This window comes from Rhipicephalus microplus, unplaced genomic scaffold (assembly GCF_043290135.1).
Source record: "Rhipicephalus microplus isolate Deutch F79 unplaced genomic scaffold, USDA_Rmic scaffold_30, whole genome shotgun sequence".
Lineage (NCBI taxonomy): Eukaryota > Metazoa > Arthropoda > Arachnida > Ixodida > Ixodidae > Rhipicephalus > Rhipicephalus microplus.
In genome coordinates, this window is record NW_027464603.1 from 3,910,000 (window position 1) to 4,054,178 (window position 144,179).

Here is a 144,179-nt window from a genome sequence, read left to right on the forward strand (position 1 = left end):
TCCGCAACTAGAAAACTCCGCAACTAGAAACTCCACGACTAAACCCTCAAAACTTGAGACTCCGCAACGAGAGACTTCGCAACTAGAAACTCTGCAACTAGAAACTGCACAGCTAGAAACTTGCAACTCGAAACTCTGCAACTAAAACTCCGCAACTAGAAACTCCACAGCTAGAAACTCCACAACTAGAAACTCCACAACTAGAGACTCCACAACTAGAAACTCCATGACTAGAAACTCCACAATTAGAAACTCCACAGCTAGAAACTCCACAACTTCAGACTTTGCAACTAGAAACTCGGCAACTAGAAACTCAACAACTAGAAACTCCACAACTAGAAACATCACAACTAGAAACTCCACAACTTGAAACACCACAACTAGATACTCCGCAACTACAAATTCCACAACTAGAAACTCCACAACTAGAAACTCCATAAGTAGAAACTCCACAACTAGAAACTCCACAACTACAGACTCCACAACTAGAAACTCCACAGCTAGAGACTCCACAACTAGAAACTCCACAAATACGAACCCCACAACTACGAACACCACAACAAGAAACTCCACAACTAGAAACTCCACAACTTGAAACACCACAACTATATACTCCGCAACTACAAATTCCACAACTAGAAACTCCACAACTAAACACTTCATAACTAGAAACTCCACAACTAGAAACTCCACAACTACAGACTTCACAACTAGAAACTCCATGCTAGAGACTCCACAACTAGAAACTCCACAAATACGAACCCCACAACTACGAACACCACAACTAGAAACTCCACAACTAGAAACTCCACAACTTGAGACTTCGCAACTAGAAACTCCACAACTAGAAACACCACAACTACAGACTCCACAACTAGAAACTCTACAACTAGAAACTCCGCAACTAGAAACTCCACAACTAGAGACTCCATAACTTGAAACTCCACAACTCGAAACTCCACAACTACGAACCTCACAACCAGAAACTCCAGAACTAGGAACTCCGCAACAAGAAACTCCACAGCTAGAAACTCCACAACTTAAGACTTTGAAACTAGAAACTCGGCAACTAGAAACTCCACAACTAGAAACTCCACAAATTGAAACGCCACAACTAGATACTCCACAACTACAAATTCCACAACTAGAAACTCCACAACTAAAAACTCCGCAACTAGAAACTCCGCAACTAGAAACTCCACAACTAGAGACTCCATAACTTGAAACACCAAAACTAGATACTCCACAACTACAAATTCCACAACTAGAAACTCCAAATATAGAAACTCTGCAACTTTAAACTCCACAACTAGACACTCTATAACTAGGAACTCCTCAACAAGAAACTCTGCAACTCGAAATTCTGCAACTAGAAACTCCACAACTAGAAACTCCACAACTAGAAACTCAACAACTAGACACTTCGCAACTAGAAACTCCACAACTAGACACTCCACAACTAGAAAACTCCGCAACTAGAAACTCCACCACTAGACACTCAAAACTTGAGACTCCACAACGACAGAGCTCGCCACTAGAAACTCTGCAACTAGAAACTGCACAGCTAGAAACTTGCAACTCGAAACTCTGCAACTAACACTCCGCAACTAGAAACTCCACAGCTAGAAACTTCACAACTAGAGACTCCACAACTACAAACTCCATGACTAGAAACTTCACAATTAGAAACTCCACAAGTAGAAACTCCACAACTTGAGACTTTGCAACTAGAAACTCGGCAACTAGAAACTCAACAACTAGAAACTCCACAGCTAGGAACTTCACAACTAGAAACTCCACAACTTGAAACACCACAACTAGATACTCCGCAACTACAATATCCAACACTAGAAACTCCACAACAAGAAACTCCATAACTAGAAACTCCGCAACTAGAAACTCCACAACTACAGACTCCACAACTAGAAACTCCACAGCTAGAGACTCCACAACTAGAAACTCTACAACTAGAAACTCCACAACTACGAACCTCACAACTAGAAACTCTACAAGTAGAAACTCCGCAACTAGAAACTCCACAGCTAGAAACTCCACAACTTGAGACTTTGCAACTAGAAACTCGGCAACTAGAAACTCCACAACTAGAAACTCCACAAATTGAAACACCACAACTAGATACTCCACAACTACAAATTCCACAACTTGGAAGTCCACAACTAGAAACTCCGCAACTAGAAACTCCGCAACTAGAAACTCCACAACTACAGACTCCACAACTAGAAACTCCACAGCTAGAGACTCCACAACTAGAAACTCTACAACTAGAAACTCCACAACTACAAACCTCACAACTAGAAACTCTACAAGTAGAAACTCCGCAACTAGAAACTCCACAGCTAGAAACTCCACAACTTGAGACTTTGCAACTAGAAACTCGGCAACTAGAAACTCCACAACTAGAAACTCCACAAATTGAAACACCACAACTAGATACTCCACAACTACAAATTCCACAACTTGGAAGTCCACAACTAGAAACTCCGCAACTAGAAACTCCGCAACTAGAAACTCCGCAACTAGAAACTCCACAACTAGAAACTCCACAACTAGACACTTCGCAACTAGAAACTCCACAACTAGACAATCCACAACTAGAAAACTCGAAAACTAAAAACTCCAACTAGAAACTCCACAACTAGAAACTCCACAACTTGAGACTTTGCAACTAGAAACTCGGCAACTAGAAACTCCACAACTAGAAACTTCACAACTAGAAACTCCACAACTAGAAACTCCACAAATTGAAACACCACAACTAGATACTCCACAACTACAAATTCCAAACTTGAAAGTCCACAACTAGAAATTCCGCAACTAGAAACTCCGCAACTAGAAACTCCCCAACTAGAGACTCCATAACTTGAAACACCACAACTAGATACTCCACAGCTACACAATCCACATCTAGAAACTCCAAATTTAGAAACTCCGCAACTAGAAACTCCGCAACTTTAAACTCCACAACTAGACACTCCATAACTAGGAACTCCACAACAAGAAACTCCACAACTACAGACTCCACAACTACAAACTCCACAACTAGAAACTCCACAACTGGAAACTCCGCAACTAGAAACTCCGCAACTAGAAACTCTACAACAAGAAATTCCACAACCGGAGACTCAACAACTTGAGACTTCGCAACTAGAAACTCGGCAACTAGAAACTCAACAACTAGAAACTCCACAACTAGAAACTCCACAACTTGAAACACCACAACTAGATACTCCACAACTACAAATTTCACAACAAGAAACTCCAAATTTAGAAACCCCGCAACTAGAAACTCCGCAACTTAAAACTCCACAACTAGAGACTCCATAACTAGGAACTCCACATCTAGAAACTCCACAACTACAGACTCCACAACTACAAACTTCGCAACTAGAAACTCCACAACCAGAAACTCCGCAACTAGAAACTCCACAACTAGAAACCCAGCAACTAGAAACTCCACTACTAGAAACTCAACACCTACAAATTCTACAACTTGAAACACCACAACTAGAAACTCCACACCTAGAAACTCCGCAACTAGAAACTCCACAACTAGAAACTCCACAACTAGAAACTATGCAACTAGAAACTCCGCAATTAGAAACTCCACACCTAGAACGTCCGCAACTAGAAACTCTGCAACTAGGAACTCTGCAACTAGAAACTCCAACGCTAGAAACTCCACAACTAGAAACTCCACAACTAGAGACCACAACTAGAGACTCCGCAACTAGAAACTCCCCAGCTAGAAACTCCGCAACTAGAAACTCCGCAACTAGAAACTCCACAACTAGAGACTCCGCAACTATGAACTCCACAACTTGAAACTCTGTAACTCGAAACTCTGCAACTAGAAAATTCCTAACTAGAAACTACACAACTACAATCTCCACAACTCGAAACTCCGCAACTACAAAATCCACAACTAGAAACTCCACAACTGGGAACTCTGCAACTAGAAAATGTACAACTAGAAACTCGAAAACTAAAAACTCCAACTAGAAACTCCACAACTAGAAACTCCGCAACTAGAAACTCCACAACTAGACAATTCGCAACTAGAAACTCCACAACTAGACACTCCACAACTAGAAAACTCCGCAACTAGAAACTCCACAACTAGACACTCAAAACTTGAGACTCCGCAACGACAGACTTCGCAACTAGAAACTCTGCAACTAGAAACTGCACAGCTAGAAACTTGCAACTCGAAACTCTGCAACTAAAACTCCGCAACTAGAAACTCCACAGCTAGAAACTCCACAACTAGAAACTCCACAACTAGAGACTCCACAACTAGAAACTCCACAACTAGAAACTCCGCAACTAGAAACTCCACAGCTAGAAACTCCACAACTTGAGACTTTGCAACTAGAAACTCGGCAACTAGAAACTCCACAACTAGAAACTCCACAACTAGAAACTCCACAACTAGAAACTCCACAATTTGAAACACCACAACTAGATACTCCACAACTACAAATTCCCCAACTTGAAAGTCAACACCTAGAAACTCCGCAACTAGAAACTGCGCAACTAGAAACTCCCCAACTAGAGACTCCATAACTTGAAAAACCACAACTAGATACTCCACAGCTACAAATTCCACATCTAGAAACTCCAAATTTAGTAACTCCGCAATTAGAAACTCCGCAACTTTAAAATCCACAACTAGACACTCCATAACTAGGAACTCCACAACAAGAAACTCCACAACTACAGACTCCACAACTACAAACTCCTCAACTAGAAACTCCACAACCAGAAACTCCGCAACTAGAAACTCCACAACTAGAAGTTCCACAACCAGAGACTCAACAACTAGAAACTCCACAACTAGAAACCCAGCAACTATAAACTCCACAACTAGAAACTCAACACCTACAAATTCTACAACTTGAAACACCACAACTAGAATTGCAACAACTAGAAACTCCACACCTAGAAACTCCGCAACTAGAAACTCCACAACTAGAAACTCCACAACTAGAAACTATGCAACTAGAAACTCCGCAAGTAGAAACTCCACAGCTAGAACGTCCGCAACTAGAAACTCTGCAACTACAGACTCCACAACTAGAAACTCTACAACTAGAAACTCCGCAACTAGAAACTCCACAACTAGAGACTCCATAACTTGAAACTCCACAACTCGAAACTCCACAACTAGAAACTCCCCAGCTAGAAACTCCGCAACTAGAAACTCCGCAACTAGAAACTCCACAACTAGAGACTCCGCAACTATGAACTCCACAACTTGAAACTCTGCAACTCGAAACTCTGCAACTAGAAAATTCCTAACTAGAAACTACACAACTACAATCTCCACAACTCGAAACTCCGCAACTACAAAATCCACAACTAGAAACTCCACAACTGGGAACTCCGCAACTAGAAAATGTACAGCTAGAAACTCGAAAACTAAAAACTCCAACTAGAAACTCCACAACTAGAAACTCCGCAACTAGAAAACTCCGCAACTAGAAACTCCACGACTAGACCCTCAAAACTTGAGACTCCGCAACGAGAGACTTCGCAACTAGAAACTCTGAAACTAGAAACTGCACAGCTAGAAACTTGCAACTCGAAACTCTGCAACTAAAACTCCGCAACTAGAAACTCCAAAGCTAGAAACTCCACAACTAGAAACTCCACAACTAGAGACTCCACAACTAGAAACTCCATGACTAGAAACTCCACAATTAGAAACTCCACAGCTAGAAACTCCACAACTTCAGACTTTGCAACTAGAAACTCGGCAACTAGAAACTCAACAACTAGAAACTCCACAACTAGAAACATCACAACTAGAAACTCCACAACTTGAAACACCACAACTAGATACTCCGCAACTACAAATTCCACAACTAGAAACTCCACAACTAGAAACTCCATAAGTAGAAACTCCACAACTAGAAACTCCACAACTACAGACTCCACAACTAGAAACTCCACAGCTAGAGACTCCACAACTAGAAACTCCACAAATACGAACCCCACAACTACGAACACCACAACAAGAAACTCCACAACTAGAAACTCCACCACTTGAAACACCACAACTAGATACTCCGCAACTACAAATTCCACAACTAGAAACTCCACAACTAAACACTTCATAACTAGAAACTCCACAACTAGAAACTCCACAACTACAGACTTCACAACTAGAAACTCCTTGCTAGAGACTCCACAACTAGAAACTCCACAAATACGAACCCCACAACTACGAACACCACAACTAGAAACTCCACAACTAGAAACTCCACAACTTGAGACTTCGCAACTAGAAACTCCACAACTAGAAACACCACAACTACAGACTCCACAACTAGAAACTCTACAACTAGAAACTCCGCAACTAGAAACTCCACAACTAGAGACTCCATAACTTGAAACTCCACAACTCGAAACTCCACAACTACGAACCTCACAACCAGAAACTCCACAACTAGAAACTCCGCAACAAGAAACTCCACAGCTAGAAACTCCACAACTTGAGACTTTGAAACTAGAAACTCGGCAACTAGAAACTCCACAACTAGAAACTCCCCAGCTAGAAACTCCGCAACTAGAAACTCCGCAACTAGAAACTCCACAACTAGAGACTCCGCAACTATGAACTCCACAACTTGAAACTCTGCAACTCGATACTCTGCAACTAGAAAATTCCCAACTAGAAACTACACAACTACAATCTCCACAACTCGAAACTCCGCAACTACAAAATCCACAAATAGAAACTCCACAACTGGGAACTCCGCAACTAGAAAATGTACAACTAGAAACTCGAAAACTAAAAACTCCAACTAGAAACTCCACAACTAGAAACTCCACAACTTGAGACTTTGCAACTAGAAACTCGGCAACTAGAAACTCCACAACTAGAAACTTCACAACTAGAAACTCCACAACTACAAATTCCAAACTCTAAAGTCCACAACTAGAAACTGCGCAACTAGAAACTCCGCAACTAGAAACTCCCCAACTAGAGACTCCATAACTTGAAACACCACAACTAGATACTCCACAGCTACACATTCCACATCTAGAAACTCCAAATTTAGAAACTCCGCAACTAGAAACTCCGCAACTTTAAACTCCACAACTAGACACTCCATAACTAGGAACTCCACAACAAGAAACTCCACAACTACAGACTCCACAACTACAAACTCCACAACTAGAAACTCCACAACTGGAAACTCCGCAACTAGAAACTCCGCAACTTGAAACTCTACAACAAGAAATTCCACAACCGGAGACTCAACAACTTGAGACTTCGCAACTAGAAACTCGGCAACTAGAAACTCAACAACTAGAAACTCCACAACTAGAAACTCCACAACTAGAAACTCCACAACTTGAAACACCACAACTAGATACTCCACAACTACAAATTTCACAACAAGAAACTCCAAATTTAGAAACCCCACAACTAGAAACTCCGCAACTTAAAACTCCACAACTAGAGACTCCATAACTAGGAACTCCACATCTAGAAACTCCACAACTACAGACTCCACAACTACAAACTTCGCAACTAGAAACTCCACAACCAGAAACCCAGCAACTAGAAACTCCACAACTAGAAACTCAACACCTACAAATTCTACAACTTGAAACACCACAACTAGAAACGCAACAACTAGAAACTCCACACCTAGAAACTCCGCAACTAGAAACTCCACAACTAGAAACTCCACAACTAGAAACTATGCAACTAGAAACTCCGCAATTAGAAACTCCACAGCTAGAACGTCCGCAACTAGAAACTCTGCAACTAGGAACTCTGCAACTAGAAACTCCAACGCTAGAAACTCCACAACTAGAAACTCCACAACTAGAAACTCCACAACTAGAGACCACAACTAGAGACTCCGCCACTAGAAACTACCCAGCTAGAAACTCCGCAACTAGAAACTCCGCAACTAGAAACTCCACAACTAGAGACTCCGCAACTATGAACTCCACAACTTGAAACTCTGTAACTCGAAACTCTGCAACTAGAAAATTCCTAACTAGAAACTACACAACTACAATCTCCACAACTCGAAACTCCGCAACTACAAAATCCACAACTAGAAACTCCACAACTGGGAACTCCGCAACTTGAAAATGTACAACTAGAAACTCGAAAACTAAAAACTCCAACTAGAAACTCCACAACTAGAAACTCCGCAACTAGAAACTCCACAACTAGACAATTCGCAACTAGAAACTCCACAACTAGACACTCCACAACTAGAAAACTCCGCAACTAGAAACTCCACAACTAGACACTCAAAACTTGAGACTCCGCAACGACAGACTTCGCAACTAGAAACTCTGCAACTAGAAACTGCACAGCTAGAAACTTGCAACTCGAAACTCTGCAACTAAAACTCCGCAACTAGAAACTCCACAGCTAGAAACTCCACAACTAGAAACTCCACAACTAGAGACTCCACAACTAGAAACTCCACAACTAGAAACTCCGCAACTAGAAACTCCACAGCTAGAAACTCCACAACTTGAGACTTTGCAACTAGAAACTCGGCAACTAGAAACTCCACAACTAGAAACTCCACAACTAGAAACTCCACAACTAGAAACTCCACAATTTGAAACACCACAACTAGATACTCCACAACTACAAATTCCCCAACTTGAAAGTCAACACCTAGAAACTCCGCAACTAGAAACTGCGCAACTAGAAACTCCCCAACTAGAGACTCCATAACTTGAAAAACCACAACTAGATACTCCACAGCTACAAATTCCACATCTAGAAACTCCAAATTTAGTAACTCCGCAATTAGAAACTCCGCAACTTTAAAATCCACAACTAGACACTCCATAACTAGGAACTCCACAACAAGAAACTCCACAACTACAGACTCCACAACTACAAACTCCACAACTAGAAACTCCACAACTGGAAACTCCGCAACTAGAAACTCCGCAACTAGAAACTCTACAACAAGAAATTCCACAACCGGAGACTCAACAACTTGAGACTTCGCAACTAGAAACTCGGCAACTAGAAACTCCACAACTAGAGACTCCATAACTAGGAACTCCACATCTAGAAACTCCACAACTACAGACTCCACAACTACAAACTTCGCAACTAGAAACTCCACAACCAGAAACTCCGCAACTAGAAACTCCACAACTAGAAGTTCCACAACCAGAGACTCAACAACTAGAAACTCCACAACTAGAAACCCAGCAACTATAAACTCCACAACTAGAAACTCAACACCTACAAATTCTACAACTTGAAACACCACAACTAGAATTGCAACAACTAGAAACTCCACACCTAGAAACTCCGCAACTAGAAACTCCACAACTAGAAACTCCACAACTAGAAACTATGCAACTAGAAACTCCGCCACTAGAAACTCCACAGCTAGAACGTCCGCAACTAGAAACTCTGCAACTAGGAACTCTGCAACTAGAAACACCAACGCTAGAAACTCCACAACTAGAAACTCCACAACTAGAAACTCCACAACTAGAGACCACAACTAGAGACTCCGCAACTAGAAACTCCCCAGCTAGAAACTCCGCAACTAGAAACTCCGCAACTAGAAACTCCACAACTAGAGACTCCGCAACTATGAACTCCACAACTTGAAACTCTGCAACTCGAAACTCTGCAACTAGAAAATTCCTAACTAGAAACTACACAACTACAATCTCCACAACTCGAAACTCCGCAACTACAAAATCCACAACTAGAAACTCCACAACTGGGAACTCCGCAACTAGAAAATGTACAGCTAGAAACTCGAAAACTAAAAACTCCAACTAGAAACTCCACAACTAGAAACTCCGCAACTAGAAAACTCCGCAACTAGAAACTCCACGACTAGACCCTCAAAACTTGAGACTCCGCAACGAGAGACTTCGCAACTAGAAACTCTGAAACTAGAAACTGCACAGCTAGAAACTTGCAACTCGAAACTCTGCAACTAAAACTCCGCAACTACAAACTCCAAAGCTAGAAACTCCACAACTAGAAACTCCACAACTAGAGACTCCACAACTAGAAACTCCATGACTAGAAACTCCACAATTAGAAACTCCACAGCTAGAAACTCCACAACTTCAGACTTTGCAACTAGAAACTCGGCAACTAGAAACTCAACAACTAGAAACTCCACAACTAGAAACATCACAACTAGAAACTCCACAACTTGAAACACCACAACTAGATACTCCGCAACTACAAATTCCACAACTAGAAACTCCACAACTAGAAACTCCATAAGTAGAAACTCCACAACTAGAAACTCCACAACTACAGACTCCACAACTAGAAACTCCACAGCTAGAGACTCCACAACTAGAAACTCCACAAATACGAACCCCACAACTACGAACACCACAACAAGAAACTCCACAACTAGAAACTCCACAACTTGAAACACCACAACTAGATACTCCGCAACTACAAATTCCACAACTAGAAACTCCACAACTAAACACTTCATAACTAGAAACTCCACAACTAGAAACTCCACAACTACAGACTTCACAACTAGAAACTCCTTGCTAGAGACTCCACAACTAGAAACTCCACAAATACGAACCCCACAACTACGAACACCACAACTAGAAACTCCACAACTAGAAACTCCACAACTTGAGACTTCGCAACTAGAAACTCCACAACTAGAAACACCACAACTACAGACTCCACAACTAGAAACTCTACAACTAGAAACTCCGCAACTAGAAACTCCACAACTAGAGACTCCATAACTTGAAACTCCACAACTCGAAACTCCACAACTACGAACCTCACAACCAGAAACTCCACAACTAGAAACTCCGCAACAAGAAACTCCACAGCTAGAAACTCCACAACTTGAGACTTTGAAACTAGAAACTCGGCAACTAGAAACTCCACAACTAGAAACTCCCCAGCTAGAAACTCCGCAACTAGAAACTCCGCAACTAGAAACTCCACAACTAGAGACTCCGCAACTATGAACTCCACAACTTGAAACTCTGCAACTCGAAACTCTGCAACTAGAAAATTCCCAACTAGAAACTACACAACTACAATCTCCACAACTCGAAACTCCGCAACTACAAAATCCACAACTAGAAACTCCACAACTGGGAACTCCGCAACTAGTAAATGTACAACTAGAAACTCGAAAACTAAAAACTCCAACTAGAAACTCCACAACTAGAAACTCCACAACTTGAGACTTTGCAACTAGAAACTCGGCAACTAGAAACTCCACAACTAGAAACTTCACAACTAGAAACTCCACAACTACAAATTCCAAACTTGAAAGTCCACAACTAGAAACTGCGCAACTAGAAACTCCGCAACTAGAAACTCCCCAACTAGAGACTCCATAACTTGAAACACCACAACTAGATACTCCACAGCTACACATTCCACATCTAGAAACTCCAAATTTAGAAACTCCGCAACTAGAAACTCCGCAACTTTAAACTCCACAACTAGACACTCCATAACTAGGAACTCCACAACAAGAAACTCCACAACTACAGACTCCACAACTACAAACTCCACAACTAGAAACTCCACAACTGGAAACTCCGCAACTAGAAACTCCGCAACTTGAAACTCTACAACAAGAAATTCCACAACCGGAGACTCAACAACTTGAGACTTCGCAACTAGAAACTCGGCAACTAGAAACTCAACAACTAGAAACTCCACAACTAGAAACTCCACAACTAGAAACTCCACAACTTGAAACACCACAACTAGATACTCCACAACTACAAATTTCACAACAAGAAACTCCAAATTTAGAAACCCCGCAACTAGAAACTCCGCAACTTAAAACTCCACAACTAGAGACTCCATAACTAGGAACTCCACATCTAGAAACTCCACAACTACAGACTCCACAACTACAAACTTCGCAACTAGAAACTCCACAACCAGAAACCCAGCAACTAGAAACTCCACAACTAGAAACTCAACACCTACAAATTCTACAACTTGAAACACCACAACTAGAAACGCAACAACTAGAAACTCCACACCTAGAAACTCCGCAACTAGAAACTCCACAACTAGAAACTCCACAACTAGAAACTATGCAACTAGAAACTCCGCAATTAGAAACTCCACAGCTAGAACGTCCGCAACTAGAAACTCTGCAACTAGGAACTCTGCAACTAGAAACTCCAACGCTAGAAACTCCACAACTAGAAACTCCACAACTAGAAACTCCACAACTAGAGACCACAACTAGAGACTCCGCAACTAGAAACTCCCCAGCTAGAAACTCCGCAACTAGAAACTCCGCAACTAGAAACTCCACAACTAGAGACTCCGCAACTATGAACTCCACAACTTGAAACTCTGTAACTCGAAACTCTGCAACTAGAAAATTCTTAACTAGAAACTACACAACTACAATCTCCACAACTCGAAACTCCGCAACTACAAAATCCACAACTAGAAACTCCACAACTGGGAACTCCGCAACTTGAAAATGTACAACTAGAAACTCGAAAACTAAAAACTCCAACTAGAAACTCCACAACTAGAAACTCCGCAACTAGAAACTCCACAACTAGACAATTCGCAACTAGAAACTCCACAACTAGACACTCCACAACTAGAAAACTCCGCAACTAGAAACTCCACAACTAGACACTCAAAACTTGAGACTCCGCAACGACAGACTTCGCAACTAGAAACTCTGCAACTAGAAACTGCACAGCTAGAAACTTGCAACTCGAAACTCTGCAACTAAAACTCCGCAACTAGAAACTCCACAGCTAGAAACTCCACAACTAGAAACTCCACAACTAGAGACTCCACAACTAGAAACTCCACAACTAGAAACTCCGCAACTAGAAACTCCACAGCTAGAAACTCCACAACTTGAGACTTTGCAACTAGAAACTCGGCAACTAGAAACTCCACAACTAGAAACTCCACAACTAGAAACTCCACAACTAGAAACTCCACAATTTGAAACACCACAACTAGATACTCCACAACTACAAATTCCCCAACTTGAAAGTCAACACCTAGAAACTCCGCAACAAGAAACTGCGCAACTAGAAACTCCCCAACTAGAGACTCCATAACTTGAAAAACCACAACTAGATACTCTACAGCTACAAATTCCACATCTAGAAACTCCAAATTTAGTAACTCCGCAATTAGAAACTCCGCAACTTTAAAATCCACAACTAGACACTCCATAACTAGGAACTCCACAACAAGAAACTCCACAACTACAGACTCCACAACTACAAACTCCACAACTAGAAACTCCACAACTGGAAACTCCGCAACTAGAAACTCCGCAACTAGAAACTCTACAACAAGAAATTCCACAACCGGAGACTCAACAACTTGAGACTTCGCAACTAGAAACTCGGCAACTAGAAACTCCACAACTAGAGACTCCATAACTAGGAACTCCACATCTAGAAACTCCACAACTACAGACTCCACAACTACAAACTTCGCAACTAGAAACTCCACAACCAGAAACTCCGCAACTAGAAACTCCACAACTAGAAGTTCCACAACCAGAGACTCAACAACTAGAAACTCCACAACTAGAAACCCAGCAACTATAAACTCCACAACTAGAAACTCAACACCTACAAATTCTACAACTTGAAACACCACAACTAGAATTGCAACAACTAGAAACTCCACACCTAGAAACTCCGCAACTAGAAACTCCACAACTAGAAACTCCACAACTAGAAACTATGCAACTAGAAACTCCGCAACTAGAAACTCCACAGCTAGAACGTCCGCAACTAGAAACTCTGCAACTAGGAACTCTGCAACTAGAAACACCAACGCTAGAAACTCCACAACTAGAAACTCCACAACTAGAAACTCCACAACTAGAGACCACAACTAGAGACTCCGCAACTAGAAACTCCCCAGCTAGAAACTCCGCAACTAGAAACTCCGCAACTAGAAACTCCACAACTAGAGACTCCGCAACTATGAACTCCACAACTTGAAACTCTGCAACTCGAAACTCTGCAACTAGAAAATTCCTAACTAGAAACTACACAACTACAATCTCCACAACTCGAAACTCCGCAACTACAAAATCCACAACTAGAAACTCCACAACTGGGAACTCCGCAACTAGAAAATGTACAGCTAGAAACTCGAAAACTAAAAACTCCAACTAGAAACTCCACAACTAGAAACTCCGCAACTAGAAAACTCCGCAACTAGAAACTCCACGACTAGACCCTCAAAACTTGAGACTCCGCAACGAGAGACTTCGCAACTAGAAACTCTGCAACTAGAAACTGCACAGCTAGAAACTTGCAACTCGAAACTCTGCAACTAAAACTCCGCAACTAGAAACTCCACAGCTAGAAACTCCACAACTAGAAACTCCACAACTAGAGACTCCACAACTAGAAACTCCATGACTAGAAACTCCACAATTAGAAACTCCACAGCTAGAAACTCCACAACTTCAGACTTTGCAACTAGAAACTCGGCAACTAGAAACTCAACAACTAGAAACTCCACAACTAGAAACATCACAACTAGAAACTCCACAACTTGAAACACCACAACTAGATACTCCGCAACTACAAATTCCACAACTAGAAACTCCACAACTAGAAACTCCATAAGTAGAAACTCCACAACTAGAAACTCCACAACTAGAAACTCCACAACTTGAAACACCACAACTAGATACTCCACAACTACAAATTTCACAACAAGAAACTCCAAATTTAGAAACCCCGCAACTAGAAACTCCGCAACTACAGACTCCACAACTAGAAACTCCACAGCTAGAGACTCCACAACTAGAAACTCCACAAATACGAACCCCACAACTACGAACACCACAACAAGAAACTCCACAACTAGAAACTCCACAACTTGAAACACCACAACTAGATACTCCGCAACTACAAATTCCACAACTAGAAACTCCACAACTAAACACTTCATAACTAGAAACTCCACAACTAGAAACTCCACAACTACAGACTTCACAACTAGAAACTCCTTGCTAGAGACTCCACAACTAGAAACTCCACAAATACGAACCCCACAACTACGAACACCACAACTAGAAACTCCACAACTAGAAACTCCACAACTTGAGACTTCGCAACTAGAAACTCCACAACTAGAAACACCACAACTACAGACTCCACAACTAGAAACTCTACAACTAGAAACTCCGCAACTAGAAACTCCACAACTAGAGACTCCATAACTTGAAACTCCACAACTCGAAACTCCACAACTACGAACCTCACAACCAGAAACTCCACAACTAGAAACTCCGCAACAAGAAACTCCACAGCTAGAAACTCCACAACTTGAGACTTTGAAACTAGAAACTCGGCAACTAGAAACTCCACAACTAGAAACTCCCCAGCTAGAAACTCCGCAACTAGAAACTCCGCAACTAGAAACTCCACAACTAGAGACTCCGCAACTATGAACTCCACAACTTGAAACTCTGCAACTCGAAACTCTGCAACTAGAAAATTCCCAACTAGAAACTACACAACTACAATCTCCACAACTCGAAACTCCGCAACTACAAAATCCACAACTAGAAACTCCACAACTGGGAACTCCGCAACTAGAAAATGTACAACTAGAAACTAGAAAACTAAAAACTCCAACTAGAAACTCCACAACTAGAAACTCCACAACTTGAGACTTTGCAACTAGAAACTCGGCAACTAGAAACTCCACAACTAGAAACTTCACAACTAGAAACTCCACAACTACAAATTCCAAACTTGAAAGTCCACAACTAGAAACTGCGCAACTAGAAACTCCGCAACTAGAAACTCCCCAACTAGAGACTCCATAACTTGAAACACCACAACTAGATACTCCACAGCTACACATTCCACATCTAGAAACTCCAAATTTAGAAACTCCGCAACTAGAAACTCCGCAACTTTAAAATCCACAACTAGACACTCCATAACTAGGAACTACACAACAAGAAACTCCACAACTACAGACTCCACAACTACAAACTCCACAACTAGAAACTCCACAACTGGAAACTCCGCAACTAGAAACTCCGCAACTTGAAACTCTACAACAAGAAATTCCACAACCGGAGACTCAACAACTTGAGACTTCGCAACTAGAAACTCGGCAACTAGAAACTCAACAACTAGAAACTCCACAACTAGAAACTCCACAACTAGAAACTCCACAACTTGAAACACCACAACTAGATACTCCACAACTACAAATTTCACAACAAGAAACTCCAAATTTAGAAACCCCGCAACTAGAAACTCCGCAACTTAAAACTCCACAACTAGAGACTCCATAACTAGGAACTCCACATCTAGAAACTCCACAACTACAGACTCCACAACTACAAACTTCGCAACTAGAAACTCCACAACCAGAAACTCCGCAACTAGAAACTCCACAACTAGAAACCCAGCAACTAGAAACTCCACAACTAGAAACTCAACACCTACAAATTCTACAACTTGAAACACCACAACTAGAAACGCAACAACTAGAAACTCCACACCTAGAAACTCCGCAACTAGAAACTCCACAACTAGAAACTCCACAACTAGAAACTATGCAACTAGTAACTCCGCAATTAGAAACTTCACAGCTAGAACGTCCGCAACTAGAAACTCTGCAACTAGGAACTCTGCAACTAGAAACTCCAACGCTAGAAACTCCACAACTAGAAACTCCACAACTAGAAACTCCACAACTAGAGACCACAACTAGAGACTCCGCAACTAGAAACTCCCCAGCTAGAAACTCCGCAACTAGAAACTCCGCAACTAGAAACTCCACAACTAGAGACTCCGCAACTATGAACTCCACAACTTGAAACTCTGTAACTCGAAACTCTGCAACTAGAAAATTCCTAACTAGAAACTACACAACTACAATCTCCACAACTCGAAACTCCGCAACTACAAAATCCACAACTAGAAACTCCACAACTGGGAACTCCGCAACTAGAAAATGTACAACTAGAAACTCGAAAACTAAAAACTCCAACTAGAAACTCCACAACTAGAAACTCCGCAACTAGAAACTCCACAACTAGACAATTCGCAACTAGAAACTCCACAACTAGACACTCCACAACTAGAAAACTCCGCAACTAGAAACTCCACAACTAGACACTCAAAACTTGAGACTCCGCAACGACAGACTTCGCAACTAGAAACTCTGCAACTAGAAACTGCACAGCTAGAAACTTGCAACTCGAAACTCTGCAACTAAAACTCCGCAACTAGAAACTCCACAGCTAGAAACTCCACAACTAGAAACTCCACAACTAGAGACTCCACAACTAGAAACTCCACAACTAGAAACTCTGCAACTAGAAACTCCACAGCTAGAAACTCCACAACTTGAGACTTTGCAACTAGAAACTCGGCAACTAGAAACTCCACAACTAGAAACTCCACAACTAGAAACTCCACAACTAGAAACTCCACAATTTGAAACACCACAACTAGATACTCCACAACTACAAATTCCCCAACTTGAAAGTCAACACCTAGAAACTCCGCAACTAGAAACTGCGCAACTAGAAACTCCCCAACTAGAGACTCCATAACTTGAAAAACCACAACTAGATACTCCACAGCTACAAATTCCACATCTAGAAACTCCAAATTTAGTAACTCCGCAATTAAAAACTCCGCAACTTTAAAATCCACAACTAGACACTCCATAACTAGGAACTCCACAACAAGAAACTCCACAACTACAGACTCCACAACTACGAACTCCACAACTAGAAACTCCACAACTGGAAACTCCGCAACTAGAAACTCCGCAACAAGAAACTCTACAACAAGAAATTCCACAACCGGAGACTCAACAACTTGAGACTTCGCAACTAGAAACTCGGCAACTAGAAACTCCACAACTAGAGACTCCATAACTAGGAACTCCACATCTAGAAACTCCACAACTACAGACTCCACAACTACAAACTTCGCAACTAGAAACTCCACAACCAGAAACTCCGCAACTAGAAACTCCACAACTAGAAGTTCCACAACCAGAGACTCAACAACTAGAAACTCCACAACTAGAAACCCAGCAACTATAAACTCCACAACTAGAAACTCAACACCTACAAATTCTACAACTTGAAACACCACAACTAGAATTGCAACAACTAGAAACTCCACACCTAGAAACTCCGCAACTAGAAACTCCACAACTAGAAACTCCACAACTAGAAACTATGCAACTAGAAACTCCGCAACTAGAAACTCCACAGCTAGAACGTCCGCAACTAGAAACTCTGCAACTAGGAACTCTGCAACTAGAAACACCAACGCTAGAAACTCCACAACTAGAAACTCCACAACTAGAAACTCCACAACTAGAGACCACAACTAGAGACTCCGCAACTAGAAACTCCCCAGCTAGAAACTCCGCAACTAGAAACTCCGCAACTAGAAACTCCACAACTAGAGACTCCGCAACTATGAACTCCACAACTTGAAACTCTGCAACTCGAAACTCTGCAACTAGAAAATTCCTAACTAGAAACTACACAACTACAATCTCCACAACTCGAAACTCCGCAACTACAAAATCCACAACTAGAAACTCCACAACTGGGAACTCCGCAACTAGAAAATGTACAGCTAGAAACTCGAAAACTAAAAACTCCAACTAGAAACTCCACAACTAGAAACTCCGCAACTAGAAAACTCCGCAACTAGAAACTCCACGACTAGACCCTCAAAACTTGAGACTCCGCAACGAGAGACTTCGCAACTAGAAACTCTGCAACTAGAAACTGCACAGCTAGAAACTTGCAACTCGAAACTCTGCAACTAAAACTCCGCAACTAGAAACTCCACAGCTAGAAACTCCACAACTAGAAACTCCACAACTAGAGACTCCACAACTAGAAACTCCATGACTAGAAACTCCACAATTAGAAACTCCACAGCTAGAAACTCCACAACTTCAGACTTTGCAACTAGAAACTCGGCAACTAGAAACTCAACAACTAGAAACTCCACAACTAGAAACATCACAACTAGAAACTCCACAACTTGAAACACCACAACTAGATACTCCGCAACTACAAACTCCACAACTAGAAACTCCACAACTAGAAACTCCATAAGTAGAAACTCCACAACTAGAAACTCCACAACTACAGACTCCACAACTAGAAACTCCACAGCTAGAGACTCCACAACTAGAAACTCCACAAATACGAACCCCACAACTACGAACACCACAACAAGAAACTCCACAACTAGAAACTCCACAACTTGAAACACCACAACTAGATACTCCGCAACTACAAATTCCACAACTAGAAACTCCACAACTAAACACTTCATAACTAGAAACTCCACAACTAGAAACTCCACAACTACAGACTTCACAACTAGAAACTCCTTGCTAGAGACTCCACAACTAGAAACTCCACAAATACGAACCCCACAACTACGAACACCACAACTAGAAACTCCACAACTAGAAACTCCACAACTTGAGACTTCGCAACTAGAAACTCCACAACTAGAAACACCACAACTACAGACTCCACAACTAGAAACTCTACAACTAGAAACTCCGCAACTAGAAACTCCACAACTAGAGACTCCATAACTTGAAACTCCACAACTCGAAACTCCACAACTACGAACCTCACAACCAGAAACTCCACAACTAGAAACTCCGCAACAAGAAACTCCACAGCTAGAAACTCCACAACTTGAGACTTTGAAACTAGAAACTCGGCAACTAGAAACTCCACAACTAGAAACTCCCCAGCTAGAAACTCCGCAACTAGAAACTCCGCAACTAGAAACTCCACAACTAGAGACTCCGCAACTATGAACTCCACAACTTGAAACTCTGCAACTCGAAACTCTGCAACTAGAAAATTCCCAACTAGAAACTACACAACTACAATCTCCACAACTCGAAACTCCGCAACTACAAAATCCACAACTAGAAACTCCACAACTGGGAACTCCGCAACTAGAAAATGTACAACTAGAAACTAGAAAACTAAAAACTCCAACTAGAAACTCCACAACTAGAAACTCCACAACTTGAGACTTTGCAACTAGAAACTCGGCAACTAGAAACTCCACAACTAGAAACTTCACAACTAGAAACTCCACAACTACAAATTCCAAACTTGAAAGTCCACAACTAGAAACTGCGCAACTAGAAACTCCGCAACTAGAAACTCCCCAACTAGAGACTCCATAACTTGAAACACCAAACTAGATACTCCACAGCTACACATTCCACATCTAGAAACTCCAAATTTAGAAACTCCGCAACTAGAAACTCCGCAACTTTAAACTCCACAACTAGACACTCCATAACTAGGAACTCCACAACAAGAAACTCCACAACTACAGACTCCACAACTACAAACTCCACAGCTAGAAACTCCACAACTGGAAACTCCGCAACTAGAAACTCCGCAACTTGAAACTCTACAACAAGAAATTCCACAACCGGAGACTCAACAACTTGAGACTTCGCAACTAGAAACTCGGCAACTAGAAACTCAACAACTAGAAACTCCACAACTAGAAACTCCACAACTAGAAACTCCACAACTTGAAACACCACAACTAGATACTCCACAACTACAAATTTCACAACAAGAAACTCCAAATTTAGAAACCCCGCAACTAGAAACTCCGCAACTTAAAACTCCACAACTAGAGACTCCATAACTAGGAACTCCACATCTAGAAACTCCACAACTACAGACTCCACAACTACAAACTTCGCAACTAGAAACTCCACAACCAGAAACTCCGCAACTAGAAACTCCACAACTAGAAACCCAGCAACTAGAAACTCCACAACTAGAAACTCAACACCTACAAATTCTACAACTTGAAACACCACAACTAGAAACGCAACAACTAGAAACTCCACACCTAGAAACTCCGCAACTAGAAACTCCACAACTAGAAACTCCACAACTAGAAACTATGCAACTAGTAACTCCGCAATTAGAAACTCCACAGCTAGAACGTCCGCAACTAGAAACTCTGCAACTAGGAACTCTGCAACTAGAAACTCCAACGCTAGAAACTCCACAACTAGAAACTCCACAACTAGAAACTCCACAACTAGAGACCACAACTAGAGACTCCGCAACTAGAAACTCCCCAGCTAGAAACTCCGCAACTAGAAACTCCGCAACTAGAAACTCCACAACTAGAGACTCCGCAACTATGAACTCCACAACTTGAAACTCTGTAACTCGAAACTCTGCAACTAGAAAATTCCTAACTAGAAACTACACAACTACAATCTCCACAACTCGAAACTCCGCAACTACAAAATCCACAACTAGAAACTCCACAACTGGGAACTCCGCAACTAGAAAATGTACAACTAGAAACTCGAAAACTAAAAACTCCAACTAGAAACTCCACAACTAGAAACTCCGCAACTAGAAACTCCACAACTAGACACTCCACAACTAGAAAACTCCGCAACTAGAAACTCCACAACTAGACACTCAAAACTTGAGACTCCGCAACGACAGACTTCGCAACTAGAAACTCTGCAACTAGAAACTGCACAGCTAGAAACTTGCAACTCGAAACTCTGCAACTAAAACTCCGCAACTAGAAACTCCACAGCTAGAAACTCCACAACTAGAAACTCCACAACTAGAGACTCCACAACTAGAAACTCCACAACTAGAAACTCCGCAACTAGAAACTCCACAGCTAGAAACTCCACAACTTGAGACTTTGCAACTAGAAACTCGGCAACTAGAAACTCCACAACTAGAAACTCCACAACTAGAAACTCCACAACTAGAAACTCCACAATTTGAAACACCACAACTAGATACTCCACAACCACAAATTCCCCAACTTGAAAGTCAACACCTAGAAACTCCGCAACTAGAAACTGCGCAACTAGAAACTCCCCAACTAGAGACTCCATAACTTGAAAAACCACAACTAGATACTCCACAGCTACAAATTCCACATCTAGAAACTCCAAATTTAGTAACTCCGCAATTAGAAACTCCGCAACTTTAAAATCCACAACTAGACACTCCATAACTAGGAACTCCACAACAAGAAACTCCACAACTACAGACTCCACAACTACAAACTCCACAACTAGAAACTCCACAATGGAAACTCCGCAACTAGAAACTCCGCAACTAGAAACTCTACAACAAGAAATTCCACAACCGGAGACTCAACAACTTGAGACTTCGCAACTAGAAACTCGGCAACTAGAAACTCCACAACTAGAGACTCCATAACTAGGAACTCCACATCTAGAAACTCCACAACTACAGACTCCACAACTACAAACTTCGCAACTAGAAACTCCACAACCAGAAACTCCGCAACTAGAAACTCCACAACTAGAAGTTCCACAACCAGAGACTCAACAACTAGAAACTCCACAACTAGAAACCCAGCAACTATAAACTCCACAACTAGAAACTCAACACCTACAAATTCTACAACTTGAAACACCACAACTAGAATTGCAACAACTAGAAACTCCACACCTAGAAACTCCGCAACTAGAAACTCCACAACTAGAAACTCCACAGCTAGAACGTCCGCAACTAGAAACTCTGCAACTTGGAACTCTGCAACTAGAAACACCAACGCTAGAAACTCCACAACTAGAAACTCCACAACTAGAAACTCCACAACTAGAGACCACAACTAGAGACTCCGCAACTAGAAACTCCCCAGCTAGAAACTCCGCAACTAGAAACTCCGCAACTAGAAACTCCACAACTAGAGACTCCGCAACTATGAACTCCACAACTTGAAACTCTGCAACTCGAAACTCTGCAACTAGAAAATTCCTAACTAGAAACTACACAACTACAATCTCCACAACTCGAAACTCCGCAACTACAAAATCCACAACTAGAAACTCCACAACTGGGAACTCCGCAACTAGAAAATGTACAGCTAGAAACTCGAAAACTAAAAAGTCCAACTAGAAACTCCACAACTAGAAAGTCCGCAACTAGAAAACTCCGCAACTAGAAACTCCACGACTAGACCCTCAAAACTTGAGACTCCGCAACGAGAGACTTCGCAACTAGAAACTCTGCAACTAGAAACTGCACAGCTAGAAACTTGCAACTCGAAACTCTGCAACTAAAACTCCGCAACTAGAAACTCCACAGCTAGAAACTCCACAACTAGAAACTCCACAACTAGAGACTCCACAACTAGAAACTCCATGACTAGAAACTCCACAATTAGAAACTCCACAGCTAGAAACTCCACAACTTCAGACTTTGCAACTAGAAACTCGGCAACTAGAAACTCAACAACTAGAAACTCCACAACTAGAAACATCACAACTAGAAACTCCACAACTTGAAACACCACAACTAGATACTCCGCAACTACAAATTCCACAACTAGAAACTCCACAACTAGAAACTCCATAAGTAGAAACTCCACAACTAGAAACTCCACAACTACAGACTCCACAACTAGAAACTCCACAGCTAGAGACTCCACAACTAGAAACTCCACAAATACGAACCCCACAACTACGAACACCACAACAAGAAACTCCACAACTAGAAACTCCACAACTTGAAACACCACAACTAGATACTCCGCAACTACAAATTCCACAACTAGAAACTCCACAATTAAACACTTCATAACTAGAAACTCCACAACTAGAAACTCCACAACTACAGACTTCACAACTAGAAACTCCATGCTAGAGACTCCACAACTAGAAACTCCACAAATACGAACCCCACAACTACGAACACCACAACTAGAAACTCCACAACTAGAAACTCCACAACTTGAGACTTCGCAACTAGAAACTCCACAACTAGAAACACCACAACTACAGACTCCACAACTAGAAACTCTACAACTAGAAACTCCGCAACTAGAAACTCCACAACTAGAGACTCCATAACTTGAAACTCCACAACTCGAAACTCCACAACTACGAACCTCACAACCAGAAACTCCACAACTAGAAACTCCGCAACAAGAAACTCCACAGCTAGAAACTCCACAACTTGAGACTTTGAAACTAGAAACTCGGCAACTAGAAACTCCACAACTAGAAACTCCGCAACTAGAAACTCCACAACTAGACAATTCGCAACTAGAAACTCCACAACTAGACACTCCACAACTAGAAAACTCCGCAACTAGAAACTCCACAACTAGACACTCAAAACTTGAGACTCCGCAACGACAGACTTCGCAACTAGAAACTCTGCAACTAGAAACTGCACAGCTAGAAACTTGCAACTCGAAACTCTGCAACTAAAACTCCGCAACAAGAAACTCCACAGCTAGAAACTCCACAACTAGAAACTCCACAACTAGAGACTCCACAACTAGAAACTCCACAACTAGAAACTCCGCAACTAGAAACTCCACAGCTAGAAACTCCACAACTTGAGACTTTGCAACTAGAAACTCGGCAACTAGAAACTCCACAACTAGAAACTCCACAAATAGAAACTCCACAACTAGAAACTCCACAATTTGAAACACCACAACTAGATACTCCACAACCACAAATTCCCCAACTTGAAAGTCAACACCTAGAAACTCCGCAACTAGAAACTGCGCAACTAGAAACTCCCCAACTAGAGACTCCATAACTTGAAAAACCACAACTAGATACTCCACAGCTACAAATTCCACATCTAGAAACTCCAAATTTAGTAACTCCGCAATTAGAAACTCCGCAACTTTAAAATCCACAACTAGACACTCCATAACTAGGAACTCCACAACAAGAAACTCCACAACTACAGACTCCACAACTACAAACTCCACAACTAGAAACTCCACAATGGAAACTCCGCAACTAGAAACTCCGCAACTAGAAACTCTACAACAAGAAATTCCACAACCGGAGACTCAACAACTTGAGACTTCGCAACTAGAAACTCGGCAACTAGAAACTCCACAACTAGAGACTCCATAACTAGGAACTCCACATCTAGAAACTCCACAACTACAGACTCCACAACTACAAACTTCGCAACTAGAAACTCCACAACCAGAAACTCCTCAACTAGAAACTCCACAACTAGAAGTTCCACAACCAGAGACTCAACAACTAGAAACTCCACAACTAGAAACCCAGCAACTATAAACTCCACAACTAGAAACTCAACACCTACAAATTCTACAACTTGAAACACCACAACTAGAATTGCAACAACTAGAAACTCCACACCTAGAAACTCCGCAACTAGAAACTCCACAACTAGAAACTCCACAGCTAGAACGTCCGCAACTAGAAACTCTGCAACTTGGAACTCTGCAACTAGAAACACCAACGCTAGAAACTCCACAACTAGAAACTCCACAACTAGAAACTCCACAACTAGAGACCACAACTAGAGACTCCGCAACTAGAAACTCCCCAGCTAGAAACTCCGCAACTAGAAACTCCGCAACTAGAAACTCCACAACTAGAGACTCCGCAACTATGAACTCCACAACTTGAAACTCTGCAACTCGAAACTCTGCAACTAGAAAATTCCTAACTAGAAACTACACAACTACAATCTCCACAACTCGAAACTCCGCAACTACAAAATCCACAACTAGAAACTCCACAACTGGGAACTCCGCAACTAGAAAATGTACAGCTAGAAACTCGAAAACTAAAAAGTCCAACTAGAAACTCCACAACTAGAAAGTCCGCAACTAGAAAACTCCGCAACTAGAAACTCCACGACTAGACCCTCAAAACTTGAGACTCCGCAACGAGAGACTTCGCAACTAGAAACTCTGCAACTAGAAACTGCACAGCTAGAAACTTGCAACTCGAAACTCTGCAACTAAAACTCCGCAACTAGAAACTCCACAGCTAGAAACTCCACAACTAGAAACTCCACAACTAGAGACTCCACAACTAGAAACTCCATGACTAGAAACTCCACAATTAGAAACTCCACAGCTAGAAACTCCACAACTTCAGACTTTGCAACTAGAAACTCGGCAACTAGAAACTCAACAACTAGAAATTCCACAACTAGAAACATCACAACTAGAAACTCCACAACTTGAAACACCACAACTAGATACTCCGCAACTACAAATTCCACAACTAGAAACTCCACAACTAGAAACTCCATAAGTAGAAACTCCACAACTAGAAACTCCACAACTACAGACTCCACAACTAGAAACTCCACAGCTAGAGACTCCACAACTAGAAACTCCACAAATACGAACCCCACAACTACGAACACCACAACAAGAAACTCCACAACTAGAAACTCCACAACTTGAAACACCACAACTAGATACTCCGCAACTACAAATTCCACAACTAGAAACTCCACAACTAAACACTTCATAACTAGAAACTCCACAACTAGAAACTCCACAACTACAGACTTCACAACTAGAAACTCCATGCTAGAGACTCCACAACTAGAAACTCCACAAATACGAACCCCACAACTACGAACACCACAACTAGAAACTCCACAACTAGAAACTCCACAACTTGAGACTTCGCAACTAGAAACTCCACAACTAGAAACACCACAACTACAGACTCCACAACTAGAAACTCTACAACTAGAAACTCCGCAACTAGAAACTCCACAACTAGAGACTCCATAACTTGAAACTCCACAACTCGAAACTCCACAACTACGAACCTCACAACCAGAAACTCCACAACTAGAAACTCCGCAACAAGAAACTCCACAGCTAGAAACTCCACAACTTGAGACTTTGAAACTAGAAACTCGGCAACTAGAAACTCCACAACTAGAAACTCCGCAACTAGAAACTCCACAACTAGACAATTCGCAACTAGAAACTCCACAACTAGACACTCCACAACTAGAAAACTCCGCAACTAGAAACTCCACAACTAGACACTCCGCAACTAGAAACTCCACAACTAGAGACTCCATAACTTGAAACACCAAAACTAGATACTCCACAACTACAAATTCCACATCTAGAAACTCCAAATATAGAAACTCTGCAACTTTAAACTCCACAACTAGACACTCTATAACTAGGAACTCCTCAACAAGAAACTCTGCAACTCGAAATTCTGCAACTAGAAACTCCACAACTAGAAACTCCACAACTAGAAACTCCACAACTAGACACTTCGCAACTAGAAACTCCACAACTAGACACTCCACAACTAGAAAACTCCGCAACTAGAAACTCCACCACTAGACACTCAAAACTTGAGACTCCACAACGACAGAGCTCGCCACTAGAAACTCTGCAACTAGAAACTGCACAGCTAGAAACTTGCAACTCGAAACTCTGCAACTAACACTCCGCAACTAGAAACTCCACAGCTAGAAACTTCACAACTAGAGACTCCACAACTACAAACTCCATGACTAGAAACTTCACAATTAGAAACTCCACAAGTAGAAACTCCACAACTTGAGACTTTGCAACTAGAAACTCGGCAACTAGAAACTCAACAACTAGAAACTCCACAACTAGGAACTTCACAACTAGAAACTCCACAACTTGAAACACCACAACTAGATACTCCGCAACTACAATATCCAACACTAGAAACTCCACAACAAGAAACTCCATAACTAGAAACTCCGCAACTAGAAACTCCACAACTACAGACTCCACAACTAGAAACTCCACAGCTAGAGACTCCACAACTAGAAACTCTACAACTAGAAACTCCACAACTACGAACCTCACAACTAGAAACTCTACAAGTAGAAACTCCGCAACTAGAAACTCCACAGCTAGAAACTCCACAACTTGAGACTTTGCAACTAGAAACTCGGCAACTAGAAACTCCACAACCAGAAACTCCACAAATTGAAACACCACAACTAGATACTCCACAACTACAAATTCCACAACTTGGAAGTCCACAACTAGAAACTCCGCAACTAGAAACTCCGCAACTAGAAACTCCACAACTAGAAACTCCACAACTAGACACTTCGCAACTAGAAACTCCACAACTAGACAATCCACAACTAGAAAACTCCGCAACTAGAAGCTCCAAGACTAGACACTCCACAACTTGAGACTCCACAACTTGAGACTTTGCAACTAGAAACTCGGCAACTAGAAACTCAACAACCAGAAACTCCACAACTAGAAACTTCACAACTAGAAACTCCACAAATTGAAACACCACAACTAGTTACTCCACAACTACAAATTCCACAACTCGAAAGTCCACAACTAGAAACTCCGCAACTAGAAACTCCGCAACTAGAAACTCCACAACTAGAGACTCCATAACTTGAAACACCACAACTAGATTCTCCACAGCTACGAATTCCACATCTAGAAACTGCAAATTTAGAAACTCCGCAACTAGAAACTCCGCAACTTTAAACTCCACAACTAGAGACTCCATAACTAGGAACTCCACATCTAGAAACTCCACAACTACAGACTCCACAGCTACAAACTTCGCAACTAGAAACTCCACAACCAGAAACTCCGCAACTAGAAACTCCACAACTAGAAGTTCCACAACCACAGACTCAACAACTAGAAACTCCACAACTAGAAACCCAGCAACTAGAAACTCCACAACTAGAAACTCAACACCTACAAATTCTACAACTTGAAACACCACAACTAGAAACGCAACAACTAGAAACTCCACACCTAGAAACTCCGAAACTAGAAACTCCACAACTAGAAACTCAACACCTACAAATTCTACAACTTGAAACACCACAACTAAAAACGCAACAACTAGAAACTCCACACCTAGAAACTTCGCAACTAGAAACTCCACAACTAGAAACTCCACAACTAGAAACTATGCAACTAGAAACCCCGCAACTAGAAACTCCACAGCTAGAACGTCCGCAACTAGAAACTCTGCAACTAGAAACTCCAACGCTAGAAACTCCACATAGGAACTCCACAACTAGAAACTCCACAACTAGAGACCACAACTAGAGACTCCGCAACGAGAAACTCCCCAGCTAGAAACTCCGCAACTAGAAACTCCGCAACTAGAAACTCCACAACTAGAGACTCCGCAACTATGAACTCAACAACTTGAAACTCTCCAACTCAAAACTCTGCAACTAGAAAATTCCCAACTAGAAACTCCACAACTAAAAACTCCGCCACTAGAAACTCCGCAACTAGAAACTCCACAACTAGAGACTCCATAACTTGAAACACCACAACTAGATACTCCACAACTACAAATTCCACATCTAGAAACTCCAAATTTAGAAACTCCACAACTTTAAACTCCACAACTAGACACTCCATAACTAGGAACTCCTCAACAAGAAACTCCACAACTACAGACTCCACAACTACAAACTCCACAACTAGAAACTCCACAACTGGAAACTCCGCAACTAGAAACTCCACAACTAGAAATTCCACAACCAGAGACTCAACAACTTGAGACTCCACAACTAAAAACTACACAGCTAGAAACTCTACAACTTGAGACTTCGCAACTAGAAACTCGGCAACTAGAAACTCAACATCTAGAAACTCCACAACTAGAAACCCCACAACTTGAAACTCCACATCTAGAAACGCAACAACAAGAAACTCCACACCTAGAAACTCCGCAACTAGAAACTCCAAAACTAGAAACTCCACAACTAGAAACTATGCAACTAGAAACTCTGCGACTAGAAACTCCAAAGCTAGAACGTCCGCAACTAGAAACTCTGCAACTAGAATCTCCGCAACTAGAAACTCCTACGCTAGAAACTCCACAACTAGAAACTCCACAACTAGAAACTCCACAACTAGAGACCCCAAAACTAGAGACTCCGCAACTAGAAACTCCATAGCTAGAAACTCCGCAACTAGAAACTCCGCAACTAGAAACTCCACAACTAGAGACTCCGCAACTATAAACTTCACAACTTGAAACTCTGCAACTTGAAACTCTGCAACTAGAAAATCCCCAACTAGAAACTACACAACTAGAATCTCCGCAACTCGAAACTCCGCAACTACAAAATCCACAACTAGAAACTCCAAAACCGGGAACTTCGCAACTAGAAAATGTACAACTAGAAACTCGAAAACTAAAAACTCCAACTAGAAACTCCGCAACTAGAAACTCCACAACTAGAAACTCCACAACTAGACACTTCGCAACTAGAAACTCCACAACTAGACACTCCACAACTATAAAACTCCGCAACTAGAAACTCCACGAATAGACACTCCACAACTTGAGACTCCGCAACGACAGACTCCGCAACTAGAAATTTTGCAGCTAGAAACATCACAGCCAGAAACTTGCAACTCAAAACTCTGCAACTAGAAACTCCGACACTAAAAACTCCACAGCTAGAAACTCCACAACTAGAAACTTCACAAATATAAACTCCATGACTAGAAACTCCACAATTAGAAACTCCACAATTAGAAACTCCACAGCTAGAAACTCTACAACTTGAGACTTTGCAACTAGAAACTAAGCAACTAGAAACTCAGCAACTAGAAACTCCACAACTAGAAACATCACAACTAGAAACTCCACAACTTGAAACACCACAACTAGATACTCCGCAACTACAAACTCCACAACTACAGACTCCACAACTAGAAACTCCACAGCTAGAGACTCCACAACTAGAAACTCCACAAATACGAACCCCACAACTACGAACCCCACAACAAGAAACTCCACAACTAGAAACTCCACAACTTGAGACTTCGCAACTAGAAACTCCACAACTAGAAACACCACAACTACAGACTCCACAACTAGAAACTCTACAACTAGAAACTCCGCAACTAGAAACTCCACAACTAGAGACTCCATAACTTGAAACTCCACAACTAGAAACTCCACAACTACGAACCTCACAACCAGGAACTCCACAACTAGAAACTCCGCAACAAGAAACTCCACAGCTAGAAACTCCACAACTTGAGACTTCGAAACTAGAAACTCGGCAACTAGAAACTCCACAACTTGAAACTCCACAACTAGAAACTCCACAAATTGAAACGCCACAACTAGATACTCCACAACTACAAATTCCACAACTAGAAACTCCACAAATAAAAACTCCGCAACTAGAAACTCCGCAACTAGAAACTCCACTACTAGAGACTCCTCAACTATAAACTCTGCAACTCGAAACTCTGCAACTCGAAACTCTGCAACTAGAAACTCCACAACTTGAAACTCCACAACTAGACACTTCGCAACTAGAAACTCCACAACTAGACACTCCACAACTAGAAAACTCCGCAACTAGAAACTCCACCAATAGACACTCAAAACTTGAGACTCCGCAACGACAGAGCTCGCAACTAGAAACTCTGCAACTAGAAACTGCCCAGCCAGAAACTTGCAACTCGAAACTCTGCAACTAAAACTGCGCAACTAGAAACTCCACAGCTAGAAACTCCACAACTAGAGACTCCACAACTACAAACTCCATGACTAGAAACTTCACAATTAGAAACTCCACAAGTAGAAACTCCACAACTTGAGACTTTGCAACTAGAAACTCGGCAACTAGAAACTCAACAACTAGAAACTCCACAACTAGGAACTTCACAACTAGAAACTCCACAACTAGAGACCACAACTAGAGACTCCGCAACGAGAAACTCCCCAGCTAGAAACTCCGCAACTAGAAACTCCGCAACTAGAAACTCCACAACTAGAGACTCCGCAACTATGAACTCAACAACTTGAAACTCTCCAACTCAAAACTCTGCAACTAGAAAATTTCCAACTAGAAACTCCACAACTAAAAACTCCGCAACTAGAAACTCCGCAACTAGAAACTCCACAACTAGAGACTCCATAACTTGAAACACCACAACTAGGTACTCCACAGCTACAAATTCCACATCTAGAAACTCCAAATTTAGAAACTCCGCAACTAGAAACTCCGCAACTTTAAACTCCACAACTAGACACTCCATAACTAGGAACTCCACAACAAGAAACTCCACAACTACAGACTCCACAACTACAAACTCCACAACTAGAAACTCCACAACTGGAAACTGCGCAACTAGAAACTCCGCAACTAGAAACTCCACAACAAGAAATTCCACAACCGGAGACTCAAAAACTTGAGACTCCACAACTAAAAACTCCACAACTTGAGACTTCGCAACTAGAAACTCGGCAACTAGAAACTCAACAACTAGAAACTCCACAACTAGAAACTCCACAACTAGAAACTGCACAACTTGAAACACCACAACTAGATACTCCACAACTACAAATTCCACAACAAGAAACTCCAAATTTAAAAACCCCGCAACTAGAAACTCCGCAAATTAAAACTCCACAACTAGAGACTCCAGAACTAGGAACTCCACATCTAGAAACTCGACAACTACAGACTCCACAACTACAAACTTCGCAACTAGAAACTCCACAACCAGAAACTCCGCAACTAGAAACTCCACAACTAGAAGTTCCACAACCAGAGACTCAACAACTAGAAACTCCACAACTAGAAACCCAGCAAATAGAAACTCCACAACTAGAAACTCAACACCTACAAATTCTACAACTTGAAACACCACAACTAGAAACGCAACAACTAGAAACTCCACACCTAGAAACTCCGCAACTAGAAACTCCACAACTAGAAACTCCACAACTAGAAACTATGCAACTAGAAACTCCGCAACTAGAAACTCCACAGCTAGAACGTCCGCAACTAGAAACTCTGCAACTAGGAACTCTGCAACTAGAAACTCCACCGCTAGAAACTCCAGAACTAGAAACTCCACAACTAGAAACTCCACAACTAGAGACCACAACTAGAGACTCCGCAACTAGAAACTCCCCAGCTAGAAACTCCGCAACTAGAAACTCCGCAACTAGAGACTCCGCAACTGTGAACTCCACAACTTGAAACTCTGCAACTCGAAACTCTGCAACTAGAAAATTCCCAACTAGAAACTACACAACTACAATCTCCACAACTCGAAACTCCGCAACTACAAAATCCACAACTAGAAACTCCACAACTGGGAACTCCGCAACTAGAAAATGTACAACTAGAAACTCGAAAACTAAAAACTCCAACTAGAAACTCCACAACTAGAAACTCCGCAACTAGAAACTCCACAACTAGACAATTCGCAACTAGAAACTCCACAACTAGACACTCCACAACTAGAAAACTCCGCAACTAGAAACTCCACAGCTAGAAACTCCACAACTTGAGACTTTGCAACTAGAAACTCGGCAACTAGAAACTCCACAACTAGAAACTCCACAACTAGAAACTCCACAAATTGAAACACCACAACTAGATACTCCACAACTACAAATTCCACAACTTGGAAGTCCACAACTAGAAACTCCGCAACTAGAAACTCCGCAACTAGAAACTCCACAACTAGAGACTCCATAACTTGAAACACCACAACTAGGTACTCCACAGCTACAAATTCCACATCTAGAAACTCCAAATTTAGAAACTCCGCAACTAGAAACTCCGCAACTTTAAACTCCACAACTAGACACTCCATAAATAGGAACTCCACAACAAGAAACTCCACAACTACAGACTCCACAACTACAAACTCCACAACTAGAAACTCCACAACTGGAAACTGCGCAACTAGAAACTCCGCAACTAGAAACTCCACAACAAGAAATTCCACAACCGGAGACTCAAAAACTTGAGACTCCACAACTAAAAACTCCACAACTTGAGACTTCGCAACTAGAAACTCGGCAACTAGAAACTCAACAACTAGAAACTCCACAACTAGAAACTCCACAACTAGAAACTGCACAACTTGAAACACCACAACTAGATACTCCACAACTACAAATTCCACAACAAGAAACTCCAAATTTAGAAACCCCGCAACTAGAAACTCCGCAAATTAAAACTCCACAACTAGAGACTCCAGAACTAGGAACTCCACATCTAGAAACTCGACAACTACAGACTCCACAACTACAAACTTCGCAACTAGAAACTCCACAACCAGAAACTCCGCAACTAGAAACTCCACAACTAGAAGTTCCACAACCAGAGACTCAACAACTAGAAACTCCACAACTAGAAACCCAGCAAATAGAAACTCCACAACTAGAAACTCAACACCTACAAATTCTACAACTTGAAACACCACAACTAGAAACGCAACAACTAGAAACTCCACACCTAGAAACTCCGCAACTAGAAACTCCACAACTAGAAACTCCACAACTAGAAACTATGCAACTAGAAACTCCGCAACTAGAAACTCCACAGCTAGAACGTCCGCAACTAGAAACTCTGCAACTAGGAACTCTGCAACTAGAAACTCCACCGCTAGAAACTCCAGAACTAGAAACTCCACAACTAGAAACTCCACAACTAGAGACCACAACTAGAGACTCCGCAACTAGAAACTCCCCAGCTAGAAACTCCGCAGCTAGAAACTCCGCAACTAGAAACTCCACAACAAGAGACTCCGCAACTATGAACTCAACAACTTGAAACTCTGCAACTCGAAACTCTGCAACTAGAAAATTCCCAACTAGAAACTACACAACTACAATCTCCACAACTCGAAACTCCGCAACTACAAAATCCACAACTAGAAACTCCACAACTGGGAACTCCGCAACTAGAAAATGTACAACTAGAAACTCGAAAACTAAAAACTCCAACTAGAAACTCCACAACTAGAAACTCCGCAACTAGAAACTCCACAACTAGACAATTCGCAACTAGAAACTCCACAACTAGACACTCCACAACTAGAAAACTCCGCAACTAGAAACTCCACAGCTAGAAACTCCACAACTTGAGACTTTGCAACTAGAAACTCGGCAACTAGAAACTCCACAACTAGAAACTCCCCAACTAGAGACTCCATAACTTGAAACACCACAACTAGATACTCCACAGCTACACATTCCACATCTAGAAACTCCAAATTTAGAAACTCCGCAACTAGAAACTCCGCAACTTTAAACTCCGCAACTAGACACTCCATAACTAGGAACTCCACAACAAGAAACTCCACAACTACAGACTCCACAACTACAAACTCCACAACTAGAAACTCCACAACTGGAAACTCCGCAACTAGAAACTCCGCAACTAGAAACTCTACAACAAGAAATTCCACAACCGGAGACTCAACAACTTGAGACTTCGCAACTAGAAACTCGGCAACTAGAAACTCAACAACTAGAAACTCCACAACTAGAAACTCCACAACTAGAAACTCCACAACTAGAAACTCCACAACTTGAAACACCACAACTAGATACTCCACAACTACAAATTTCACAACAAGAAACTCCAAATTTAGAAACCCCGCAACTAGAAACTCCGCAACTTAAAACTCCACAACTAGAGACTCCACAACTACAAACTTCGCAACTACAAACTCCACAACCAGAAACTCCGCAACTAGAAACTCCACAAATTGAAACGCCACAACTAGATACTCCACAACTACAAATTCCACAACTAGAAACTCCACAACTAAAAACTCCGCAGCTAGAAACTCCGCAACTAGAAACTCCACTACTAGAGACTCCGCAACTATAAACTCCACAACTTGAAACTCTGCAACTCGAAACTCTGCAACTAGAAACTCCACAACCAGAAACTCCGCAACTAGAAACTCCACAACTAGAAGTTCCACAACCAGAGACTCAACAACTAGAAACTCCACAACTAGAAACCCAGCAAATATAAACTCCACAACTAGAAACTCAACACCTACAAATTCTACAACTTGAAACACCACAACTAGAAACGCAACAACTAGAAACTCCACACCTAGAAACTCCGCAACTAGAAACTCCACAACTAGAAACTCCACAACTAGAAACTATGCAACTAGAAACTCCGCAACTAGAAACTCCACAGCTAGAACGTCCGCAACTAGAAACTCTGCAACTAGGAACTCTGCAACTAGAAACTCCAACGCTAGAAACTCCACAACTAGAAACTCCACAACTAGAAACTCCTCAACTAGAGACCACAACTAGAGACTCTGCAACTAGAAACTCCCCAGCTAGAAACTCCGCAACTAGAAACTCCGCAACTAGAAACTCCACAACTAGAGACTCCGCAACTATGAACTCCACAACTTGAAACTCTGCAACTCGAAACTCTGCAACTAGAAAATTTCCAACTAGAAACTACACAACTACAATCTCCACAACTCGAAACTCCGCAACTACAAAATCCACAACTAGAAACTCCACAACTGGGAACTCCGCAACTAGAAAATGTACAACTAGAAACTCGAAAACTAAAAACTCCAACTAGAAACTTCACAACTAGAAACTCCGCAACTAGAAACTCCACAACTAGACAATTCGCAACTAGAAACTCCACAACTAGACACTCCACAACTAGAAAACTCCGCAACTAGAAACTCCACAGCTAGAAACTCCACAACTTGAGACTTTGCAACTAGAAACTCGGCAACTAGAAACTCCACAACTAGAAACTCCACAACTAGAAACTCCACAACTAGAAACTCCACAAATTGAAACACCACAACTAGATACTCCCCAACTACAAATTCCACAACTTGAAAGTCCACAACTAGAAACTCCGCAACTAGAAACTCTGCAACTAGAAACTCCCCAACTAGAGACTCCATAACTTGAAACACCACAACTAGATACTCCACAACTACAAATTTCACAACAAGAAACTCCAAATTTAGAAACCCCGCAACTAGAAACTCCGCAACTTAAAACTCCACAACTAGAGACTCCATAACTAGGAACTCCACAACAAGAAACTCCACAACTACAGACTCCACAACTACAAACTCCACAACTAGAAACTCCACAACTGGAAACTCCGCAACTAGAAACTCGGCAACTAGAAACTCAACAACTAGAAACTCCACAACTAGAAACTCCACAACTAGAAACTCCACAACTTGAAACACCACAACTAGATACTCCACAACTACAAATTTCACAACAAGAAACTCCAAATTTAGAAACCCCGCAACTAGAAACTCCGCAACTTAAAACTCCACAACTAGAGACTCCATAACTAGGAACTCCACATCTAGAAACTCCACAACTACAGACTCCACAACTACAAACTTCGCAACTAGAAACTCCACAACCAGAAACTCCGCAACTAGAAACTCCACAACTAGAAACCCAGCAACTAGAAACTCCACAACTAGAAACTCAACACCTACAAATTCTACAACTTGAAACACCACAACTAGAAACGCAACAACTAGAAACTCCACACCTAGAAACTCCGCAACTAGAAACTCTACAACTAGAAACTCCACAACTAGAAACTATGCAACTAGAAACTCCGCAATTAGAAACTCCACAGCTAGAACGTCCGCAACTAGAAACTCTGCAACTAGAAACTCCAACGCTAGAAACTCCACATAGGAACTCCACAACTAGAAACTCCACAACTAGAGACCACAACTAGAGACTCCGCAACGAGAAACTCCCCAGCTAGAAACTCCGCAACTAGAAACTCCGCAACTAGAAACTCCACAACTAGAGACTCCGCAACTATGAACTCAACAACTTGAAACTCTCCAACTCAAAACTCTGCAACTAGAAAATTCCCAACTAGAAACTCCACAACTAAAAACTCCGCCACTAGAAACTCCGCAACTAGAAACTCCACAACTAGAGACTCCATAACTTGAAACACCACAACTAGATACTCCACAACTACAAATTCCACATCTAGAAACTCCAAATTTAGAAACTCCACAACTTTAAACTCCACAACTAGACACTCCATAACTAGGAACTCCTCAACAAGAAACTCCACAACTACAGACTCCACAACTACAAACTCCACAACTAGAAACTCCACAACTGGAAACTCCGCAACTAGAAACTCCTCAACTAGAAATTCCACAACCAGAGACTCAACAACTTGAGACTCCACAACTAAAAACTACACAGCTAGAAACTCTACAACTTGAGACTTCGCAACTAGAAACTCGGCAACTAGAAACTCAACATCTAGAAACTCCACAACTAGAAACCCCACAACTTGAAACTCCACATCTAGAAACGCAACAACAAGAAACTCCACACCTAGAAACTCCGCAACTAGAAACTCCACAACTAGAAACTCCACATCTAGAAACTATGCAACTAGAAACTCTGCGACTAGAAACTCCAAAGCTAGAACGTCCGCAACTAGAAACTCTGCAACTAGAATCTCCGCAACTAGAAACTCCAACGCTAGAAACTCCACAACTAGAAACTCCACAACTAGAAACTCCACAACTAGAGACCCCAAAACTAGAGACTCCGCAACTAGAAAATCCCCAACTAGAAACTACACAACTAGAATCTCCGCAACTCGAAACTCCGCAACTACAAAATCCACAACTAGAAACTCCAAAACCGGGAACTTCGCAACTAGAAAATGTACAACTAGAAACTCGAAAACTAAAAACTCCAACTAGAAACTCCGCAACTAGAAACTCCACAACTAGAAACTCCACAACTAGACACTTCGCAACTAGAAACTCCACAACTAGACACTCCACAACTATAAAACTCCGCAACTAGAAACTCCACGAATAGACACTCCACAACTTGAGACTCCGCAACGACAGACTCCGCAACTAGAAATTTTGCAGCTAGAAACATCACAGCCAGAAACTTGCAACTCAAAACTCTGCAACTAGAAACTCCGACACTAAAAACTCCACAGCTAGAAACTCCACAACTAGAAACTTCACAAATATAAACTCCATGACTAGAAACTCCACAATTAGAAACTCCACAATTAGAAACTCCACAGCTAGAAACTCTACAACTTGAGACTTTGCAACTAGAAACTCAGCAACTAGAAACTCAGCAACTAGAAACTCCACAACTAGAAACATCACAACTAGAAACTCCACAACTTGAAACACCACAACTAGATACTCCGCAACTACAAACTCCACAACTACAGACTCCACAACTAGAAACTCCACAGCTAGAGACTCCACAACTAGAAACTCCACAAATACGAACCCCACAACTACGAACCCCACAACAAGAAACTCCACAACTAGAAACTCCACAACTTGAGACTTCGCAACTAGAAACTCCACAACTAGAAAGACCACAACTACAGACTCCACAACTAGAAACTCTACAACTAGAAACTCCGCAACTAGAAACTCCACAACTAGAGACTCCATAACTTGAAACTCCACAACTAGAAACTCCACAACTACGAACCTCACAACCAGGAACTCCACAACTAGAAACTCCGCAACAAGAAACTCCACAGCTAGAAACTCCACAACTTGAGACTTCGAAACTAGAAACTCGGCAACTAGAAACTCCACAACTTGAAACTCCACAACTAGAAACTCCACAAATTGAAACGCCACAACTAGATACTCCACAACTACAAATTCCACAACTAGAAACTCCACAAATAAAAACTCCGCAACTAGAAACTCCGCAACTAGAAACTCCACTACTAGAGACTCCGCAACTATAAACTCTGCAACTCGAAACTCTGCAACTCGAAACTCTGCAACTAGAAACTCCACAACTAGAAACTCCACAACTAGACACTTCGCAACTAGAAACTCCACAACTAGACACTCCACAACTAGAAAACTCCGCAACTAGAAACTCCACCAATAGACACTCAAAACTTGAGACTCCGCAACGACAGAGCTCGCAACTAGAAACTCTGCAACTAGAAACTGCCCAGCCAGAAACTTGCAACTCGAAACTCTGCAACTAAAACTCCGCAACTAGAAACTCCACAGCTAGAAACTCCACAACTAGAGACTCCACAACTACAAACTCCATGACTAGAAACTTCACAATTAGAAACTCCACAAGTAGAAACTCCACAACTTGAGACTTTGCAACTAGAAACTCGGCAACTAGAAACTCAACAACTAGAAACTCCACAACTAGGAACTTCACAACTAGAAACTCCACAACTTGAAACACCACAACTAGATACTCCGCAACTACAATATCCAACACTAGAAACTCCACAACAAGAAACTCCATAACTAGAAACTCCGCAACTAGAAACTCCACAACTACAGACTCCACAACTAGAAACTCCACAGCTAGAGACTCCACAACTAGAAACTCTACAACTAGAAACTCCACAACTACGAACCTCACAACTAGAAACTCTACAAGTAGAAACTCCGCAACTAGAAACTCCACAGCTAGAAACTCCATAACTTGAGACTTTGCAACTAGAAACTCGGCAACTAGAAACTCCACAAATTGAAACACCACAACTAGATACTCCACAACTACAAATTCCACAACTTGGAAGTCCACAACTAGAAACTCCGCAACTAGAAACTCCGCAACTAGAAACTCCACAACTAGAGACTCCATAACTTGAAACACCACAACTAGGTACTCCACAGCTACAAATTCCACATCTAGAAACTCCAAATTTAGAAACTCCGCAACTAGAAACTCCGCAACTTTAAACTCCACAACTAGACACTCCATAACTAGGAACTCCACAACAAGAAACTCCACAACTACAGACTCCACAACTAGAAACTCCACAACTGGAAACTGCGCAACTAGGAACTCCGCAACTAGAAACTCCACAACAAGAAATTCCACAACCGGAGACTCAAAAACTTGAGACTCCACAACTAAAAACTCCACAACTTGAGACTTCGCAACTAGAAACTCGGCAACTAGAAACTCAACAACTAGAAACTCCACAACTTGAAACTCCACAACTAGAAACTCCACAACTTGAAACACCACAACTAGATACTCCACAACTACAAATTCCACAACAAGAAACTCCAAATTTAGAAACCCCGCAACTAGAAACTCCGCAAATTAAAACTCCACAACTAGAGACTCCAGAACTAGGAACTCCACATCTAGAAACTCGACAACTACAGACTCCACAACTACAAACTTCGCAACTAGAAACTCCACAACCAGAAACTCCGCAACTAGAAACTCCACAACTAGAAGTTCCACAACCAGAGACTCAACAACTAGAAACTCCACAACTAGAAACCCAGCAAATAGAAACTCCACAACTAGAAACTCAACACCTACAAATTCTACAACTTGAAACACCACAACTAGAAACGCAACAACTAGAAACTCCACACCTAGAAACTCCGCAACTAGAAACTCCACAACTAGAAACTCCACAACTAGAAACTATGCAACTAGAAACTCCGCAACTAGAAACTCCACAGCTAGAACGTCCGCAACTAGAAACTCTGCAACTAGGAACTCTGCAACTAGAAACTCCACCGCTAGAAACTCCAGAACTAGAAACTCCACAACTAGAAACTCCACAACTAGAGACCACAACTAGAGACTCCGCAACTAGAAACTCCCCAGCTAGAAACTCCGCAACTAGAAACTCCGCAACTAGAAACTCCACAACTAGAGACTCCGCAACTATGAACTCCACAACTTGAAACTCTGCAACTCGAAACTCTGCAACTAGAAAATTCCCAACTAGAAACTACACAGCTACAATCTCCACAACTCGAAACTCCGCAACTACAAAATCCACAACTAGAAACTCCACAACTGGGAACTCCGCAACTAGAAAATGTACAACTAGAAACTCGAAAACTAAAAACTCCAACTAGAAACTCCACAACTAGAAACTCCGCAACTAGAAACTCCACAACTAGACAATTCGCAACTAGAAACTCTACAACTAGACACTCTACAACTAGAAAACTCCGCAACTAGAAACTCCACAGCTAGAAACTCCACAACTTGAGACTTTGGAACTAGAAACTCGGCAACTAGAAACTCCACAACTAGAAACTCCACAACTAGAAACTCCACAAATTGAAACACCACAACTAGATACTCCACAACTACAAATTCCACAACTTGAAAGTCCACAACTAGAAACTCCGCAACTAGAAACTCCGCAACTAGAAACTCCCCAACTAGAGACTCCATAACTTGAAACACCACAACTAGATACTCCACAGCTACACATTCCACATCTAGAAACTCCAAATTTAGAAACTCCGCAACTAGAAACTCCGCAACTTTAAACTCCGCAACTAGACACTCCATAACTAGGAACTCCACAACAAGAAACTCCACAACTACAGACTCCACAACTACAAACTCCACAACTAGAAACTCCACAACTGGAAACTCCGCAACTAGAAACTCCGCAACTAGAAACTCTACAACAAGAAATTCCACAACCGGAGACTCAACAACTTGAGACTTCGCAACTAGAAACTCGGCAACTAGAAACTCAACAACTAGAAACTCCACAACTAGAAACTCCACAACTAGAAACTCCACAACTAGAAACTCCACAACTTGAAACACCACAACTAGATACTCCACAACTACAAATTTCACAACAAGAAACTCCAAATTTAGAAACCCCGCAACTAGAAACTCCGCAACTTAAAACTCCACAACTAGAGACTCCACAACTACAAACTTCGCAACTACAAACTCCACAACCAGAAACTCCGCAACTAGAAACTCCACAAATTGAAACGCCACAACTAGATACTCCTCAACTACAAATTCCACAACTAGAAACTCCACAACTAAAAACTCCGCAACTAGAAACTCCGCAACTAGAAACTCCACTACCAGAGACTCCGCAACTATAAACTCCACAACTTGAAACTCTGCAACTCGAAACTCTGCAACTAGAAACTCCACAACCAGAAACTCCGCAACTAGAAACTCCACAACTAGAAGTTCCACAACCAGAGACTCAACAACTAGAAACTCCACAACTAGAAACCCAGCAAATAGAAACTCCACAACTAGAAACTCAACACCTACAAATTCTACAACTTGAAACACCACAACTAGAAACGCAACAACTAGAAACTCCACACCTAGAAACTCCGCAACTAGAAACTCCACAACTAGAAACTCCACAACTAGAAACTATGCAACTAGAAACTCCGCAACTAGAAACTCCACAGCTAGAACGTCCGCAACTAGAAACTCTGCAACTAGGAACTCTGCAACTAGAAACTCCAACGCTAGAAATTCCACAACTAGAAACTCCACAACTAGAAACTCCTCAACTAGAGACCACAACTAGAGACTCCGCAACTAGAAACTCCCCAGCTAGAAACTCCGCAACTAGAAACTCCGCAACTAGAAACTCCACAACTAGAGACTCCGCAACTATGAACTCTACAACTTGAAACTCTGCAACTCGAAACTCTGCAACTAGAAAATTTCCAACTAGAAACTACACAACTACAATCTCCACAACTCGAAACTCCGCAACTACAAAATCCACAACTAGAAACTCCACAACTGGGAACTCCGCAACTAGAAAATGTACAACTAGAAACTCGAAAACTAAAAACTCCAACTTGAAACTCCACAACTAGAAACTCCGCAACTAGAAACTCCACAACTAGACAATTCGCAACTAGAAACTCCACAACTAGACACTCCACAACTAGAAAACTCCGCAACTAGAAACTCCACAGCTAGAAACTCCACAACTTGAGACTTTGCAACTAGAAACTCGGCAACTAGAAACTCCACAACTAGAAACTCCACAACTAGAAACTCCACAACTAGAAACTCCACAAATTGAAACACCACAACTAGATACTCCCCAACTACAAATTCCACAACTTGAAAGTCCACAACTAGAAACTCCGCAACTAGAAACTCCGCAACTAGAAACTCCCCAACTAGAGACTCCATAACTTGAAACACCACAACTAGATACTCCACAACTACAAATTTCACAACAAGAAACTCCAAATTTAGAAACCCCGCAACTAAAAACTCCGCAACTTAAAACTCCACAACTAGAGACTCCATAACTAGGAACTCCACAACAAGAAACTCCACAACTACAGACTCCACAACTACAAACTCCACAACTAGAAACTCCACAACTGGAAACTCCGCAACTAGAAACTCGGCAACTAGAAACTCAACAACTAGAAACTCCACAACTAGAAACTCCACAACTAGAAACTCCACAACTTGAAACACCACAACTAGATACTCCACAACTACAAATTTCACAACAAGAAACTCCAAATTTAGAAACCCCGCAACTAGAAACTCCGCAACTTAAAACTCCACAACTAGAGACTCCATAACTAGGAACTCCACATCTAGAAACTCCACAACTACAGACTCCACAACTACAAACTTCGCAACTAGAAACTCCACAACCAGAAACTCCGCAACTAGAAACTCCACAACTAGAAACCCAGCAACTAGAAACTCCACAACTAGAAACTCAACACCTACAAATTCTACAACTTGAAACACCACAACTAGAAACGCAACAACTAGAAACTCCACACCTAGAAACTCCGCAACTAGAAACTCCACAACTAGAAACTCCCCAACTAGAAACTATGCAACTAGAAACTCCGCAATTAGAAACTCCACAGCTAGAACGTCCGCAACTAGAAACTCTGCAACTAGGAACTCTGCAACTAGAAACTCCAACGCTAGAAACTCCACAACTAGAAACTCCACAACTATAAACTCCACAACTAGAGACCACAACTAGAGACTCCGCAACTAGAAACTCCCCATTTAGAAACTCCGCAACTAGAAACTCCGCAACTAGAAACTCCACAACTAGAGACTCCGCAACTATGAACTCCACAACTTGAAACTCTGTAACTCGAAACTCTGCAACTAGAAAATTCCTAACTAGAAACTACACAACTACAATCTCCACAACTCGAAACTCCGCAACTACAAAATCCACAACTAGAAACTCCACAACTAAAAAATGTACAACTAGAAACTCGAAAACTAAAAACTCCAACTAGAAACTCCACAACTAGAAACTCCGCAACTAGAAACTCCACAACTAGACAATTCGCAACTAGAAACTCCACAACTAGACACTCCACAACTAGAAAACTCCGCAACTAGAAACTCCACAACTAGACACTCAAAACTTGAGACTCCGAAACGACAGACTTCGCAACTAGAAACTCTGCAACTAGAAACTGCACAGCTAGAAACTTGCAACTCGAAACTCTGCAACTAAAACTCCGCAACTAGAAACGCCACAGCTAGGAACTCCACAACTAGAAACTCCACAACTAGAGACTCCACAACTAGAAACTCCACAACTAGAAACTCCGCAACTAGAAACTCCACAGCTAGAAACTCCACAACTTGAGACTTTGCAACTAGAAACTCGGCAACTAGAAACTCCACAACTAGAAACTCCACAACTAGAAAGTCCACAATTTGAAACACCACAACTAGATACTCCACAACTACAAATTCCCCAACTTGAAAGTCCACACCTAGAAACTCCACAACTAGAAGTTCCACAACCAGAGACTCAACAACTAGAAACTCCACAACTAGAAACCCAGCAACTATAAACTCCACAACTAGAAACTCAACACCTACAAATTCTACAACTTGAAACACCACAACTAGAAACGCAACAACTAGAAACTCCACACCTAGAAACTCCGCAACTAGAAACTCCACAACTAGAAACTCCACAACTAGAAACTATGCAACTAGAAACTCCGCAACTAGAAACTCCACAGCTAGAGCGTCCGCAACTAGAAACTCTGCAACTAGGAACTCTGCAACTAGAAACACCAATGCTAGAAACTCCACAACTAGAAACTCCGCAACTAGAAACTCCACAACTAGAAACCCAGCAACTAGAAACTCCACAACTAGAAACTCAACACCTACAAATTCTACAACTTGAAACACCACAACTAGAAACGCAACAACTAGAAAATCCACACCTAGAAACTCCGCAACTAGAAACTCCACAACTAGAAACTCCACAACTAGAAACTATGCATCTAGAAACTCCGCAATTAGAAACTCCACAGCTAGAACGTCCGCAACTAGAAACTCTGCAACTAGGAACTCTGCAACTAGAAACTCCAACGCTAGAAACTCCACAACTAGAAACTCCACAACTAGAAACTCCACAACTAGAGACCACAACTATAGAGACTCCGCAACTAGAAACTCCCCAGCTAGAAACTCCGCAACTAGAAACTCCGCAACTAGAAACTCCACAACTAGAGACTCCGCAACTATGAACTCCACAACTTGAAACTCTGTAACTCGAAACTCTGCAACTAGAAAATTCCTAACTAGAAACTACACAACTACAATCTCCACAACTCGAAACTCCGCAACTACAAAATCCACAACTAGAAACTCCACAACTGGGAACTCCGCAACTAGACAATTCGCAACTAGAAACTCCACAACTAGACACTCCACAACTAGAAAACTCCGCAACTAGAAACTCCACAACTAGACACTCAAAACTTGAGACTCCGCAACGACAGACTTCGCAACTAGAAACTCTGCAACTAGAAACTGCACAGCCAGAAACTTGCAACTCGAAACTCTGCAACTAAAACTCCGCAACTAGAAACTCCACAGCTAGAAACTCCACAACTAGAAACTCCACAACTAGAGACTCCACAACTAGAAACTCCACAACTAGAAACTCTGCAACTAGAAACTGCACAGCTAGAAACTCCACAACTTGAGACTTTGCAACTAGAAACTCGGCAACTAGAAACTCCACAACTAGAAACTCCACAACTAGAAACTCCACAACTAGAAACTCCACAATTTGAAACACCACAACTAGATACTCCACAACTACAAATTCCCCAACTTGAAAGTCCACACCTAGAAACTCCGCAACTAGAAACTGCGAAACTAGAAACTCCCCAACTAGAGACTCCATAACTTGAAAAACCACAACTAGATACTCCAAAGCTACAAATTCCACATCTAGAAACTCCAAATTTAGTAACTCCGCAATTAGAAACTCCGCAACGTTAAACTCCACAACTAGACACTCCATAACTAGGAACTCCACAACAAGAAACTCCACAACTACAGACTCCACAACTACAAACTCCACAACTAGAAACTCCACAACTGGAAACTCCGCAACTAGAAACTCCGCAACTAGAAACTCTACAACTTGAGACTTTGCAACTAGAAACTCAGCAACTAGAAACTCAGCAACTAGAAACTCCACAACTAGAAACATCACAACTAGAAACTCCACAACTTGAAACACCACAACTAGATACTCCGCAACTACAAATTCCACAACTAGAAACTCCACAACTAGAAACTCCATAAGTAGAAACTCCACAACTAGAAACTCCACAACTACAGACTCCACAACTAGAAACTCCACAGCTAGAGACTCCACAACTAGAAACTCCACAAATACGAACCCCACAACTACGAACCCCACAACAAGAAACTCCACAACTAGAAACTCCACAACTTGAGACTTCGCAACTAGAAACTCCACAACTAGAAACACAACAACTACAGACTCCACAACTAGAAACTGTACAACTAGAAACTCCGCAACTAGAAACTCCACAACTAGAGACTCCATAACTTGAAACTCCACAACTAGAAACTCCACAACTACGAACCTCACAACCAGGAACTCTACAACTAGAAACTCCGCAACAAGAAACTCCACAGCTAGAAACTCCACAACTTGAGACTTCGAAACTAGAAACTCGGCAACTAGAAACTCCACAACTAGAAACTCCACAACTAGAAACTCCACAAATTGAAACGCCACAACTAGATACTCCACAACTACAAATTCCACAACTAGAAACTCCACAACTAAAAACTCCGCAACTAGAAACTCCGCAACTAGAAACTCCACAACTAGAGACTCCGCAACTATAAACTCCACAACTTGAAACTCTGCAACTCGAAACTCTGCAACTAGAAACTCCACAACTAGAAACTCCACAAATAGACACTTCGCAACTAGAAACTCCACAACTAGACACTCCACAACTAGAAAACTCCGCAACTAGAAACTCCACCACTAGACACTCAAAACTTGAGACTCCGCAACGACAGAGCTCGCAACTAGAAACTCTGCAACTAGAAACTGCACAGCTAGAAACTTGCAACTCGAAACTCTGCAACTAAAAATCGGCAACTAGAAACTCCACAGCTAGAAACTCCACAACTAGAGACTCCACAACTACCAACTCCATGACTAGAAACTTCACAATTAGAAACTCCATAAGTAGAAACTCCACAACTTGAGACTTTGCAACTAGAAGCTCGGCAACTAGAAACTCAACAACTAGAAACTCCACAACTAGGAACTTCACAACTAGAAACTCCACAACTTGAAACACCACAACTAGATACTCCGCAACTACAATATCCAACACTAGAAACTCCACAACAAGAAACTCCATAACTAGAAACTCCGCAACTAGAAACTCCACAACTACAGACTCCACAACTAGAAACTCCACAGCTAGAGACTCCACAACTAGAAACTCTACAACTAGAAACTCCACAACTACGAACCTCACAACTAGAAACTCTACAAGTAGAAACTCCGCAACTAGAAACTCCACAGCTAGAAACTCCACAACTTGAGACTTTGCAACTAGAAACTCGGCAACTAGAAACTCCACAAATTGAAACACCACAACTAGATACTCCACAACTACAAATTCCACAGCTTGGAAGTCCACAACTAGAAACTCCGCAACTAGAAACTCCGCAACTAGAAACTCCACAACTAGAGACTCCATAACTTGAAACACCACAACTAGGTACTCCACAGCTACAAATTCCACATCTAGAAACTCCAAATTTAGAAACTCCGCAACTAGAAACTCCGCAACTTTAAACTCCACAACTAGACACTCCATAACTAGGAACTCCACAACAAGAAACTCCACAACTACAGACTCCACAACTACAAACTCCACAACTACAAACTCCACAACTAGAAACTCCACAACTAGACACTCAAAACTTGAGACTCCGCAACGACAGACTTCGCAACTAGAAACTCTGCAACTAGAAACTGCACAGCCAGAAACTTGCAACTCGAAACTCTGCAACTAAAACTCCGCAACTAGAAACTCCACAGCTAGAAACTCCACAACTAGAAACTCCACAACTAGAGACTCCACAACTAGAAACTCCACAACTAGAAACTCCACAACTTGAGACTTTGCAACTAGAAACTCGGCAACTAGAAACTCCACAACTAGAAACTCCACAACTAGAAACTCCACAACTAGAAACTCCACAATTTGAAACACCACAACTAGATACTCCACAACTACAAATTCCCCAACTTGAAAGTCCACACCTAGAAACTCCGCAACTAGAAACTGCGCAACTAGAAACTCCCCAACTAGAGACTCCATAACTTGAAAAACCACAACTAGATACTCCAAAGCTACAAATTCCACATCTAGAAACTCCAAATTTAGTAACTCCGCAATTAGAAACTCCGCAACTTTAAACTCCACAACTAGACACTCCATAACTAGGAACTCCACAACAAGAAACTCCACAACTACAGACTCCACAACTACAAACTCCACAACTAGAAACTCCACAACTGGAAACTCCGCAACTAGAAACTCCGCAACTAGAAACTCTACAACTTGAGACTTTGCAACTAGAAACTCAGCAACTAGAAACTCAGCAACTAGAAACTCCACAACTAGAAACATCACAACTAGAAACTCCACAACTTGAAACACCACAACTAGATACTCCGCAACTACAAATTCCACAACTAGAAACTCCACAACTAGAAACTCCATAAGTAGAAACTCCACAACTAGAAACTCCACAACTACAGACTCCACAACTAGAAACTCCACAGCTAGAGACTCCACAACTAGAAACTCCACAAATACGAACCCCACAACTACGAACCCCACAACAAGAAACTCCACAACTAGAAACTCCACAACTTGAGACTTCGCAACTAGAAACTCCACAACTAGAAACACAACAACTACAGACTCCACAACTAGAAACTGTACAACTAGAAACTCCGCAACTAGAAACTCCACAACTAGAGACTCCATAACTTGAAACTCCACAACTAGAAACTCCACAACTACGAACCTCACAACCAGGAACTCTACAACTAGAAACTCCGCAACAAGAAACTCCACAGCTAGAAACTCCACAACTTGAGACTTCGAAACTAGAAACTCGGCAACTAGAAACTCCACAACTAGAAACTCCACAAATTGAAACGCCACAACTAGATACTCCACAACTACAAATTCCACAACTAGAAACTCCACAACTAAAAACTCCGCAACTAGAAACTCCGCAACTAGAAACTCCACAACTAGAGACTCCGCAACTATAAACTCCACAACTTGAAACTCTGCAACTCGAAACTCTGCAACTAGAAACTCCACAACTAGAAACTCCACAAATAGACACTTCGCAACTAGAAACTCCACAACTAGACACTCCACAACTAGAAAACTCCGCAACTAGAAACTCCACCACTAGACACTCAAAACTTGAGACTCCGCAACGACAGAGCTCGCAACTAGAAACTCTGCAACTAGAAACTGCACAGCTAGAAACTTGCAACTCGAAACTCTGCAACTAAAACTCCGCAACTAGAAACTCCACAGCTAGAAACTCCACAACCAGAGACTCCACAACTACAAACTCCATGACTAGAAACTTCACAATTAGAAACTCCATAAGTAGAAACTCCACAACTTGAGACTTTGCAACTAGAAGCTCGGCAACTAGAAACTCAACAACTAGAAACTCCACAACTAGGAACTTCACAACTAGAAACTCCACAACTTGAAACACCACAACTAGATACTCCGCAACTACAATATCCAACACTAGAAACTCCACAACAAGAAACTCCATAACTAGAAACTCCGCAACTAGAAACTCCACAACTACAGACTCCACAACTAGAAACTCCACAGCTAGAGACTCCACAACTAGAAACTCTACAACTAGAAACTCCACAACTACGAACCTCACAACTAGAAACTCTACAAGTAGAAACTCCGCAACTAGAAACTCCACAGCTAGAAACTCCACAACTTGAGACTTTGCAACTAGAAACTCGGCAACTAGAAACTCCACAAATTGAAACACCACAACTAGATACTCCACAACTACAAATTCCACAGCTTGGAAGTCCACAACTAGAAACTCTGCAACTAGAAACTCCGCAACTAGAAACTCCACAACCAGAGACTCCATAACTTGAAACACCACAACTAGGTACTCCACAGCTACAGTTTCCACATCTAGAAACTCCAAATTTAGAAACTCCGCAACTAGAAACTCCGCAACTTTAAACTCCACAACTAGACACTCCATAACTAGGAACTCCACAACAAGAAACTCCACAACTACAGACTCCACAACTACAAACTCCACAACTACAAACTCCACAACTAGAAACTCCACAACTGGAAACTGCGCAACTAGAAACTCCACAACTAGAAATTCCACAACCAGAGACTCAACAACTTGAGACTCCACAACTAAAAACTACACAGCTAGAAACTCTACAACTTGAGACTTCGCAACTAGAAACTCGGCAACTAGAAACTCAACATCTAGAAACTCCACAACTAGAAACCCCACAACTTGAAACTCCACATCTAGAAACGCAACAACAAGAAACTCCACACCTAGAAACTCCGCAACTAGAAACTCCACAACTAGAAACTCCACAACTAGAAACTATGCAACTAGAAACTCTGCGACTAGAAACTCCAAAGCTAGAACGTCCGCAACTAGAAACTCTGCAACTAGAATCTCCGCAACTAGAAACTCCAACGCTAGAAACTCCACAACTAGAAACTCCACAACTAGAAACTCCACAACTAGAGACCCCAAAACTAGAGACTCCGCAACTAGAAACTCCATAGCTAGAAACTCCGCAACTAGAAACTCCGCAACTAGAAACTCCACAACTAGAGACTCCGCAACTATAAACTTCACAACTTGAAACTCTGCCACTCGAAACTCTGCAACTAGAAAATCCCCAACTAGAAACTACACAACTAGAATCTCCACAACTCGAAACTCCGCAACTACAAAATCCACAACTAGAAACTCCACAACTAAAAAATGTACAACTAGAAACTCGAAAACTAAAAACTCCAACTAGAAACTCCACAACTAGAAACTCCGCAACTAGAAACTCCACAACTAGACAATTCGCAACTAGAAACTCCACAACTAAACACTCCACAACTAGAAAACTCCGCAACTAGAAACTCCACAACTAGACACTCAAAACTTGAGACTTCGAAACGACAGACTTCGCAACTAGAAACTCTGCAACTAGAAACTGCACAGCTAGAAACTTGCAACTCGAAACTCTGCAACTAAAACTCCGCAACTAGAAACGCCACAGCTAGGAACTCCACAACTAGAAACTCCACAACTAGAGACTCCACAACTAGAAACTCCACAACTAGAAACTCCGCAACTAGAAACTCCACAGCTAGAAACTCCACAACTTGAGACTTTGCAACTAGAAACTCGGCAACTAGAAACTCCACAACTAGAAACTCCACAACTAGAAAGTCCACAATTTGAAACACCACAACTAGATACTCCACAACTACAAATTCCCCAACTTGAAAGTCCACACCTAGAAACTCCACAACTAGAAGTTCCACAACCAGAGACTCAACAACTAGAAACTCCACAACTACAAACCCAGCAACTATAAACTCCACAACTAGAAACTCAACACCTACAAATTCTACAACTTGAAACACCACAACTAGAAACGCAACAACTAGAAACTCCACACCTAGAAACTCCGCCACTAGAAACTCCACAACTAGAAACTCCACAACTAGAAACTATGCAACTAGAAACTCCGCAACTAGAAACTCCACAGCTAGAGCGTCCGCAACTAGAAACTCTGCAACTAGGAACTCTGCAACTAGAAACACCAATGCTAGAAACTCCACAACTAGAAACTCCGCAACTAGAAACTCCACAACTAGAAACCCAGCAACTAGAAACTCCACAACTAGAAACTCAACACCTACAAATTCTACAACTTGAAACACCACAACTAGAAACGCAACAACTAGAAAATCCACACCTAGAAACTCCGCAACTAGAAACTCCACAACTAGAAACTCCACAACTAGAAACTATGCATCTAGAAACTCCGCAATTAGAAACTCCACAGCTAGAACGTCAGCAACTAGAAACTCTGCAACTAGGAACTCTGCAACTAGAAACTCCAACGCTAGAAACTCCACAACTAGAAACTCCACAACTAGAAACTCCACAACTAGAGACCACAACTATAGAGACTCCGCAACTAGAAACTCCCCAGCTAGAAACTCCGCAACTAGAAACTCCGCAACTAGAAACTCCACAACTAGAGACTCCGCAACTATGAACTCCACAACTTGAAACTCTGTAACTCGAAACTCTGCAACTAGAAAATTCCTAACTAGAAACTACACAACTACAATCTCCACAACTCGAAACTCCGCAACTACAAAATCCACAACTAGAAACTCCACAACTGGGAACTCCGCAACTAGACAATTCGCAACTAGAAACTCCACAACTAGACACTCCACAACTAGAAAACTCCGCAACTAGAAACTCCACAACTTGACACTCAAAACTTGAGACTCCGCAACGACAGACTTCGCAACTAGAAACTCTGCAACTAGAAACTGCACAGCCAGAAACTTGCAACTCGAAACTCTGCAACTAAAACTCCGCAACTAGAAACTCCACAGCTAGAAACTCCACAACTAGAAACTCCACAACTAGAGACTCCACAACTAGAAACTCCACAACTAGAAACTCTGCAACTAGAAACTGCACAGCTAGAAACTCCACAACTTGAGACTTTGCAACTAGAAACTCGGCAACTAGAAACTCCACAACTATAAACTCCACAACTAGAAACTCCACAACTAGAAACTCCACAATTTGAAACACCACAACTAGATACTCCACAACTACAAATTCCCCAACTTGAAAGTCCACACCTAGAAACTCCGCAACTAGAAACTGCGCAACTAGAAACTCCCCAACTAGAGACTCCATAACTTGAAAAACCACAACTAGATACTCCAAAGCTACAAATTCCACATCTAGAAACTCCAAATTTAGTAACTCCGCAATTAGAAACTCCGAAACTTTAAACTCCACAACTAGACACTCCATAACTAGGAACTCCACAACAAGAAACTCCACAACTACAGACTCCACAACTACAAACTCCACAACTAGAAACTCCACAACTGGAAACTCCGCAACTAGAAACTCCGCAACTAGAAACTCTACAACTTGAGACTTTGCAACTAGAAACTCAGCAACTAGAAACTCAGCAACTAGAAACTCCACAACTAGAAACATCACAACTAGAAACTCCACAACTTGAAACACCACAACTAGATACTCCGCAACTACAAATTCCACAACTAGAAACTCCACAACTAGAAACTCCATAAGTAGAAACTCCACAACTAGAAACTCCACAACTACAGACTCCACAACTAGAAACTCCACAGCTAGAGACTCCACAACTAGAAACTCCACAAATACGAACCCCACAACTACGAACCCCACAACAAGAAACTCCACAACTAGAAACTCCACAACTTGAGACTTCGCAACTAGAAACTCCACAACTAGAAACAAAACAACTACAGACTCCACAACTAGAAACTGTACAACTAGAAACTCCGCAACTAGAAACTCCACAACTAGAGACTCCATAACTTGAAACTCCACAACTAGAAACTCCACAACTACGAACCTCACAACCAGGAACTCTACAACTAGAAACTCCGCAACAAGAAACTCCACAGCTAGAAACTCCACAACTTGAGACTTCGAAACTAGAAACTCGGCAACTAGAAACTCCACAACTAGAAACTCCACAACTAGAAACTCCACAAATTGAAACGCCACAACTAGATACTCCACAACTACAAATTCCACAACTAGAAACTCCACAACTAAAAACTCCGCAACTAGAAACTCCGCAACTAGAAACTCCACAACTAGAGACTCCGCAACTATAAACTCCACAACTTGAAACTCTGCAACTCGAAACTCTGCAACTAGAAACTCCACAACTAGAAACTCCACAACTAGACACTTCGCAACTAGAAACTCCACAACTAGACACTCCACAACTAGAAAACTCCGCAACGAGAAACTCCACCACTAGAGACTCAAAACTTGAGACTCCGCAACGACAGAGCTCGCAACTAGAAACTCTGCAACTAGAAACTGCACAGCTAGAAACTTGCAACTCGAAACTCTGCAACTAAAACTCCGCAACTAGAAACTCCACAGCTAGAAACTCCACAACTAGAGACTCCACAACTACAAACTCCATGACTAGAAACTTCACAATTAGAAACTCCATAAGTAGAAACTCCACAACTTGAGACTTTGCAACTAGAAGCTCGGCAACTAGAAACTCAACAACTAGAAACTCCACAACTAGGAACTTCACAACTAGAAACTCCACAACTTGAAACACCACAACTAGATACTCCGCAACTACAATATCCAACACTAGAAACTCCACAACAAGAAACTCCATAACTAGAAACTCCGCAACTAGAAACTCCACAACTACAGACTCCACAACTAGAAACTCCACAGCTAGAGACTCCACAACTAGAAACTCTACAACTAGAAACTCCACAACTACGAACCTCACAACTAGAAACTCTACAAGTAGAAACTCCGCAACTAGAAACTCCACAGCTAGAAACTCCACAACTTGAGACTTTGCAACTAGAAACTCGGCAACTAGAAACTCCACAAATTGAAACACCACAACTAGATACTCCACAACTACAAATTCCACAGCTTGGAAGTCCACAACTAGAAACTCCGCAACTAGAAACTCCGCAACTAGAAACTCCACAACTAGAGACTCCATAACTTGAAACACCACAACTAGGTACTCCACAGCTACAAATTCCACATCTAAAAACTCCAAATTTAGAAACTCCGCAACTAGAAACTCCGCAACTTTAAACTCCACAACTAGACACTCCATAACTAGGAACTCCACAACAAGAAACTCCACAACTACAGACTCCACAACTACAAACTCCACAACTACAAACTCCACAACTAGAAACTCCACAACTGGAAACTGCGCAACTAGAAACTCCACAACTAGAAATTCCACAACCAGAGACTCAACAACTTGAGACTCCACAACTAAAAACTACACAGCTAGAAACTCTACAACTTGAGACTTCGCAACTAGAAACTCGGCAACTAGAAACTCAACATCTAGAAAGTCCACAACTAGAAACCCCACAACTTGAAACTCCACATCTAGAAACGCAACAACAAGAAACTCCACACCTAGAAACTCCGCAACTAGAAACTCCACAACTAGAAACTCCACAACTAGAAACTATGCAACTAGAAACTCTGCGACTAGAAACTCCAAAGCTAGAACGTCCGCAACTAGAAACTCTGCAACTAGAATCTCCGCAACTAGAAACTCCAACGCTAGAAACTCCACAACTAGAAACTCCACAACTAGAAACTCCACAACTAGAGACCCCAAAACTAGAGACTCCGCAACTAGAAACTCCATAGCTAGAAACTCCGCAACTAGAAACTCCGCAACTAGAAACTCCACAACTAGAGACTCCGCAACTATAAACTTCACAACTTGAAACTCTGCAACTCGAAACTCTGCAACTAGAAAATCCCCAACTAGAAACTACACAACTAGAATCTCCGCAACTCGAAACTCCGCAACTACAAAATCCACAACTAGAAACTCCAAAACCGGGAACTTCGCAACTAGAAAATGTACAACTAGAAACTCGAAAACTAAAAACTCCAACTAGAAACTCCGCAACTAGAAACTCCACAACTAGAAACTCCACAACTAGACACTTCGCAACTAGAAACTCCACAACTAGACACTCCACAACTATAAAACTCCGCAACTAGAAACTCCACGAATAGACACTCCACAACTTGAGACTCCGCAACGACAGACTCCGCAACTAGAAATTTTGCAGCTAGAAACATCACAGCCAGAAACTTGCAACTCAAAACTCTGCAACTAGAAACTCCGACACTAAAAACTCCACAGCTAGAAACTCCACAACTAGAAACTTCACAAATATAAACTCCATGACTAGAAACTCCACAATTAGAAACTCCACAATTAGAAACTCCACAGCTAGAAACTCTACAACTTGAGACTTTGCAACTAGAAACTCAGCAACTAGAAACTCAGCAACTAGAAACTCCACAACTAGAAACATCACAACTAGAAACTCCACAACTTGAAACACCACAACTAGATATTCCGCAACTACAAACTCCACAACTACAGACTCCACAACTAGAAACTCCACAGCTAGAGACTCCACAACTAGAAACTCCACAAATACGAACCCCACAACTACGAACCCCACAACAAGAAACTCCACAACTAGAAACTCCACAACTTGAGACTTCGCAACTAGAAACTCCACAACTAGAAACACCACAACTACAGACTCCACAACTAGAAACTCTACAACTAGAAACTCCGCAACTAGAAACTCCACAACTAGAGACTCCATAACTTGAAACTCCACAACTAGAAACTCCACAACTACGAACCTCACAACCAGGAACTCCACAACTAGAAACTCCGCAACAAGAAACTCCACAGCTAGAAACTCCACAACTTGAGACTTCGAAACTAGAAACTCGGCAACTAGAAACTCCACAACTTGAAACTCCACAACTAGAAACTCCACAAATTGAAACGCCACAACTAGATACTCCACAACTACAAATTCCACAACTAGAAACTCCACAAATAAAAAATCCGCAACTAGAAACTCCGCAACTAGAAACTCCACTACTAGAGACTCCGCAACTATAAACTCTGCAACTCGAAACTCTGCAACTCGAAACTCTGCAACTAGAAACTCCACAACTAGAAACTCCACAACTAGACACTTCGCAACTAGAAACTCCACAACTAGACACTCCACAACTAGAAAACTCCGCAACTAGAAACTCCACCAATAGACACTCAAAACTTGAGACTCCGCAACGACAGAGCTCGCAACTGGAAACTCTGCAACTAGAAACTGCCCAGCCAGAAACTTGCAACTCGAAACTCTGCAACTAAAACTCCGCAACTAGAAACTCCACAGCTAGAAACTCCACAACTAGAGACTCCACAACTACAAACTCCATGACTAGAAACTTCACAATTAGAAACTCCACAAGTAGAAACTCCACAACTTGAGACTTTGCAACTAGAAACTCGGCAACTAGAAACTCAACAACTAGAAACTCCACAACTAGGAACTTCACAACTAGAAACTCCACAACTTGAAACACCACAACTAGATACTCCGCAACTACAATATCCAACACTAGAAACTCCACAACAAGAAACTCCATAACTAGAAACTCCGCAACTAGAAACTCCACAACTACAGACTCCACAACTAGAAACTCCACAGCTAGAGACTCCACAACTAGAAACTCTACAACTAGAAACTCCACAACTACGAACCTCACAACTAGAAACTCTACAAGTAGAAACTCCGCAACTAGAAACTCCACAGCTAGAAACTCCACAACTTGAGACTTTGCAACTAGAAACTCGGCAACTAGAAACTCCACAATTTGAAACACCACAACTAGATACTCCACAACTACAAATTCCACAACTTGGAAGTCCACAACTAGAAACTCCGCAACTAGAAACTCCGCAACTAGAAACTCCACAACTAGAGACTCCATAACTTGAAACACCACAACTAGGTACTCCACAGCTACAAATTCCACATCTAGAAACTCCAAATTTAGAAACTCCGCAACTAGAAACTCCGCAACTTTAAACTCCACAACTAGACACTCCATAACTAGGAACTCCACAACAAGAAACTCCACAACTACAGACTCCACAACTACAAACTCCACAACTAGAAACTCCACAACTGGAAACTGCGCAACTAGAAACTCCGCAACTAGAAACTCCACAACAAGAAATTCCACAACCGGAGACTCAAAAACTTGAGACTCCACAACTAAAAACTCCACAACTTGAGACTTCGCAACTAGAAACTTGGCAACTAGAAACTCAACAACTAGAAACTCCACAACTAGAAACTCCACAACTAGAAACTCCACAACTTGAAACACCACAACTAGATACTCCACAACTACAAATTCCACAACAAGAAACTCCAAATTTAGAAACCCCGCAACTAGAAACTCCGCAAATTAAAACTCCACAACTAGAGACTCCAGAACTAGGAACTCCACATCTAGAAACTCGACAACTACAGACTCCACAACTACAAACTTCGCAACTAGAAACTCCACAACCAGAAACTCCGCAACTAGAAACTCCACAACTAGAAGTTCCACAACCAGAGACTCAACAACTAGAAACTCCACAACTGGAAACCCAGCAAATAGAAACTCCACAACTAGAAACTCAACACCTACAAATTCTACAACTTGAAACACCACAACTAGAAACGCAACAACTAGAAACTCCACACCTAGAAACTCCGCAACTAGAAACTCCACAACTAGAAACTCCACAACTAGAAACTATGCAACTAGAAACTCCGCAACTAGAAACTCCACAGCTAGAACGTCCGCAACTACAAACTCTGCAACTAGGAACTCTGCAACTAGAAACTCCACCGCTAGAAACTCCAGAACTAGAAACTCCACAACTAGAAACTCCACAACTAGAGACCACAACTAGAGACTCCGCAACTAGAAACTCCCCAGCTAGAAACTCCGCAACTAGAAACTCCGCAACTAGAAACTCCACAACTAGAGACTCCGCAACTATGAACTCCACAACTTGAAACTCTGCAACTCGAAACTCTGCAACTATAAAATTCCCAACTAGAAACTACACAACTACAATCTCCACAACTCGAAACTCCGCAACTACAAAATCCACAACTAGAAACTCCACAACTGGGAACTCCGCAACTAGAAAATGTACAACTAGAAACTCGAAAACTAAAAACTCCAACTAGAAACTCCACAACTAGAAACTCCGCAACTAGAAACTCCACAACTAGACAATTCGCAACTAGAAACTCCACAACTAGACACTCCACAACTAGAAAACTCCGCAACTAGAAACTCCACAGCTAGAAACTCCACAACTTGAGACTTTGCAACTAGAAACTCGGCAACTAGAAACTCCACAACTAGAAACTCCACAACTAGAAACTCCACAAATTGAAACACCACAACTAGATACTCCACAACTACAAATTCCACAACTTGAAAGTCCACAACTAGAAACTCCGCAACTAGAAACTCCGCAACTAGAAACTCCCCGACTAGAGACTCCATAACTTGAAACACCACAACTAGATACTCCACAGCTACACATTCCACATCTAGAAACTCCAAATTTAGAAACTACGCAACTAGAAACTCCGCAACTTTAAACTCCGCAACTAGACACTCCATAACTAGGAACTCCACAACAAGAAACTCCACAACTACAGACTCCACAACTACAAACTCCACAACTAGAAACTCCGCAACTGGAAACTCCGCAACTAGAAACTCCGCAACTAGAAACTCTACAACAAGAAATTCCACAACCGGAGACTCAACAACTTGAGACTTCGCAACTAGAAACTCGGCAACTAGAAACTCAACAACTAGAAACTCCACAACTAGAAACTCCACAACTAGAAACTCCACAACTAGAAACTCCACAACTTGAAACACCACAACTAGATACTCCACAACTACAAATTTCACAACAAGAAACTCCAAATTTAGAAACCCCGCAACTAGAAACTCCGCAACTTAAAACTCCACAACTAGAGACTCCACAACTACAAACTTCGCAACTACAAACTCCACAACCAGAAACTCCGCAACTAGAAACTCCACAAATTGAAACGCCACAACTAGCTACTCCACAACTACAAATTCCACAACTAGAAACTCCACAACTAAAAACTCCGCAACTAGAAACTCCGCAACTAGAAACTCCACTACTAGAGACTCCGCAACTATAAACTCCACAACTTGAAACTCTGCAGCTCGAAACTCTGCAACTAGAAACTCCACAACCAGAAACTCCGCAACTAGAAACTCCACAACTAGAAGTTCCACAACCAGAGACTCAACAACTAGAAACTCCACAACTAGAAACCCAGCAAATAGAAACTCCACAACTAGAAACTCAACACCTACAAATTCTACAACTTGAAACACCACAACTAGAAACGCAACAACTAGAAACTCCACACCTAGAAACTCCGCAACTAGAAACTCCACAACTAGAAACTCCACAACTAGAAACTATGCAACTAGAAACTCCACAACTAGAAACTCCACAACTAGAAACTCCTCAACTAGAGACCACAACTAGAGACTCCGCAACTAGAAACTCCCCAGCTAGAAACTCCGCAACTAGAAACTCCGCAACTAGAAACTCCACAACTAGAGACTCCGCAACTATGAACTCCACAACTTGAAACTCTGCAACTCGAAACTCTGCAACTAGAAAATTTCCAACTAGAAACTACACAACTACAATCTCCACAACTCGAAACTCCGCAACTACAAAATCCACAACTAGAAACTCCACAACTGGGAACTCCGCAACTAGAAAATGTACAACTAGAAACTCGAAAACTAAAAACTCCAACTAGAAACTCCACAACTAGAAACTCCGCAACTAGAAACTCCACAACTAGACAATTCGCAACTAGAAACTCCACAACTAGACACTCCACAACTAGAAAACTCCGCAACTAGAAACTCCACAGCTAGAAACTCCACAACTTGAGACTTTGCAACTAGAAACTCGGCAACTAGAAACTCCACAACTAGAAACTCCACAACTAGAAACTCCACAACTAGAAACTCCACAAATTGAAACACCACAACTAGATACTCCCCAACTACAAATTCCACAACTTGAAAGTCCACAACTAGAAACTCCGCAACTAGAAACTCCGCAACTAGAAACTCCCCAACTAGAGACTCCATAACTTGAAACACCACAACTAGATACTCCACAACTACAAATTTCACAACAAGAAACTCCAAATTTAGAAACCCCGCAACTAGAAACTCCGCAACTTAAAACTCCACAACTAGAGACTCCATAACTAGGAACTCCACAACAAGAAACTCCACAACTACAGACTCCACAACTACAAACTCCACAACTAGAAACTCCACAACTGGAAACTCCGCAACTAGAAACTCGGCAACTAGAAACTCAATAACTAGAAACTCCACAACTAGAAACTCCACAACTAGAAACTCCACAACTTGAAACACCACAACTAGATACTCCACAACTACAAATTTCACAACAAGAAACTCCAAATTTAGAAACCCCGCAACTAGAAACTCCGCAACTTAAAACTCCACAACTAGAGACTCCATAACTAGGAACTCCACATCTAGAAACTCCACAACTACAGACTCCACAACTACAAACTTCGCAACTAGAAACTCCACAACCAGAAACTCCGCAACTAGAAACTCCACAACTAGAAACCCAGCAACTAGAAACTCCACAACTAGAAACTCAACACCTACAAATTCTACAACTTGAAACACCACAACTAGTAACGCAACAACTAGAAACTCCACTCCTAGAAACTCCGCAACTAGAAACTCCACAACTAGAAACTCCACAACTAGAAACTATGCAACTAGAAACTCCGCAATTAGAAACTCCACAGCTAGAACGTCCGCAACTAGAAACTCTGCAACTAGGAACTCTGCAACTAGAAACTCCAACGCTAGAAACTCCACAACTAGAAACTCCACAACTAGAAACTCCACAACTAGAGACCACAACTAGAGACTCCGCAACTAGAAACTCCCCATTTAGAAACTCCGCAACTAGAAACTCCGCAACTAGAAACTCCACAACTAGAGACTCCGCAACTATGAACTCCACAACTTGAAACTCTGTAACTCGAAACTCTGCAACTAGAAAATTCCTAACTAGAAACTACACAACTACAATCTCCACAACTCGAAACTCCGCAACTACAAAATCCACAACTAGAAACTCCACAACTAAAAAATGTACAACTAGAAACTCGAAAACTAAAAACTCCAACTAGAAACTCCACAACTAGAAACTCCGCAACTAGAAACTCCACAACTAGACAATTCGCAACTAGAAACTCCACAACTAGACACTCCACAACTAGAAAACTCCGCAACTAGAAACTCCACAACTAGACACTCAAAACTTGAGACTCCGAAACGACAGACTTCGCAACTAGAAACTCTGCAACTAGAAACTGCACAGCTAGAAACTTGCAACTTGAAACTCTGCAACTAAAACTCCGCAACTAGAAACTCCACAGCTAGGAACTCCACAACTAGAAACTCCACAACTAGAGACTCCACAACTAGAAACTCCACAACTAGAAACTCCGCAACTAGAAACTCCACAGCTAGAAACTCCACAACTTGAGACTTTGCAACTAGAAACTCGGCAACTAGAAACTCCACAACTAGAAACTCCACAACTAGAAACTCCACAATTTGAAACACCACAACTAGATACTCCACAACTACAAATTCCCCAACTTGAAAGTCCACACCTAGAAACTCCACAACTAGAAGTTCCACAACCAGAGACTCAACAACTAGAAACTCCACAACTAGAAACCCAGCAACTATAAACTCCACAACTAGAAACTCAACACCTACAAATTCTACAACTTGAAACACCACAACTAGAAACGCAACAACTAGAAACTCCACACCTAGAAACTCCGCAACTAGAAACTCCACAACTAGAAACTCCACAACTAGAAACTATGCAACTAGAAACTCCGCAACTAGAAACTCCACAGCTAGAGCGTCCGCAACTAGAAACTCTGCAACTAGGAACTCTGCAACTAGAAACACCAATGCTAGAAACTCCACAACTAGAAACTCCGCAACTAGAAACTCCACAACTAGAAACCCAGCAACTAGAAACTCCACAACTAGAAACTCAACACCTACAAATTCTACAACTTGAAACACCACAACTAGAAACGCAACAACTAGAAAATCCACACCTAGAAACTCCGCAACTAGAAACTCCACAACTAGAAACTCCACAACTAGAAACTATGCATCTAGAAACTCCGCAATTAGAAACTCCACAGCTAGAACGTCCGCAACTAGAAACTCTGCAACTAGGAACTCTGCAACTAGAAACTCCAACGCTAGAAACTCCACAACTAGAAACTCCACAACTAGAAACTCCACAACTAGAGACCACAACTATAGAGACTCCGCAACTAGAAACTCCCCAGCTAGAAACTCCGCAACTAGAAACTCCGCAACTAGAAACTCCACAACTAGAGACTCCGCAACTATGAACTCCACAACTTGAAACTCTGTAACTCGAAACTCTGCAACTAGAAAATTCCTAACTAGAAACTACACAACTACAATCTCCACAACTCGAAACTCCGCAACTACAAAATCCACAACTAGAAACTCCACAACTGGGAACTCCGCAACTACAAAATGTACAACTAGAAACTCGAAAACTAAAAACTCCAACTAGAAACTCCACAACTAGAAACTCCGCAACTAGAAACTCCACAACTAGACAATTCGCAACTAGAAACTCCACAACTAGACACTCCACAACTAGAAAACTCCGCAACTAGAAACTCCACAACTAGACACTCAAAACTTGAGACTCCGCATCGACAGACTTCGCAACTAGAAACTCTGCAACTAGAAACTGCACAGCCAGAAACTTGCAACTCGAAACTCTGCAACTAAAACTCCGCAACTAGAAACTCCACAGCTAGAAACTCCACAACTAGAAACTCCACAACTAGAGACTCCACAACTAGAAACTCCACAACTAGAAACTCTGCAACTAGAAACTGCACAGCTAGAAACTCCACAACTTGAGACTTTGCAACTAGAAACTCGGCAACTAGAAACTCCACAACTAGAAACTCCACAACTAGAAACTCCACAACTAGAAACTCCACAACTAGAAACTCCACAATTTGAAACACCACAACTAGATACTCCACAACTACAAATTCCCCAACTTGAAAGTCCACACCTAGAAACTCCGCAACAAGAAACTGCGCAACTAGAAACTCCCCAACTAAAGACTCCATAACTTGAAAAACCACAACTAGATACTCCAAAGCTACAAATTCCACATCTAGAAACTCCAAATTTAGTAACTCCGCAATTCGAAACTCCGCAACTTTAAACTCCACAACTAGACACTCCATAACTAGGAACTCCACAACAAGAAACTCCACAACTACAGACTCCACAACTACAAACTCCACAACTAGAAACTCCACAACTGGAAACTCCGCAACTAGAAACTCGGCAACTAGAAACTCAATAACTAGAAACTCCACAACTAGAAACTCCACAACTAGAAACTCCACAACTTGAAACACCACAACTAGATACTCCACAACTACAAATTTCACAACAAGAAACTCCAAATTTAGAAACCCCGCAACTAGAAACTCCGCAACTTAAAACTCCACAACTAGAGACTCCATAACTAGGAACTCCACATCTAGAAACTCCACAACTACAGACTCCACAACTACAAACTTCGCAACTAGAAACTCCACAACCAGAAACTCCGCAACTAGAAACTCCACAACTAGAAACCCAGCAACTAGAAACTCCACAACTAGAAACTCAACACCTACAAATTCTACAACTTGAAACACCACAACTAGTAACGCAACAACTAGAAACTCCACACCTAGAAACTCCGCAACTAGAAACTCCACAACTAGAAACTCCACAACTAGAAACTATGCAACTAGAAACTCCGCAATTAGAAACTCCACAGCTAGAACGTCCGCAACTAGAAACTCTGCAACTAGGAACTCTGCAACTAGAAACTCCAACGCTAGAAACTCCACAACTAGAAACTCCACAACTAGAAACCCCACAACTAGAGACCACAACTAGAGACTCCGCAACTAGAAACTCCCCATTTAGAAACTCCGCAACTAGAAACTCCGCAACTAGAAACTCCACAACTAGAGACTCCGCAACTATGAACTCCACAACTTGAAACTCTGTAACTCGAAACTCTGCAACTAGAAAATTCCTAACTAGAAACTACACAACTACAATCTCCACAACTCGAAACTCCGCAACTACAAAATCCACAACTAGAAACTCCACAACTAAAAAATGTACAACTAGAAACTCGAAAACTAAAAACTCCAACTAGAAACTCCACAACTAGAAACTCCGCAACTAGAAACTCCACAACTAGACAATTCGCAACTAGAAACTCCACAACTAGACACTCCACAACTAGAAAACTCCGCAACTAGAAACTCCACAACTAGACACTCAAAACTTGAGACTCCGAAACGACAGACTTCGCAACTAGAAACTCTGCAACTAGAAACTGCACAGCTAGAAACTTGCAACTTGAAACTCTGCAACTAAAACTCCGCAACTAGAAACTCCACAGCTAGGAACTCCACAACTAGAAACTCCACAATTAGAGACTCCACAACTAGAAACTCCACAACTAGAAACTCCGCAACTAGAAACTCCACAGCTAGAAACTCCACAACTTGAGACTTTGCAACTAGAAACTCGGCAACTAGAAACTCCACAACTAGAAACTCCACAACTAGAAACTCCACAATTTGAAACACCACAACTAGATACTCCACAACTACAAATTCCCCAACTTGAAAGTCCACACCTAGAAACTCCACAACTAGAAGTTCCACAACCAGAGACTCAACAACTAGAAACTCCACAACTAGCAACCCAGCAACTATAAACTCCACAACTAGAAACTCAACACCTACAAATTCTACAACTTGAAACACCACAACTAGAAACGCAACAACTAGAAACTCCACACCTAGAAACTCCGCAACTAGAAACTCCACAACTAGAAACTCCACAACTTGAAACTATGCAACTAGAAACTCCGCAACTAGAAACTCCACAGCTAGAGCGTCCGCAACTAGAAACTCTGCAACTAGGAACTCTGCAACTAGAAACACCAATGCTAGAAACTCCACAACTAGAAACTCCGCAACTAGAAACTCCACAACTAGAAACCCAGCAACTAGAAACTCCACAACTAGAAACTCAACACCTACAAATTCTACAACTTGAAACACCACAACTAGAAACGCAACAACTAGAAAATCCACACCTAGAAACTCCGCAACTAGAAACTCCACAACTAGAAACTCCACAACTAGAAACTATGCATCTAGAAACTCCGCAATTAGAAACTCCACAGCTAGAACGTCCGCAACTAGAAACTCTGCAACTAGGAACTCTGCAACTAGAAACTCCAACGCTAGAAACTCCACAACTAGAAACTCCACAACTAGAAACTCTACAACTAGAGACCACAACTATAGAGACTCCGACACTAGAAACTCCCCAGCTAGAAACTCCGCAACTAGAAACTCCGCAACTAGAAACTCCACAACTAGAGACTCCGCAACTATGAACTCCACAACTTGAAACTCTGTAACTCGAAACTCTGCAACTAGAAAATTCCTAACTAGAAACTACACAACTACAATCTCCACAACTCGAAACTCCGCAACTACAAAATCCACAACTAGAAACTCCACAACTGGGAACTCCGCAACTACAAAATGTACAACTAGAAACTCGAAAACTAAAAACTCCAACTAGAAACTCCACAACTAGAAACTCCGCAACTAGAAACTCCACAACTAGACAATTCGCAACTAGAAACTCCACAACTAGACACTCCACAACTAGAAAACTCCGCAACTAGAAACTCCACAACTAGACACTCAAAACTTGAGACTCCGCAACGACAGACTTCGCAACTAGAAACTCTGCAACTAGAAACTGCACAGCCAGAAACTTGCAACTCGAAACTCTGCAACTAAAACTCCGCAACTAGAAACTCCACAGCTAGAAACTCCACAACTAGAAACTCCACAACTAGAGACTCCACAACTAGAAACTCCACAACTAGAAACTCTGCAACTAGAAACTGCACAGCTAGAAACTCCACAACTTGAGACTTTGCAACTAGAAACTCGGCAACTAGAAACTCCACAACTAGAAACTCCACAACTAGAAACTCCACAACTAGAAACTCCTCAATTTGAAACACCACAACTAGATACTCCACAACTACAAATTCCCCAACTTGAAAGTCCACACCTAGAAACTCCGCAACTAGAAACTGCGCAACTAGAAACTCCCCAACTAGAGACTCCATAACTTGAAAAACCACAACTAGATACTCCAAAGCTACAAATTCCACATCTAGAAACTCCAAATTTAGTAACTCCGCAATTAGAAACTCCGCAACTTTAAACTCCACAACTAGACACTCCATAACTAGGAACTCCACAACAAGAAACTCCACAACTACAGACTCCACAACTACAAACTCCACAACTAGAAACTCCACAACTGGAAACTCCGCAACTAGAAACTCCGCAATTAGAAACTCTACAACTTGAGACTTTGCAACTAGAAACTCAGCAACTAGAAACTCAGCAACTAGAAACTCCACAACTAGAAACATCACAACTAGAAACTCCACAACTTGAAACACCACAACTAGATACTCCGCAACTACAAATTCCACAACTAGAAACTCCACAACTAGAAACTCCATAAGTAGAAACTCCACAACTAGAAACTCCACAACTACAGACTCCACAACTAGAAACTCCACAGCTAGAGACTCCACAACTAGAAACTCCACAAATACGAACCCCACAACTACGAACCCCACAACAAGAAACTCCACAACTAGAAACTCCACAACTTGAGACTTCGCAACTAGAAACTCCACAACTAGAAACACAACAACTACAGACTCCACAACTAGAAACTCTACAACTAGAAACTCCGCAACTAGAAACTCCACAACTAGAGACTCCATAACTTGAAACTCCACAACTAGAAACTCCACAACTACGAACCTCACAACCAGGAACTCCACAACTAGAAACTCCGCAACAAGAAACTCCACAGCTAGAAACTCCACAACTTGAGACTTCGAAACTAGAAACTCGGCAACTAGAAACTCCACAACTAGAAACTCCACAACTAGAAACTCCACAAATTGAAACGCCACAACTAGATACTCCACAACTACAAATTCCACAACTAGAAACTCCACAACTAAAAACTCCGCAACTAGAAACTCCGCAACTAGAAACTCCACAACTAGAGACTCCATAACTTGAAAAACCACAACTAGATACTCCAAAGCTACAAATTCCACATCTAGAAACTCCAAATTTAGTAACTCCGCAATTAGAAACTCCGCAACTTTAAACTCCACAACTAGACACTCCATAACTAGGAACTCCACAACAAGAAACTCCACAACTACAGACTCCACAACTACAAACTCCACAACTAGAAACTCCACAACTGGAAACTCCGCAACTAGAAACTCCGCAATTAGAAACTCTACAACTTGAGACTTTGCAACTAGAAACTCAGCAACTAGAAACTCAGCAACTAGAAACTCCACAACTAGAAACATCACAACTAGAAACTCCACAACTTGAAACACCACAACTAGATACTCCGCAACTACAAATTCCACAACTAGAAACTCCACAACTAGAAACTCCATAAGTAGAAACTCCACAACTAGAAACTCCACAACTACAGACTCCACAACTAGAAACTCCACAGCTAGAGACTCCACAACTAGAAACTCCACAAATACGAACCCCACAACTACGAACCCCACAACAAGAAACTCCACAACTAGAAACTCCACAACTTGAGACTTCGCAACTAGAAACTCCACAACTAGAAACACAACAACTACAGACTCCACAACTAGAAACTCTACAACTAGAAACTCCGCAACTAGAAACTCCACAACTAGAGACTCCATAACTTGAAACTCCACAACTAGAAACTCCACAACTACGAACCTCACAACCAGGAACTCCACAACTAGAAACTCCGCAACAAGAAACTCCACAGCTAGAAACTCCACAACTTGAGACTTCGAAACTAGAAACTCGGCAACTAGAAACTCCACAACTAGAAACTCCACAACTAGAAACTCCACAAATTGAAACGCCACAACTAGATACTCCACAACTACAAATTCCACAACTAGAAACTCCACAACTAAAAACTCCGCAACTAGAAACTCCGCAACTAGAAACTCCACAACTAGAGACTCCGCAACTATAAACTCCACAACTTGAAACTCTGCAACTCGAAACTCTGCAACTAGAAACTCCGCAACTAGAAACTCCACAGCTAGAAACTCCACAACTAGAAACTCCACAACTAGAGACTCCACAACTAGAAACTCCACAACTAGAAACTCTGCAACTAGAAACTGCACAGCTAGAAACTCCACAACTTGAGACTTTGCAACTAGAAACTCGGCAACTAGAAACTCCACAACTAGAAACTCCACAACTAGAAACTCCACAACTAGAAACTCCACAATTTGAAACACCACAACTAGATACTCCACAACTACAAATTCCCCAACTTGAAAGTCCACACCTAGAAACTCCGCAACTAGAAACTGCGCAACTAGAAACTCCCCAACTAGAGACTCCATAACTTGAAAAACCACAACTAGATACTCCAAAGCTACAAATTCCACATCTAGAAACTCCAAATTTAGTAACTCCGCAATTAGAAACTCCGCAACTTTAAACTCCACAACTAGACACTCCATAACTAGGAACTCCACAACAAGAAACTCCACAACTACAGACTCCACAACTACAAACTCCACAACTAGAAACTCCACAACTGGAAACTCCGCAACTAGAAACTCCGCAATTAGAAACTCTACAACTTGAGACTTTGCAACTAGAAACTCAGCAACTAGAAACTCACCAACTAGAAACTCCACAACTAGAAACATCACAACTAGAAACTCCACAACTTGAAACACCACAACTAGATACTCCGCAACTACAAATTCCACAACTAGAAACTCCACAACTAGAAACTCCATAAGTAGAAACTCCACAACTAGAAACTCCACAACTACAGACTCCACAACTAGAAACTCCACAGCTAGAGACTCCACAACTAGAAACTCCACAAATACGAACCCCACAACTACGAACCTCACAACAAGAAAACTCCACAACTTGAGACTTCGCAACTAGAAACTCCACAACTAGAAACACAACAACTACAGACTCCACAACTAGAAACTCTACAACTAGAAACTCCGCAACTAGAAACTCCACAACTAGAGACTCCATAACTTGAAACTCCACAACTAGAAACTCCACAACTACGAACCTCACAACCAGGAACTCCACAACTAGAAACTCCGCAACAAGAAACTCCACAGCTAGAAACTCCACAACTTGAGACTTCGAAACTAGAAACTCGGCAACTAGAAACTCCACAACTAGAAACTCCACAACTAGAAACTCCACAAATTGAAACGCCACAACTAGATACTCCACAACTACAAATTCCACAACTAGAAACTCCACAACTAAAAACTCCGCAACTAGAAACTCCGCAACTAGAAACTCCACAACTAGAGACTCCGCAACTATAAACTCCACAACTTGAAACTCTGCAACTCGAAACTCTGCAACTAGAAACTCCACAACTAGAAACTCCACAACTAGACACTTCGCAACTAGAAACTCCACAACTAGACACTCCACAACTAGAAAACTCCGCAACTAGAAACTCCACCACTAGACACTCAAAACTTGAGACTCCGCAACGACAGAGCTCGCAACTAGAAACTCTGCAACTAGAAACTGCACAGCTAGAAACTTGCAACTCGAAACTCTGCAACTAAAACTCCGCAACTAGAAACTCCACAGCTAGAAACTCCACAACTAGAGACTCCACAACTACAAACTCCATGACTAGAAACTTCACAATTAGAAACTCCATAAGTAGAAACTCCACAACTTGAGACTTTGCAACTAGAAGCTCGGCAACTAGAAACTCTTCAACTAGAAACTCCACAACTAGGAACTTCACAACTAGAAACTCCACAACTTGAAACACCACAACTAGATACTCCGCAACTACAATATCCAACACTAAAAACTCCACAACAAGAAACTCCATAACTAGAAACTCCGCAACTAGAAACTCCACAACTACAGACTCCACAACTAGAAACTCCACAGCTAGAGACTCCACAACTAGAAACTCTACAACTAGAAACTCCACAACTACGAACCTCACAACTAGAAACTCTACAAGTAGAAACTCCGCAACTAGAAACTCCACAGCTAGAAACTCCACAACTTGAGACTTTGCAACTAGAAACTCGGCAACTAGAAACTCCACAAATTGAAACACCACAACTAGATACTCCACAACTACAAATTCCACAGCTTGGAAGTCCACAACTAGAAACTCCGCAACTAGAAACTCCGCAACTAGAAACTCCACAACTAGAGACTCAATAACTTGAAACACCACAACTAGGTACTCCACAGCTACAAATTCCACATCTAGAAACTCCAAATTTAGAAACTCCGCAACTAGAAACTCCGCAACTTTAAACTCCACAACTAGAAACTCCACAACTGGAAACTGCGCAACTAGAAACTCCGCAACTAGAAACTCCACAACAAGAAATTCCACAACCGGAGACTCAAAAACTTGAGACTCCACAACTAAAAACTCCACAACTTGAGACTTCGCAACTAGAAACTCGGCAACTAGAAACTCAACAACTAGAAACTCCACAACTAGAAACTCCACAACTAGAAACTCCACAACTTGAAACACCACAACTAGATACTCCACAACTACAAATTCCACAACAAGAAACTCTAAATTTAGAAACCCCGCAACTAGAAACTCCGCAACTTAAAACTCCACAACTAGAGACTCCAGAACTAGGAACTCCACATCTAGAAACTCGACAACTACAGACTCCACAACTACAAACTTCGCAACTAGAAACTCCACAACCAGAAACTCCGCAACTAGAAACTCCACAACTAGAAGTTCCACAACCAGAGACTCAACAACTAGAAACTCCACAACTAGAAACCCAGCAAATAGAAACTCCACAACTAGAAACTCAACACCTACAAATTCTACAACTTGAAACACCACAACTAGAAACGCAACAACTAGAAACTCCACACCTAGAAACTCCGCAACTAGAAACTCCACAACTAGAAACTCCACAACTAGAAACTATGCAACTAGAAACTCCGCAACTAGAAACTCCGCAACTAGAAACTCCACAGCTAGAACGTCCGCAACTAGAAACTCTGCAACTAGGAACTCTGCAACTAGAAACTCCAACGCTAGAAACTCCACAACTAGAAACTCCACAACTAGAAACCCAGCAACTAGAAACTCCACAACTAGAAACTCAACACCTACAAATTCTACAACTTGAAACACCACAACTAGAAACGCAACAACTAGAAACTCCACACCTAGAAACTCCGCAACTAGAAACTCCACAACTAGAAACTCCACAACTAGAAACTATGCAACTAGAAACTCCGCAATCAGAAACTCCACAGCTAGAACGTCCGCAACTAGAAACTCTGCAACTAGGAACTCTGCAACTAGAAACTCCAACGCTAGAAACTCCACAACTAGAAACTCCACAACTAGAAACTCCACAACTAGAGACCACAACTAGAGACTCCGCAACTAGAAACTCTCCATTTAGAAACTCCGCAACTAGAAACTCCGCAACTAGAAACTCCACAACTAGAGACTCCGCAACTATGAACTCCACAACTTGAAACTCTGTAACTCGAAACTCTGCAACTAGAAAATTCCTAACAAGAAACTACACAACTACAATCTCCACAACTCGAAACTCCGCAACTACAAAATCCACAACTAGAAACTCCACAACTAAAAAATGTACAACTAGAAACTCGAAAACTAAAAACTCCAACTAGAAACTCCACAACTAGAAACTCCGCAACTAGAAACTCCACAACTAGACAATTCGCAACTAGAAACTCCACAACTAGACACTCCACAACTAGAAAACTCCGCAACTAGAAACTCCACAACTAGACACTCAAAACTTGAGACTCCGAAACGACAGACTTCGCAACTAGAAACTCTGCAACTAGAAACTGCACAGCTAGAAACTTGCAACTCGAAACTCTGCAACTAAAACTCCGCAACTAGAAACTCCACAGCTAGGAACTCCACAACTAGAAACTCCACAACTAGAGACTCCACAACTAGAAACTCCGCAACTAGAAACTCCGCAACTAGAAACTCCACAGCTAGAAACTCCACAACTTGAGACTTTGCAACTAGAAACTCGGCAACTAGAAACTCCACAACTAGAAACTCCACAACTAGAAACTCCACAATTTGAAACACCACAACTAGATACTCCACAACTACAAATTCCCCAACTTGAAAGTCCACACCTAGAAACTCCACAACTAGAAGTTCCACAACCAGAGACTCAACAACTAGAAACTCCACAACTAGAAACCCAGCAACTATAAACTCCACAACTAGAAACTCAACACCTACAAATTCTACAACTTGAAACACCACAACTAGAAACGCAACAACTAGAAACTCCACACCTAGAAACTCCGCAACTAGAAACTCCACATCTAGAAACTCCACAACTAGAAACTATGCAACTAGAAACTCCGCAACTAGAAACTCCACAGCTAGAGCGTCCGCAACTAGAAACTCTGCAACTAGGAACTCTGCAACTAGAAACACCAATGCTAGAAACTCCACAACTAGAAACTCCGCAACTAGAAACTCCACAACTAGAAACCCAGCAACTAGAAACTCCACAACTAGAAACTCAACACCTACAAATTCTACAACTTGAAACACCACAACTAGAAACGCAACAACTAGAAAATCCACACCTAGAAACTCCGCAACTAGAAACTCCACAACTAGAAACTCCACAACTAGAAACTATGCATCTAGAAACTCCGCAATTAGAAACTCCACAGCTAGAACGTCCGCAACTAGAAACTCTGCAACTAGGAACTCTGCAACTAGAAACTCCAACGCTAGAAACTCCACAACTAGAAACTCCACAACTAGAAACTCCACAACTAGAGACCACAACTATAGAGACTCCGCATCTAGAAACTCCCCAGCTAGAAACTCCGCAACTAGAAACTCCGCAACTAGAAACTCCACAACTAGAGACTCCGCAACTATGAACTCCACAACTTGAAACTCTGTAACTCGAAACTCTGCAACTAGAAAATTCCTAACTAGAAACTACACAACTACAATCTCCACAACTCGAAACTCCGCAACTACAAAATCCACAACTAGAAACTCCACAACTGGGAACTCCGCAACTACAAAATGTACAACTAGAAACTCGAAAACTAAAAACTCCAACTAGAAACTCCACAACTAGACAATTCGCAACTAGAAACTCCACAACTAGACACTCCACAACTAGAAAACTCCGCAACTAGAAACTCCACAACTAGACACTCAGAACTTGAGACTCCGCAACGACAGACTTCGCAACTAGAAACTCTGCAACTAGAAACTGCACAGCCAGAAACTTGCAACTCGAAACTCTGCAACTAAAACTCCGCAACTAGAAACTCCACAGCTAGAAACTCCACAACTAGAAACTCCACAACTAGAGACTCCACAACTAGAAACTCCACAACTAGAAACTCTGCAACTAGAAACTGCACAGCTAGAAACTCCACAACTTGAGACTTTGCAACTAGAAACTCGGCAACTAGAAACTCCACAACTAGAAACTCCACAACTAGAAACTCCACAACTAGAAACTCCACAATTTGAAACACCACAACTAGATACTCCACAACTACAAATTCCCCAACTTGAAAGTCCACACCTAGAAACTCCGCAACTAGAAACTGCGCAACTAGAAACTCCCCAACTAGAGACTCCATAACTTGAAAAACCACAACTAGATACTCCAAAGCTACAAATTCCACATCTAGAAACTCCAAATTTAGTAACTCCGCAATTAGAAACTCCGCAACTTTAAACTCCACAACTAGACACTCCATAACTAGGAACTCCACAACAAGAAACTCCACAACTACAGACTCCACAACTACAAACTCCACAACTAGAAACTCCACAACTGGAAACTCCGCAACTAGAAACTCCGCAACTAGAAACTCTACAACTTGAGACTTTGCAACTAGAAACTCAGCAACTAGAAACTCAGCAACTAGAAACTCCACAACTAGAAACATCACAACTAGAAACTCCACAACTTGAAACACCACAACTAGATACTCCGCAACTACAAATTCCACAACTAGAAACTCCACAACTAGAAACTCCATAAGTAGAAACTCCACAACTAGAAACTCCACAACTACAGACTCCACAACTAGAAACTCCACAGCTAGAGACTCCACAACTAGAAACTCCACAAATACGAACCCCACAACTACGAACCCCACAACAAGAAACTCCACAACTAGAAACTCCACAACTTGAGACTTCGCAACTAGAAACTCCACAACTAGAAACACAACAACTACAGACTCCACAACTAGAAACTCTACAACTAGAAACTCCGCAACTAGAAACTCCACAACTAGAGACTCCATAACTTGAAACTCCACAACTAGAAACTCCACAACTACGAACCTCACAACCAGGAACTCCACAACTAGAAACTCCGCAACAAGAAACTCCACAGCTAGAAACTCGACAACTTGAGACCTTGCAACTAGAAACTCGGCAACTAGAAACTCCACAACTAGAAACTCCACAACTAGAAACTCCACAATTTGAAACACCACAACTAGATACTCCACAACTACAAATTCCCCAACTTGAAAGTCCGCACCTAGAAACTCCACAACTAGAAGTTCCACAACCAGAGACTCAACAACTAGAAACTCCACAACTAGAAACCCAGCAACTATAAACTCCACAACTAGAAACTCAACACCTACAAATTCTACAACTTGAAACACCACAACTAGAAACGCAACAACTAGAAACTCCACACCTAGAAACTCCGCAACTAGAAACTCCACAACTAGAAACTCCACAACTAGAAACTATGCAACTAGAAACTCCGCAACTAGAAACTCCACAGCTAGAGCGTCCGCAACTAGAAACTCTGCAACTAGGAACTCTGCAACTAGAAACACCAATGCTAGAAACTCCACAACTAGAAACTCCGCAACTAGAAACTCCACAACTAGAAACCCAGCAACTAGAAACTCCACAACTAGAAACTCAACACCTACAAATTCTACAACTTGAAACACCACAACTAGAAACGCAACAACTAGAAAATCCACACCTAGAAACTCCGCAACTAGAAACTCCACAACTAGAAACTCCACAACTAGAAACTATGCATCTAGAAACTCCGCAATTAGAAACTCCACAGCTAGAACGTCCGCAACTAGAAACTCTGCAACTAGGAACTCTGCAACTAGAAACTCCAACGCTAGAAACTCCACAACTAGAAACTCCACAACTAGAAACTCCACAACTAGAGACCACAACTATAGAGACTCCGCAACTAGAAACTCCCCAGCTAGAAACTCCGCAACTAGAAACTCCGCAACTAGAAACTCCACAACTAGAGACTCCGCAACTATGAACTCCACAACTTGAAACTCTGTAACTCGAAACTCTGCAACTAAAAAATTCCTAACTAGAAACTACACAACTACAATCTCCACAACTCGAAACTCCGCAACTACAAAATCCACAACTAGAAACTCCACAACTGGGAACTCCGCAACTACAAAATGTACAACTAGAAACTCGAAAACTAAAAACTCCAACTAGAAACTCCACAACTAGACAATTCGCAACTAGAAACTCCACAACTAGACACTCCACAACCATAAAACTCCGCAACTAGAAACTCCACAACTAGACACTCAAAACTTGAGACTCCGCAACGACAGACTTCGCAACTAGAAACTCTGCAACTAGAAACTGCACAGCCAGAAACTTGCAACTCGAAACTCTGCAACTAAAACTCCGCAACTAGAAACTCCAGAGCTAGAAACTCCACAACTAGAAACTCCACAACTAGAGACTCCACAACTAGAAACTCCACAACTAGAAACTCTGCAACTAGAAACTGCACAGCTAGAAACTCCACAACTTGAGACTTTGCAACTAGAAACTCGGCAACTAGAAACTCCACAACTAGAAACTCCACAACTAGAAACTCCACAACTAGAAACTCCACAATTTGAAACACCACAACTAGATACTCCACAACTACAAATTCCCCAACTTGAAAGTCCACACCTAGAAACTCCGCAACTAGAAACTGCGCAACTAGAAACTCCCCAACTAGAGACTCCATAACTTGAAAAACCACAACTAGATACTCCAAAGCTACAAATTCCACATCTAGAAACTCCAAATTTAGTAACTCCGCAATTAGAAACTCCGCAACTTTAAACTCCACAACTAGACACTCCATAACTAGGAACTCCACAACAAGAAACTCCACAACTACAGACTCCACAACTACAAACTCCACAACTAGAAACTCCACAACTGGAAACTCCGCAACTAGAAACTCCGCAACTAGAAACTCTACAACTTGAGACTTTGCAACTAGAAACTCAGCAACTAGAAACTCAGCAACTAGAAACTCCACAACTAGAAACATCACAACTAGAAACTCCACAACTTGAAACACCACAACTAGATACTCCGCAACTACAAATTCCACAACTAGAAACTCCACAACTAGAAACTCCATAAGTAGACACTCCACAACTAGAAACTCCACAACTACAGACTCCACAACTAGAAACTCCACAGCTAGAGACTCCACAACTAGAAACTCCACAAATACGAACCCCACAACTACGAACCCCACAACAAGAAACTCCACAACTAGAAACTCCACAACTTGAGACTTCGCAACTAGAAACTCCACAACTAGAAACACAACAACTACAGACACCACAACTAGAAACTCTACAACTAGAAACTCCGCAACTAGAAACTCCACAACTAGAGACTCCATAACTTGAAACTCCACAACTAGAAACTCCACAACTACGAACCTCACAACCAGGAACTCCACAACTAGAAACTCCGCAACAAGAAACTCCACAGCTAGAAACTCCACAACTTGAGACTTCGAAACTAGAAACTCGGCAACTAGAAACTCCACAACTAGAAACTCCACAACTAGAAACTCCACAAATTGAAACGCCACAACTAGATACTCCACAACTACAAATTCCACAACTAGAAACTCCACAACTAAAAACTCCGCAACTAGAAACTCCGCAACTAGAAACTCCACAACTAGAGACTCCGCAACTATAAACTCCACAACTTGAAACTCTGCAACTCGAAACTCTGCAACTAGAAACTCCACAACTAGAAACTCCACAACTAGACACTTCGCAACTAGAAACTCCACAACTAGACACTCCACAACTAGAAAACTCCGCAATTAGAAACTCCACCACTAGACACTCAAAACTTGAGACTCCGCAACGACAGAGCTCGCAACTAGAAACTCTGCAACTAGAAACTGCACAGCTAGAAACTTGCAACTCGAAACTCTGCAACTAAAACTCCGCAACTAGAAACTCCACAGCTAGAAACTCCACAACTAGAGACTCCACAACTACAAACTCCATGACTAGAAACTTCACAATTAGAAACTCCATAAGTAGAAACTCCACAACTTGAGACTTTGCAACTAGAAGCTCGGCAACTAGAAACTCAACAACTAGAAACTCCACAACTAGGAACTTCACAACTAGAAACTCCACAACTTGAAACACCACAACTAGATACTCCGCAACTACAATATCCAACACTAGAAACTCCACAACAAGAAACTCCATAACTAGAAACTCCGCAACTAGAAACTCCACAACTACAGACTCCACAACTAGAAACTCCACAGCTAGAGACTCCACAACTAGAAACTCTACAACTAGAAACTCCACAACTACGAACCTCACAACTAGAAACTCTACAAGTAGAAACTCCGCAACTAGAAACTCCACAGCTAGAAACTCCACAACTTGAGACTTTGCAACTAGAAACTCGGCAACTAGAAACTCCACAAATTGAAACACCACAACTAGATACTCCACAACTACAAATTCCACAGCTTGGAAGTCCACAACTAGAAACTCCGCAACTAGAAACTCCGCAACTAGAAACTCCACAACTAGAGACTCCATAACTTGAAACACCACAACTAGGTACTCCACAGCTACAAATTCCACATCTAGAAACTCCAAATTTAGAAACTCCGCAACTAGAAACTCCGCAACTTTAAACTCCACAACTAGAAACTCCACAACTGGAAACTGCGCAACTAGAAACTCCGCAACTAGAAACTCCAAAACAAGAAATTCCACAACCGGAGACTCAAAAACTTGAGACTCCACAACTAAAAACTCCACAACTTGAGACTTCGCAACTAGAAACTCGGCAGCTAGGAACTCCACATCTAGAAACTCGACAACTACAGACTCCACAACTACAAACTTCGCAACTAGAAACTCCACAACCAGAAACTCCGCAACTAGAAACTCCACAACTAGAAGTTCCACAACCAGAGACTCAACAACTAGAAACTCCACAACTAGAAACCCAGCAAATAGAAACTCCACAACTAGAAACTCAACACCTACAAATTCTACAACTTGAAACACCACAACTAGAAACGCAACAACTAGAAACTCCACACCTAGAAACTCCGCAACTAGAAACTCCACAACTAGAAACTCCACAACTAGAAACTATGCAACTAGAAACTCCGCAACTAGAAACTCCGCAACTAGAAACTCCACAGCTAGAACGTCCGCAACTAGAAACTCTGCAACTAGGAACTCTGCAACTAGAAACACCAATGCTAGAAACTCCACAACTAGAAACTCCGCAACTAGAAACTCCACAACTAGAAACCCAGCAACTAGAAACTCCACAACTAGAAACTCAACACCTACAAATTCTACAACTTGAAACACCACAACTAGAAACGCAACAACTAGAAAATCCACACCTAGAAACTCCGCAACTAGAAACTCCACAACTAGAAACTCCACAACTAGAAACTATGCAACTAGAAACTCCGCATTAGAAACTCCACAGCTAGAACGTCCGCAACTAGAAACTCTGCAACTAGGAACTCTGCAACTAGAAACTCCAACGCTAGAAACTCCACAACTAGAAACTCCACAACTAGAAACTCCACAACTAGAGACCACAACTATAGACACTCCGCAACTAGAAACTCCCCAGCTAGAAACTCCGCAACTAGAAACTTCGCAACTAGAAACTCCACAACTAGAGACTCCGCAACTATGAACTCCACAACTTGAAACACCACAACTAGATACTCCACAACTACAAATTTCACAACAAGAAACTCCAAATTTAGAAACCCCGCAACTAAAAACTCCGCAACTTAAAACTCCACAACTAGAGACTCCATAACTAGGAACTCCACATCTAGAAACTCCACAACTACAGACTCCACAACTACAAACTTCGCAACTAGAAACTCCACAACCAGAAACTCCGCAACTAGAAACTCCACAACTAGAAACCCAGCAACTAGAAACTGCACAACTAGAAACTCAACACCTACAAATTCTACAACTTGAAACACCACAACTAGAAACGCAACAACTAGAAACTCCACACCTAGAAACTCCACAACTAGAAACTCTACAACTAGAAACTCCACAACTAGAAACTATGCAACTAGAAACTCCGCAATTAGAAACTCCACAGCTAGAACGTCCGCAACTAGAAACTCTGCAACTAGGAACTCTGCAACTAGAAACTCCAACGCTAGAAACTCCACAACTAGAAACTCCACAACTAGAAACTCCACAACTAGAGACCACAACTAGAGACTCCGCAACTAGAAACTCCCCAGCTAGAAACTCCGCAACTAGAAACTCCGCAACTAGAAACTCCACAACTAGAGACTCCGCAACTATGAACTCCACAACTTGAAACTCTGCAACTAAAAAATTCCTAACTAGAAACTACACAACTATAATCTCCACAACTCGAAACTCTGCAACTACAAAATCCACAACTAGAAACTCCACAACTGGGAACTCCGCAACTAAAAAATGTACAACTAGAAACTCGAAAACTAAAAACTCCAACTAGAAACTCCACAACTAGAAACTCCGCAACTAGAAACTCCACAACTAGACAATTCGCAACTAGAAACTCCACAACTAGACACTCCACAACTAGAAAACTCCGCAACTAGAAACTCCACAACTAGACACTCAAAACTTGAGACTCCGAAACGACAGACTTCGCAACTAGAAACTCTGCAACTAGAAACTGCACAGCTAGAAACTTGCATCTCGAAACTCTGCAACTAAAACTCCGCAACTAGAAACTCCACAGCTAGGAACTCCACAACTAGAAACTCCACAACTAGAGACTCCACAACTAGAAACTCCACAACTAGAAACTCCGCAACTAGAAACTCCACAGCTAGAAACTCCACAACTTGAGACTTTGCAACTAGAAACTCGGCAACTAGAAACTCCACAACTAGAAACTCCACAACTAGAAACTCCACAATTTGAAACACCACAACTAGATACTCCACAACTACAAATTCCCCAACTTGAAAGTCCACACCTAGAAACTCCGCAACTAGAAACTGCGCAACTAGAAACTCCCCAACTAGAGACTCCATAACTTGAAAAACCACAACTAGATACTCCACAGCTACAAATTCCACATCTAGAAACTCCAAATTTAGTAACTCCGCAATTAGAAACTCCGCAACTTTAAACTCCACAACTAGACACTCCATAACTAGGAACTCCACAACAAGAAACTCCACAACTACAGACTCCACAACTACAAACTCCACAACTAGAAACTCCACAACTGGAAACTCCGCAACTAGAAACTCCACAACTAGAAACTCTACAACAAGAAATTCCACAACCGGAGACTCAACAACTTGAGACTTCGCAACTAGAAACTCGGCAACTAGAAACTCAAAAACTAGAAACTCCACAACTAGAAACTCCACAACTAGAAACTCCACAACTTGAAACACCACAACTAGATACTCCACAACTACAAAATTCACAACAAGAAACTCCAAATTTAGAAACCCCGCAACTAGAAACTCCGCAACTTAAAACTCCACAACTAGAGACTCCATAACTAGGAACTTCACATCTAGAAACTCCACAACTACAGACTCCACAACTACAAACTTCGCAACTAGAAACTCCACAACCAGAAACTCCGCAACTAGAAACTCCACAACTAGAAGTTCCACAACCAGAGACTCAACAACTAGAAACTCCACAACTAGAAACCCAGCAACTATATACTCCACAACTAGAAACTCAACACCTACAAATTCTACAACTTGAAACACCACAACTAGAAACGCAACAACTAGAAACTCCGCACCTAGAAACTCCGCAACTAGAAACTCCACAACTAGAAACTCCACAACTAGAAACTATGCAACTAGAAACTCCGCAACTAGAAACTCCACAGCTAGAACGTCCGCAACTAGAAACTCTGCAACTAGGAAATCTGCAACTAGAAACACCAATGCTAGAAACTCCAAAACTAGAAACTCCGCAACTAGAAACTCCACAACTAGAAACCCAGCAACTAGAAACTCCACAACTAGAAACTCAACACCTACAAATTCTACAACTTGAAACACCACAACTAGAAACGCAACAACTAGAAAATCCACACCTAGAAACTCCGCAACTAGAAACTCCACAACTAGAAACTCCACAACTAGAAACTATGCAACTAGAAACTCCGCATTAGAAACTCCACAGCTAGAACGTCCGCAACTAGAAACTCTGCAACTAGGAACTCTGTAACTAGAAACTCCAACGCTAGAAACTCCATAACTAGAAACTCCACAACTAGAAACTCCACAACTAGAGACCACAACTATAGACACTCCGCAACTAGAAACTCCGCAACTAGAAACTCCACAACTAGAGACTCCGCAACTATGAACTCCACAACTTGAAACTCTGTAACTCGAAACTCTGCAACTAGAAAATTCCTAACTAGAAACTACACAACTACAATCTCCACAACTCGAAACTCCGCAACTACAAAATCCACAACTAGAAACTCCACAACTGGGAACTCCGCAACTACAAAATGTACAACTAGAAACTCGAAAACTAAAAACTCCAACTAGAAACTCCACAACTAGAAACTCCGCAACTAGAAACTCCACAACTAGACGATTCGCAACTAGAAACTCCACAACTAGACACTTCACAACTAGAAAACTCCGCAACTAGAAACTCCACAACTAGACACTCAAAACTTGAGACTCCACAACTTGAAACTCTGCAACTCGAAACTCTACAACTAGAAACTCCACAACTAGAAACTCCACAACTAGACACTTCGCAACTAGAAACTCCACAACTAGACACTCCACAACTAGAAAACTCCACACCTAGAAACTCCACAACTAGAAACTCTACAACTAGAAACTCCACAACTAGAAACTATGCAACTAGAAACTCCGCAATTAGAAACTCCACAGCTAGAACGTCCGCAACTAGAAACTCTGCAACTAGGAACTCTGCAACTAGAAACTCCAACGCTAGAAACTCCACAACTAGAAACTCCACAACTAGAAACTCCACAACTAGAGACCACAACTAGAGACTCCGCAACTAGAAACTCCCCAGCTAGAAACTCCGCAACTAGAAACTCCGCAACTAGAAACTCCACAACTAGAGACTCCGCAACTATGAACTCCACAACTTGAAACTCTGCAACTAGAAAATTCCTAACTAGAAACTACACAACTACAATCTCCACAACTCGAAACTCCGCAACTACAAAATCCACAACTAGAAACTCCACAACTGGGAACTCCGCAACTAAAAAATGTACAACTAGACTCCACAACTAGAGACCACAACTATAGACACTCCGCAACTAGAAACTCCGCAACTAGAAACTCCACAACTAGAGACTCCGCAACTATGAACTCCACAACTTGAAACTCTGTAACTCGAAACTAGAGACTCCATAACTAGGAACTTCACATCTAGAAACTCCACAACTACAGACTCCACAACTACAAACTTCGCAACTAGAAACTCCACAACCAGAAACTCCGCAACTAGAAACTCCACAACTAGAAGTTCCACAACCAGAGACTCAACAACTAGAAACTCCACAACTAGAAACCCAGCAACTATAAACTCCACAACTAGAAACTCAACACCTACAAATTCTACAACTTGAAACACCACAACTAGAAACGCAACAACTAGAAACTCCACACCTTGAAACTCCGCAACTAGAAACTCCACAACTAGAAACTCCACAACTAGAAACTATGCAACTAGAAACTCCGCAACTAGAAACTCCACAGCTAGAACGTCCGCAACTAGAAACTCTGCAACTAGGAACTCTGCAACTAGAAACACCAATGCTAGAAACTCCACAACTAGAAACTCCGCAACTAGAAACTCCACAACTAGAAACCCAGCAACTAGAAACTCCACAACTAGAAACTCAACACCTACAAATTCTACAACTTGAAACACCACAACTAGAAACGCAACAACTAGAAAATCCACACCTAGAAACTCCGCAACTAGAAACTCCACAACTAGAAACTCCACAACTAGAAACTATGCAACTAGAAACTCCGCAAATAGAAACTCCACAGCTAGAACGTCCGCAACTAGAAACTCTGCAACTAGGAACTCTGCAACTAGAAACTCCAACGCTAGAAACTCCACAACTAGAAACTCCACAACTAGAAACTCCACAACTAGAGACCACAACTATAGAGACTCCGCAACTAGAAACTCCCCAGCTAGAAACTCCGCAACTAGAAACTCCGCAACTAGAAACTCCACAACTAGAGACTCCGCAACTATGAACTCCACAACTTGAAACTCTGTAACTCGAAACTCTGCAACTAGAAAATTCCTAACTAGAAACTACACAACTACAATCTCCACAACTCGAAACTCCGCAACTACAAAATCCACAACTAGAAACTCCACAACCGGGAACTCCGCAACTACAAAATGTACAACTAGAAACTCGAAAACTAAAAACTCCAACTAGAAACTCCACAACTAGAAACTCCGTAACTAGAAACTCCACAACTAGACGATTCGCAACTAGAAACTCCACAACTAGACACTCCACAACTAGAAAACTCCGCAACTAGAAACTCCACAACTAGACACTCAAAACTTGAGACTCCACAACTTGAAACTCTGCAACTCGAAACTCTGCAACTAGAAACTCCACAACTAGAAACTCCACAACTAGACACTTCGCAACTAGAAACTCCACAACTAGACACTCCACAACTAGAAAACTCCGCAACTAGAAACTCCACCACTAGACACTCAAAACTTGAGACTCCGCAACGACAGAGCTCGCAACTAGAAACTCTGCAACTAGAAACTGCACAGCTATAAACTTGCAACTCGAAACTCTGCAACTAAAACTCCGCAACTAGAAACTCCACAGCTAGAAACTCCACAACGAGAGACTCCACAACTACAAACTCCATGACTAGAAACTTCACAATTAGAAACTCCATAAGTAGAAACTCCACAACTTGAGACTTTGCAACTAGAAGCTCGGCAACTAGAAACTCAACAACTAGAAACTCCACAACTAGGAACTTCACAACTAGAAACTCCACAACTTGAAACACCACAACTAGATACTCCGCAACTACAATATCCAACACTAGAAACTCCACAACAAGAAACTCCATAACTAGAAACTCCGCAACTAGAAACTCCACAACTACAGACTCCACAACTAGAAACTCCACAGCTAGAGACTCCACAACTAGAAACTCTACAACTAGAAACTCCACAACTACGAACCTCACAACTAGAAACTCTACAAGTAGAAACTCCGCAACTAGAAACTCCACAGCTAGAAACTCCACAACTTGAGACTTTGCAACTAGAAACTCGGCAACTAGAAACTCCACAAATTGAAACACCACAACTAGATACTCCACAACTACAAATTCCACAGCTTGGAAGTCCACAACTAGAAACTCCGCAACTAGAAACTCCGCAACTAGAAACTCCACAAACTACAGACTCCATAACTTGAAACACCACAACTAGGTACTCCACAGCTACAAATTCCACATCTAGAAACTCCAAATTTAGAAACTCCGCAACTAGAAACTCCGCAACTTTAAACTCCACAACTAGACACTCCATAACTAGGAACTCCACAACAAGAAACTCCACAACTACAAACTCCACAACTAGAAACTCCACAACTGGAAACTGCGCAACTAGAAACTCCGCAACTAGAAACTCCACAACAAGAAATTCCACAACCGGAGACTCAAAAACTTGAGACTCCACAACTAAAAACTCCACAACTTGAGACTTCGCAACTAGAAACTCGGCAACTAGAAACTCAACAACTAGAAACTCCACAACTAGAAACTCCACAACTAGAAACTCCACAACTTGAAACACCACAACTAGATACTCCACAACTACAAATTCCACAACAAGAAACTCTAAATTTAGAAACCCCGCAACTAGAAACTCCGCAACTTAAAACTCCACAACTAGAGACTCCAGAACTAGGAACTCCACATCTAGAAACTCGACAACTACAGACTCCACAACTACAAACTTCGCAACTAGAAACTCCACAACCAGAAACTCCGCAACTAGAAACTCCACAACTAGAAGTTCCACAACCAGAGACTCAACAACTAGAAACTCCACAACTAGAAACCCAGCAAATAGAAACTCCACAACTAGAAACTCAACACCTACAAATTCTACAACTTGAAACACCACAACTAGAAACGCAACAACTAGAAACTCCACACCTAGAAACTCCGCAACTAGAAACTCCACAACTAGAAACTCCACAACTAGAAACTATGCAACTAGAAACTCCGCAACTAGAAACTCCACAGCTAGAACGTCCGCAACTAGAAACTCTGCAACTAGGAACTCCGCAACTAGAAACTCCATCGCTAGAAACTCCACAACTAGAAACTCCACAACTAGAAACTCCTCAACTAGAGACCACAACTAGAGACTCCGCAACTAGAAACTCCCCAGCTAGAAACTCCGCAACTAGAAACTCCACAACTAGAAACTCCACAACTAGAGACTCCGCAACTATGAACTCCACAACTTGAAACTCTGCAACTCGAAACTCTGCAACTAGAAAATTCCCAACTAGAAACTACACAACTACAATCTCCACAACTCGAAACTCCGCGACTACAAAATCCACAACTAGAAACTCCACAACTGGGAACTCCGCAACTAGAAAATGTACAACTAGAAACTCGAAAACTAAAACTCCAACTAGAAACTCCACAACTAGAAACTCCGCAACTAGAAACTCCACAACTAGACAATTCGCAACTAAAAACTCCACAACTAGACACTCCACAACTAGAAAACTCCGCAACTAGAAACTCCACAGCTAGAAACTCCACAACTTGAGACTTTGCAACTAGAGACTCCACAACTAGAAACTCCACAACTAGAAACTCTGCAACTAGAAACTCCACAGCTAGAAACTCCACAACTTGAGACTTTGCAACTAGAAACTCGGCAACTAGAAACTCCACAACTAGAAACTCCACAACTAGAAACTCCACAACTAGAAACTCCACAATTTGAAACACCACAACTAGATACTCCACAACTACAAATTCCCCAACTTGAAAGTCCACACCTAGAAACTCCGCAACTAGAAACTGCGCAACTAGAAACTCCCCAACTAGAGACTCCATAACTTGAAAAACCACAACTAGATACTCCACAGCTACAAATTCCACATCTAGAAACTCCAAATTTAGTAACTCCGCAATTAGAAACTCCGCAACTTTAAACTCTACAACTAGACACTCCATAACTAGGAACTCCACAACAAGAAACTCCACAACTACAGACTCCACAACTACAAACTCCACAACTAGAAACTCCACAACTGGAAACTCCGCAACTAGAAACTCCGCAACTAGAAACTCTACAACTTGAGACTTTGCAACTAGAAACTCAGCAACTAGAAACTCAGCAACTAGAAACTCCACAACTAGAAACATCACAACTAGAAACTCCACAACTTGAAACACCACAACTAGATACTCCGCAACTACAAATTCCACAACTAGAAACTCCACAACTAGAAACTCCATAAGTAGAAACTCCACAACTAGAAACTCCACAACTACAGACTCCACAACTAGAAACTCCACAGCTAGAGACTCCACAACTAGAAACTCCACAAATACGAACCCCACAACTACGAACCCCACAACAAGAAACTCCACAACTAGAAACTCCACAACTTGAGACTTCGCAACTAGAAACTCCACAACTAGAAACACAACAACTACAGACTCCACAACTAGAAACTCTACAACTAGAAACTCCGCAACTAGAAACTCCACAACTAGAGACTCCATAACTTGAAACTCCACAACTAGAAACTCCGCAACGAGAAACTCCACAGCTAGAAACTCCACAACTTGAGACTTCGAAACTAGAAACTCGGCAACTAGAAACTCCACAACTAGAAACTCCACAACTAGAAACTCCACAAATTGAAACGCCACAACTAGATACTCCACAACTACAAATTCCACAACTAGAAACTCCACAACTAAAAACTCCGCAACTAGAAACTCCGCAACTAGAACCTCCACTACTAGAGACTCCGCAAGAATAAACTCCACAACTTGAAACTCTGCAACTCGAAACTCTGCAGCTAGAAACTCCACAACTAGAAACTCCACAACTAGACACTTCGCAACTAGAAACTCCACAACTAGACACTCCACAACTAGAAACTCTGCAACTAGAAACTGCACAGCTAGAAACTTGCAACTCGAAACTCTGCAACTAAAACTCCGCAACTAGAAACTCCACAGCTAGAAACTCCACAACTAGAGACTCCACAACTACAAACTCCATGACTAGAAACTTCACAATTAGAAACTCCATAAGTAGAAACTCCACAACTTGAGACTTTGCAACTAGAAGCTCGGCAACTAGAAACTCAACAACTAGAAACTTCACAACTAGGAACTTCACAACTAGAAGTTCCACAACCAGAGACTCAACAACTAGAAACTCCACAACTAGAAACCCAGCAAATAGAAACTCCACAACTAGAAACTCAACACCTACAAATTCTACAACTTGAAACACCACAACTAGAAACGCAACAACTAGGAACTCCACATCTAGAAACTCGACAACTACAGACTCCACAACTACAAACTTCGCAACTAGAAACTCCACAACCAGAAACTCCGCAACTAGAAACTCCACAACTAGAAGTTCCACAACCAGAGACTCAACAACTAGAAACTCCACAACTAGAAACCCAGCAAATAGAAACTCCACAACTAGAAACTCAACACCTACAAATTCTACAACTTGAAACACCACAACTAGAAACGCAACAACTAGAAACTCCACACCTAGAAACTCCGCAACTAGAAACTCCACAACTAGAAACTCCACAACTAGAAACTATGCAACTAGAAACTCCGCAACTAGAAACTCCGCAACTAGAAACTCCACAGCTAGAACGTCCGCAACTAGAAACTCTGATACTAGGAACTCTGCAACTAGAAACACCAATGCTAGAAACTCCACAACTAGAAACTCCGCAACTAGAAACTCCACAACTAGAAACCCAGCAACTAGAAACTCCACAACCATAAACTCAACACCTACAAATTCTACAACTTGAAACACCACAACTAGAAACGCAACAACTAGAAAATCCACACCTAGAAACTCCGCAACTAGAAACTCCACAACTAGAAACTCCACAACTAGAAACTATGCAACTAGAAACTCCACATTAGAAACTCCACAGCTAGAACGTCCGCAACTAGAAACTTTGCAACTAGGAACTCTGCAACTAGAAACTCCAACGCTAGAATCTCCACAACTAGAAACTCCACAACTAGAAACTCCACAACTAGAGACCACAACTATAGACACTCCGCAACTAGAAACTCCCCAGCTAGAAACTCCGCAACTAGAAACTCCGCAACTAGAAACTCCACAACTAGAGACTCCGCAACTATGAACTCCACAACTTGAAACTCTGCAACTAGAAAATTCCTAACTAGAAACTACACAACTACAATCTCCACAACTCGAAACTCCGCAACTACAAAATCCACAACTAGAAACTCCACAACTGGGAACTCCGCAACTAAAAAATGTACAACTAGAAACTCGAAAACTAAAAACTCCAACTAGAAACTCCACAACTAGAAACTCCGCAACTAGAAACTCCACAACTAGACAATTCGCAACTAGAAACTCCACAACTAGACACTCCACAACTAGAAAACTCCGCAACTAGAAACTCCACAACTAGACACTCAAAACTTGAGACTCCGAAACGACAGACTTCGCAACTAGAAACTCTGCAACTAGAAACTGCACAGCTAGAAACTTGCATCTCGAAACTCTGCAACTAAAACTCCGCAACTAGAAACTCCACAGCTAGGAACTCCACAACTAGAAACTCCACAACTAGAGACTCCACAACTAGAAACTCCACAACTAGAAACTCCGCAACTAGAAACTCCACAGCTAGAAACTCCACAACTTGAGACTTTGCAACTAGAAACTCGGCAACTAGAAACTGCGCAACTAGAAACTCCCCAACTAGAGACTCCATAACTTGAAAAACCACAACTAGATACTCCACAGCTACAAATTCCACATCTAGAAACTCCAAATTTAGTAACTCCGCAATTAGAAACTCCGCAACTTTAAACTCCACAACTAGACACTCCATAACTAGGAACTCCACAACAAGAAACTCCACAACTACAGACTCCACAACTAGAAACTCCACAACTAGAAACTCCACAACTGGAAACTCCGCAACTAGAAACTCCGCAACTAGAAACTCTACAACAAGAAATTCCACAACCGGAGACTCAACAACTTGAGACTTCGCAACTAGAAACTCGGCAACTAGAAACTCAAAAACTAGAAACTCCACAACTAGAAACTCCACAACTAGAAACTCCACAACTTGAAACACCACAACTAGATACTCCACAACTACAAAATTCACAACAAGAAACTCCAAATTTAGAAACCCCGCAACTAGAAACTCCGCAACTTAAAACTCCACAACTAGAGACTCCATAACTAGGAACTTCACATCTAGAAACTCCACAACTACAGACTCCACAACTACAAACTTCGCAACTAGAAACTCCACAACCAGAAACTCCGCAACTAGAAACTCCACAACTAGAAGTTCCACAACCAGAGACTCAACAACTAGAAACTCCACAACTAGAAACCCAGCAACTATATACTCCACAACTAGAAACTCAACACCTACAAATTCTACAACTTGAAACACCACAACTAGAAACGCAACAACTAGAAACTCCACACCTAGAAACTCCGCAACTAGAAACTCCACAACTAGAAACTCCACAACTAGAAACTATGCAACTAGAAACTCCGCAACTAGAAACTCCGCAACTAGAAACTCCACGGCTAGAACGTCCGCAACTAGAAACTCTGATACTAGGAACTCTGCAACTAGAAACACCAATGCTAGAAACTCCACAACTAGAAACTCCGCAACTAGAAACTCCACAACTAGAAACCCAGCAACTAGAAACTCCACAACTAGAAACTCAACACCTACAAATTCTACAACTTGAAACACCACAACTAGAAACGCAACAACTAGAAAATCCACACCTAGAAACTCCGCAACTAGAAACTCCACAACTAGAAACTCCACAACTAGAAACTATGCAACTAGAAACTCCGCATTAGAAACTCCACAGCTAGAACGTCCGCAACTAGAAACTCTGCAACTAGGAACTCTGCAACTAGAAACTCCAACGCTAGAAACTCCACAACTAGAAACTCCACAACTAGAAACTCCACAACTAGAGACCACAACTATAGACACTCCGCAACTAGAAACTCCCCAGCTAGAAACTCCGCAACTAGAAACTCCGCAACTAGAAACTCCACAACTAAAGACTCCGCAACTATGAACTCCACAACTTGAAACTCTGTAACTCGAAACTCTGCAACTAGAAAATTCCTAACTAGAAACTACACAACTACAATCTCCACAACTCGAAACTCCGCAACTACAAAATCCACAACTAGAAACTCCACAACTGGGAACTCCGCAACTACAAAATGTACAACTAGAAACTCGAAAACTAAAAACTCCAACTAGAAACTCCACAACTAGAAACTCCGCAACTAGAAACTCCACAACTAGACGATTCGCAACTAGAAACTCCACAACTAGACACTCCACAACTAGAAAACTCCGCAACTAGAAACTCCACAACTAGACACTCAAAACTTGAGACTCCACAACTTGAAACTCTGCAACTCGAAACTCTGCAACTAGAAACTCCACAACTGGAAACTCCGCAACTAGAAACTCCGCAACTAGAAACTCTACAACTTGAGACTTTGCAACTAGAAACTCAGCAACTAGAAACTCAGCAACTAGAAACTCCACAACTAGAAACATCACAACTAGAAACTCCAGAACTTGAAACACCACAACTAGATACTCCGCAACTACAAATTCCACAACTAGAAACTCCACAACTAGAAACTCCATAAGTAGAAACTCCACAACTAGAAACTCCACAACTACAGACTCCACAACTAGAAACTCCACAGCTAGAGACTCCACAACTAGAAACTCCACAAATACGAACCCCACAACTACGAACCCCACAACAAGAAACTCCACAACTAGAAACTCCACAACTTGAGACTTCGCAACTAGAAACTCCACAACTAGAAACACAACAACTACAGACTCCACAACTAGAAACTCTACAACTAGAAACTCCGCAACTAGAAACTCCACAACTAGAGACTCCATAACTTGAAACTCCACAACTAGAAACTCCACAACTACGAACCTCACAACCAGGAACTCCACAACTAGAAACTCCGCAACAAGAAACTCCACAGCTAGAAACTCCACAACTTGAGACTTCGAAACTAGAAACTCGGCAACTAGAAACTCCACAACTAGAAACTCCACAACTAGAAACTCCACAAATTGAAACGCCACAACTAGATACTCCACAACTACAAATTCCACAACTAGAAACTCCACAACTAAAAACTCCGCAACTAGAAACTCCGCAACTAGAAACTCCACTACTAGAGACTCCGCAAGAATAAACTCCACAACTTGAAACTCTGCAACTCGAAACTCTGCAACTAGAAACTCCACAACTAGAAACTCCACAACTAGACACTTCGCAACTAGAAACTCCACAACTAGACACTCCACAACTAGAAACTCTGCAACTAGAAACTGCACAGCTAGAAACTTGCAACTCGAAACTCTGCAACTAAAACTCCGCAACTAGAAACTCCACAGCTAGAAACTCCACAACTAGAGACTCCACAACTACAAACTCCATGACTAGAAACTTCACAATTAGAAACTCCATAAGTAGAAACTCCACAACTTGAGACTTTGCAACTAGAAGCTCGGCAACTAGAAACTCAACAACTAGAAACTTCACAACTAGGAACTTCACAACTAGAAGTTCCACAACCAGAGACTCAACAACTAGAAACTCCACAACAAGAAACCCAGCAAATAGAAACTCCACAACTAGAAACTCAACACCTACAAATTCTACAACTTGAAACACCACAACTAGAAACGCAACAACTAGGAACTCCACATCTAGAAACTCGACAACTACAGACTCCACAACTACAAACTTCGCAACTAGAAACTCCACAACCAGAAACTCCGCAACTAGAAACTCCACAACTAGAAGTTCCACAACCAGAGACTCAACAACTAGAAACTCCACAACTAGAAACCCAGCAAATAGAAACTCCACAACTAGAAACTCAACACCTACAAATTCTACAACTTGAAACACCACAACTAGAAACGCAACAACTAGAAACTCCACACCTAGAAACTCCGCAACTAGAAACTCCACAACTAGAAACTCCACAACTAGAAACTATGCAACTAGAAACTCCGCAACTAGAAACTCCGCAACTAGAAACTCCACAGCTAGAACGTCCGCAACTAGAAACTCTGATACTAGGAACTCTGCAACTAGAAACACCAATGCTAGAAACTCCACAACTAGAAACTCCGCAACTAGAAACTCCACAACTAGAAACCAAGCAACTAGAAACTCCACAACTAGAAACTCAACACCTACAAATTCTACAACTTGAAACACCACAACTAGAAACGCAACAACTAGAAAATCCACACCTAGAAACTCCGCAACTAGAAACTCCACAACTAGAAACTCCACAACTAGAAACTATGCAACTAGAAACTCCGCATTAGAAACTCCACAGCTAGAACGTCCGCAACTAGAAACTCTGCAACTAGGAACTCTGCAACTAGAAACTCCAACGCTAGAAACTCCACAACTAGAAACTCCACAACTAGAAACTCCACAACTAGAGACCACAACTATAGACACTCCGCAACTAGAAACTCCCCAGCTAGAAACTCCGCAACTAGAAACTCCGCAACTAGAAACTCCACAACTAGAGACTCCGCAACTATGAACTCCACAACTTGAAACTCTGTAACTCGAAACTCTGCAACTAGAAAATTCCTAACTAGAAACTACACAACTACAATCTCCACAACTCGAAACTCCGCAACTACAAAATCCACAACTAGAAACTCCACAACTGGGAACTCCGCAACTACAAAATGTACAACTAGAAACTCGAAAACTAAAAACTCCAACTAGAAACTCCACAACTAGAAACTCCGCAACTAGAAACTCCACAACTAGACGATTCGCAACTAGAAACTCCACAACTAGACACTCCACAACTAGAAAACTCCGCAACTAGAAACTCCACAACTAGACACTCAAAACTTGAGACTCCACAACTTGAAACTCTGCAACTCGAAACTCTGCAACTAGAAACTCCACAACTAGAAACTCCACAACTAGACACTTCGCAACTAGAAACTCCACAACTAGACACTCCACAACTAGAAAACTCCACACCTAGAAACTCCACAGCTAGAAACTCTACAACTAGAAACTCCACAACTAGAAACTATGCAACTAGAAACTCCGCAATTAGAAACTCCACAACTAGAAACTCCACAACTAGAAACTCCACAAATTGAAACACCACAACTAGATACTCCCCAACTACAAATTGCACAACTTGAAAGTCCACAACTAGAAACTCCGCAACAAGAAACTCCGCAACTAGAAACTCCCCAACTAGAGACTCCATAACTTGAAACACCACAACTAGATACTCCACAACTACAAATTTCACAACAAGAAACTCCGAATTTAGAAACCCCGCAACTAGAAACTCCGCAACTTAAAACTCCACAACTAGAGACTCCATAACTAGGAACTCCACAACAAGAAACTCCACAACTACAGACTCCACAACTACAAACTCCACAACTAGAAACTCCACAACTGGAAACTCCGCAACTAGAAACTCCGCAACTAGAAACTCTACAACAAGAAATTCCACAACCGGAGACTCAACAACTTGAGACTTCGCAACTAGAAACTCGGCAACTAGAAACTCAACAACTAGAAACTCCACAACTAGAAACTCCACAACTAGAAACTCCACAACTTGAAACACCACAACTAGATACTCCACAACTACAAATTTCACAACAAGAAACTCCAAATTTAGAAACCCCGCAACTAGAAACTCCGCAACTTAAAACTCCACAACTAGAGACTCCATAACTAGGAACTCCACATCTAGAAACTCCACAACTACAGACTCCACAACTACAAACTTCGCAACTAGAAACTCCACAACCAGAAACTCCGCAACTAGAAACTCCACAACTAGAAACCCAGCAACTAGAAACTCCACAACTAGAAACTCAACACCTACAAATTCTACAACTTGAAACACCACAACTAGAAACGCAACAACTAGAAACTCCACACCTAGAAACTCCACAACTAGAAACTCTACAACTAGAAACTCCACAACTAGAAACTATGCAACTAGAAACTCCGCAATTAGAAACTCCACAGCTAGAACGTCCGCAACTAGAAACTCTGCAACTAGGAACTCTGCAACTAGAAACTCCAACGCTAGAAACTCCACAACTAGAAACTCCACAACTAGAAACTCCACAACTAGAGACCACAACTAGAGACTCCGCAACTAGAAACTCCCCAGCTAGAAACTCCGCAACTAGAAACTCCGCAACTAGAAACTCCACAACTAGAGACTCCGCAACTATGAACTCCACAACTTGAAACTCTGCAACTAGAAAATTCCTAACTAGAAACTACACAACTACAATCTCCACAACTCGAAACTCCGCAACTACAAAATCCACAACTAGAAACTCCACAACTGGGAACTCCGCAACTAAAAAATGTACAACTAGAAACTCGAAAACTAAAAACTCCAACTAGAAACTCCACAACTAGAAACTCCGCAACTAGAAACTCCACAACTAGACAATTCGCAACTAGAAACTCCACAACTAGACACTCCACAACTAGAAAACTCCGCAACTAGAAACTCCACAACTAGACACTCAAAACTTGAGACTCCGAAACGACAGACTTCGCAACTAGAAACTCTGCAACTAGAAACTGCACAGCTAGAAACTTGCATCTCGAAACTCTGCAACTAAAACTCCGCAACTAGAAACTCCACAGCTAGGAACTCCACAACTAGAAACTCCACAACTAGAGACTCCACAACTAGAAACTCCACAACTAGAAACTCCGCAACTAGAAACTCCACAGCTAGAAACTCCACAACTTGAGACTTTGCAACTAGAAACTCGGCAACTAGAAACTCCACAACTAGAAACTCCACAACTAGAAACTCCACAATTTGAAACACCACAACTAGATACTCCACAACTACAAATTCCCCAACTTGAAAGTCCACACCTAGAAACTCCGCAACTAGAAACTGCGCAACTAGAAACTCCCCAACTAGAGACTCGATAACTTGAAAAACCACAACTAGATACTCCACAGCTACAAATTCCACATCTAGAAACTCCAAATTTAGTAACTCCGCAATTAGAAACTCCGCAACTTTAAACTCCACAACTAGACACTCCATAACTAGGAACTCCACAACAAGAAACTCCACAACTACAGACTCCACAACTACAAACTCCACAACTAGAAACTCCACAACTGGAAACTCCGCAACTAGAAACTCCGCAACTAGAAACTCTACAACAAGAAATTCCACAACCGGAGACTCAACAACTTGAGACTTCGCAACTAGAAACTCGGCAACTAGAAACTCAAAAACTAGAAACTCCACAACTAGAAACTCCACAACTAGAAACTCCACAACTTGAAACACCACAACTAGATACTCCACAACTACAAAATTCACAACAAGAAACTCCAAATTTAGAAACCCCGCAACTAGAAACTCCGCAACTTAAAACTCCACAACTAGAGACTCCATAGCTAGGAACTTCACATCTAGAAACTCCACAACTACAGACTCCACAACTACAAACTTCGCAACTAGAAACTCCACAACCAGAAACTCCGCAACTAGAAACTCCACAACTAGAAGTTCCACAACCAGAGACTCAACAACTAGAAACTCCACAACTAGAAACCCAGCAACTATATACTCCACAACTAGAAACTCAACACCTACAAATTCTATAACTTGAAACACCACAACTAGAAACGCAACAACTAGAAACTCCACACCTAGAAACTCCGCAACTAGAAACTCCACAACTAGAAACTCCACAACTAGAAACTATGCAACTAGAAACTCCGCAACTAGAAACTCCGCAACTAGAAACTCCACAGCTAGAACGTCCGCAACTAGAAACTCTGATACTAGGAACTCTGCAACTAGAAACACCAATGCTAGAAACTCCACAACTAGAAACTCCGCAACTAGAAACTCCACAACTAGAAACCCAGCAACTAGAAACTCCACAACTAGAAACTCAACACCTACAAATTCTACAACTTGAAACACCACAACTAGAAACGCAACAACTAGAAACTCCACAACTAGAGACTCCGCAACTATGAACTCCACAACTTGAAACTCTGTAACTCGAAACTCTGCAACTAGAAAATTCCTAACTAGAAACTACACAACTACAATCTCCACAACTCGAAACTCCGCAACTACAAAATCCACAACTAGAAACTCCACAACTGGGAACTCCGCAACTACAAAATGTACAACTAGAAACTCGAAAACTAAAAACTCCAACTAGAAACTCCACAACTAGAAACTCCGCAACTAGAAACTCCACAACTAGACGATTCGCAACTAGAAACTCCACAACTAGACACTCCACAACTAGAAAACTCCGCAACTAGAAACTCCACAACTAGACACTCAAAACTTGAGACTCCACAACTTGAAACTCTGCAACTCGAAACTCTGCAACTAGAAACTCCACAACTAGAAACTCCACAACTAGACACTTCGCAACTAGAAACTCCACAACTAGACACTCCACAACTAGAAAACTCCACACCTAGAAACTCCACAGCTAGAAACTCTACAACTAGAAACTCCACAACTAGAAACTATGCAACTAGAAACTCCGCAATTAGAAACTCCACAACTAGAAACTCCACAACTAGAAACTCCACAAATTGAAACACCACAACTAGATACTCCCCAACTACAAATTGCACAACTTGAAAGTCCACAACTAGAAACTCCGCAACAAGAAACTCCGCAACTAGAAACTCCCCAACTAGAGACTCCATAACTTGAAACACCACAACTAGATACTCCACAACTACAAATTTCACAACAAGAAACTCCGAATTTAGAAACCCCGCAACTAGAAACTCCGCAACTTAAAACTCCACAACTAGAGACTCCATAACTAGGAACTCCACAACAAGAAACTCCACAACTACAGACTCCACAACTACAAACTCCACAACTAGAAACTCCACAACTGGAAACTCCGCAACTAGAAACTCCGCAACTAGAAACTCTACAACAAGAAATTCCACAACCGGAGACTCAACAACTTGAGACTTCGCAACTAGAAACTCGGCAACTAGAAACTCAACAACTAGAAACTCCACAACTAGAAACTCCACAACTAGAAACTCCACAACTTGAAACACCACAACTAGATACTCCACAACTACAAATTTCACAACAAGAAACTCCAAATTTAGAAACCCCGCAACTAGAAACTCCGCAACTTAAAACTCCACAACTAGAGACTCCATAACTAGGAACTCCACATCTAGAAACTCCACAACTACAGACTCCACAACTACAAACTTCGCAACTAGAAACTCCACAACCAGAAACTCCGCAACTAGAAACTCCACAACTAGAAACCCAGCAACTAGAAACTCCACAACTAGAAACTCAACACCTACAAATTCTACAACTTGAAACACCACAACTAGAAACGCAACAACTAGAAACTCCACACCTAGAAACTCCACAACTAGAAACTCTACAACTAGAAACTCCACAACTAGAAACTATGCAACTAGAAACTCCGCAATTAGAAACTCCACAGCTAGAACGTCCGCAACTAGAAACTCTGCAACTAGGAACTCTGCAACTAGAAACTCCAACGCTAGAAACTCCACAACTAGAAACTCCACAACTAGAAACTCCACAACTAGAGACCACAACTAGAGACTCCGCAACTAGAAACTCCCCAGCTAGAAACTCCGCAACTAGAAACTCCGCAACTAGAAACTCCACAACTAGAGACTCCGCAACTATGAACTCCACAACTTGAAACTCTGCAACTAGAAAATTCCTAACTAGAAACTACACAACTACAATCTCCACAACTCGAAACTCCGCAACTACAAAATCCACAACTAGAAACTCCACAACTGGGAACTCCGCAACTAAAAAATGTACAACTAGAAACTCGAAAACTAAAAACTCCAACTAGAAACTCCACAACTAGAAACTCCGCAACTAGAAACTCCACAACTAGACAATTCGCAACTAGAAACTCCACAACTAGACACTCCACAACTAGAAAACTCCGCAACTAGAAACTCCACAACTAGACACTCAAAACTTGAGACTCCGAAACGACAGACTTCGCAACTAGAAACTCTGCAACTAGAAACTGCACAGCTAGAAACTTGCATCTCGAAACTCTGCAACTAAAACTCCGCAACTAGAAACTCCACAGCTAGGAACTCCACAACTAGAAACTCCACAACTAGAGACTCCACAACTAGAAACTCCACAACTAGAAACTCCGCAACTAGAAACTCCACAGCTAGAAACTCCACAACTTGAGACTTTGCAACTAGAAACTCGGCAACTAGAAACTCCACAACTAGAAACTCCACAACTAGAAACTCCACAATTTGAAACACCACAACTAGATACTCCACAACTACAAATTCCCCAACTTGAAAGTCCACACCTAGAAACTCCGCAACTAGAAACTGCGCAACTAGAAACTCCCCAACTAGAGACTCGATAACTTGAAAAACCACAACTAGATACTCCACAGCTACAAATTCCACATCTAGAAACTCCAAATTTAGTAACTCCGCAATTAGAAACTCCGCAACTTTAAACTCCACAACTAGACACTCCATAACTAGGAACTCCACAACAAGAAACTCCACAACTACAGACTCCACAACTACAAACTCCACAACTAGAAACTCCACAACTGGAAACTCCGCAACTAGAAACTCCGCAACTAGAAACTCTACAACAAGAAATTCCACAACCGGAGACTCAACAACTTGAGACTTCGCAACTAGAAACTCGGCAACTAGAAACTCAAAAACTAGAAACTCCACAACTAGAAACTCCACAACTAGAAACTCCACAACTTGAAACACCACAACTAGATACTCCACAACTACAAAATTCACAACAAGAAACTCCAAATTTAGAAACCCCGCAACTAGAAACTCCGCAACTTAAAACTCCACAACTAGAGACTCCATAGCTAGGAACTTCACATCTAGAAACTCCACAACTACAGACTCCACAACTACAAACTTCGCAACTAGAAACTCCACAACCAGAAACTCCGCAACTAGAAACTCCACAACTAGAAGTTCCACAACCAGAGACTCAACAACTAGAAACTCCACAACTAGAAACCCAGCAACTATATACTCCACAACTAGAAACTCAACACCTACAAATTCTATAACTTGAAACACCACAACTAGAAACGCAACAACTAGAAACTCCACACCTAGAAACTCCGCAACTAGAAACTCCACAACTAGAAACTCCACAACTAGAAACTATGCAACTAGAAACTCCGCAACTAGAAACTCCGCAACTAGAAACTCCACAGCTAGAACGTCCGCAACTAGAAACTCTGATACTAGGAACTCTGCAACTAGAAACACCAATGCTAGAAACTCCACAACTAGAAACTCCGCAACTAGAAACTCCACAACTAGAAACCCAGCAACTAGAAACTCCACAACTAGAAACTCAACACCTACAAATTCTACAACTTGAAACACCACAACTAGAAACGCAACAACTAGAAAATCCACACCTAGAAACTCCGCAACTAGAAACTCCACAACTAGAAACTCCACAACTAGAAACTATGCAACTAGAAACTCCGCATTAGAAACTCCACAGCTAGAACGTCCGCAACTAGAAACTCTGCAACTAGGAACTCTGCAACTAGAAACTCCAACGCTAGAAACTCCACAACTAGAAACTCCACAACTAGAAACTCCACAACTAGAGACCACAACTATAGACACTCCGCAACTAGAAACTCCCCAGCTAGAAACTCCGCAACTAGAAACTCCGCAACTAGAAACTCCACAACTAGAGACTCCGCAACTATGAACTCCACAACTTGAAACTCTGTAACTCGAAACTCTGCAACTAGAAAATTCCTAACTAGAAACTACACAACTACAATCTCCACAACTCGAAACTCCGCAACTACAAAATCCACAACTAGAAACTCCACAACTGGGAACTCCGCAACTACAAAATGTACAACTAGAAACTCGAAAACTAAAAACTCCAACTAGAAACTCCACAACTAGAAACTCCGCAACTAGAAACTCCACAACTAGACGATTCGCAACTAGAAACTCCACAACTAGACACTCCACAACTAGAAAACTCCGCAACTAGAAACTCCACAACTAGACACTCAAAACTTGAGACTCCACAACTTGAAACTCTGCAACTCGAAACTCTGCAACTAGAAACTCCACAACTAGAAACTCCACAACTAGACACTTCGCAACTAGAAACTCCACAACTAGACACTCCACAACTAGAAAACTCCACACCTAGAAACTCCACAACTAGAAACTCTACAACTAGAAACTCCACAACTAGAAACTATGCAACTAGAAACTCCGCAATTAGAAACTCCACAACTAGAAACTCCACAACTAGAAACTCCACAAATTGAAACACCACAACTAGATACTCCCCAACTACAAATTCCACAACTTGAAAGTCCACAACTAGAAACTCCGCAACTAGAAACTCCGCAACTAGAAACTCCCCAACTAGAGACTCCATAACTTGAAACACCACAACTAGATACTCCACAACTACAAATTTCACAACAAGAAACTCCGAATTTAGAAACCCCGCAACTAGAAACTCCGCAACTTAAAACTCCACAACTAGAGACTCCATAACTAGGAACTCCACAACAAGAAACTCCACAACTACAGACTCCACAACTACAAACTCCACAACTAGAAACTCCACAACTGGAAACTCCGCAACTAGAAACTCCGCAACTAGAAACTCTACAACAAGAAATTCCACAACCGGAGACTCAACAACTTGAGACTTCGCAACTAGAAACTCGGCAACTAGAAACTCAACAACTAGAAACTCCACAACTAGAAACTCCACAACTAGAAACTCCACAACTTGAAACACCACAACTAGATACTCCACAACTACAAATTTCACAACAAGAAACTCCAAATTTAGAAACCCCACAACTAGAAACTCCGCAACTTAAAACTCCACAACTAGAGACTCCATAACTAGGAACTCCACACCTAGAAACTCCACAACTACAGACTCCACAACTACAAACTTCGCAACTAGAAACTCCACAACCAGAAACTCCGCAACTAGAAACTCCACAACTAGAAACCCAGCAACTAGAAACTCCACAACTAGAAACTCAACACCTACAAATTCTACAACTTGAAACACCACAACTAGAAACGCAACAACTAGAAACTCCACACCTAGAAACTCCACAACTAGAAACTCTACAACTAGAAACTCCACAACTAGAAACTATGCAACTAGAAACTCCGCAATTAGAAACTCCACAGCTAGAACGTCCGCAACTAGAAACTCTGCAACTAGGAACTCTGCAACTAGAAACTCCAACGCTAGAAACTCCACAACTAGAAACTCCACAACTAGAAACTCCACAACTAGAGACCACAACTAGAGACTCCGCAACTAGAAACTCCCCAGCTAGAAACTCCGCAACTAGAAACTCCGCAACTAGAAACTCCACAACTAGAGACTCCACAACTATGAACTCCACAACTTGAAACTCTGCAACTAGAAATTTCCTAACTAGAAACTACACAACTACAATCTCCACAACTCGAAACTCCGCAACTACAAAATCCACAACTAGAAACTCCACAACTGGGAACTCCGCAACTAAAAAATGTACAACTAGAAACTCGAATACTAAAAACTCCAACTAGAAACTCCACAACTAGAAACTCCGCAACTAGAAACTCCACAACTAGACAATTCGCAACTAGAAACTCCACAACTAGACACTCCACAACTAGAAAACTCCGCAACTAGAAACTCCACAACTAGACACTCAAAACTTGAGACTCCGAAACGACAGACTTCGCAACTAGAAACTCTGCAACTAGAAACTGCACAGCTAGAAACTTGCATCTCGAAACTCTGCAACTAAAACTCCGCAACTAGAAACTCCACAGCTAGGAACTCCACAACTAGAAACTCCACAACTAGAGACTCCACAACTAGAAACTCCACAACTAGAAACTCCGCAACTAGAAACTCCACAGCTAGAAACTCCACAACTTGAGACTTTGCAACTAGAAACTCGGCAACTAGAAACTCCACAACTAGAAACTCCACAACTAGAAACTCCACAATTTGAAACACCACAACTAGATACTCCACAACTACAAATTCCCCAACTTGAAAGTCCACACCTAGAAACTCCGCAACTAGAAACTGCGCAACTAGAAACTCCCCAACTAGAGACTCCATAACTTGAAAAACCACAACTAGATACTCCACAGCTACAAATTCCACATCTAGAAACTCCAAATTTAGTAACTCCGCAATTAGAAACTCCGCAACTTTAAACTCCACAACTAGACACTCCATAACTAGGAACTCCACAACAAGAAACTCCACAACTACAGACTCCACAACTACAAACTCCACAACTAGAAACTCCACAACTGGAAACTCCGCAACTAGAAACTCCGCAACTACAAACTCTACAACAAGAAATTCCACAACCGGAGACTCAACAACTTGAGACTTCGCAACTAGAAACTCGGCAACTAGAAACTCAAAAACTAGAAACTCCACAACTAGAAACTCCACAACTAGAAACTCCACAACTTGAAACACCACAACTAGATACTCCACAACTACAAAATTCACAACAAGAAACTCCAAATTTAGAAACCCCGCAACTAGAAACTCCGCAACTTAAAACTCCACAACTAGAGACTCCATAACTAGGAACTTCACATCTAGAAACTCCACAACTACAGACTCCACAACTACAAACTTCGCAACTAGAAACTCCACAACCAGAAACTCCGCAACTAGAAACTCCACAACTAGAAGTTCCACAACCAGAGACTCAACAACTAGAAACTCCACAACTAGAAACCCAGCAACTATATACTCCACAACTAGAAACTCAACACCTACAAATTCTACAACTTGAAACACCACAACTAGAAACGCAACAACTAGAAACTCCGCACCTAGAAACTCCGCAACTAGAAACTCCACAACTAGAAACTCCACAACTAGAAACTATGCAACTAGAAACTCCGCAACTAGAAACTCCACAGCTAGAACGTCCGCAACTAGAAACTCTGCAACTAGAAAATCTGCAACTAGAAACACCAATGCTAGAAACTCCAAAACTAGAAACTCCGCAACTAGAAACTCCACAACTAGAAACCCAGCAACTAGAAACTCCACAACTAGAAACTCAACACCTACAAATTCTACAACTTGAAACACCACAACTAGAAACGCAACAACTAGAAAATCCACACCTAGAAACTCCGCAACTAGAAACTCCACAACTAGAAACTCCACAACTAGAAACTATGCAACTAGAAACTCCGCATTAGAAACTCCACAGCTAGAACGTCCGCAACTAGAAACTCTGCAACTAGGAACTCTGCAACTAGAAACTCCAACGCTAGAAACTCCATAACTAGAAACTCCACAACTAGAAACTCCACAACTAGAGACCACAACTATAGACACTCCGCAACTAGAAACTCCGCAACTAGAAACTCCACAACTAGAGACTCCGCAACTATGAACTCCACAACTTGAAACTCTGTAACTCGAAACTCTGCAACTAGAAAATTCCTAACTAGAAACTACACAACTACAATCTCCACAACTCGAAACTCCGCAACTACAAAATCCACAACTAGAAACTCCACAACTGGGAACTCCGCAACTACAAAATGTACAACTAGAAACTCGAAAACTAAAAACTCCAACTAGAAACTCCACAACTAGAAACTCCGCAACTAGAAACTCCACAACTAGACGATTCGCAACTAGAAACTCCACAACTAGACACTTCACAACTAGAAAACTCCGCAACTAGAAACTCCACAACTAGACACTCAAAACTTGAGACTCCACAACTTGAAACTCTGCAACTCGAAACTCTACAACTAGAAACTCCACAACTAGAAACTCCACAACTAGACACTTCGCAACTAGAAACTCCACAACTAGACACTCCACAACTAGAAAACTCCACACCTAGAAACTCCACAACTAGAAACTCTACAACTAGAAACTCCACAACTAGAAACTATGCAACTAGAAACTCCGCAATTAGAAACTCCACAGCTAGAACGTCCGCAACTAGAAACTCTGCAACTAGGAACTCTGCAACTAGAAACTCCAACGCTAGAAACTCCACAACTAGAAACTCCACAACTAGAAACTCCACAACTAGAGACCACAACTAGAGACTCCGCAACTAGAAACTCCCCAGCTAGAAACTCCGCAACTAGAAACTCCGCAACTAGAAACTCCACAACTAGAGACTCCGCAACTATGAACTCCACAACTTGAAACTCTGCAACTAGAAAATTCCTAACTAGAAACTACACAACTACAATCTCCACAACTCGAAACTCCGCAACTACAAAATCCACAACTAGAAACTCCACAACTGGGAACTCCGCAACTAAAAAATGTACAACTAGACTCCACAACTAGAGACCACAACTATAGACACTCCGCAACTAGAAACTCCGCAACTAGAAACTCCACAACTAGAGACTCCGCAACTATGAACTCCACAACTTGAAACTCTGTAACTCGAAACTAGAGACTCCATAACTAGGAACTTCACATCTAGAAACTCCACAACTACAGACTCCACAACTACAAACTTCGCAACTAGAAACTCCACAACCAGAAACTCCGCAACTAGAAACTCCACAACTAGAAGTTCCACAACCAGAGACTCAACAACTAGAAACTCCACAACTAGAAACCCAGCAACTATAAACTCCACAACTAGAAACTCAACACCTACAAATTCTACAACTTGAAACACCACAACTAGAAACGCAACAACTAGAAACTCCACACCTAGAAACTCCGCAACTAGAAACTCCACAACTAGAAACTCCACAACTAGAAACTATGCAACTAGAAACTCCGCAACTAGAAACTCCACAGCTAGAACGTCCGCAACTAGAAACTCTGCAACTAGGAACTCTGCAACTAGAAACACCAATGCTAGAAACTCCACAACTAGAAACTCCGCAACTAGAAACTCCACAACTAGAAACCCAGCAACTAGAAACTCCACAACTAGAAACTCAACACCTACAAATTCTACAACTTGAAACACCACAACTAGAAACGCAACAACTAGAAAATCCACACCTAGAAACTCCGCAACTAGAAACTCCACAACTAGAAACTCCACAACTAGAAACTATGCAACTAGAAACTCCGCAAATAGAAACTCCACAGCTAGAACGTCCGCAACTAGAAACTCTGCAACTAGGAACTCTGCAACTAGAAACTCCAACGCTAGAAACTCCACAACTAGAAACTCCACAACTAGAAACTCCACAACTAGAGACCACAACTATAGAGACTCCGCAACTAGAAACTCCCCAGCTAGAAACTCCGCAACTAGAAACTCCGCAACTAGAAACTCCACAACTAGAGACTCCGCAACTATGAACTCCACAACTTGAAACTCTGTAACTCGAAACTCTGCAACTAGAAAATTCCTAACTAGAAACTACACAACTACAATCTCCACAACTCGAAACTCCGCAACTACAAAATCCACAACTAGAAACTCCACAACTGGGAACTCCGCAACTACAAAATGTACAACTAGAAACTCGAAAACTAAAAACTCCAACTAGAAACTCCACAACTAGAAACTCCGTAACTAGAAACTCCACAACTAGACGATTCGCAACTAGAAACTCCACAACTAGACACTCCACAACTAGAAAACTCCGCAACTAGAAACTCCACAACTAGACACTCAAAACTTGAGACTCCACAACTTGAAACTCTGCAACTAGAAACTCCACAACTAGAAACTCCACAACTAGACACTTCGCAACTAGAAACTCCACAACTAGACACTCCACAACTAGAAAACTCCGCAACTAGAAACTCCACCACTAGACACTCAAAACTTGAGACTCCGCAACGACAGAGCTCGCAACTAGAAACTCTGCAACTAGAAACTGCACAGCTATAAACTTGCAACTCGAAACTCTGCAACTAAAACTCCGCAACTAGAAACTCCACAGCTAGAAACTCCACAACGAGAGACTCCACAACTACAAACTCCATGACTAGAAACTTCACAATTAGAAACTCCATAAGTAGAAACTCCACAACTTGAGACTTTGCAACTAGAAGCTCGGCAACTAGAAACTCAACAACTAGAAACTCCACAACTAGGAACTTCACAACTAGAAACTCCACAACTTGAAACACCACAACTAGATACTCCGCAACTACAATATCCAACACTAGAAACTCCACAACAAGAAACTCCATAACTAGAAACTCCGCAACTAGAAACTCCACAACTACAGACTCCACAACTAGAAACTCCACAGCTAGAGACTCCACAACTAGAAACTCTACAACTAGAAACTCCACAACTACGAACCTCACAACTAGAAACTCTACAAGTAGAAACTCCGCAACTAGAAACTCCACAGCTAGAAACTCCACAACTTGAGACTTTGCAACTAGAAACTCGGCAACTAGAAACTCCACAAATTGAAACACCACAACTAGATACTCCACAACTACAAATTCCACAGCTTGGAAGTCCACAACTAGAAACTCCGCAACTAGAAACTCCGCAACTAGAAACTCCACAAACTACAGACTCCATAACTTGAAACACCACAACTAGGTACTCCACAGCTACAAATTCCACATCTAGAAACTCCAAATTTAGAAACTCCGCAACTAGAAACTCCGCAACTTTAAACTCCACAACTAGACACTCCATAACTAGGAACTCCACAACAAGAAACTCCACAACTACAAACTCCACAACTAGAAACTCCACAACTGGAAACTGCGCAACTAGAAACTCCGCAACTAGAAACTCCACAACAAGAAATTCCACAACCGGAGACTCAAAAACTTGAGACTCCACAACTAAAAACTCCACAACTTGAGACTTCGCAACTAGAAACTCGGCAACTAGAAACTCAACAACTAGAAACTCCACAACTAGAAACTCCACAACTAGAAACTCCACAACTTGAAACACCACAACTAGATACTCCACAACTACAAATTCCACAACAAGAAACTCTAAATTTAGAAACCCCGCAACTAGAAACTCCGCAACTTAAAACTCCACAACTAGAGACTCCAGAACTAGGAACTCCACATCTAGAAACTCGACAACTACAGACTCCACAACTACAAACTTCGCAACTAGAAACTCCACAACCAGAAACTCCGCAACTAGAAACTCCACAACTAGAAGTTCCACAACCAGAGACTCAACAACTAGAAACTCCACAACTAGAAACCCAGCAAATAGAAACTCCACAACTAGAAACTCAACACCTACAAATTCTACAACTTGAAACACCACAACTAGAAACGCAACAACTAGAAACTCCACACCTAGAAACTCCGCAACTAGAAACTCCACAACTAGAAACTCCACAACTAGAAACTATGCAACTAGAAACTCCGCAACTAGAAACTCCACAGCTAGAACGTCCGCAACTAGAAACTCTGCAACTAGGAACTCCGCAACTAGAAACTCCATCGCTAGAAACTCCACAACTAGAAACTCCACAACTAGAAACTCCTCAACTAGAGACCACAACTAGAGACTCCGCAACTAGAAACTCCCCAGCTAGAAACTCCGCAACTAGAAACTCCACAACTAGAAACTCCACAACTAGAGACTCCGCAACTATGAACTCCACAACTTGAAACTCTGCAACTCGAAACTCTGCAACTAGAAAATTCCCAACTAGAAACTACACAACTACAATCTCCACAACTCGAAACTCCGCGACTACAAAATCCACAACTAGAAACTCCACAACTGGGAACTCCGCAACTAGAAAATGTACAACTAGAAACTCGAAAACTAAAACTCCAACTAGAAACTCCACAACTAGAAACTCCGCAACTAGAAACTCCACAACTAGACAATTCGCAACTAAAAACTCCACAACTAGACACTCCACAACTAGAAAACTCCGCAACTAGAAACTCCACAGCTAGAAACTCCACAACTTGAGACTTTGCAACTAGAGACTCCACAACTAGAAACTCCACAACTAGAAACTCTGCAACTAGAAACTCCACAGCTAGAAACTCCACAACTTGAGACTTTGCAACTAGAAACTCGGCAACTAGAAACTCCACAACTAGAAACTCCACAACTAGAAACTCCACAACTAGAAACTCCACAATTTGAAACACCACAACTAGATACTCCACAACTACAAATTCCCCAACTTGAAAGTCCACACCTAGAAACTCCGCAACTAGAAACTGCGCAACTAGAAACTCCCCAACTAGAGACTCCATAACTTGAAAAACCACAACTAGATACTCCACAGCTACAAATTCCACATCTAGAAACTCCAAATTTAGTAACTCCGCAATTAGAAACTCCGCAACTTTAAACTCCACAACTAGACACTCCATAACTAGGAACTCCACAACAAGAAACTCCACAACTACAGACTCCACAACTACAAACTCCACAACTAGAAACTCCACAACTGGAAACTCCGCAACTAGAAACTCCGCAACTAGAAACTCTACAACTTGAGACTTTGCAACTAGAAACTCAGCAACTAGAAACTCAGCAACTAGAAACTCCACAACTAGAAACATCACAACTAGAAACTCCACAACTTGAAACACCACAACTAGATACTCCGCAACTACAAATTCCACAACTAGAAACTCCACAACTAGAAACTCCATAAGTAGAAACTCCACAACTAGAAACTCCACAACTACAGACTCCACAACTAGAAACTCCACAGCTAGAGACTCCACAACTAGAAACTCCACAAATACGAACCCCACAACTACGAACCCCACAACAAGAAACTCCACAACTAGAAACTCCACAACTTGAGACTTCGCAACTAGAAACTCCACAACTAGAAACACAACAACTACAGACTCCACAACTAGAAACTCTACAACTAGAAACTCCGCAACTAGAAACTCCACAACTAGAGACTCCATAACTTGAAACTCCACAACTAGAAACTCCGCAACGAGAAACTCCACAGCTAGAAACTCCACAACTTGAGACTTCGAAACTAGAAACTCGGCAACTAGAAACTCCACAACTAGAAACTCCACAACTAGAAACTCCACAAATTGAAACGCCACAACTAGATACTCCACAACTACAAATTCCACAACTAGAAACTCCACAACTAAAAACTCCGCAACTAGAAACTCCGCAACTAGAACCTCCACTACTAGAGACTCCGCAAGAATAAACTCCACAACTTGAATGGCATGATTTGGCCGCAAAAGAGACACACACAAGAAAAGGAACACTCAAACGACAAGCACAGGCGGCACTTCCAACTAAAGCAGACTAGGTGCAGACCCAGACTTAAGTACGAAAATATAGACATGCGCAGTCTTCATACAGCCTTACGCTATCCAACAATCAAACAATCTTGTCTCCGAAGCATACAACGTCACCGACGGTTCGCTGATACACCTTTCACCTTTCTTTTTAATGTAATAGGCTTCCATCAGCTCACGCGCAGTTTTGTACCTGCTTCCTGTGCCGCCTGTGCTTGTCGTTTGAGTGTTCCTTTTCTTGTGTGGGTCTCTTTTGCGGCCAAATCATGCCATTAAGTAAATACCAACTAGGCCAACAATCAGTATTATTCCACAACTTGAAACTCTGCAACTCGAAACTCTGCAGCTAGAAACTCCACAACTAGAAACTCCACAACTAGACACTTCGCAACTAGAAACTCCACAACTAGACACTCCACAACTAGAAACTCTGCAACTAGAAACTGCACAGCTAGAAACTTGCAACTCGAAACTCTGCAACTAAAACTCCGCAACTAGAAACTCCACAGCTAGAAACTCCACAACTAGAGACTCCACAACTACAAACTCCATGACTAGAAACTTCACAATTAGAAACTCCATAAGTAGAAACTCCACAACTTGAGACTTTGCAACTAGAAGCTCGGCAACTAGAAACTCAACAACTAGAAACTTCACAACTAGGAACTTCACAACTAGAAGTTCCACAACCAGAGACTCAACAACTAGAAACTCCACAACTAGAAACCCAGCAAATAGAAACTCCTTAACTAGAAACTCAACACCTACAAATTCTACAACTTGAAACACCACAACTAGAAACGCAACAACTAGGAACTCCACATCTAGAAACTCGACAACTACAGACTCCACAACTACAAACTTCGCAACTAGAAACTCCACAACCAGAAACTCCGCAACTAGAAACTCCACAACTAGAAGTTCCACAACCAGAGACTCAACAACTAGAAACTCCACAACTAGAAACCCAGCAAATAGAAACTCCACAACTAGAAACTCAACACCTACAAATTCTACAACTTGAAACACCACAACTAGAAACGCAACAACTAGAAACTCCACACCTAGAAACTCCGCAACTAGAAACTCCACAACTAGAAACTCCACAACTAGAAACTATGCAACTAGAAACTCCGCAACTAGAAACTCCGCAACTAGAAACTCCACAGCTAGAACGTCCGCAACTAGAAACTCTGATACTAGGAACTCTGCAACTAGAAACACCAATGCTAGAAACTCCACAACTAGAAACTCCGCAACTAGAAACTCCACAACTAGAAACCCAGCAACTAGAAACTCCACAACTAGAAACTCAACACCTACAAATTCTACAACTTGAAACACCACAACTAGAAACGCAACAACTAGAAAATCCACACCTAGAAACTCCGCAACTAGAAACTCCACAACTAGAAACTCCACAACTAGAAACTATGCAACTAGAAACTCCACATTAGAAACTCCACAGCTAGAACGTCCGCAACTAGAAACTTTGCAACTAGGAACTCTGCAACTAGAAACTCCAACGCTAGAATCTCCACAACTAGAAACTCCACAACTAGAAACTCCACAACTAGAGACCACAACTATAGACACTCCGCAACTAGAAACTCCCCAGCTAGAAACTCCGCAACTAGAAACTCCGCAACTAGAAACTCCACAACTAGAGACTCCGCAACTATGAACTCCACAACTTGAAACTCTGCAACTAGAAAATTCCTAACTAGAAACTACACAACTACAATCTCCACAACTCGAAACTCCGCAACTACAAAATCCACAACTAGAAACTCCACAACTGGGAACTCCGCAACTAAAAAATGTACAACTAGAAACTCGAAAACTAAAAACTCCAACTAGAAACTCCACAACTAGAAACTCCGCAACTAGAAACTCCACAACTAGACAATTCGCAACTAGAAACTCCACAACTAGACACTCCACAACTAGAAAACTCCGCAACTAGAAACTCCACAACTAGACACTCAAAACTTGAGACTCCGAAACGACAGACTTCGCAACTAGAAACTCTGCAACTAGAAACTGCACAGCTAGAAACTTGCATCTCGAAACTCTGCAACTAAAACTCCGCAACTAGAAACTCCACAGCTAGGAACTCCACAACTAGAAACTCCACAACTAGAGACTCCACAACTAGAAACTCCACAACTAGAAACTCCGCAACTAGAAACTCCACAGCTAGAAACTCCACAACTTGAGACTTTGCAACTAGAAACTCGGCAACTAGAAACTGCGCAACTAGAAACTCCCCAACTAGAGACTCCATAACTTGAAAAACCACAACTAGATACTCCACAGCTACAAATTCCACATCTAGAAACTCCAAATTTAGTAACTCCGCAATTAGAAACTCCGCAACTTTAAACTCCACAACTAGACACTCCATAACTAGGAACTCCACAACAAGAAACTCCACAACTACAGACTCCACAACTAGAAACTCCACAACTAGAAACTCCACAACTGGAAACTCCGCAACTAGAAACTCCGCAACTAGAAACTCTACAACAAGAAATTCCACAACCGGAGACTCAACAACTTGAGACTTCGCAACTAGAAACTCGGCAACTAGAAACTCAAAAACTAGAAACTCCACAACTAGAAACTCCACAACTAGAAACTCCACAACTTGAAACACCACAACTAGATACTCCACAACTACAAAATTCACAACAAGAAACTCCAAATTTAGAAACCCCGCAACTAGAAACTCCGCAACTTAAAACTCCACAACTAGAGACTCCATAACTAGGAACTTCACATCTAGAAACTCCACAACTACAGACTCCACAACTACAAACTTCGCAACTAGAAACTCCACAACCAGAAACTCCGCAACTAGAAACTCCACAACTAGAAGTTCCACAACCAGAGACTCAACAACTAGAAACTCCACAACTAGAAACCCAGCAACTATATACTCCACAACTAGAAACTCAACACCTACAAATTCTACAACTTGAAACACCACAACTAGAAACGCAACAACTAGAAACTCCACACCTAGAAACTCCGCAACTAGAAACTCCACAACTAGAAACTCCACAACTAGAAACTATGCAACTAGAAACTCCGCAACTAGAAACTCCGCAACTAGAAACTCCACGGCTAGAACGTCCGCAACTAGAAACTCTGATACTAGGAACTCTGCAACTAGAAACACCAATGCTAGAAACTCCACAACTAGAAACTCCGCAACTAGAAACTCCACAACTAGAAACCCAGCAACTAGAAACTCCACAACTAGAAACTCAACACCTACAAATTCTACAACTTGAAACACCACAACTAGAAACGCAACAACTAGAAAATCCACACCTAGAAACTCCGCAACTAGAAACTCCACAACTAGAAACTCCACAACTAGAAACTATGCAACTAGAAACTCCGCATTAGAAACTCCACAGCTAGAACGTCCGCAACTAGAAACTCTGCAACTAGGAACTCTGCAACTAGAAACTCCAACGCTAGAAACTCCACAACTAGAAACTCCACAACTAGAAACTCCACAACTAGAGACCACAACTATAGACACTCCGCAACTAGAAACTCCCCAGCTAGAAACTCCGCAACTAGAAACTCCGCAACTAGAAACTCCACAACTAGAGACTCCGCAACTATGAACTCCACAACTTGAAACTCTGTAACTCGAAACTCTGCAACTAGAAAATTCCTAACTAGAAACTACACAACTACAATCTCCACAACTCGAAACTCCGCAACTACAAAATCCACAACTAGAAACTCCACAACTGGGAACTCCGCAACTACAAAATGTACAACTAGAAACTCGAAAACTAAAAACTCCAACTAGAAACTCCACAACTAGAAACTCCGCAACTAGAAACTCCACAACTAGACGATTCGCAACTAGAAACTCCACAACTAGACACTCCACAACTAGAAAACTCCGCAACTAGAAACTCCACAACTAGACACTCAAAACTTGAGACTCCACAACTTGAAACTCTGCAACTCGAAACTCTGCAACTAGAAACTCCACAACTGGAAACTCCGCAACTAGAAACTCCGCAACTAGAAACTCTACAACTTGAGACTTTGCAACTAGAAACTCAGCAACTAGAAACTCAGCAACTAGAAACTCCACAACTAGAAACATCACAACTAGAAACTCCAGAACTTGAAACACCACAACTAGATACTCCGCAACTACAAATTCCACAACTAGAAACTCCACAACTAGAAACTCCATAAGTAGAAACTCCACAACTAGAAACTCCACAACTACAGACTCCACAACTAGAAACTCCACAGCTAGAGACTCCACAACTAGAAACTCCACAAATACGAACCCCACAACTACGAACCCCACAACAAGAAACTCCACAACTAGAAACTCCACAACTTGAGACTTCGCAACTAGAAACTCCACAACTAGAAACACAACAACTACAGACTCCACAACTAGAAACTCTACAACTAGAAACTCCGCAACTAGAAACTCCACAACTAGAGACTCCATAACTTGAAACTCCACAACTAGAAACTCCACAACTACGAACCTCACAACCAGGAACTCCACAACTAGAAACTCCGCAACAAGAAACTCCACAGCTAGAAACTCCACAACTTGAGACTTCGAAACTAGAAACTCGGCAACTAGAAACTCCACAACTAGAAACTCCACAACTAGAAACTCCACAAATTGAAACGCCACAACTAGATACTCCACAACTACAAATTCCACAACTAGAAACTCCACAACTAAAAACTCCGCAACTAGAAACTCCGCAACTAGAAACTCCACTACTAGAGACTCCGCAAGAATAAACTCCACAACTTGAAACTCTGCAACTCGAAACTCTGCAACTAGAAACTCCACAACTAGAAACTCCACAACTAGACACTTCGCAACTAGAAACTCCACAACTAGACACTCCACAACTAGAAACTCTGCAACTAGAAACTGCACAGCTAGAAACTTGCAACTCGAAACTCTGCAACTAAAACTCCGCAACTAGAAACTCCACAGCTAGAAACTCCACAACTAGAGACTCCACAACTACAAACTCCATGACTAGAAACTTCACAATTAGAAACTCCATAAGTAGAAACTCCACAACTTGAGACTTTGCAACTAGAAGCTCGGCAACTAGAAACTCAACAACTAGAAACTTCACAACTAGGAACTTCACAACTAGAAGTTCCACAACCAGAGACTCAACAACTAGAAACTCCACAACAAGAAACCCAGCAAATAGAAACTCCACAACTAGAAACTCAACACCTACAAATTCTACAACTTGAAACACCACAACTAGAAACGCAACAACTAGGAACTCCACATCTAGAAACTCGACAACTACAGACTCCACAACTACAAACTTCGCAACTAGAAACTCCACAACCAGAAACTCCGCAACTAGAAACTCCACAACTAGAAGTTCCACAACCAGAGACTCAACAACTAGAAACTCCACAACTAGAAACCCAGCAAATAGAAACTCCACAACTAGAAACTCAACACCTACAAATTCTACAACTTGAAACACCACAACTAGAAACGCAACAACTAGAAACTCCACACCTAGAAACTCCGCAACTAGAAACTCCACAACTAGAAACTCCACAACTAGAAACTATGCAACTAGAAACTCCGCAACTAGAAACTCCGCAACTAGAAACTCCACAGCTAGAACGTCCGCAACTAGAAACTCTGATACTAGGAACTCTGCAACTAGAAACACCAATGCTAGAAACTCCACAACTAGAAACTCCGCAACTAGAAACTCCACAACTAGAAACCAAGCAACTAGAAACTCCACAACTAGAAACTCAACACCTACAAATTCTACAACTTGAAACACCACAACTAGAAACGCAACAACTAGAAAATCCACACCTAGAAACTCCGCAACTAGAAACTCCACAACTAGAAACTCCACAACTAGAAACTATGCAACTAGAAACTCCGCATTAGAAACTCCACAGCTAGAACGTCCGCAACTAGAAACTCTGCAACTAGGAACTCTGCAACTAGAAACTCCAACGCTAGAAACTCCACAACTAGAAACTCCACAACTAGAAACTCCACAACTAGAGACCACAACTATAGACACTCCGCAACTAGAAACTCCCCAGCTAGAAACTCCGCAACTAGAAACTCCGCAACTAGAAACTCCACAACTAGAGACTCCGCAACTATGAACTCCACAACTTGAAACTCTGTAACTCGAAACTCTGCAACTAGAAAATTCCTAACTAGAAACTACACAACTACAATCTCCACAACTCGAAACTCCGCAACTACAAAATCCACAACTAGAAACTCCACAACTGGGAACTCCGCAACTACAAAATGTACAACTAGAAACTCGAAAACTAAAAACTCCAACTAGAAACTCCACAACTAGAAACTCCGCAACTAGAAACTCCACAACTAGACGATTCGCAACTAGAAACTCCACAACTAGACACTCCACAACTAGAAAACTCCGCAACTAGAAACTCCACAACTAGACACTCAAAACTTGAGACTCCACAACTTGAAACTCTGCAACTCGAAACTCTGCAACTAGAAACTCCACAACTAGAAACTCCACAACTAGACACTTCGCAACTAGAAACTCCACAACTAGACACTCCACAACTAGAAAACTCCACACCTAGAAACTCCACAGCTAGAAACTCTACAACTAGAAACTCCACAACTAGAAACTATGCAACTAGAAACTCCGCAATTAGAAACTCCACAACTAGAAACTCCACAACTAGAAACTCCACAAATTGAAACACCACAACTAGATACTCCCCAACTACAAATTCCACAACTTGAAAGTCCACAACTAGAAACTCCGCAACTAGAAACTCCGCAACTAGAAACTCCCCAACTAGAGACTCCATAACTTGAAACACCACAACTAGATACTCCACAACTACAAATTTCACAACAAGAAACTCCGAATTTAGAAACCCCGCAACTAGAAACTCCGCAACTTAAAACTCCACAACTAGAGACTCCATAACTAGGAACTCCACAACAAGAAACTCCACAACTACAGACTCCACAACTACAAACTCCACAACTAGAAACTCCACAACTGGAAACTCCGCAACTAGAAACTCCGCAACTAGAAACTCTACAACAAGAAATTCCACAACCGGAGACTCAACAACTTGAGACTTCGCAACTAGAAACTCGGCAACTAGAAACTCAACAACTAGAAACTCCACAACTAGAAACTCCACAACTAGAAACTCCACAACTTGAAACACCACAACTAGATACTCCACAACTACAAATTTCACAACAAGAAACTCCAAATTTAGAAACCCCGCAACTAGAAACTCCGCAACTTAAAACTCCACAACTAGAGACTCCATAACTAGGAACTCCACATCTAGAAACTCCACAACTACAGACTCCACAACTACAAACTTCGCAACTAGAAACTCCACAACCAGAAACTCCGCAACTAGAAACTCCACAACTAGAAACCCAGCAACTAGAAACTCCACAACTAGAAACTCAACACCTACAAATTCTACAACTTGAAACACCACAACTAGAAACGCAACAACTAGAAACTCCACACCTAGAAACTCCACAACTAGAAACTCTACAACTAGAAACTCCACAACTAGAAACTATGCAACTAGAAACTCCGCAATTAGAAACTCCACAGCTAGAACGTCCGCAACTAGAAACTCTGCAACTAGGAACTCTGCAACTAGAAACTCCAACGCTAGAAACTCCACAACTAGAAACTCCACAACTAGAAACTCCACAACTAGAGACCACAACTAGAGACTCCGCAACTAGAAACTCCCCAGCTAGAAACTCCGCAACTAGAAACTCCGCAACTAGAAACTCCACAACTAGAGACTCCGCAACTATGAACTCCACAACTTGAAACTCTGCAACTAGAAAATTCCTAACTAGAAACTACACAACTACAATCTCCACAACTCGAAACTCCGCAACTACAAAATCCACAACTAGAAACTCCACAACTGGGAACTCCGCAACTAAAAAATGTACAACTAGAAACTCGAAAACTAAAAACTCCAACTAGAAACTCCACAACTAGAAACTCCGCAACTAGAAACTCCACAACTAGACAATTCGCAACTAGAAACTCCACAACTAGACACTCCACAACTAGAAAACTCCGCAACTAGAAACTCCACAACTAGACACTCAAAACTTGAGACTCCGAAACGACAGACTTCGCAACTAGAAACTCTGCAACTAGAAACTGCACAGCTAGAAACTTGCATCTCGAAACTCTGCAACTAAAACTCCGCAACTAGAAACTCCACAGCTAGGAACTCCACAACTAGAAACTCCACAACTAGAGACTCCACAACTAGAAACTCCACAACTAGAAACTCCGCAACTAGAAACTCCACAGCTAGAAACTCCACAACTTGAGACTTTGCAACTAGAAACTCGGCAACTAGAAACTCCACAACTAGAAACTCCACAACTAGAAACTCCACAATTTGAAACACCACAACTAGATACTCCACAACTACAAATTCCCCAACTTGAAAGTCCACACCTAGAAACTCCGCAACTAGAAACTGCGCAACTAGAAACTCCCCAACTAGAGACTCGATAACTTGAAAAACCACAACTAGATACTCCACAGCTACAAATTCCACATCTAGAAACTCCAAATTTAGTAACTCCGCAATTAGAAACTCCGCAACTTTAAACTCCACAACTAGACACTCCATAACTAGGAACTCCACAACAAGAAACTCCACAACTACAGACTCCACAACTACAAACTCCACAACTAGAAACTCCACAACTGGAAACTCCGCAACTAGAAACTCCGCAACTAGAAACTCTACAACAAGAAATTCCACAACCGGAGACTCAACAACTTGAGACTTCGCAACTAGAAACTCGGCAACTAGAAACTCAAAAACTAGAAACTCCACAACTAGAAACTCCACAACTAGAAACTCCACAACTTGAAACACCACAACTAGATACTCCACAACTACAAAATTCACAACAAGAAACTCCAAATTTAGAAACCCCGCAACTAGAAACTCCGCAACTTAAAACTCCACAACTAGAGACTCCATAGCTAGGAACTTCACATCTAGAAACTCCACAACTACAGACTCCACAACTACAAACTTCGCAACTAGAAACTCCACAACCAGAAACTCCGCAACTAGAAACTCCACAACTAGAAGTTCCACAACCAGAGACTCAACAACTAGAAACTCCACAACTAGAAACCCAGCAACTATATACTCCACAACTAGAAACTCAACACCTACAAATTCTACAACTTGAAACACCACAACTAGAAACGCAACAACTAGAAACTCCACACCTAGAAACTCCGCAACTAGAAACTCCACAACTAGAAACTCCACAACTAGAAACTATGCAACTAGAAACTCCGCAACTAGAAACTCCGCAACTAGAAACTCCACAGCTAGAACGTCCGCAACTAGAAACTCTGATACTAGGAACTCTGCAACTAGAAACACCAATGCTAGAAACTCCACAACTAGAAACTCCGCAACTAGAAACTCCACAACTAGAAACCCAGCAACTAGAAACTCCACAACTAGAAACTCAACACCTACAAATTCTACAACTTGAAACACCACAACTAGAAACGCAACAACTAGAAAATCCACACCTAGAAACTCCGCAACTAGAAACTCCACAACTAGAAACTCCACAACTAGAAACTATGCAACTAGAAACTCCGCATTAGAAACTCCACAGCTAGAACGTCCGCAACTAGAAACTCTGCAACTAGGAACTCTGCAACTAGAAACTCCAACGCTAGAAACTCCACAACTAGAAACTCCACAACTAGAAACTCCACAACTAGAGACCACAACTATAGACACTCCGCAACTAGAAACTCCCCAGCTAGAAACTCCGCAACTAGAAACTCCGCAACTAGAAACTCCACAACTAGAGACTCCGCAACTATGAACTCCACAACTTGAAACTCTGTAACTCGAAACTCTGCAACTAGAAAATTCCTAACTAGAAACTACACAACTACAATCTCCACAACTCGAAACTCCGCAACTACAAAATCCACAACTAGAAACTCCACAACTGGGAACTCCGCAACTACAAAATGTACAACTAGAAACTCGAAAACTAAAAACTCCAACTAGAAACTCCACAACTAGAAACTCCGCAACTAGAAACTCCACAACTAGACGATTCGCAACTAGAAACTCCACAACTAGACACTCCACAACTAGAAAACTCCGCAACTAGAAACTCCACAACTAGACACTCAAAACTTGAGACTCCACAACTTGAAACTCTGCAACTCGAAACTCTGCAACTAGAAACTCCACAACTAGAAACTCCACAACTAGACACTTCGCAACTAGAAACTCCACAACTAGACACTCCACAACTAGAAAACTCCACACCTAGAAACTCCACAACTAGAAACTCTACAACTAGAAACTCCACAACTAGAAACTATGCAACTAGAAACTCCGCAATTAGAAACTCCACAACTAGAAACTCCACAACTAGAAACTCCACAAATTGAAACACCACAACTAGATACTCCCCAACTACAAATTCCACAACTTGAAAGTCCACAACTAGAAACTCCGCAACTAGAAACTCCGCAACTAGAAACTCCCCAACTAGAGACTCCATAACTTGAAACACCACAACTAGATACTCCACAACTACAAATTTCACAACAAGAAACTCCGAATTTAGAAACCCCGCAACTAGAAACTCCGCAACTTAAAACTCCACAACTAGAGACTCCATAACTAGGAACTCCACAACAAGAAACTCCACAACTACAGACTCCACAACTACAAACTCCACAACTAGAAACTCCACAACTGGAAACTCCGCAACTAGAAACTCCGCAACTAGAAACTCTACAACAAGAAATTCCACAACCGGAGACTCAACAACTTGAGACTTCGCAACTAGAAACTCGGCAACTAGAAACTCAACAACTAGAAACTCCACAACTAGAAACTCCACAACTAGAAACTCCACAACTTGAAACACCACAACTAGATACTCCACAACTACAAATTTCACAACAAGAAACTCCAAATTTAGAAACCCCACAACTAGAAACTCCGCAACTTAAAACTCCACAACTAGAGACTCCATAACTAGGAACTCCACACCTAGAAACTCCACAACTACAGACTCCACAACTACAAACTTCGCAACTAGAAACTCCACAACCAGAAACTCCGCAACTAGAAACTCCACAACTAGAAACCCAGCAACTAGAAACTCCACAACTAGAAACTCAACACCTACAAATTCTACAACTTGAAACACCACAACTAGAAACGCAACAACTAGAAACTCCACACCTAGAAACTCCACAACTAGAAACTCTACAACTAGAAACTCCACAACTAGAAACTATGCAACTAGAAACTCCGCAATTAGAAACTCCACAGCTAGAACGTCCGCAACTAGAAACTCTGCAACTAGGAACTCTGCAACTAGAAACTCCAACGCTAGAAACTCCACAACTAGAAACTCCACAACTAGAAACTCCACAACTAGAGACCACAACTAGAGACTCCGCAACTAGAAACTCCCCAGCTAGAAACTCCGCAACTAGAAACTCCGCAACTAGAAACTCCACAACTAGAGACTCCACAACTATGAACTCCACAACTTGAAACTCTGCAACTAGAAATTTCCTAACTAGAAACTACACAACTACAATCTCCACAACTCGAAACTCCGCAACTACAAAATCCACAACTAGAAACTCCACAACTGGGAACTCCGCAACTAAAAAATGTACAACTAGAAACTCGAATACTAAAAACTCCAACTAGAAACTCCACAACTAGAAACTCCGCAACTAGAAACTCCACAACTAGACAATTCGCAACTAGAAACTCCACAACTAGACACTCCACAACTAGAAAACTCCGCAACTAGAAACTCCACAACTAGACACTCAAAACTTGAGACTCCGAAACGACAGACTTCGCAACTAGAAACTCTGCAACTAGAAACTGCACAGCTAGAAACTTGCATCTCGAAACTCTGCAACTAAAACTCTGCAACTAGAAACTCCACAGCTAGGAACTCCACAACTAGAAACTCCACAACTAGAGACTCCACAACTAGAAACTCCACAACTAGAAACTCCGCAACTAGAAACTCCACAGCTAGAAACTCCACAACTTGAGACTTTGCAACTAGAAACTCGGCAACTAGAAACTCCACAACTAGAAACTCCACAACTAGAAACTCCACAATTTGAAACACCACAACTAGATACTCCACAACTACAAATTCCCCAACTTGAAAGTCCACACCTAGAAACTCCGCAACTAGAAACTGCGCAACTAGAAACTCCCCAACTAGAGACTCCATAACTTGAAAAACCACAACTAGATACTCCACAGCTACAAATTCCACATCTAGAAACTCCAAATTTAGTAACTCCGCAATTAGAAACTCCGCAACTTTAAACTCCACAACTAGACACTCCATAACTAGGAACTCCACAACAAGAAACTCCACAACTACAGACTCCACAACTACAAACTCCACAACTAGAAACTCCACAACTGGAAACTCCGCAACTAGAAACTCCGCAACTACAAACTCTACAACAAGAAATTCCACAACCGGAGACTCAACAACTTGAGACTTCGCAACTAGAAACTCGGCAACTAGAAACTCAAAAACTAGAAACTCCACAACTAGAAACTCCACAACTAGAAACTCCACAACTTGAAACACCACAACTAGATACTCCACAACTACAAAATTCACAACAAGAAACTCCAAATTTAGAAACCCCGCAACTAGAAACTCCGCAACTTAAAACTCCACAACTAGAGACTCCATAACTAGGAACTTCACATCTAGAAACTCCACAACTACAGACTCCACAACTACAAACTTCGCAACTAGAAACTCCACAACCAGAAACTCCGCAACTAGAAACTCCACAACTAGAAGTTCCACAACCAGAGACTCAACAACTAGAAACTCCACAACTAGAAACCCAGCAACTATATACTCCACAACTAGAAACTCAACACCTACAAATGCTACAACTTGAAACACCACAACTAGAAACGCAACAACTAGAAACTCCACACCTAGAAACTCCGCAACTAGAAATTCCACAACTAGAAACTCCACAACTAGAAACTATGCAACTAGAAACTCCGCAACTAGAAACTCCACAGCTAGAACGTCCGCAACTAGAAACTCTGCAACTAGGAACTCTGCAACTAGAAACACCAATGCTAGAAACTCCACAACTAGAAACTCCGCAACTAGAAACTCCACAACTAGAAACCCAGCAACTAGAAACTCCACAACTAGAAACTCAACACCTACAAATTCTACAACTTGAAACACCACAACTAGAAACGCAACAACTAGAAAATCCACACCTAGAAACTCCGCAACTAGAAACTCCACAACTAGAAACTCCACAACTAGAAACTATGCAACTAGAAACTCCGCATTAGAAACTCCACAGCTAGAACGTCCGCAACTAGAAACTCTGCAACTAGGAACTCTGCAACTAGAAACTCCAACGCTAGAAACTCCACAACTAGAAACTCCACAACTAGAAACTCCACAACTAGAGACCACAACTATAGACACTCCGCAACTAGAAACTCCCCAGCTAGAAACTCCGCAACTAGAAACTCCACAACTAGAGACTCCGCAACTATGAACTCCACAACTTGAAAATCTGTAACTCGAAACTCTGCAACTAGAAAATTCCTAACTAGAAACTACACAACTACAATCTCCACAACTCGAAACTCCGCAACTACAAAATCCACAACTAGAAACTCCACAACTGGGAACTCCGCAACTACAAAATGTACAACTAGAAACTCGAAAACTAAAAACTCCAACTAGAAACTCCACAACTAGAAACTCCGCAACTAGAAACTCCACAACTAGACGATTCGCAACTAGAAACTCCACAACTAGACACTCCACAACTAGAAAACTCCGCAACTAGAAACTCCACAACTAGACACTCAAAACTTGAGACTCCACAACTTGAAACTCTGCAACTCGAAACTCTGCAACTAGAAACTCCACAACTAGAAACTCCACAACTAGACACTTCGCAACTAGAAACTCCACAACTAGACACTCCACAACTAGAAAACTCCACACCTAGAAACTCCACAACTAGAAACTCTACAACTAGAAACTCCACAACTAGAAACTATGCAACTAGAAACTCCGCAATTAGAAACTCCACAGCTAGAACGTCCGCAACTAGAAACTCTGCAACTAGGAACTCTGCAACTAGAAACTCCAACGCTAGAAACTCCACAACTAGAAACTCCACAACTAGAAACTCCACAACTAGAGACCACAACTAGAGACTCCGCAACTAGAAACTCCCCAGCTAGAAACCCCGCAACTAGAAACTCCGCAACTAGAAACTCCACAACTAGAGACTCCGCAACTATGAACTCCACAACTTGAAACTCTGCAACTAGAAAATTCCTAACTAGAAACTACACAACTACAATCTCCACAACTCGAAACTCCGCAACTACAAAATCCACAACTAGAAACTCCACAACTGGGAACTCCGCAACTAAAAAATGTACAACTAGAAACTCGAAAACTAAAAACTCCAACTAGAAACTCCACAACTAGAAACTCCGCAACTAGAAACTCCACAACTAGACAATTCGCAACTAGAAACTCCACAACTAGACACTCCACAACTAGAAAACTCCGCAACTAGAAACTCCACAACTAGACACTCAAAACTTGAGACTCCGAAACGACAGACTTCGCAACTAGAAACTCTGCAACTAGAAACTGCACAGCTAGAAACTTGCAACTCGAAACTCTGCAACTAAAACTCCGCAACTAGAAACTCCACAGCTAGGAACTCCACAACTAGAAACTCCACAACTAGAGACTCCACAACTAGAAACTCCACAACTAGAAACTCCGCAACTAGAAACTCCACAGCTAGAAACTCCACAACTTGAGACTTTGCAACTAGAAACTCGGCAACTAGAAACTCCACAACTAGAAACTCCACAACTAGAAACTCCACAATTTGAAACACCACAACTAGATACTCCACAACTACAAATTCCCCAACTTGAAAGTCCACACCTAGAAAGTCCGCAACTAGAAACTGCGCAACTAGAAACTCCCCAACTAGAGACTCCATAACTTGAAAAACCACAACTAGATACTCCACAGCTACAAATTCCACATCTAGAAACTCCAAATTTAGTAACTCCGCAATTAGAAACTCCGCAACTTTAAACTCCACAACTAGACACTCCATAACTAGGAACTCCACAACAAGAAACTCCACAACTACAGACTCCACAACTACAAACTCCACAACTAGAAACTCCACAACTGGAAACTCCGCAACTAGAAACTCCGCAACTAGAAACTCTACAACAAGAAATTCCACAACCGGAGACTCAACAACTTGAGACTTCGCAACTAGAAACTCGGCAACTAGAAACTCAAAAACTAGAAACTCCACAACTAGAAACTCCACAACTAGAAACTCCACAACTTGAAACACCACAACTAGATACTCCACAACTACAAATTTCACAACAAGAAACTCCAAATTTAGAAACCCCGCAACTAGAAACTCCGCAACTTAAAACTCCACAACTAGAGACTCCATAGCTAGGAACTCCACATCTTGAAACTCCACAACTACAGACTCCACACCTACAAACTTCGCAACTAGAAACTCCACAACCAGATACTCCGCAACTAGAAACTCCACAACTAGAAGTTCCACAACCAGAGACTCAACAACTAGAAACTCCACAACTAGAAACCCAGCAACTATAAACTCCACAACTAGAAACTCAACACCTACAAATTCTACAACTTGAAACACCACAACTAGAAACGCAACAACTAGAAACTCGACACCTAGAAACTCCGCAACTAGAAACTCCACAACTAGAAACTCCACAACTAGAAACTATGCAACTAGAAACTCCGCAACTAGAAACTCCACAGCTAGAACGTCCGCAACTAGAAACTCTGCAACTAGGAACTCTGCAACTAGAAACACCAATGCTAGAAACTCCACAACTAGAAACTCCGCAACTAGAAACTCCACAACTAGAAACCCAGCAACTAGAAACTCCACAACTAGAAACTCAACACCTACAAATTCTACAACTTGAAACACCACAACTAGAAACGCAACAACTAGAAAATCCACACCTAGAAACTCCGCAACTAGAAACTCCACAACTAGAAACTCCACAACTAGAAACTATGCAACTAGAAACTCCGCAAATAGAAACTCCACAGCTAGAACGTCCGCAACTAGAAACTCTGCAACTAGGAACTCTGCAACTAGAAACTCCAACGCTAGAAACTCCACAACTAGAAACTCCACAACTAGAGACCACAACTATAGAGACTCCGCAACTAGAAACTCCCCAGCTAGAAACTCCGCAACTAGAAACTCCGCAACTAGAAACTCCACAACTAGAGACTCCGCAACTATGAACTCCACAACTTGAAACTCTGTAACTCGAAACTCTGCAACTAGAAAATTCCTAACTAGAAACTACACAACTACAATCTCCACAACTCGAAACTCCGCAACTACAAAATCCACAACTAGAAACTCCACAACTGGGAACTCCGCAACTACAAAATGTACAACTAGAAACTCGAAAACTAAAAACTCCAACTAGAAACTCCACAACTAGAAACTCCGCAACTAGAAACTCCACAACTAGACGATTCGCAACTAGAAACTCCACAACTAGACACTCCACAACTAGAAAACTCCGCAACTAGAAACTCCACAACTAGAGACTCCATAACTTGAAAAACCACAACTAGATACTCCACAGCTACAAATTCCACATCTAGAAACTCCAAATTTAGTAACTCCGCAATTAGAAACTCCGCAACTTTAAACTCCACAACTAGACACTCCATAACTAGGAACTCCACAACAAGAAACTCCACAACTACAGACTCCACAACTACAAACTCCACAACTAGAAACTCCACAACTGGAAACTCCGCAACTAGAAACTCCGCAACTAGAAACTCTACAACAAGAAATTCCACAACCGGAGACTCAACAACTTGAGACTTCGCAACTAGAAACTCGGCAACTAGAAACTCAAAAACTAGAAACTCCACAACTAGAAACTCCACAACTAGAAACTCCACAACTTGAAACACCACAACTAGATACTCCACAACTACAAAATTCACAACAAGAAACTCCAAATTTAGAAACCCCGCAACTAGAAACTCCGCAACTTAAAACTCCACAACTAGAGACTCCATAACTAGGAACTTCACATCTAGAAACTCCACAACTACAGACTCCACAACTACAAACTTCGCAACTAGAAACTCCACAACCAGAAACTCCGCAACTAGAAACTCCACAACTAGAAGTTCCACAACCAGAGACTCAACAACTAGAAACTCCACAACTAGAAACCCAGCAACTATATACTCCACAACTAGAAACTCAACACCTACAAATTCTACAACTTGAAACACCACAACTAGAAACGCAACAACTAGAAACTCCACACCTAGAAACTCCGCAACTAGAAACTCCACAACTAGAAACTCCACAACTAGAAACTATGCAACTAGAAACTCCGCAACTAGAAACTCCGCAACTAGAAACTCCACAGCTAGAACGTCCGCAACTAGAAACTCTGATACTAGGAACTCTGCAACTAGAAACACCAATGCTAGAAACTCCACAACTAGAAACTCCGCAACTAGAAACTCCACAACTAGAAACCCAGCAAGTAGAAACTCCACAACTAGAAACTCAACACCTACAAATTCTACAACTTGAAACACCACAACTAGAAACGCAACAACTAGAAAATCCACACCTAGAAACTCCGCAACTAGAAACTCCACAACTAGAAACTCCACAACTAGAAACTATGCAACTAGAAACTCCGCATTAGAAACTCCACAGCTAGAACGTCCGCAACTAGAAACTCTGCAACTAGGAACTCTGCAACTAGAAACTCCAACGCTAGAAACTCCACAACTAGAAACTCCACAACTAGAAACTCCACAACTAGAGACCACAACTATAGACACTCCGCAACTAGAAACTCCCCAGCTAGAAACTCCGCAACTAGAAACTCCGCAACTAGAAACTCCACAACTAGAGACTCCGCAACTATGAACTCCACAACTTGAAACTCTGTAACTCGAAACTCTGCAACTAGAAAATTCCTAACTAGAAACTACACAACTACAATCTCCACAACTCGAAACTCCGCAACTACAAAATCCACAACTAGAAACTCCACAACTGGGAACTCCGCAACTACAAAATGTACAACTAGAAACTCGAAAACTAAAAACTCCAACTAGAAACTCCACAACTAGAAACTCCGCAACTAGAAACTCCACAACTAGACGATTCGCAACTAGAAACTCCACAACTAGACACTCCACAACTAGAAAACTCCGCAACTAGAAACTCCACAACTAGACACTCAAAACTTGAGACTCCACAACTTGAAACTCTGCAACTCGAAACTCTGCAACTAGAAACTCCACAACTAGAAACTCCACAACTAGACACTTCGCAACTAGAAACTCCACAACTAGACACTCCACAACTAGAAAACTCCACACCTAGAAACTCCACAACTAGAAACTCTACAACTAGAAACTCCACAACTAGAAACTATGCAACTAGAAACTCCGCAATTAGAAACTCCACAGCTAGAACGTCCGCAACTAGAAACTCTGCAACTAGGAACTCTGCAACTAGAAACTCCAACGCTAGAAACTCCACAACTAGAAACTCCACAACTAGAAACTCCACAACTAGAGACCACAACTAGAGACTCCGCAACTAGAAACTCCCCAGCTAGAAACCCCGCAACTAGAAACTCCGCAACTAGAAACTCCACAACTAGAGACTCCGCAACTATGAACTCCACAACTTGAAACTCTGCAACTAGAAAATTCCTAACTAGAAACTACACAACTACAATCTCCACAACTCGAAACTCCGCAACTACAAAATCCACAACTAGAAACTCCACAACTGGGAACTCCGCAACTAAAAAATGTACAACTAGAAACTCGAAAACTAAAAACTCCAACTAGAAACTCCACAACTAGAAACTCCGCAACTAGAAACTCCACAACTAGACAATTCGCAACTAGAAACTCCACAACTAGACACTCCACAACTAGAAAACTCCGCAACTAGAAACTCCACAACTAGACACTCAAAACTTGAGACTCCGAAACGACAGACTTCGCAACTAGAAACTCTGCAACTAGAAACTGCACAGCTAGAAACTTGCAACTCGAAACTCTGCAACTAAAACTCCGCAACTAGAAACTCCACAGCTAGGAACTCCACAACTAGAAACTCCACAACTAGAGACTCCACAACTAGAAACTCCACAACTAGAAACTCCGCAACTAGAAACTCCACAGCTAGAAACTCCACAACTTGAGACTTTGCAACTAGAAACTCGGCAACTAGAAACTCCACAACTAGAAACTCCACAACTAGAAACTCCACAATTTGAAACACCACAACTAGATACTCCACAACTACAAATTCCCCAACTTGAAAGTCCACACCTAGAAAGTCCGCAACTAGAAACTGCGCAACTAGAAACTCCCCAACTAGAGACTCCATAACTTGAAAAACCACAACTAGATACTCCACAGCTACAAATTCCACATCTAGAAACTCCAAATTTAGTAACTCCGCAATTAGAAACTCCGCAACTTTAAACTCCACAACTAGACACTCCATAACTAGGAACTCCACAACAAGAAACTCCACAACTACAGACTCCACAACTACAAACTCCACAACTAGAAACTCCACAACTGGAAACTCCGCAACTAGAAACTCCGCAACTAGAAACTCTACAACAAGAAATTCCACAACCGGAGACTCAACAACTTGAGACTTCGCAACTAGAAACTCGGCAACTAGAAACTCAAAAACTAGAAACTCCACAACTAGAAACTCCACAACTAGAAACTCCACAACTTGAAACACCACAACTAGATACTCCACAACTACAAATTTCACAACAAGAAACTCCAAATTTAGAAACCCCGCAACTAGAAACTCCGCAACTTAAAACTCCACAACTAGAGACTCCATAGCTAGGAACTCCACATCTTGAAACTCCACAACTACAGACTCCACACCTACAAACTTCGCAACTAGAAACTCCACAACCAGATACTCCGCAACTAGAAACTCCACAACTAGAAGTTCCACAACCAGAGACTCAACAACTAGAAACTCCACAACTAGAAACCCAGCAACTATAAACTCCACAACTAGAAACTCAACACCTACAAATTCTACAACTTGAAACACCACAACTAGAAACGCAACAACTAGAAACTCGACACCTAGAAACTCCGCAACTAGAAACTCCACAACTAGAAACTCCACAACTAGAAACTATGCAACTAGAAACTCCGCAACTAGAAACTCCACAGCTAGAACGTCCGCAACTAGAAACTCTGCAACTAGGAACTCTGCAACTAGAAACACCAATGCTAGAAACTCCACAACTAGAAACTCCGCAACTAGAAACTCCACAACTAGAAACCCAGCAACTAGAAACTCCACAACTAGAAACTCAACACCTACAAATTCTACAACTTGAAACACCACAACTAGAAACGCAACAACTAGAAAATCCACACCTAGAAACTCCGCAACTAGAAACTCCACAACTAGAAACTCCACAACTAGAAACTATGCAACTAGAAACTCCGCAAATAGAAACTCCACAGCTAGAACGTCCGCAACTAGAAACTCTGCAACTAGGAACTCTGCAACTAGAAACTCCAACGCTAGAAACTCCACAACTAGAAACTCCACAACTAGAGACCACAACTATAGAGACTCCGCAACTAGAAACTCCCCAGCTAGAAACTCCGCAACTAGAAACTCCGCAACTAGAAACTCCACAACTAGAGACTCCGCAACTATGAACTCCACAACTTGAAACTCTGTAACTCGAAACTCTGCAACTAGAAAATTCCTAACTAGAAACTACACAACTACAATCTCCACAACTCGAAACTCCGCAACTACAAAATCCACAACTAGAAACTCCACAACTGGGAACTCCGCAACTACAAAATGTACAACTAGAAACTCGAAAACTAAAAACTCCAACTAGAAACTCCACAACTAGAAACTCCGCAACTAGAAACTCCACAACTAGACGATTCGCAACTAGAAACTCCACAACTAGACACTCCACAACTAGAAAACTCCGCAACTAGAAACTCCACAACTAGAGACTCCATAACTTGAAAAACCACAACTAGATACTCCACAGCTACAAATTCCACATCTAGAAACTCCAAATTTAGTAACTCCGCAATTAGAAACTCCGCAACTTTAAACTCCACAACTAGACACTCCATAACTAGGAACTCCACAACAAGAAACTCCACAACTACAGACTCCACAACTACAAACTCCACAACTAGAAACTCCACAACTGGAAACTCCGCAACTAGAAACTCCGCAACTAGAAACTCTACAACAAGAAATTCCACAACCGGAGACTCAACAACTTGAGACTTCGCAACTAGAAACTCGGCAACTAGAAACTCAAAAACTAGAAACTCCACAACTAGAAACTCCACAACTAGAAACTCCACAACTTGAAACACCACAACTAGATACTCCACAACTACAAAATTCACAACAAGAAACTCCAAATTTAGAAACCCCGCAACTAGAAACTCCGCAACTTAAAACTCCACAACTAGAGACTCCATAACTAGGAACTTCACATCTAGAAACTCCACAACTACAGACTCCACAACTACAAACTTCGCAACTAGAAACTCCACAACCAGAAACTCCGCAACTAGAAACTCCACAACTAGAAGTTCCACAACCAGAGACTCAACAACTAGAAACTCCACAACTAGAAACCCAGCAACTATATACTCCACAACTAGAAACTCAACACCTACAAATTCTACAACTTGAAACACCACAACTAGAAACGCAACAACTAGAAACTCCACACCTAGAAACTCCGCAACTAGAAACTCCACAACTAGAAACTCCACAACTAGAAACTATGCAACTAGAAACTCCGCAACTAGAAACTCCGCAACTAGAAACTCCACAGCTAGAACGTCCGCAACTAGAAACTCTGATACTAGGAACTCTGCAACTAGAAACACCAATGCTAGAAACTCCACAACTAGAAACTCCGCAACTAGAAACTCCACAACTAGAAACCCAGCAACTAGAAACTCCACAACTAGAAACTCAACACCTACAAATTCTACAACTTGAAACACCACAACTAGAAACGCAACAACTAGAAAATCCACACCTAGAAACTCCGCAACTAGAAACTCCACAACTAGAAACTCCACAACTAGAAACTATGCAACTAGAAACTCCGCATTAGAAACTCCACAGCTAGAACGTCCGCAACTAGAAACTCTGCAACTAGGAACTCTGCAACTAGAAACTCCAACGCTAGAAACTCCACAACTAGAAACTCCACAACTAGAAACTCCACAACTAGAGACCACAACTATAGACACTCCGCAACTAGAAACTCCCCAGCTAGAAACTCCGCAACTAGAAACTCCGCAACTAGAAACTCCACAACTAGAGACTCCGCAACTATGAACTCCACAACTTGAAACTCTGTAACTCGAAACTCTGCAACTAGAAAATTCCTAACTAGAAACTACACAACTACAATCTCCACAACTCGAAACTCCGCAACTACAAAATCCACAACTAGAAACTCCACAACTGGGAACTCCGCAACTACAAAATGTACAACTAGAAACTCGAAAACTAAAAACTCCAACTAGAAACTCCACAACTAGAAACTCCGCAACTAGAAACTCCACAACTAGACGATTCGCAACTAGAAACTCCACAACTAGACACTCCACAACTAGAAAACTCCGCAACTAGAAACTCCACAACTAGACACTCAAAACTTGAGACTCCACAACTTGAAACTCTGCAACTCGAAACTCTGCAACTAGAAACTCCACAACTAGAAACTCCACAACTAGACACTTCGCAACTAGAAACTCCACAACTAGACACTCCACAACTAGAAAACTCCACACCTAGAAACTCCACAACTAGAAACTCTACAACTAGAAACTCCACAACTAGAAACTATGCAACTAGAAACTCCGCAATTAGAAACTCCACAGCTAGAACGTCCGCAACTAGAAACTCTGCAACTAGGAACTCTGCAACTAGAAACTCCAACGCTAGAAACTCCACAACTAGAAACTCCACAACTAGAAACTCCACAACTAGAGACCACAACTAGAGACTCCGCAACTAGAAACTCCCCAGCTAGAAACCCCGCAACTAGAAACTCCGCAACTAGAAACTCCACAACTAGAGACTCCGCAACTATGAACTCCACAACTTGAAACTCTGCAACTAGAAAATTCCTAACTAGAAACTACACAACTACAATCTCCACAACTCGAAACTCCGCAACTACAAAATCCACAACTAGAAACTCCACAACTGGGAACTCCGCAACTAAAAAATGTACAACTAGAAACTCGAAAACTAAAAACTCCAACTAGAAACTCCACAACTAGAAACTCCGCAACTAGAAACTCCACAACTAGACAATTCGCAACTAGAAACTCCACAACTAGACACTCCACAACTAGAAAACTCCGCAACTAGAAACTCCACAACTAGACACTCAAAACTTGAGACTCCGAAACGACAGACTTCGCAACTAGAAACTCTGCAACTAGAAACTGCACAGCTAGAAACTTGCAACTCGAAACTCTGCAACTAAAACTCCGCAACTAGAAACTCCACAGCTAGGAACTCCACAACTAGAAACTCCACAACTAGAGACTCCACAACTAGAAACTCCACAACTAGAAACTCCGCAACTAGAAACTCCACAGCTAGAAACTCCACAACTTGAGACTTTGCAACTAGAAACTCAGCAACTAGAAACTCCACAACTAGAAACTCCACAACTAGAAACTCCACAATTTGAAACACCACAACTAGATACTCCACAACTTCAAATTCCCCAACTTGAAAGTCCACACCTAGAAAGTCCGCAACTAGAAACTGCGCAACTAGAAACTCCCCAACTAGAGACTCCATAACTTGAAAAACCACAACTAGATACTCCACAGCTACAAATTCCACATCTAGAAACTCCAAATTTAGTAACTCCGCAATTAGAAACTCCGCAACTTTAAACTCCACAACTAGACACTCCATAACTAGGAACTCCACAACAAGAAACTCCACAACTACAGACTCCACAACTACAAACTCCACAACTAGAAACTCCACAACTGGAAACTCCGCAACTAGAAACTCCGCAACTAGAAACTCTACAACAAGAAATTCCACAACCGGAGACTCAACAACTTGAGACTTCGCAACTAGAAACTCGGCAACTAGAAACTCAAAAACTAGAAACTCCACAACTAGAAACTCCACAACTAGAAACTCCACAACTTGAAACACCACAACTAGATACTCCACAACTACAAATTTCACAACAAGAAACTCCAAATTTAGAAACCCCGCAACTAGAAACTCCGCAACTTAAAACTCCACAACTAGAGACTCCATAGCTAGGAACTCCACATCTTGAAACTCCACAACTACAGACTCCACACCTACAAACTTCGCAACTAGAAACTCCACAACCAGATACTCCGCAACTAGAAACTCCACAACTAGAAGTTCCACAACCAGAGACTCAACAACTAGAAACTCCACAACTAGAAACCCAGCAACTATAAACTCCACAACTAGAAACTCAACACCTACAAATTCTACAACTTGAAACACCACAACTAGAAACGCAACAACTAGAAACTCGACACCTAGAAACTCCGCAACTAGAAACTCCACAACTAGAAACTCCACAACTAGAAACTATGCAACTAGAAACTCCGCAACTAGAAACTCCACAGCTAGAACGTCCGCAACTAGAAACTCTGCAACTAGGAACTCTGCAACTAGAAACACCAATGCTAGAAACTCCACAACTAGAAACTCCGCAACTAGAAACTCCACAACTAGAAACCCAGCAACTAGAAACTCCACAACTAGAAACTCAACACCTACAAATTCTACAACTTGAAACACCACAACTAGAAACGCAACAACTAGAAAATCCACGCCTAGAAACTCCGCAACTAGAAACTCCACAACTAGAAACTCCACAACTAGAAACTATGCAACTAGAAACTCCGCAAATAGAAACTCCACAGCTAGAACGTCCGCAACTAGAAACTCTGCAACTAGGAACTCTGCAACTAGAAACTCCAACGCTAGAAACTCCACAACTAGAAACTCCACAACTAGAAACTCCACAACTAGAGACCACAACTATAGAGACTCCGCAACTAGAAACTCCCCAGCTAGAAACTCCGCAACTAGAAACTCCGCAACTAGAAACTCCACAACTAGAGACTCCGCAACTATGAACTCCACAACTTGAAACTCTGTAACTCGAAACTCTGCAACTAGAAAATTCCTAACTAGAAACTACACAACTACAATCTCCACAACTCGAAACTCCGCAACTACAAAATCCACAACTAGAAACTCCACAACTGGGAACTCCGCAACTACAAAATGTACAACTAGAAACTCGAAAACTAAAAACTCCAACTAGAAACTCCACAACTAGAAACTCCGCAACTAGAAACTCCACAACTAGACGATTCGCAACTAGAAACTCCACAACTAGACACTCCACAACTAGAAAACTCCGCAACTAGAAACTCCACAACTAGACTCCATAACTTGAAAAACCACAACTAGATACTCCACAGCTACAAATTCCACATCTAGAAACTCCAAATTTAGTAACTCCGCAATTAGAAACTCCGCAACTTTAAACTCCACAACTAGACACTCCATAACTAGGAACTCCACAACAAGAAACTCCACAACTACAGACTCCACAACTACAAACTCCACAACTAGAAACTCCACAACTGGAAACTCCGCAACTAGAAACTCCGCAACTAGAAACTCTACAACAAGAAATTCCACAACCGGAGACTCAACAACTTGAGACTTCGCAACTAGAAACTCGGCAACTAGAAACTCAAAAACTAGAAACTCCACAACTAGAAACTCCACAACTAGAAACTCCACAACTTGAAACACCACAACTAGATACTCCACAACTACAAAATTCACAACAAGAAACTCCAAATTTAGAAACCCCGCAACTAGAAACTCCGCAACTTAAAACTCCACAACTGGAGACTCCATAACTAGGAACTTCACATCTAGAAACTCCACAACTACAGACTCCACAACTACAAACTTCGCAACTAGAAACTCCACAACCAGAAACTCCGCAACTAGAAACTCCACAACTAGAAGTTCCACAACCAGAGACTCAACAACTAGAAACTCCACAACTAGAAACCCAGCAACTATATACTCCACAACTAGAAACTCAACACCTACAAATTCTACAACTTGAAACACCACAACTAGAAACGCAACAACTAGAAACTCCACACCTAGAAACTCCGCAACTAGAAACTCCACAACTAGAAACTCCACAACTAGAAACTATGCAACTAGAAACTCCGCAACTAGAAACTCCGCAACTAGAAACTCCACAGCTAGAACGTCCGCAACTAGAAACTCTGATACTAGGAACTCTGCAACTAGAAACACCAATGCTAGAAACTCCACAACTAGAAACTCCGCAACTAGAAACTCCACAACTAGAAACCCAGCAACTAGAAACTCCACAACTAGAAACTCAACACCTACAAATTCTACAACTTGAAACACCACAACTAGAAACGCAACAACTAGAAAATCCACACCTAGAAACTCCGCAACTAGAAACTCCACAACTAGAAACTCCACAACTAGAAACTATGCAACTAGAAACTCCGCATTAGAAACTCCACAGCTAGAACGTCCGCAACTAGAAACTCTGCAACTAGGAACTCTGCAACTAGAAACTCCAACGCTAGAAACTCCACAACTAGAAACTCCACAACTAGAAACTCCACAACTAGAGACCACAACTATAGACACTCCGCAACTAGAAACTCCCCAGCTAGAAACTCCGCAACTAGAAACTCCGCAACTAGAAACTCCACAACTAGAGACTCCGCAACTATGAACTCCACAACTTGAAACTCTGTAACTCGAAACTCTGCAACTAGAAAATTCCTAACTAGAAACTACACAACTACAATCTCCACAACTCGAAACTCCGCAACTACAAAATCCACAACTAGAAACTCCACAACTGGGAACTCCGCAACTACAAAATGTACAACTAGAAACTCGAAAACTAAAAACTCCAACTAGAAACTCCACAACTAGAAACTCCGCAACTAGAAACTCCACAACTAGACGATTCGCAACTAGAAACTCCACAACTAGACACTCCACAACTAGAAAACTCCGCAACTAGAAACTCCACAACTAGACACTCAAAACTTGAGACTCCACAACTTGAAACTCTGCAACTCGAAACTCTGCAACTAGAAACTCCACAACTAGAAACTCCACAACTAGACACTTCGCAACTAGAAACTCCACAACTAGACACTCCACAACTAGAAAACTCCACACCTAGAAACTCCACAACTAGAAACTCTACAACTAGAAACTCCACAACTAGAAACTATGCAACTAGAAACTCCGCAATTAGAAACTCCACAACTAGAAACTCCACAACTAGAAACTCCACAAATTGAAACACCACAACTAGATACTCCCCAACTACAAATTCCACAACTTGAAAGTCCACAACTAGAAACTCCGCAACTAGAAACTCCGCAACTAGAAACTCCCCAACTAGAGACTCCATAACTTGAAACACCACAACTAGATACTCCACAACTACAAATTTCACAACAAGAAACTCCGAATTTAGAAACCCCGCAACTAGAAACTCCGCAACTTAAAACTCCACAACTAGAGACTCCATAACTGGGAACTCCACAACAAGAAACTCCACAACTACAGACTCCACAACTACAAACTCCACAACAAGAAACTCCACAACTGGAAACTCCGCAACTAGAAACTCCGCAACTAGAAACTCTACAACAAGAAATTCCACAACCGGAGACTCAACAACTTGAGACTTCGCAACTAGAAACTCGGCAACTAGAAACTCAACAACTAGAAACTCCACAACTAGAAACTCCACAACTAGAAACTCCACAACTTGAAACACCACAACTAGATACTCCACAACTACAAATTTCACAACAAGAAACTCCAAATTTAGAAACCCCACAACTAGAAACTCCGCAACTTAAAACTCCACAACTAGAGACTCCATAACTAGGAACTCCACACCTAGAAACTCCACAACTACAGACTCCACAACTACAAACTTCGCAACTAGAAACTCCACAACCAGAAACTCCGCAACTAGAAACTCCACAACTAGAAACCCAGCAACTAGAAACTCCACAACTAGAAACTCAACACCTACAAATTCTACAACTTGAAACACCACAACTAGAAACGCAACAACTAGAAACTCCACACCTAGAAACTCCACAACTAGAAACTCTACAACTAGAAACTCCACAACTAGAAACTATGCAACTAGAAACTCCGCAATTAGAAACTCCACAGCTAGAACGTCCGCAACTAGAAACTCTGCAACTAGGAACTCTGCAACTAGAAACTCCAACGCTAGAAACTCCACAACTAGAAACTCCACAACTAGAAACTCCACAACTAGAGACCACAACTAGAGACTCCGCAACTAGAAACTCCCCAGCTAGAAACTCCGCAACTAGAAACTCCGCAACTAGAAACTCCACAACTAGAGACTCCACAACTATGAACTCCACAACTTGAAACTCTGCAACTAGAAATTTCCTAACTAGAAACTACACAACTACAATCTCCACAACTCGAAACTCCGCAACTACAAAATCCACAACTAGAAACTCCACAACTGGGAACTCCGCAACTAAAAAATGTACAACTAGAAACTCGAATACTAAAAACTCCAACTAGAAACTCCACAACTAGAAACTCCGCAACTAGAAACTCCACAACTAGACAATTCGCAACTAGAAACTCCACAACTAGACACTCCACAACTAGAAAACTCCGCAACTAGAAACTCCACAACTAGACACTCAAAACTTGAGACTCCGAAACGACAGACTTCGCAACTAGAAACTCTGCAACTAGAAACTGCACAGCTAGAAACTTGCATCTCGAAACTCTGCAACTAAAATTCCGCAACTAGAAACTCCACAGCTAGGAACTCCACAACTAGAAACTCCACAACTAGAGACTCCACAACTAGAAACTCCACAACTAGAAACTCCGCAACTAGAAACTCCACAGCTAGAAACTCCACAACTTGAGACTTTGCAACTAGAAACTCGGCAACTAGAAACTCCACAACTAGAAACTCCACAACTAGAAACTCCACAATTTGAAACACCACAACTAGATACTCCACAACTACAAATTCCCCAACTTGAAAGTCCACACCTAGAAACTCCGCAACTAGAAACTGCGCAACTAGAAACTCCCCAACTAGAGACTCCATAACTTGAAAAACCACAACTAGATACTCCACAGCTACAAATTCCACATCTAGATACTCCAAATTTAGTAACTCCGCAATTAGAAACTCCGCAACTTTAAACTCCACAACTAGACACTCCATAACTAGGAACTCCACAACAAGAAACTCCACAACTACAGACTCCACAACTACAAACTCCACAACTAGAAACTCCACAACTGGAAACTCCGCAACTAGAAACTCCGCAACTACAAACTCTACAACAAGAAATTCCACAACCGGAGACTCAACAACTTGAGACTTCGCAACTAGAAACTCGGCAACTAGAAACTCAAAAACTAGAAACTCCACAACTAGAAACTCCACAACTTGAAACACCACAACTAGATACTCCACAACTACAAAATTCACAACAAGAAACTCCAAATTTAGAAACCCCGCAACTAGAAACTCCGCAACTTAAAACTCCACAACTAGAGACTCCATAACTAGGAACTTCACATCTAGAAACTCCACAACTACAGACTCCACAACTACAAACTTCGCAACTAGAAACTCCACAACCAGAAACTCCGCAACTAGAAACTCCACAACTAGAAGTTCCACAACCAGAGACTCAACAACTAGAAACTCCACAACTAGAAACCCAGCAACTATATACTCCACAACTAGAAACTCAACACCTACAAATTCTACAACTTGAAACACCACAACTAGAAACGCAACAACTAGAAACTCCACACCTAGAAACTCCGCAACTAGAAATTCCACAACTAGAAACTCCACAACTAGAAACTATGCAACTAGAAACTCCGCAACTAGAAACTCCACAGCTAGAACGTCCGCAACTAGAAACTCTGCAACTAGGAACTCTGCAACTAGAAACACCAATGCTAGAAACTCCACAACTAGAAACTCCGCAACTAGAAACTCCACAACTAGAAACCCAGCAACTAGAAACTCCACAACTAGAAACTCAACACCTACAAATTCTACAACTTGAAACATCACAACTAGAAACGCAACAACTAGAAAATCCACACCTAGAAACTCCGCAACTAGAAACTCCACAACTAGAAACTCCACAACTAGAAACTATGCAACTAGAAACTCCGCATTAGAAACTCCACAGCTAGAACGTCCGCAACTAGAAACTCTGCAACTAGGAACTCTGCAACTAGAAACTCCAACGCTAGAAACTCCACAACTAGAAACTCCACAACTAGAAACTCCACAACTAGAGACCACAACTATAGACACTCCGCAACTAGAAACTCCCCAGCTAGAAACTCCGCAACTAGAAACTCCGCAACTAGAAACTCCACAACTAGAGACTCCGCAACTATGAACTCCACAACTTGAAACTCTGTAACTCGAAACTCTGCAACTAGAAAATTCCTAACTAGAAACTACACAACTACAATCTCCACAACTCGAAACTCCGCAACTACAAAATCCACAACTAGAAACTCCACAACTGGGAACTCCGCAACTACAAAATGTACAACTAGAAACTCGAAAACTAAAAACTCCAACTAGAAACTCCACAACTAGAAACTCCGCAACTAGAAACTCCACAACTAGACGATTCGCAACTAGAAACTCCACAACTAGACACTCCACAACTAGAAAACTCCGCAACTAGAAACTCCACAACTAGACACTCAAAACTTGAGACTCCACAACTTGAAACTCTGCAACTCGAAACTCTGCAACTAGAAACTCCACAACTAGAAACTCCACAACTAGACACTTCGCAACTAGAAACTCCACAACTAGACACTCCACAACTAGAAAACTCCACACCTAGAAACTCCACAACTAGAAACTCTACAACTAGAAACTCCACAACTAGAAACTATGCAACTAGAAACTCCGCAATTAGAAACTCCACAGCTAGAACGTCCGCAACTAGAAACTCTGCAACTAGGAACTCTGCAACTAGAAACTCCAACGCTAGAAACTCCACAACTAGAAACTCCACAACTAGAGACTCCACAACTAGAAACTCCACAACTAGAAACTCCGCAACTAGAAACTCCACAGCTAGAAACTCCACAACTTGAGACTTTGCAACTAGAAACTCGGCAACTAGAAACTCCACAACTAGAAACTCCACAACTAGAAACTCCACAATTTGAAACACCACAACTAGATACTCCACAACTACAAATTCCCCAACTTGAAAGTCCACACCTAGAAAGTCCGCAACTAGAAACTGCGCAACTAGAAACTCCCCAACTAGAGACTCCATAACTTGAAAAACCACAACTAGATACTCCACAGCTACAAATTCCACATCTAGAAACTCCAAATTTAGTAACTCCGCAATTAGAAACTCCGCAACTTTAAACTCCACAACTAGACACTCCATAACTAGGAACTCCACAACAAGAAACTCCACAACTACAGACTCCACAACTACAAACTCCACAACTAGAAACTCCACA